This window comes from Numenius arquata, chromosome 11 (assembly GCF_964106895.1).
Source record: "Numenius arquata chromosome 11, bNumArq3.hap1.1, whole genome shotgun sequence".
Lineage (NCBI taxonomy): Eukaryota > Metazoa > Chordata > Aves > Charadriiformes > Scolopacidae > Numenius > Numenius arquata.
The window spans coordinates 20,155,138-20,281,490 of record NC_133586.1 but is presented as its reverse complement, the minus strand read 5'-3'; the positions used below and the strand labels follow the sequence as shown (position 1 = coordinate 20,281,490).

The 126,353-nt window shown below is 40.2% G+C and overlaps 2 protein-coding genes across 4 annotated transcripts; one reads left to right on the top strand and one right to left on the bottom strand.

The window, feature by feature from the left end:
- Positions 1 to 7,575: 7,575 nt before the first annotated feature.
- On the top strand, positions 7,576 to 41,095 carry ETFA (electron transfer flavoprotein subunit alpha). Of its 3 annotated transcripts, XM_074155462.1 has the most exons (13): positions 7,609 to 7,663; positions 14,935 to 15,084; positions 16,884 to 16,965; positions 17,067 to 17,149; positions 18,684 to 18,783; positions 20,021 to 20,131; positions 21,336 to 21,437; positions 22,259 to 22,327; positions 23,363 to 23,445; positions 34,930 to 34,995; positions 38,467 to 38,547; positions 39,435 to 39,506; positions 40,190 to 41,095. In XM_074155462.1, the coding sequence occupies exons 1-12, from the start codon at positions 7,625 to 7,627 to the stop codon at positions 39,471 to 39,473; spliced, it is 1,005 nt and encodes a 334-aa protein (XP_074011563.1). In that variant the 5' UTR covers positions 7,609 to 7,624; the 3' UTR covers positions 39,474 to 39,506; positions 40,190 to 41,095. The 3 variants fall into 3 exon arrangements, with proteins under 3 accessions (XP_074011562.1, XP_074011563.1, XP_074011564.1); XM_074155461.1 differs by lacking the exon at positions 40,190 to 41,095 and having other exon boundaries at positions 7,576 to 7,663; positions 39,435 to 39,556; XM_074155463.1 differs by lacking the exons at positions 14,935 to 15,084; positions 40,190 to 41,095 and having other exon boundaries at positions 7,625 to 7,663; positions 39,435 to 39,554.
- On the bottom strand, positions 40,197 to 101,371 carry TMEM266 (transmembrane protein 266). The gene is made up of 10 exons (XM_074155460.1): positions 101,358 to 101,371; positions 98,904 to 99,092; positions 87,257 to 87,411; positions 81,487 to 81,560; positions 71,699 to 71,755; positions 69,819 to 69,957; positions 68,165 to 68,280; positions 58,432 to 58,635; positions 46,339 to 46,387; positions 40,197 to 40,789 (listed from the first exon to the last, which is right to left on the bottom strand). The coding sequence occupies exons 1-10, from the start codon at positions 101,369 to 101,371 to the stop codon at positions 40,197 to 40,199; spliced, it is 1,590 nt and encodes a 529-aa protein (XP_074011561.1).
- Between the last annotated feature and the right edge of the window lie 24,982 nt (positions 101,372 to 126,353).

Here is a 126,353-nt window from a genome sequence, read left to right as displayed (position 1 = left end):
CCGTGGGGGTGGCACAGAGTGTCCTGGCTGTGCTTGGGTGCCTGGCTGGAAAGGGGGTGCAGGAGGGTGACTTCAGTCTGAGCCAGAATCCACGGAGCCCTGAGTGAGTCAGTATCTGCATGTGTTAACAATAAAATGCAAAAATAAAATGTCAGAGTGATAGGAGAATGAGACACGTCTAAGAATACAGCAGCTTGGCAGGGATGCTCCGTGTTGCATCACCCTTTTCTCGCTCAAGGGCAGGGTCCTCCCAAGCCTCCCACCGGCTTGGGAGCGGGAAAGGTTACAGCTGAGCCACCCAAACTTTTCCAGCGCAGGCACACCTGTGTCGGTACGAGCTGCCACCAGGCAGGTACGGTGGGACTGGACTCGGCTCATGACAGCAGGTAGGAGCAGGGTGGGCAGTGCTGCACGGGCAATTTAGTGGAAAATCCCAAAAAAGGACTTGCCAGGGAAATGCTGAAAGCCCCCAAACCTCCTTTAGGTGATGAGTGAAAAACTTTAAAATGACTACAGGTAATGCTGAGAGGCATAAAACCAGTCCAATACCACCGTATTTTACAAACAGGTTAATTGTTGATTCCTTTGGCAGGGGTTTAGGGAAAGCACCTTGTAACATCGTAGGATCATTCAGGTCAGGAGAGATCTCTGGAAAACCGCTTTCAGGTCGCTTGGAAATGCTGGAAGCATTTGCTAGTCAAAACCAAATGCAATCTCTGCTGCCGCACGGATTACTCCTTGCTCTCCTCCACCCAGTGCCCAGAGTTTCCAACCGCTTTTGGGGCAATTCCGGCCGGGTTTGGGGGGAGAGCTGGCAGGGGCTGCCTGGCCACGGGGCGAGGCCAGCCGGCAGCGCTCCCCGCTCTCTACGGAGCAACACTTTGGGTTTCGCTCCCAAATAGAAATACAAGTTCCCTCTAGAAAGGAGAAACGGTAACAATTTTTTTGTTTGCAGCAGATTGCAAAGGCAGTAAATGCTGATTCTTTCAGAGCCAGCCATGGATTAAGTCCATTATAAAATTAAAACAGATGGAACACAATTTCACTTACATTACAAAAAAGGACAGGAACCATCTGCAATAAGATTTAGCATTGCAAAGCTATTGTTATCATGTTACCATTAAAACCTTTGATGAAGGGTTTTCTTTTCTTTCATAAACTTGTTCACATGAAACAAATGTTTTATTTATCCATCTTCCTAAGATAATCATATTTTATTTAAAAAGATGACATCTCTCTCTCTCAAAAAAAAAAAAAAAAAAAAAAGCCAGCCTTTGGTTCTAACAGAACATTTAAAACCAAAGAAATGTAAAACCCCAACGTCGATCCACTGGGGGCTTCAACAGAGAGGATGTAGCCAAAGGAGAATTCCCTGTCCATTTTTCCTTTAAAAACATTTCCTTGTGTTTGGGGACAATGTCTGATACTGAAAATAGATAATTAATGAGATAATGGGATACTGCATGTCACCTCCTGTCCAATGGGATTATCTGATGGCTAATTATGGACAGATTGTGATTAATGTGATTATGGATTGGATATTAATCTGATTCTGGATTGATCTAGTTATGTTTTAGTCTGCTCCAAATGGTTAATTGGATCTGAGATAATAGAAATGCAGCTTGCACCAGATTTTGCCACATCAGTTGATGAAGTATCTTTTGATCTGGGTGGGTTGCGAACAATAAATTATTTACAGCTGTTGAGAAAATGACTCTTCCTTAGAATGTAGTCATTCATTTTATTTTCGAGAGCCTTTGAAAACAAAATCAATATCCTTTTTAAAAGGAGATGTTGACAAAAGAAAGGCACGTACATAACTCACAAACAAATGTGACGAAATTAAACAGTGGTTAACCCGGTGGCCTAGTGTCTGGTGATGCATTTGAATTGCTATGTGGAGCTTTGGGCTCAATTCTTCTGAGACCAGCAGGGGTTGGGAGCATTGCAGGGGAAGAGGGCCCAGCTCTGGGGAAAGTGGTATTGCACAAGAGCTACTGCCAGCCCTGCTATTGATTAAGAATCAGCCATGGTAAAATGGCAAAGGCAGCCCTTGCCATTCTTTCCCCTCCGGATAAGATGGATTCAGAAAGTTCAAGGGCGCAGAAAGGGCTCGTTGGCCCATCTCATCCTTCATACCAGACCATGCAATTGGACCCAGTATTATTATTTTTTCCCCATTAACTTACAGCTGACCTCAGTCATGTCTCCCAGAGATGCATCTGGTCTTGATGCAGGCTGCCAGTGTGGGAGAGGCTGCCCTGCTCCCTGCAAAGCCATCCTGCTTGTTAACTACTTTCACTGAAATGGCAAATTAAGTGTATATTTTAGGTTCAAGCCCCAGCCACTGGATCTCGTTATGCCATTATCTGCGGGATTAAAGGCATTGGGTGAATTGTAGCATCTTAGACTTTGTGACAGGATGAGCGGGAGGTGCCTTAGCCTTCGTCACCAGGTGGCATAAGTGGCAGGTAACTTCACCAGAAGGTGTTCCTCTCTCAACAGGCTTTGCAATAGAAATATCAAAAACCAACCAGGTCCCAAAACACCGAAAAAGGAGGCCTATTGCAGCTGCTGCGCTTAGCACTAAAGTGTTATTCACTGAGCTAAAACTGAAGGAAAAAGGGAAAAAGCAAATTTCCCCGAAGTGCTCGCAGGCATGGAAGGGGCCATTCCCCTGGGGTGATTTCACGCGCTGGCTGTCCCTGCCTCTGCAGGAATGGCTTGGGCTGGCAGGAGCGGGAATACAGTGGCATCTGGATTCCTCTCCAGCAGTGTAACGGGCAGAAAAAGCAGCTACCTGTTTAAAAAATAATGCTGCTATAACCCGGCAGAGAATTGTACACGCATCTCCCATTAGCGACAAGGCAGGCTGCGTGCCGGAGGAGGGCGGCAGGTCGCAAAGCACCCATGGTGGGTGTCTGCACTGGGAGGGGAGCAGACCTCTCCCCGCCGGCGTCGCTTCCCTCATCCTCTGGACAAACCGCCGCCGGGCAGGACAAGCTGCCTTCCAAGGTAACCTGAGCCTTTGCTTCCAGGAGGTTATGGGGGTCCCTTTTCACCCATGATCTCGACAGAAGGGGCTTCTTTTAACTCCTCCGGTGATCTTGTTCTCTAGGAATATACAGCGAATGTGATGTTGCTCCCTGACTCCCTTGTTACTTGACTGGCACATGGAAATGATTAGCAAGTGAGATGAGTTTATAAGAAAGGGAAAACACCTGCCTGTGGTGGTTTTGTAGGCTTGGTTTCAGTAGAAGGGTTGTCCTTGCTATGGGGTGGCTTTGGGGGAGCTTTTTCCTCTGTCCCCCCACTGTGGAAATAGGGCTCATGGTGTTGTCCCCTTCCAGAGAGCTACCCTGAGATCTCCTGAAAGAGGAGCTGCTGATTCGAGACCGGTGAGTGGTTGTAAGGTGATCTGGGCAGAGCATTAAGGACACCTGTAGTGGTGTTTTATTATAGAGGAACTCAAGTGTCAGATATGTTGAGATGTATTTTTGTGCTAGTGAGGATGAGGAGCAGAGAGCAGGACCCTAGCGAGATGCGTCCCATGTCATGCAGAGGGTCCCATATTCATGGCCGTGGAAAATGGGTGAGTGCAGGGGAATGGGTGATGTCCCGGGGTGGCTGAACCACTTTGGTCACACGAGCTTGGGCACGAAATAACTTCAGCAGCAGAGATCTCTGCTGCTGCTGCTTCTGAGGTGGGGTTTTGTCCTGTCCCTCCGTGCTGCTGCCCGCCCGGTGCTGGGCCACGGGTCCTGCCCGTTGGCTGGAGAGCCCCACTGAGCCATAAGCAGGTTGCAGTTGCTTTAACGTTATTGGATTTTGACAGATTAGGAGGCGAATCCTTTCGTGTGTTGGGGAAGCTTCCCAAATGAAGCTCTTTTAATTTATCTGAGTCAGCTATCCCCAGGGCGGCTGCAGGAGGAGTAAGCTAGGGATGACCCGTGACAGAGGGGACTGCCATACCAGTAATAAAAAATTCCTGCCCTTCACTAAATCCCTTAGTCATGAGGCTGTATTAGCTGGATTCCATATGTTTTAATTAGGAATTATGTATTTTAAGGGAACTGAAATCCGATTCTGGTGAAGACATGATTACATATTTGTAATGGTTCTCATTTCATTTGGCTTTTGTAGAGATACCAGTACAGGTACCTGGCTCTTGGTTGCGACCAGATTTTTTTAAAGTTTGAGTAATCCATGTTATTGATTTTTTTTTTTTTTTTTTTTTTCTTCTTTCCCCCCCCTCCCAATCATGTGAAAAAATGTAATTCCCTTTCCAATGCAGAAATTGGGTCAGCAGATCCTAATGAAATAATCCTGGATAACAATGCACCATACAAGGATCTGCTCCCACTAATTAATGACTAATTTTTCTTTCAAAATCCAAAGTACTATCCTCTGCCTGCAGTGGACAGTGACTCCACCTTCAGTGGCACCTGTTTGTTGCACACCTTACCATTTTTATTATTGTCGTGCCCTAGGTGGGGAGGTCACACAGAAAAAAAGCTTTTTGCCATCGTTGAGCTAATATGGATCATGCTGATATAATCCCTACCCGATTACAGTTATAAGCTCCTGAAACACTGGCCATAAGTGATAAAGACTTCCTTTGTGCTTCAGGGTGTAATCCGCATCAAGCCAGTTTCAATAAGGATTACGAGCATCTGAAGTGTTGCCGAGGTTTTTGAATCAAAATTATAAACAGAAAACATAATAAAAAAGCCTGTCACGCCTCTGGATTGGTGACACTACACCTTGAAATCTGACCTAAAGGGTGGCGATGTCACCCTGCTCATGACAATATGATGTTAAGGCCGTTAAGCCAGACACGTAGTGAAAGGATCGCTTTATTCTGAGCTACGATGCAATTAGGTCAATTTTGATAGTAGCTCACTTTTGTTTTGGCGGGAGGTATTCAAAAACAAGCTCAAATGAGATTGGTTTGCGTATTTTTGTGCTTTTGGGTTTTTAGGTGTCCATGTGTTGTTTCTTTTTGTTAAAGATTTCATCCCCATCAGTTGGGCACGTTGGAAGCTCAGTTTTGGAGCTTAAAACAGGATTATGAAATTGCGTGCCATGCTTTTAATGAGTAAAACACCTTAATTAAAAGGACATAATGGCCAAATTAAGGATGTCCAGGATGTCCTTATTTTGCTTTTGTTGGATTATTGAGGGTGCAGATAGGGATTTCTATACTTTATAAAACTTCACATCTCTAAAGAGTTATGCTGCACCTTAACGACCTCTCCAACTGACGGTAAACAGCTGCTTCAATTATTTATCCTCTTCTCAAATCCATCTCAGGGTCCTGCGACTTCAGCAAAATCATCCTTCCCCTTATCTTCATGAAAATAATAATTTATTTTTTTTTTAACCTAATGATTTGCGCAATCCAGGAGATGCACAGGAAGCCCCAAACACTCATTCTATTTTCTTCATTTTTTGGGGATTGGCTGAAGGGTGGTTCCAGGCCCCAGCAGAAGTTAGAGCAGCCCTGGAGCTTCCTGAATCCATCTAATCAGGCACAGGCCCTGAAGGACGTTTGCCACCTCCTTCAGCTCTTCCCTCTGCAGCCCTCCCTCGGGGCTCGGGGTGTTTAGGTAGTGCTCCGAGGCCAGAAAGCTGGAATACGACGTACAGCTGCTTTTCTTCTACTATAGAGGCATTTGAGATTTGAGACAAGTAAATTGTTGATTCGGGTGCCTGCGTTGCTGGGCCTGGTTAGCTTTTGCTGTAAAGCTGTAGTACTTTTTGGCATCTGATGTGAAAATCATGTGGCAGAATAAATTTTAGAGGTGATCCTGTGCCAAGGCTGTGGCAAAGCCGAAGAGCCTTTTTTGAGCAATTTGCCTTTTGCTTTTCTATGGGGCGCCTCAGAAACGCAGAACGAATCACTGACACGGCACAGATCACCACTTAGTCTTGGAAGAACAGTCCAAGGGCCATAATTGCTCAGGGGTTTTGTGTTGTGTGGTTTGTTTTTTTTTTTTTTTTCCCTCTAAACCACTTCAGGATGGGAAGGAAGAAGCTGCATTCGTGGCTCACTATCTGGCGATTTCTGGGATGGGAGGTCAGTTGGGAATGTTGCGGATCCATGTGTGCTTGGGTTGATGGAGTGGTCACTCTAGCGTGGTGGCCACTGCTGTCTTCTCCAGGACACCAGGCTGTTGGAGAGCCAGAGCACATACTGTGTCAGTGAATTTGGCCTGAAACAGTTTCATTGATGGGTCTTTGAAGCTGTCAGGCCCTTTGGACAACTGGTGGGCCGTGATGCCTGACCTCTCCTGAGTGCCTGTTATGGTTTGTGGAACTCACAACAATTTACTGTCATTTAGCCAATTATTCCATCACCCGATGACCCCTCCCCACCAGGGGGATTGGGGAAAAACAAGGAAACCTGAGGGCTAAGGTATCAATAGACTAGGATAAGACTAAATAATTAATATCAATATGGGTTCTCCCTTACGAGGAAAGGCTCAAAGAGCTCGGGCTCTTCAGCCTGGAGAAGGCTGAGGGGAGACCTTATCTATGTTTACAAGTACCTAAAGGGTGGGTTGAAGAATGGTGGAGCCAGACTCTTTTCAGTTGTTTCCAGCAATAGGACGAGGGGCAACGGGCACAAGCTGGAACATGGGAAGTTCCATTCAAATATGAGGAAAAACTTCTTTCCAGTGAGGGTGCCAGAGCCCTGGAACAGGCTGCCCAGGGAGGTCGTGGAGTCCCCTTCTCTGGAGATTTTCAAGACCTGCCTGGATGCAGTCCTGAGTGATGTGCTCTGGGCAACCCTGCTTTAGCAGGGGAGTGGGACTGGATGATCTCTAGAGGTCCCTTCCAACTCTGACAATTCCGTGATTCGGTGATTAATCCAGATACCAATATGAAATACACAAGGATTACACTCAGCCCATTCCGTCACAAGAAGCCGTGCACTCCCTGCAGGGACAGCCCACGTGGGAGGAAGGGAAGGGGTCTGGCACGGGGGCAGGGAGTTCTCAGGATGGCAGCCATCAAGGGACAGAGAGCTTCACAACAAACTTTGTAATTTATATTAGATGTGACATTCGTGGTATGAAATAACCCTGTTGGCAGCTTGGATCAAGCACCCGGGTCTCGCTCCTCCTCATCCCTGCGCCTGGCAAGGCTCAAAGAGACGGGACCCTGAAACCCGCACGCCGGAGTTGGCTGTAAAGCACGTATTTTCAGACACTGGAGTTTTCTGAAAGTGCAATTTTCCCAGGCGTTAGGAGATAAATTAGTCCTGGGTCTCTCGAACGAGGATGCCAGGCGCTCGGTGCCCCCGTTGCTCCCAAGGCCGCGGGGGAGCCTAGCTGAGAGGGGGCGGGCGGCGCTGCCCACCCGCCCGTTTGGGCGGCAAGGCGCGCGTGCCCGGCGGGGCAGCTGCCCGTTTCTCTCCGAGGCGCCCCGCCAACAGCCGCCCCGCCAACAGCCGCCCTGCCCGCGCGCCCCTCGCCCCCCGTCGGGGCGGCTGGTGGGGAAGGTAAACGGAGGGGAGGTAGTCTCTCCGGCCGCCTATTGGCCCGCCGCTCCGGCCAATGAGGCGGCGGGGTGGGGTGCGGCTCTCGCGAGAGCGGCGCGGGGCCCGGGCGGCGGAACCATGTTGCGGGCGGTGGCGGCGCAGCGCCTGAGGCGGGCGGTGAGTGCGGGCGGGCCGGGGGCGGCGGGGAGGGGGCCGAGGGGTCGGTTGCCTTCCCTCCGCCCCGGCCGTGCGGGCCTCCCTGCTCAGGGGGCCGGAGGTTGCGCGGGGCCGAGCTCCGCCGTCGGCGCGCCTGGCAGCAGTGGCCGAGGGGGGGCCTGGGGCGGGGGGGTGAGGAACAGGCCGAACTTCTCCACCGGACTCCGCTCCTCTGCCGCACCGTGGCTGTTAAAAATAAAGTTTCTGAGGGGACGCCGAGTGTTAAAGGAGCCCTTTCAGTGCGCATTCCAGGCAGGAGTTGAGGGTCGTTGTTATAACTTTATCAGAGTGCTCACTCTCATCCCCCTTCCTACAGCACCAGCTGAGGAACGGGAGTACTTTCCTTACGCTTGGAAAAAGACTCTTGAAAAGACTCTTGGAGTTGCTACTGCAAACTCTTAACAACATTACAAAGAAATTTGTGGCTGAAGGAGAGGCTTTCTGGGGTTTTGAGAGGTTAACACAGCGTTTCTCAATCACACGAACACAGCTGTGCAGAAGGGGGATTGATTTAACCCTCACAATCAGTGGACCGAACCTAATGTGAAGCACTTGTTGCTTTTCCAAATTGACCTTCATATTGTTCAGCTGTGAGGAGTGCTGGAGGCCGTTTGCTGCTTGATGTGTCATGATGGCTGTTACCAAATTTAACGAGTAGGTGAACTCAAGGTTAGTTGGAGTAGATGATTTATGAAATGTCCCTGAATATCTGTTCGAACTCATGGCATGCACTAGGGGACACTTCTTCCACTAGAACTGTGTGTAAATAGCCCTCCTAAAAGAGCTTTAAATCTAGCAAGTTTGGTTTTTGAGCTCTCCAAGGCTTTTACACATACTATAGTTCTGACCAGCTCTAAAATTGTAATTCTGGATATATTAATCAGTGTCAGGTGTAAGAATGGCTAAAAGAGAAGCAAAGGTAGACCAGGACATATGTGACTTAGTTAATCTGAAAATGATAACTGTTGCAGTCATGGACATCTTTCAGTTATTGTTAGGCTGTAGGCTTTGCAGAGCAAAGGTCTTGATGATCTCTGGAGCTCCTAGAACACGTATTACTGCTGTGTAAATAATAATTTATTCTCATGATCACTGCACAATTCAGTTTCATGTCCTGGGAACGCGAGGCCCTTGGTTTGCAGCTGTATGCATCTACACTCATAAATTTATAAAATAAAGCCAATAAAACATTATATGCGTCTTCAGGGTGTGGGTAATAACGTAGTCTGCCAGAGGAGTGAAGCAAACTCCAGTTCAGCACTGCTAACGCTCATGCAGTTCAAGAGTGAATAGAATCTAGAGAAAAACAGGACGCGAGAGACCTGTAAAGTATGAGCAGCAAGGAAAGGTTGGAGTTGTATGATTTAAAGATGGGAGCACCGAGGAGGAATATGAGGCTGCAAGTACACAAAAAATTGGTGCAGAGATGGGAGTCAGCCTTTTCACCAGTCTGTGAACGATAAAATAATAACAGTTGGCTTAAATTGCAGGAAAGCTATTTAAGATAGCTACAAAGAGTTAAGACAGACATTAAGAAATCCTTTATAGTTGAAAGGAAAGTAAGTTTTTGGAATAGGTTGCCTAGGAGTCTTCATCATTCGAACACACTGACAATAAGCGAGACAGATATGTTGGAAATAACATAGATATGGTTGCCTTGCATCTGATGGAGGGTAGCCTTCAGTGAGCTCTTGAGGTCCCTTCCAAACCTGTAATGATATGAAATTGTGATCATCAGGATTGTCTTGCAGACTTTTAGTTAAGGGGCATTTTGAGGTCACACATTCCTAACTTTATAAAACAACAAACAAGTAGTGTATTCCCTTACCATTCTCTGTTTTTTGATCATTTTTATCAGATAAGCAAGTGTCTGCCTATTTGCCTGTTCACAGTTTTGGGTTTTTTTTCTTTCTTCTTCTTATATGATGCTACCCAGCAGTTTGGGGCCAAGTTGGTTGTAGGCGGATTATGATACCAGTGCCTTTAATTTTGTATCCAGTTGTTATTCAGCCTGTGTTGAAGTTAGAATTTATCCTGAGGGTATTCACAAAGGGCAAGCAGTGCTAGTCTTGACTGTTTCAAGTCATAAACTGATCTCTTGGTCTCCCTCACTTTGACCTCCAGGGTTGCTTAAAAAAAACCCCAGCAACAGTGTGACAGAGTGAAGGACATTGTAGCACTCTGTTTCGTAAGAAACCTGTTTGCTTTGTGTTTGGTTTTTCAGGGTTCTGCTGTTGTTTTAAAGGTCCAGATAGAATAAAAGTTGCGTTTGCTTCTGCAATATGTTTTTTTTTGGAGGCAAGAGTTGCTTTAGAGTTGGCTTAAACAAAATAATAGGCATGTTCTTATGAAGCTGTTGGAGATCTTCAGCTAAAAGTGCTGTCAGGTTTCCTTTCTCACTTTGTAGTGTAGTATTTTCCATTATAACAGCTTTAGAACAAAGTGAAATGTCACTTGCTTAATTTTTAGTGATATTGAATATTTTATCTTTACAGTGTTTGGGGGGGTCCCCAGTTTTCACAGCTGTTGAGTCTTTGAGTTCCTGTGGATTTGTTCAGAGTTTTCAATTTCTTGGTGTTTCTGAAAATGTTGGATTTTATTTCAGTCATATATATCTCATGATGCATGTGTGTGTTTTTTTTTAACCTGAGATTATTCAGATAAATAGGTTTAATAGCCTGAAACACACCTCACTCAGAAAGTACTGGGTTACATTTGTAGTCTTAGGGAATACTTTGTATGTATCCTTCAACTGTCATTGATAAACTCAGACTATTAACTTTTAAAATGTATTCATTTACCTTGAGTTCACTTTCAGTAGTGTTGGCTGTATTTAAAAACAGCTCTGTTGCTTTGTTTTTTATTAACGGTTTGCATGGGATATATCTCAAAAAGTTTATTCTGTATTACATCTTTCCACTGCTGCTTCAATTCCTTTGTAATTTTTAAGTCTTTACTGTTTCCTAAATAAATCCTTCTTATAGATGCTTTCTTTACTTATTTTGCTGTTCTTTGCTGCGGTTATAGCTCTTTTTCAGTTCAGGTGTCTCTAGTGCTGATTTTCTAGTTAGCGTGTCCTGGAGTTAACTAGCTGTCGCTTAAACCTCTTCTGTTGTCTATAGCCAGATTTGTACAGAGGTTCTAGGAGAAGTATAAGCTTTTTTGCTAGACCTCTCTCCTCTCCCTGAGCTTCCCTAATATTTTTTATCTTTTTGTTTGTTTGTTTGTTTGTTTTTTAAACTTTAGCAGCTACAAGACTGTCTTAATAGAATTAGGGATTGTTTTGTTGTATAGGAATATAGCCATTGTCTTTAGTAATACCCCAATCCCTAGTTCCTGGAGACAGTTCTTGGGAGTTTTGCCCAGTGGTAATGGGTCTCTATGGGATATATAATTCCTACTAAGCAGTTCTAAAATTTTAATTTCTGTCCAGTTTGCTTTTACAGCTTAGAAAATCAGCTCTAGAGATACCTTTGTGGGTCCAGTTGTCAGATGCTTTTGCCTTGTGAATTTCTATTTCGGTTTAGTTCCCCAAACTTCCAGTGGTTCCTCTGAAGAGGTTGGGAAGCAAACTTCAGTTTCCTGGGTGCAGTTTCTAGCAGCCTAGTTTATATTGATGCATATTTGAAGTATGGGGCGATGTAGAATACACCTGCTGGAGGTCTTGCGTTTACTGGAAAGGCTTTTTGGCCGTCCCACCTTTTGTTCCCTTGTCTGCCATGTGTGTCACTCACAGAGCTGATTTCATACTCCTGTGTTACAAGGAGCAGACTGCAGGCAGGCAGCTCTCGACTCTTGACTGCAGAGGCCATTGGTACCTGTCTGCTCACCAGTCTCACCAAGCAAAGATTTACAACACTTTTGGCTGGGATTTTCCAGCTGTTAATACATATGTTTTGTAGATATAAGCAGCAAATCCGTGTTTCAGAAGTGCTGGGCCTGCTTGTGTGCTGTTCAGGTGACCTGTCTACGTGCTGAAAGACCAGCATACGTTCAGTTTGTGTTGGTGTTGCTGTGAAGAGCAGATCACCTGCGCAAATTGAATGAGTACTTTGGATGTTGGCCTCACACATGGGTTTATCTGCTCATGTGTACTGGGCACGTCCAGATTTCTAACGTTTGGCTGGAACAGTAGCAGCAAGTAATCTCAGTTATTTTGTCTGAAGTCTAGAAATTCAGATATGCTTAAATTTTTAACATTCTGCTTGGAAAACATTGCTGAGTTTCTCAGATGGGAAACCAAAACGTGCTTTGGGGAAACTTGAGACAATACATTCAGTGAATCCTTTGGTACTTTGCAAGTGGCTTAATTGATGTATACTGCACATCTAGGTTAATCTTACCAACTTTTAGACATCTGGAAGTCAGAGGCCAGGTTTGCTCTACAGGAAATGCTGCGGGGGCGGGGGGGGGGAGATTGGAAACTCCAGACATTTTTCCTTCATAAATGTTTATTTTAGTATAAACCGAATCACTGTCTGAGTTTCCACCAGAGAGGAAATGTAGATGTTTCTGCTGTAGAGGAAGCATAGGTGCCTAGCTTCAGTTTATATCTAAACCTCAGTGAAATAAATTTCCAGTTCTACTGGTTGCTGGCAGATGTGCTCATAATCTACTGGCATGCTTGAGAAGCTCCTGATTGCCCAAGTTTGTAGGATGTTTAACTGTAATTGATTTCTTTGGATAACCTGAGCTTGGTTTGCACTGGGAACCTTCTGTGGCACAAGCGCTGAGTGCTGTTCCCTCTCAAGGCATTGTTTTCAACAGTTTGGTGGTTCTCCCTGTTTTATTTCTTGGGTTTTTTATCCTTGCTGTCAGCTGGTTAGGGTTATACCCAACCTTCCTATTTTATCTAGGCTTGAAACTAGACCTCCTGCCCAAGTACAGGTGGAAAAATCATGTCAGTGAAATAATGGGCTGTTCTCGCACATGTGCAGCTGGACAAGTTCCTTTGTCAAAATAACTACCTGTCCTCTTCATTGACTCATAGCAGAGTCCCAGTTTTCAGACTCATATGTGGCTAGATGAATTACCCTCTGGTTTTACTGCAGAATCTTTACTACAAACAACAAAATTCAGTTTGTTTTTGTTTTGTTTATTAAAAAAAATGTGTTTAACTGTGATAGTATATTAAAATTCAGACTCACATAGGAATCTTATTTGTGACCTAGGATATCTTTACCCAAGATGGGATCTTTACACAAGATCTGGAATGTGACTATTAATTTATTTTAAATCTGGTCTTGTCTTTGTGTTCAGAAGTGTCATGCATGTAGGCATAAAGTGACCTTCTCGTGTGCAGTTCCCACAAATATAAAATGTGCGATTACCAGGTTAGAAATAGTACCTAGTTAATGCTGTAATATCCAGTCTGCTCAAGCAACTGCAAAGCTTAATCTTTTTGGCTAAAAAAAATTATTTCTCAGTTTATTCTAGAATCATTCGACAGAAAGATATAGAGCTGCTCTGGTGGTGCAGTACTTATTTAGGGAAAAGATCATAATGTAGTCAGAATTGAGTGCGTGTTTAAAATGCATGCGGCTCCCTTTGGAAATTTGAAAACTTCAGAATCTCTCAGGAACATGGTCCACTTTACCCTGTGACATGACTATAAATCATTGGAAAAGTGGGCTTTTTGCCACAAAAGCATGGATTTATTCTTCAAACAGTGACTAAAATCTCATAACTTTTATTGTAAATGATGAAACATAATCAAAAATATGGTGTCTGAACTATATTGGCAATAAATATTTTGTTACTGGCAATTGGCTTCAAATGATCGTAGAATCTTTAATCATAACAAGTAACCTTAAGCATAAAAGATAAAATGCAGAGCACTTTTACAAGAATCCTTATTGTTTTAATCAAAATGACAAATGATACTGATTCTGCAAAAACTTATTTCTGTATTTATATTTTTACACTGTGGTTAGCTTCAGGGAAGTCCTCAGGATTTGCTTTCTCTGTGTGAAGTTTAGCAGGTAGACTTTGTGTGCTTGAAGTCCATATCCAAATTTTAGCCTCTCAGATTTTCTGAAACTTTTTGGGGTTTTTTCCCTAGTTTCAGTGGTGGGTAAGTGCGTATTTGGTGTGAGGGGAGATGGAGTGAGAATATATGTGCAAAGGAGCATAGGCTGTGCAGTCTTTAACGTTGTGTTAGTGTTTGTGCCTTGGTCATATTAATGAATCTTGTTTTGTTTTCCATGTGTTCCATATTACATTCATCATAACTCGAGTATTGAATCCTTTATGTAGGATAAACAAAGACTTGAAGGATAATATTCCTGTTCCCACCCCAAACCCTTTCCCTACCCTAATATTTGTCTTGGAGGGATAATGCTTTTTCCTGATTCACCTGAAAATTAGAGAGGAAAGTCTCAGAGCTTAGAATATTTTGCTTTGGTTTCATGGCCATTCTTTGCTTTCCCCTCACCCCCCTTTTTTTTTCTTTCATTTTTGCTTTAGAAGTTAAAGTCTGCGTGAATGGTGAATTGGTCAAAATTATTATTTAAGGATCATTAAATTGTGGTAGATTAAGTGGTCAAGTGTCAGATGTTTTAAAGGAAAACAGAAGAAAAATGAACCTGATGCTTATCAACAGTTCTATTAGTGTGTTTTCGGGCTCTGAGCCCTTGCTGCTTAATTGTCATCCTGCCACTGCATGCAATTTTGGCTTTATGTATAACTAATTAAAAAATTTAAAAAGTGTGTTCTGTAGCTAGATTTCAGCTAAAGCCTATAGTAAAAAAAACAAACCAAAACAAAAAAAAGCCCCCAAAACAAACAAAAAAAACCCCCAACCAACCAAAACTCCAAAAAACCAACAAGTAAATACTTATTTGCTCCCCTTGATTTCCTTCTGTCTTAGTATTGCTGGTTTAATTTTCACTCTTTACGTTACTTAGTTAACCTGATCAACTGAGCTTGAATGTAATGTATTAAAACGTTTTTCTTAATACTGTTCAGTATTTTCCTGTGGAGGTTTTAGTTTAAACACAGCATGTTATAAATGTGCTGAAGTCAAGCAAACTTATACGTTTTTATTTTTAACACCTTATTTATCCTGCCTACTTAATAAAAATTATCTAGATTTAGCCTATTTTGTTTGACAGCAGTGTTTTACAGTTTGTGTAATTGATAACTTTCTGTAAAGCATTGGATGCTCTTAGGAACAATTTTTTACTTGAATGCTAAGTATCAAACTCCTCTCTCTCTCTCTTTGTTTTTCAAAGGCACCGCTGCTCCGGAGGTCTCAGAGTACATTAGTCATAGCAGAACACAACAATGAGACTCTTACACCCATTACACTAAATGCTATCACTGCGGCGAAACGTCTTGGAGGCGAAGTTTCTTGTTTAGTAGCTGGTACCAGCTGTGACAAGGTAGGAAATGCTATTTTCATATGAATGAAATAATGAATATGGTGAAACCATACTTGGTGAAACATCTTGGTCAGCCTGAAAAATAATCTGTAGTGAAGAGGAACTGTGCCAGGAATTGCTAATCTGCCGGAAGTGTCCTGTGCTTGAACTGCTTCTTTTCTGAAGTGAAAATATGGGTATAGATTTCATTTCACAAGGGAGAATATCAATATCAGTTGTTAGAAGCTTAAACAAGCAAGTTTTTAAAGGACTAAAGGGCAATTAACTCTAAACCAATATTTCCCTGTAAAGTCTGAAAGACAAATACTGCAGTGCTAAGAACTTGGAAAGAAGTTTGCACTTGTTCAAATGGAAACCAGCAGAAATGAAACAGCACCGTGACAGACAGGGCTTCTGAGCATCTTGCTTTTACTAGTCAACTACTAGTAGCGTAGCGAGAGTGTGCTCGCAACTTCAAATTCTGAAATTAGTGCTTTCTGACTTTAGCATACAGCTGATGGCTAAAGAAGTTTCTTGTATGTTAGCTGTTGTATTTTTAGTCTAATTTTTATGTGCAAGATCTAGAGACAATATAGGTAGTACGTTAATGACACATCTATTCTAGCATGATGTACTCTTGTGTGAATAGCAAAAGTACAAATAATTATGCCTAATATTTTTCATACTAGGCTGTTGCTTATGAATTGTTATTCTGAAAGCGATATGTAGTATCTCACGCAGGAGGTGTACTGAAGGCAGCTAATTCACAAATAGGTGGAGAAACCTCAGTGGCTATTCTAAACTGAGACCCGGGTGTTCAAGGTGGAGACCTGGAAGCCAAGAAAATTAAGGGAAAAAAAAAAAAATTTTGCCTGATATGTCTGTCTTTGAGTTTCCTTATTCTTTGGCACTTGCATAGTAGAAAAATGATTGGGAATGTTCTGTTTGTTTTTAATACTAAGTATATGATGTCTACTTGGCAATGTATGTCATGCTGGGAAAAAGTTCTTTACAAAAAAATGAAGGTTTGTGGTTTTTTTTAAGTTTCTGTATTAATGGGACAAAAGAGCCGGTTACTCAAACAGATACTCTGTAGCAACTATTAGGGAATTTTTGTTTGTTTCCTCTTGTTAATTTTTGGAAGTAAACTGATACTCAGCAAACTCAGTAAAACTACGCTAGTTCTGGGGTGATGCATGTGGTCTCCAGATACTGCTGTCAGTCCTCTTCTCTCTGATCTGCAACAACCCTTTTATCATTTAAAATTCACTTCTGCAAATTTAAAGGGGAAAAAAAAATGATATAGAATTGAAAATATACATCGCATTAGTAGGCAGAGAGTCAGCTGCAAACAAAAGATTGCTCCTAAAATTTGGACAAAGATCATAACATCGCTGTACATTTGTATTTGTACTGTATGCTTTTGTGGTAGATACTGATTTAAAAGAAGGTAGGATTGGTTTCTTGATGATTATATCAGAATACTGAGCAATAATCCTCAAGTATGATTGTTATTGACTGTGGTAATAAAGCATGAGATCACTGTGTAATCCTGCATGCAGGAGGCAAGCTTTCCTACATCTGATTTGCTTTGTAGTTTTCTTATTCACAAAATTCATTTTCACTATCCCACAAGGCACTGTGTTCTGAGTCAGAAGATCTGCATTTTGTTCATTCTGATTTTGAAATTCACATGCTTTTGTGTTCCAGTTTTAACTAATCTATAAGCTGTCAGCTCTTTGCAGCAGGGATTCTCTCTTGTTATTTGTTTGTGCTGCCCGTTGTAATACAAACTAGTAATAATTCATTTGTAATCACAGGTAGCACAAGAAGTCAGCAAAGTTCAGGGTGTTGCAAAAGTTCTAGTGGCTCAGCACGATGCATACAAGGGATTTCTAGCAGGTGAGAGTTGTTCTTACCTATTGAACAAAATAAATGGTTTTTATATTTGTGATTGAAATTAAGATAGTTGTAAATATTGAGCAATATATTTTTGCCCTCAGAGGAGCTGACTCCCTTGATTGTGGAAACTCATAAAAAATTTAATTACACCCACATTTGCGCTGGAGCATCTGCCTTTGGGAAGGTAAGTAGATCAAAGTGCATCAAAAATTTCTTGTAGAAAAGAGACAGAGACACTTGTATGTAAAGAGTGTGAATCAAATGCCTGAGAGAGGGCACCCATGGACAGTTTTGAGTCTTTTAAAAATGTTGTATTAGTTTGCTTAAGAGGCCATTAGTTAGAAACACTGATTCATGTCTGAGTTTTATTATGGGCTGACTTGGACAAAGGAACAGTGTAGAAGAAATATTTAGTGATAACCAGCTAGTTCTATCTACACAAGGCAAAAAATGTACAATAACACAAAATAGATTAAGTGATCTGAAAACATTATGAAAATTGTAAGGAAAAGTACAGTAATTTGAGATGAAAAATGTATGATTTGCATGTTGAAGTGAAAGTGTCCAGACCTATTGGAAGCAAAATTTTTTTTTGGGGGGGGGGCAATTGCGTCTATGATGTAAGTCATGTAAATTGAAATGTCTGTAAATATATATAACTAACACAGATCCACGTCCTAGCCAAAATGTTTGTTAATGAAAATAATTTTTCAAAACTTGTTTTTTACGAGTGTGTTTTTAAGTACGCAGAGAGCCTCAGTCCTAACAATCTGGACTATGTTGTGGTGGTCAATGTTGTGATGTGGCTAAATTAGAGAAAAAGGATACTTCAGAAATGTTGCCAATGTGGGATGAATAATGACATCAGCCTTCCATCTGACTACTTTCACTTCCAATCAATATCAATCCATATACTTGTAATTTTTGCTAAGAGAAATCTTTACATAACTTAAGTCTTAGGGGTTTTTTTGTTTATTTTTTTTCTTTTTATTTTTTGATCTGTGATGCCTTAGTAAAGGGTAATAGATTTTGCTTTAGAGCTTATGATTCCATTTTTGAGTGCTTAATGTGAGTAAAGATTTCAGAACTGGGCCCTATGTGTTGTACCAGATTAGGAGGGGGACAAAAAGGAAGCAAAACTCTTGCTGTCATTAATTTCTTCATGATTTAGGTTGCTCTTTTTATCCTCCTTTCCAGTCCTAAAGGTGCTAAGTAATTTGTAATTTTGTAGTCAATTTCAGAGCAGGAGAATATAGATTTTAATATTAATTTTAAAAATAATATTTTTTTTCTTTTGGGGGGAGAGTGCAGGGTTTTTTTCCGGTTGTCTCTGGTAACTAGCTTCCAAAAATGCTGCTTTTTTTTCATTTGTCTTGAAGTGCTAAGAGCTCAGCGATCCATAATTGTCAATTTTCTGAGTAAATTGCATCTATACTCAGTTTTAAACTATTGAAGCAAATCAGCCTCCCAATTTAAGATATTGAATTAAGGGTTTACTTACAGTAAGTCTCATAAAATGTCTAATGTTATTACAATAATGGGATTTTATTTGGCTGCTAAAGCTATATGAGTAGCCCTACAAAAATCTTATTTGTATGTGCCTTTTTATGTACAGACAGCATTATATGAAGTTAAAATCAGGACAGCAGGCGTTCTTTTACTGACCATGTGCATTTACTTAGCATCTCCTTTGCTAACTTTAAATCTTTAACTTCTAGAATCTTATTCCCAGAGTGGCCGGCAAACTCGATGTTGCCCCTGTTTCTGACATCATTGAAATTCAGAAACCAGACACTTTTGTGAGAACTATCTATGCAGGTGAGTAATCACAAAAGGTTATGTGGTATTTGTGCAATAAAGGACCCAATACTGGTAACTTTTCTGCATAATCCTGTTATTAGAACCTTGGAATATGACAGAAATTTTCACTTTACTGTCTGAATCGCTGTGATTCATAAAAATGAAACCTGGGGATGGACATGATGCTCCATGTGTGGGAAAGCAAATAATCCCAACAACTTTGGTACTGTCAGTTACAAACCAGGTCTATCGCTTTAATTAATAGAATTTGGTAATCTCCTTACATATGCTGCATTTCTTTGTTAATGTACCTTCTGATCAGATTTTGTAAAACATAAGACATTAAGTTAATTGTCCAGCTTTATTTAATATGACTTGCATTAGTTCTGATTTAAGATACCACGGGATTATTTTTCCTAATTATGAAGACATTGAACTAATTATTTATAATATTTAATTGACTTAATTTGCAATTCTTTTTTCAGTCTTGTTTCTCTAATGCTTGTCTGACACCGTGTTTTAATTTAGGTATGAGCTCACTAGCTTATGTTTTTTAATTTTACTCTACAAGATTGTACCACATGTACTAACATAATATTACATTTTGAGTTACATTACCAGAGTGCGGTTTTGTGTTGCACTTTTAAGTTGCTTCCCAGTAATTCACAGTTTCAACATGACATTGTTTACGATTATGCTGGTGCTGCAGCATTTTTCTCCTTTAGTGTTCCTTGCAGCCTCCAGTGTGAAGTAGATACCTTATGTTATATATTATTGAAAGAAACACAACCCCACAGATACGTGGGGCAGGCCTCATTGTCTTCTGATGAATTCATGCAACAGGATAAAAGATCTACTTTGAATTATAGACACTTTCTATGTTTAAGAATTATGCTTTCAAAGTTGGCTTTTTTTCCCCCTGTTTTGAAATTTAAAACTGCTTTCCTACGAGATTATTTGAATGCTCTGTATCCTTTAAAAATACAGGATTTGTTAACCTACTTCAGAAACATGGAGCTAAAAAGTAAGGTAAAGTAAGCTACATCTACTAAGTGCCTAGGTTTCAAGTTTTAGTCATCTAAAACTGCAGTTTGGAGAAGTAACTTTCTGAATGTTACCTATTCTAGTAGAACTTGCTAATGTGTTTCTGATATTAGTTTTGTTTGTTTTTTAAAAAGCATGTCTGATATTAGCTTCTTTAAAAATATAATGTGACCCTTTTTTTTTTTTTTTTTTTTTTTTTTTTTTTTTTTAGGAAATATTCTTTGCACTCTGCAATGTGATGAACCGATTAAAATCTTTACCGTACGGGGAACTTCTTTTGAGGCCGCACCAACAAGCGGTGGTAGTGCCAGTTTAGAAAAGCGTGAGTATTTGTTCTCATATTTTGTTGTTTCATGTAATAAAGTTTTGCTTACTGCACAGTGATGTTTTGCAGAAGTATTTGTCAAAGCAAACTGATTGTTGTAATTGGAGCTTTATGCTTTTAATACGGGTACTTGCACATTTTAAGTGGTATCTGGTATGGGAAGGTGTGGATTACTTTTGACCAGAACTGGAGATTATCTGTGCTGAAATCTGTGCCTATTTCACTCGCTGCTTAAACCTCTGCCACCACAATCTTGAAACTTACCCTTATTTAAAGTTACAGCTGTTTGAATAGCCAGATTGGTTTCAAAGCATGATGGAGCAAAAATAACAGTGGCTGGCTGTCCACAGATTTGGTTTAATGGGTCGTATTTTGAGATAGGTCATTATAGTGTCTAGCTGAATTAGTAGCAGTTTAAGTTGATTTGGGAACATCTACTTGTTGGTTTAGGTCAGTTTTAACTAAATCAGTTTAAATTATTATTTTAATGAAGCCAGTGTAGCTTTGATGATAGAGAAATCCCGTCACAGAATTGCAAAATAGTTGAGGTTGGAAGGGACCTCTTGAGACCATCTAGTCCAACCCCCCCAGAGAGGATTGCCCAGGACTGTGTCCAGTCAGGCTTTGCATGTCTCCACAGATGGAGACTTTGCAACAACTCTGGGCAACCTCTTCCAGTGTTTTGATCACCTTACTTTTTTCCGCTGTGGGGCTTTTTATGACTGTGCTGTAAACCCAGCAGAGGCCATCGTTAGTAACATTGTGCTCTGTGTGTGTGTGTGTCCCAGTCCTCGTATTTTTCTGGGTGGCTCAGTGCCTCCCCCTGTACCATCTTGGATTTTCTAATGCCTGTGGATGTTAGGAAACAAATGCTTAAGATTAGCATATTGCACTACTTAATTGGCTTGTTTGCCTGCCTTAATAAGAACCACACTTACTATGCTGGGTTGATATCAGTGTATTACTTACACAACAGACCTTCGTTTTAGTGCAGCTTGTACTGTAGGTTACTTAAACACAACTAACAGAAGAGGCTTGTAGCTGAAAGCCACAGAGCAATTACTGATAGTAGCTAAAAGCTTGCAGTAGAATTGGTTATAGAATGAACTTTTGCATTAAGTTTAATCTCAGATTTAAAAGGTTGAAAATACACCATTTATCCTTTTTCTTGGGGATGTTTTTCTTCATCTGATCAATGCAGTAACCCCTCCAGCACCCGTTGGTCTGTCTGAATGGATTGAGCAGAAGTTGACAAAAAGCGATCGACCAGAGCTTACTAGTGCAAAAGTGGTTGTATCGGGTGGTAAGTAGATAATATTGAAACTGCGTTATGTTACATTTGAGTAATGGTACATCTTGATTAAGTAATATCTGTAGCAGAACACTATAATGTGATACATTACAAAAAAAAAATAGCTATGATGTAATTCTGAGGTAAGACATAGGGACCAGTGGGAATGCACCCAACACATATGTTGCGTGAAGAGGCAAAACGTGGATTTAACACAAGCTAGTGGACTTTTTAAGAACATTGTCGTATTTGGTGAGTTCCCTTTAAAATTGTAGCAATATGTAGTGGCTTTAGATCCAAATCTGTTATGTTTAAAATTATTGCTAATCATTATAGGCAGTCCAAACATTATTATGTAATGGCTTTAATGATTTTAAAAATCGTTATATTTGGATTCTGCTATTCAGGTATAAAGTGATGCGCTGTGATTTTTACTCTGCCTAACAGCTAAAAAGTTATTCCGTAGTTATCCCAGTACAGAGTTTTGTACCTAAAGCCAGCAGAGGGAGCACAAATTAGTAAAAAAAAATCCTGTTTCCTTGATTTCAGAGAATGATCTTGATGGTGCTGCGTACAGGAAGTAAACCAGACAGAGCGGTGTTGATTTATACATACAAAATAATAATATTAATCACAGAGACAAAAGCTAAATCTCTGAATATTAAGTGCTGTTTAGTAATATATCCAGAAATACCCTATGCAGGCATATATTTGTGCCTTTGAAAATACAAATACTTATACAGAAAGTTGATTATTTTAAAGTAGGCAATAAAAAAAATCTTAAAGCATATTATGATGTTCTTTCTTTATCTTTTTTGGTTTTAATTTTTAAGGGAGAGGCTTGAAGAGCGGTGAAAATTTTAAGTTGTTATATGATCTTGCAGATCAGTTGCATGCTGCAGGTAAAGCTTGTTTTCATCCTGTTTTTTTACCCTGGTTATTATAATTTTAAAAGGTCAGATTAAAAAACAGCGTTCATCTGAAGTCTTTAATTCTCATGTCTCTATCAAATAAATTCTTACAATCTTCTTAGTTTAGTCATAGAGTTTTGTCTTACCATTGTGGTCAACTGTGTATTTAAATGCCCATGTATGAAGCAAAATACTAAACTGTACTATTCCCTGTCGTCCTCATGTGTCCAGAACACAAGCTCACAAACAAAGAGTGAAGTTGTATAAATTAAAAAATGGTCTTGGTTCACTTTGAAGAGCTGATATTTTCTTTGTATGTCCTTATATACTATTCCTTTACAGAATCCCTTTCACAGTTCTCGTAGTTAGAGTGGCTCTGTATTTTTGCTATGCTTTTGTATTAGCAAAATACAAGAGAAAACTGACCACGTACAGAGTTTCAGCAAAATATTTTAAGTAAAGGTTGGGGAGGAGGAGGAACTGTTTGCATTAACATTTTTAACTACATTAGTTTTAGATTTCACGTGTAATAATGAATTCATAGTGTTACGTGAATGGCTTCACTAACTAAATGTCCATGTGGCGTTTTCAAGTTTACTTTGATATTTTTCTTTACAATGCCTGACTTTTGAGCTCCACAGCAGTATAAGATGGCACATGTGTTCTATTCAAACTCGGAGGAACATTATGGGAAGACATTTATGGGAAAATCTTCTTTTTACAAAGCGACAAGAGAAAATAATGGAAATATGCCAGACTGAAATCCTCGGTTTTTAAAATATGTCCCTTTGGTGCTGGGAGTAAGGATTTCCTGTTGCTTATGAAGTGCATTAGCACTTAGTATTTGGAAGTTTCAGCCAGTGGTACAGAGAGGGATTACTATAAGAGCTTTTAAAAGGGAAGTTTCTAAATACGTGCCCTTAGAGTATGGGACTCTTCAGTAAAATACATGTGCTTTTATGGTGATAGAAATTTGGCTCGCTAATATTTTAAAAGAAAACACTGGAAATATTTTCTTTCAACTAGTTGGAGCTTCCCGTGCAGCTGTTGATGCTGGCTTTGTTCCTAATGACATGCAAGTTGGACAGACGGGCAAAATAGTAGCACCAGTAAGTATGGAAATATCTTTCGTAAAAGAGCTGTAATGTTTTCTACCATGCATTTTCCTTCAAAGCAAGTGCTTAGAAATGAGTTAAGTCTTAATGCTGTGCTTAACAGGAGAATCTTAGTGTGCCCATTGTGATATTGTCACTTGACGGTGTGTTTGCAAAATTACAGCAGCAGGCTGTGATGTCAATTGGAAGTGTTCTGCAGACAGTTTTGTCAGAGGTTTTGCATGCTGGATTTTTTCATGGTTGCCTGTGCTGAACCTTTTTTAGTTTTATAGCAGCCATCATTGATGTGCTAAAAGATGTCATTGCCAACATAAATTGAAATTATATTGATATGTGGCTTGATCTCTGGAAAGTGTGTTTTCTGGGTTTTTTACAGGTTTTGGGGGGTTTTTTTGGTTTGTGTGGGGTTTTTTTGTTTGGTTTTTTTTTTTTTTTTTAAAGTTTTGGTAACCGTAACTGTATTATGGCATTACATTCTAACAAAATTTTTGTAAGAGATGAAAGTGCAAGAAACTTACGAGATTATTTATCTACAGATTGGCTGCTGTAGAGTGAAATGCCAAGAAGGGCGTACTCTAATGAGTGGCTTCATATTGGGAAATAACCTGCTGCCCAACTTCTCTGCTTGCATCCCAGTATCACAGGGGACTGATGTCTTTTTGGATCTTGAGGAGGGGAGCTTTCTGTCATGTAGAAGTCTGAGACTAATTGTCCCTTATGACCTGGGGAAATTGGTAGACAGATAAAGCACATGGAGCATTTGTAAATAAGACGGTATAAATGTAGCTCATCTCGGTGTGGGGCAGAATGTGCACTAGCACATACTGAGATGCGATGGTCACGGATGTGAGCAGGGAATTCTGACGAAGAACATGGGCATGTATGGCAATCTGTCAGATGTACACAGAGCTACATAATTGAGTAATCAATTTGCCTTTCAGTAAGCAGTTCTCTTTAATGAGCGTGTATGGCAACAGAAGGCACCAAAGAGCAACTTTTTACTTGGTAATGGTTTAATGAAACCAGAAAGGGAGAGTGAGCTGGAACTTAGCAGAGAAACTTGTCATATTTTAACTGCTGCAATTTATAAATGCAACCTAAACTCTTCTTTCTGGTGATGTTTTGTGCACAGTATGTTATTTTTTTGGATGTAGTGCAGGACAGCTGTAGCCCCCAGCATAATACTTCCTCTTTGCTAAGGGAACGTTAGTATTTAAATATATTGCACTTTCTTTTCATCACACAGTAGGCATAAGGTCCAACGTATTGCAGCTATGCGTCTCAGCAAGCTGATCAACACTAATTCAGTAAGTGCAACTGCAACATACATGGAAATTGCAGGTTCCAAAGAAGGCGGGGTTGGCTGTCGTAAGGAGGCAATCTTCAGCTGGTCGTGGTATACCCAAACTTTTGAAAACCAAGGAGTAAGCTGAATGTCCTTTAACGGCATATTTTGAAATGACGTGAGATGGGACTGACCATCCTTAGTTCTTCACTACCCAGATATCCAAGTGAAGTGGAAAATGCTAATTTGAAGACAGCTCAGCTCTGTTTTGTGTGTCTCAAGGCTCAACAATGAACGTTCTTTCCGGAGTCAAGGGCATATAAACAATTATGTTGAAACAAAAAAAGGCTAGTTTTTGATGAAGATATAGTGCTATAACTTGCCACGGATAGCTCTTAGCAACATGTGAAAGTAATAAGAACATACAGCCACATCATAGAATCACATCAGTGTCATCATTGTCATCTTCTAGAGTATTGTTAAAATAGCTATTAGTCGGTCAGGACCAACTAATGAATGTTTAACTATTGTGTCAATAAATAGTCCTAACTGGCACAATTGCATGGTGCTGCATCTTTTTGTCAGCAGGTTGATGCATTGCTCTCTCATCTTCCTTCTTAACGAATGCTTATTAAGCAGTGAGTTATGCAGAGTACTGAAAATTACATGACCCTTCGTTCAAATTGTTCAAATATTTTTTCTGGATCATAAAATACGTGCAAGGGCAGCATACAGTGGCGTAGAAGTATAGAAAGCATTGCAAGTTAATTGTAATGAAAGTGCCAGTTGAATTGATACTAAGCCCTCAGAGTTGCTGACGAGAGAAATTAATTTTTCCATGTGCTGGATAGGTATCTTAAATACGAGGCAGTTTAAAGCTGCAAGTTCTTAGCATCCCATTCTACTTCAACGTCTTTTTGGTACTGTAGCTAGAAACTTACTCTGCGCAGTGGGAGATAGAGTTCACTTAAAGAAGGAGTAGAACTGAACTTCCTTGATCATGTGAGATTATACTGGCTATTTTAACAATCTTCTAGATGATGACTGTTCTCTCTTCCTGTGAGGTATGTTTGATTTTGCTAGTTCAGGGGGAACTCATGAGGTTTTATCTGGAAAATTGCAAAACAGCTTTGTGCATTGGTTAGTTATATTAGCCGAGACAGGAGGTTTGTGTTTAGTTTTGAACTCCAGTTGACACGGTGCATGCCCTCCTGGGCACGTGGGTTTTAAGCAGGGGAAGAATCTTGGATCCAAGAAACCATTGGGGTTTGGGACATACTTGCTCTCCTGTGCAGCTGTTAGTTTCTGATGGGAAAGTATCTTAGTGTATGCTCTTATTCTTCTATTAATAGTTTCTTGCCCAGTCTCAGTGGAGGATTGGAATGCATTGTTTTTAAAGGACTCTGGAATTGGGTCATTTTTGAGACTACAGAGGGAGAAGAGTTAGTTACAAGCTCAGGAAGAGGGGAGGTGCTTCTGCGGCTGCTTTTTGTGTATGACTGCTGGGGAGTGGTTCTGTGCTGACCATTGGGCAAGAAGGTAATAATCTAAAAGATGTGTTTATTTCTTCCCTTGGGCCTTTGATTGTGGATTTGGTGAAGGAAAGGTAATTTTGGTCATTGGTCCTTCAGTAATTCCATGACCGGCTTCAGTTGTTAAGAGTGCAGCCCAGACAGTGCATCACAGGACACGAGAACGCCACAGCAGCTTTCCTGAAATGCTGATGTGTTAATGCATGAACAAACTGCCAGTTCAAGAAACAATTGTAGTTCGTTTTGCTTAAGTAATGAAAGAAGGCAGTTAATTAAGGAGTACAAATTTTACCTTCTTTCTGTTTGAGAATTAGTTGTGTACAGTACATTTACCCTTCCAAAGTAGCCTTGGCTCTCTAAACTTTGAGCTTTTGTTCATATTGGAATTTATGCATTTTATTGTTTTTGACTGGAACTTTGGTAGTTTTTGTATAATTTTATTCCAGTTGCTAGAATATTTGGTGTATTATTATTATTAGCTTTTTTTACCTGTTGATTTCAGGTGATTGCAGCTCCCGTTTGAACATTCTGTCTTATGAAGAGGAGGCGGATTTGTATTATTTGATGAGATGGAAGGAAGGAAATTTTTAGGCATAAGTGGATATATTAAAATATAAAATGTTACCTTCCTAATTAAAAAAGTAATTTAGTATATTCAATGTCTTTAATCAGCAACAACCATTTTAGGAACTTTTTTTTTAAATTAGAAGCCAGTTGTTTTCCACTACTTCTTATATGCAGGTGTTCTGCAGAAAAATGAAATTCAGTTCTCAGATTAAGCACTGTATGTAGTTTCTGTTTGAGAAAAAAGCCCTTGTAAGAATTTTCAAATTAGTTGGTTTTGGATAAAATATCCTTCCCATGAGTGCTTACTGTTAAGTGTTAGTTAAGCATACCCAGTTAGAAAATACTACATTCCTTGCACAAGTCAAGCCTCCCACCACCACCCCAGAGTAACTGCTATTTTTAGGTAAGAAATTTCAAATAGTCAGGGGTGTTAGTTTTCACAGTAAAAATCTTCCCAGTTCTTTCTGTCTTGTTCACAAAAAAAAAAAGAGAAAGAAACAGGAACAAAAGGAAGGTGGAGAAGAAAGAAGGTAAATAATGTTTCTCAGATATTTAAAACTTTTATAAATGGAACATAAATGCTTCATTTATTAGTTCAGTATTAGCTTTCCTTACCCCAGGTATAATTCTAACATAGAAAGAAGTATGTAATCTTTCTCATGAACTTGTGTAATTTCTCTAATATTTAAACAAAAAAAAAAAATCTTGAGCGTTGTGAGAAAAAGAAAGCTGTAACCCTTAAATAGCTTCTGTTAGTTTTTGAACCGTGACCTTTGTAGTACAGGTTTGTGAGGAAGGGGCATATAAGGGATGATTTAATAGGTGTCTAATGCCATTTTAGCCATCTGGGATATAGAAAGTACATTCACAGGGTTGGTAGTTACTGCGTGGGACCTGGAGACTTCCTTCTGGAGCAGCATTTATGATTCGGGTGGGAGATCCTATGCTGGCTGCAATGCCGCTAGGCACCTATGTTTGGATACCCACATTGTTCCCAGGGTCTCCCAAGTTTTTCTTGTGTCCTATTCTAGTTATATTCTCCCTTTAGCTTTTGAAGGAAGATGGGCTTGTACTGGGGTTATCTCGCTCTCAACTTCTTCCCCCCAGAAAACAAATAAAACCTCAGTGGCATTCTGAGTTGCTTTTTTTTTTTTTTTTTTTTTTAATTTGTTTTTATTTTCAGAAAGTCTATGTCATTTTAGGCTGTTGTGATCCTTGTGAAGAATCTGCTGATGCCTGAAAGGCATCCTTCTAGTTTAATCTCTTCAGAGTTTAGATGTTCACTCTTTTAATTTATTTAATTTTCCTCTGTTGAAGTTTATGTTCTTTCTGGGGTCCAGTTCTCTAACTGCTTTAGCTTTCTTTGTAGGTTTTCCTAGCTGGCAATAGGGAAGATGTGGCCAGACCCATATTTCACAATTGTAGGATTCAGGGTGTCCATCCGGGCCTAGCCGTCTGTGGACCATGGCTGGAAAGCCTCACCTTCGCTGTCTCAGACTTTATTGTGAGGATTTCTTCTTGAGGAGGGTACAGTATAGGGGAAAGCGCAGCCAGGCAGAACTCCTTTTTTTTAGGTGTTCAGTTGTTGCTGTCTTGTTACTTTCAACGTTGGGCACAAAATACTTAACAGGCAACAAGAAACTGGGATGGAAGATTCAGGAAGGCAGAAGTTAGAAAATATGTCGTAATAATTGATACTGGATTAGATGATTGTGTTAGAAATGTGATATGATTGCACAGAAGGTAGATGTATTTGGGTATTGCATGTGCTGAGAAAGCTCGGGTGGGGAGTGCAGATGGGAATTCAGAGTGGTTCTGATATGATCACCAGGAGTACACTTGCTGACCTGCTTAGCTTCAGTGATTAAGCTTCAGTTTCATACCAGAAGGTCTTCTGGATGTAACGAATTGCAGGGACTTCAAAAGGGAGCTAGATGTACAACTGTCAGGAATTGACAGTAAAAATGAGGGAAAAAGGGGCATGTTAAAGAGGTGCAGCTTCAGTTGAGATGCTGAAGAGTGAGATGTTGGTTCAGCTGAAAGGCACCAACACCATGGAAGAACAGGAACAACTTAAGGTGTTACGTTTAGTAGAAAATGCAGGAGTCAGGTGAAATTAGAAGCAGGAAAAGGAAAGCTGAATGGCAAGGAAGCATTTCCTGGCGGAGAGATACAGAGCAATTAGTCTTCTACAGAGCAGTGGAATTCCTGTTCCTCTGCTTCTTTTACAAGAGGATGGGATGCTTTCTGGGCTTGTATATGTCCCAGTATTTTACCAGGTGAGCCCTTTCACTGCAACAAGTGGCTTCTTAGCACTTAGTAGTCAGTTGTCATCTTGCTTTGGGAATAGCAGGAGGGGAGAAATACATATCACTTACATTATTCCTATATTTTGTATTTCTCTGTGCTCAGTGGCAAAGCAATCAAATGCTTCACCTACCCTGGTTTTGTTCTCTGTAAAATGTGTGAGTTTCATTAGGTAGTAAGTGGGTACTAACTCCTCTTCAGTTACTTCCCATTGCTTTCTGAGGCATCGCTTGCTTGTCAGGTTAGCACATCTATTAAGTTTTGTTTCCCTTCAGTCTCATGAAGGGAAAGTGAAACAAGGTATATTTTAGTCTAGTATTTCTGTTTCTTTTTATTCTCTGGCTCTTAGCAAGAATTGCTAACAACAGAACAAACTGATTAATTCCATTAGTTTTATGAGAAGTGTCACTCCTGTCATCTTGATTGTACTCACTTTAAAAATGTCCTACTCCTTGCTTATCAATGATATGATCTTTATGACTTCCTAATTTGTTACACATACAAGAGAATATTGAGATACTAAAGTTTCTCTATTCCAACACATGGTACATTACTTAATTTCTCCTACCTCCAGCTAGCTTCTTTGTAGGAATGCGTTACTTGTACATTACGTTTTATTAACAGACCAGCAGGTGCACTTTTCATGGTATAAAAGGCTGAGCTGTTAGGTGGCTGGCAGATGGGAATAGCGTTGGGAAAACTGACCGTGCTTGGGAAATTGTTTTTGGAATATCTCCTCTGATAATTCACTATTGTTGAAAAGTAGCTTTATAGTGGCAAACTTTAGAGAGCTATTTGTATGCAGCTGGGACTGAATTTACAGACTACCTTTCTCTGACTTGCTAAAAAGCTAAGGATTGACAACCCCTTTCATCCTGCATTATCCAGTGTAGCTTTTAACTCCAAGAAAACTATGTTCACAAATTGATGCTCTGCTCCTTTGGGGTTGGTGCAGAAACATTAAATTGTACTAAAATATTCATATGTGAGTGCATTTAGCTGAAAGCAATTGATGTGCTTTTCCCTAGAGAGAGAAAAAAAAACTGCTGTATGGCCCTGCACTCCAGCAGACACCCTAACCACGCTTAAGAGTAATTACATAGCTTGGCTGATCAAAGGTTCTTAAAGTGGAAAAAGAAACTGTAGTTGGGATATAGTTTAGTAATGCGCGCTTCCTGAATGGAACATACTCAACTGCTTGAAAGTAGTATATACTGGATAATTGTTTGCTATGCAGTGTAATATATACCATCTAGTATCAAGCCAGAAAAAATTTTATTGGGTTAATAGCTTGTAATTGGAAGGAATCTCTTGTATGAAGCAATTTTCATTACAAAGATTTCTTTCTAATTTCATTGTCCGTTCACTCTTGTAAAGAAAATAAAATATTTGAGCTGCCTTTAAAAAGAGTATATGTGCCAAAGGGGTTTATTAAACTAGCCTGTTTAAAAGCATGCCACTAGTTGGATGATAAATTGATGTACGCTAAAGGTTTTCAGCGTAATTCAAAAATTGGCATCAAAATCAATAGTAGCTGACGGCAGGCTTGCAGAGCGACTGCCTCATTTTGTGTTGCACCTGTGGATGCAGAGTAGTCTCAGCAGTGTTCATAGTCGCTGTAAGTTGCAACTAAAAACTGTTACTGTGGATCTCTTAAGAAATGTACCTTAATTGCTCCAAGGCAGCCTAAGGCATTTTTAAATATTCTCATAAGTAAAAATGAAGTATTATTATATACCACAATTTTTTCTATAAATAATGGGAAGGGTCAGTATGCACAGGAAAATACCTGCATTGGTATATTTGTAATTATAATCATCCACATATGGCACTCCTGTGACACTTATCCAAACAGTGTGTAACTGGCTATATGGATCCTGGAGCCAGTTGTGCAAATTCATGCATGTGAAGTCTCATGGACTTGCTGTGGATGCTGATATGTAAGTTGGGTAGATTTAAAGCAGAAATAGGAGTTTAAGGGATCGCCAAGGGGGATTTTTTCATTTTAATGATTAGCATACGATGACTCTCTCTGCAAGACATACCACGGTCAGGTTTGTCAGAAAAACAAAACAAGGCCAGATGAATACTTTAAATAGCAAATGAGAAGTTGGAATGTTGATTTGGAATTTTGCCTTTGAATAGGATAAATTTGGAATTGGAGTTTTGTTTCTTTTTAGGGTTGTTGCGATGCAAATCTGTGCTTACAAACTTTGAGGGTCAGGGTCCTGGCTCTCACTGGAGTCTTGTAGGATATTGTATGGCAGGGCAAATTAAAACTCTTTGCCTCTGTGCCACTTCACTGGCAGAATCAGGTCTGGCTGCTGCTGTAGCTCTTGAGAAGCCTAACAGGTATGTTACGTGCTGATGCCCCCACCTTCACATGTTCCCATTACTGACATACCCAGCCCTTTCTGCAATAGCATGTCTTATAGTGCTTCCTGTTGGTGCCTCCCTGCCCTCTGCTTCATATGCTTCCAGGCTCCGTCCATCGGTCCATCCAGTGTTCTGTGCTGCCTGTTCCATTCGTTGTGCTCTTTGTCACCCTTAGCTCTCTTGTCGGGTGTCCCTTACCCTCTACTGGTGTCCGCTATCCACTTCATACAAAATAAAGATTTGTGGCATGGCTCTGATATTTGTACGGAAATTCTTTCCTGTGTGAAATTAAGTTACTTCTGTCTAATTCTCTAATCTGATGCAATGCCCTTGTACCACCAAAACTTTCACCTTCCTTGACTTTAGTTGCTTTTGGGACTTCATTTCTATCAGACAGTACCGTGAGCCCCTTGGTATAGAATTTGTTTGCTGTTTTGTTACACCATTCTCCTGTGGCACAGCGCTGGCAGTGGCCCTTCAGTGGAAACCTGCCTGTGCACAAGCACTGGGGACTTGATGAATGCCACTCTACGTCCTGGGCTTTGATGTAAGTGCGTGTAATTGTAGGCTGTGGATCAGCCACACAACAGCAGTAATTAGAGCAGCTTCCAGGGATCCAAAAAGCAGGAACTTGGAAGTTGGTGTAAAGTCATCTTTGTTGGCACCTGAGAGGCGGCATCCAGATCCTGATTCATGCCGTTTTGTGTCTTGGCGTGGGTCTCCTGCGGAGATGAGCTCTGAGAAACTGAGATCTTCCAGACCTTAATGTGGTCTCTGCTGTGATGGCAGGAACGTCGTGTAACGCAGTTGGAAGTGCCGCTGCTCTGTGGTACCAATCTGCTTTGTTTTCCTCCCTCACTAACTTGGTAGTGCTTGTGGCTACAGTCCTGACTTGGGACTTTGAACACTAACAGTAGAAATGATAGGACTCAGCAAAAGGCCTGATAGAAGTTAATGATTTCAGGGAAAACATCAAAACAAGGGTATTACCCTGAAAATAACTTAGAGGTCTGAATTTCTGAGTCTTTTATGACCTCTTTGGATGACTAGTTGAATTCTCTCCTTAGAGAGCACTGAAGAGTCCTGAATCTTTATTATTTGGACCTTGTGGGTCCATTGTTTCCCTCCTACAAAGTTGTAGAATAGATTTAAAGTAAGATTTAAGCAATCAAATCTATTTTACAGTATGGAACTATTGATAAGAAACACGCTGTTCTGTGTGTTCTTTGTATGAAAACATTACTGAGGTGATTTCTTGTGTGTGTTACAGCCTGCTGCATGGACCAGTTACCTTGGAAGCACGTAACCTAGAAGAGCATGTGGCTTAGAGGCATAAGAAAGGCTTTTTAGACATGCCTGGTTATTTACAAATGTCCTTTTAATGAAACATCCTTGTCTTGGCTAGATATTTTAATAGAATATATACATTGGCATCTGGCTCCCGGTTAGCTGGATTCTTTCCAAAGACTGAACTTCACAATGTTAAACAGACTGAGAAGAGTATCTGGTAGTCTAGATGACTGGCACTTAATGAATTGCTTTAAAAAAAAAATCAAATTACAGTAATGTGTTTTTAAAAAGAGCTTGTATTAAAGACTATATGATGTTAGAATAATTTCTCCTGTAACATCTGTTCTTTTATTTGGTATAATTAAAATATTGCCTTCTTACCGTGAGTTCTTATATGGGCATATTATATTACATTGCAGCTGTGGTTAAAATGGATTGACCTCCAATAGTAATCTACTCGGTAAAAAGCTATTGAGGCTAAGAAATTTCTGAGTGTCTTCAACAGCTGTGTGTTTCTGTGAAAATACATAGACTAGATTCTGTGTTTCAATTTCAAAGCACGCTTTTTAAATAGGAAGTACTTTATTCCTGCTCTGTTGTCCTTCCCCTTCAGTTTTTACAGGAGATAGCTTTTGTAGAAAAGCGTAGAGAAGCTTCATAAATTTTATTTATCTATTCCTGTTTAAAAACCAGTGTGATAGGTGAAATCTATAGCTGCAGAAACATCAGAAAGCAATAATCTTTTTTTTCTTTAATTGATATAATGAGTATCAGGCCTGTATGGAGAAAGCAGCCCGCATGGTCTCTGAACACCTCTGTTTGCCAGCCTGTTCTGCAGGTCTGTGCCTGTTCCACAGCTGTGTTTTGTTCCTCACGTTAAAAGCCACTTAACTGTAATGCACATCTTCAGTTGCACGGGGATAAGGTTTTTTGACCCTCTTATCCTCCCTGCCCCCAGAAATAATTTCTTAAATTAGATTTGTATGTTCTTAAATATGGACTAACCTTGGTATTTTTGAAAGAGGAATTTCTGTTAGTATTCTGTTACTATTTGAGGGTTGTGTCTTTTCTACGCATGTATAAATACCACCTGTATTTGGCTTTGACAGACGATCCCCCAACTAGTTTTGTGTGTTACAGTTTCCTCTTAGTGAATGAGTTGGTGAAAAGTACTTTCTTTGTTTTTCTTCTGTAAGATTAGGTAGGTAAACAGTGCAGGTTTGACTGCTACTTGGACTTGTGGTGCTGGGAAAACTGTCACAGAGCTGAAAATATACTTGGTGTTGGATAGATTATAGCCTGGATGACTTTCGGCTGAGGGAAAAAAACGCTTTTTTGCTGTGAATGAAAGTTGTCCGTATAGGTCTATTTGTCTATATGTTTTCAACTCTTTTCAACATAAGTCTCTTTGGAGATGCTTGATTGGGAGCCCCAAAAGCGTAAAGATCTACAGTGTGTTGGTGCCTATCTGGGAACCTTTCTTTATTCATCCCGTGTAGGAGTTGTTAGTGAATGGGGGAAGAAAAGCCTTAGGGCACATGGAACACTGAGGGTTGGGGTAAATAATAGAAACTATCGCTCCAAGTGCAGTAGCCTGCTTCACTGTCTGAGATGTTTTACTCTGCCACATAGCAAACTTTTTAAAGGTTTAAACACCTGAATTTCAGCTTTGTGCATTCTGTCTTACGTAAAGGATCCTAGAGGCTTCAAACAGGAAAGCCTAGGTTTTCTCAACTGCATTATCCATTTGTAGGTTATCTTGCTTAATATTTGCCTTGGGAATCTCCAGGGTCATGGGTAACACTGATTGTCCTGTCCTCGAGCTGAGCAGTGTCTTATGTTTGATGCAGATCTCTTTTTTTTTTTTTTTTTTTTTTGTCTTTCTTTCTCTTTCCCCCCCCCCCACCTCATCTGTCTCTGCCAGAAGCTCCTTTGGGATTCTCCTTTTACAGTTACATTACATCCCCAAGTGGGGAAGGGAAACAATCATCAGATGCCTTTAATATTGAAAACTACTGTAATGTAAAATCTACTGCATGTAATTGATTTTGAGTAGGGTTTGTGAGAGCTTACTGAAACTGTTGTGGATACCAAAAATGTCTCAATTTTGTTTTTTTCTAGGAACTTTATATTGCCGTGGGAATATCTGGAGCAATCCAACACTTGGCTGGGATGAAAGACAGCAAGGTATATAAAGATGGATGTGCTAGAAAAGATTTTTGAGGAAGGAAATGAGTTGTCTTCCTTGCTTTTACACCAGTACTTTAGCCAGTTTTCCGAATTTTTTAATGTTAAAATTGCCAGTTTGTCTCCTTTAAAACATGCTGGCCTTCTGAGCCTTGCCAAAAAAAGATATTGTGGCAAAACATCTAACACAGTAGAAAACCTGGTAAAAGAAGTGGTAAGTAGAAGCAGCTAGCTGATTGTGTTTATTAAAAACCCAAACAAACCACATGCCTGAATTCTATACAATAGTTCCATTTGCTTTTATTTCAGTATGACATATTAATTCATGCATAACAATGTGCAATTTGAATTACGAACTTACTATTCCATAAAGTAAAAGATGTCTCTGACATTCCTGCATTTAGCCATTCAAATGGAAACCTATTATAAAACGGCAGTAAAACTTTAAAAGGTTTAACTCATTAGTTGCCAAAGCAAATAATCCCACCTTGGAATTGCCAGTTTGGTGCACAGTGCAGCGTTCGGAGAGAGGAGCGGAATTACCTGCTGAATCAGACTATCAAATGCCAAACATCAGCAACTGTCCTGCCTCCCCGCAAGTAAATGTAGAAAAAGGATATATATATTTTTTTCTATTTCCAGGGAATGAACTTAACGCTTTCTGGCAGAAACCAAACCCAGAACTTTGAGTAGCTTATAAGACTGAGGAAAAGGTTTGCAAAACTTTACGGGCAGATCCTTGTGTTTAACTGGTGACAGACTAGTGAGTGTCTGTGACTGGTAACTGTCCTCACAGCCAGCCAGTGTGGTAGGATGATCTGTGCTTTCTTACAATTAGTTCTTTTTGTATATATTATTTAAATATTTTTTGGGCAAAATAATGTAAGTTGGATTTGGGATACAGCACGCTTTTTGGGGCCTCAGTCTGCTAAAATCAGGGACTCAGGCATCAACATTAGTTGACACAGTGGAGAAACACCAACCACAATTAGAAATTGAGGATGACTGATGGGCAGGGATGAAGGTTGCTCTCGGGCAGTGTGAATGATGTATCTGCAGCAGTGCAGTCTCACCGCTCGTAGTGGAACAGCGTCGCCGTCGTCCCTCCTGCTCGCAGCGTAGCAAGAGGGAGACAGCAGGGCCAGGCAGGCAGCGAAGAGTCGGTGAGAGTGGCGCTGAAGCGGCAACTACCATCATCATCCTTGGCTCCCTCTGGACTCTGCTGGTTGCTGATGGGCCACAGTATTTAGAGTGTCTTGGTGCCGAGGCATTTAGTCTCCAACTGCGCTTTTGGGTGAGGGAGAGGATGGACGGGTGGGATTAGTATCAGCCATTGACTGAGAACTGTGTATTTAAAGCTGCGTAAAACTCGAGCTGACCCTGTTTGTGTTTATCTCCTGCCTTGTTTCAGTTCAGACTGCCAGCAATACTGGGAGCCTGTTACTTTGTGTGCCAGAATTTCCTTTGATATAAAAATATTGAGCAGCAATATTGTCCTGTACTGTACCAGCAGAGCCTCTGCTTTTTTGGCTTTCCAATCTGTGTGATATTTTGAGATGTTCTTTTATAGGAAATAAGAACAGGTGAGATTTGCTAATCCGAGATGCATATGTAACTGTCATTTCTTCCACATGCTGTAGTTTTTCTAGTGTAAACAAATGTATGTATTGTAAAAAAGCATGTAGGTGGTGTAGTTACTGAAAACATCCAATTTTTACAAATGGAAAGAATTACGCAGCGGTGGGAGCTCTCTGGAGTGTCCCCCTGTCCTCCCTCAGCACTGTTCTCTGGCACTGTGAACTCGTACATGATACGTTTTCCAAAGCAGTCAGATGCTTTCTACCATGTGAAATGTATAGTTTATTTGTCTTTCTATAGCAAGGTAGAAAATGCAGCTTTTGAGGAGACCTGGAGAATCCCTGTTGCTTTCTTTCCTTATTTTTTGTTCCCTCATGAGGTAGTTACAGTAGCTTTTCTTTCTACGAGATGTAACTTGCAAAGTTCTGTTGCGAGGTGATGCTTTTGCTTCTTACCCTGGGAAGGCTGATTTAGGGATGACGTAGAGAACCAGATCTTACTAAAAAGTGACTTCAGCTGATGGAGACCGAGGAACGACGAGGCTGCCGAACTAAAGCTTAAGACAGGTTTGCGAGCAACTGGTGTTAATTATTTTGGTGGTAAGGACAGAGCTGGCAGCCCCAGGCTGTCACCGACGGCTGGCCTCAGCCGGCCCTCAGCGTTACCCCTGCGGCCTCAGGCCCCTGGGAACGGTTCTGCAAAGGGCCTCAGAGGATAATTAGAGAAAGTCTTTATTGCACTAATACCCTCAGGTATCACAACCTGGATTTTGCTTCCTGCACTGTAGACCGGTAGAGGTTTGCGTTTGCAAATGGGGTAACTGAAATAAAACCAGTAAAACTTTGGGAAAAATATTTCAGGGGACGCATTAGGGGAATACTTGCAGGTCTTTGCTGACGAGCTGGCAAGAGGGCAGCAGCAGCAGCTGCTTCTTACGTGTGTGCTGAGGTCCTTCTTTAGAGCGAGTCACAGGATACAAATGACCAGTGAAGAAAACACATTTTGGTGGGCCTAAAACCACAGGATTTGCAAGCTTTTATCTTTGAGTTAGTGCCGCTGGCATGTGCTGCTGAGCCATTTATTTTGTTGGAGAAGTCCATTTGGTGGAGGGAGTAAAACCGGGACACGTGAACTGCGTGTACTGGGGAAGGGCAGGTGTTGGGTTGGAGCTCTCCTGAGCAGTGTGGGTGCCTCGAGTCAGAGTTCGACAGGCAGGGTTTTGGTGGAAAGGCAGCACCGGAGTGTGGTGGTTCACACCCCTGCTCGGGGAGGTTTGTTTTATGAACTGTTGTGATTTATTTTTTCCCCATCCTTTCCGGAGTGCTCCCCGTCCTGTTGTACATTTTGATGGGGACGCTCACGCTTAACGTGCTGGAAGCTGTCACAGACAGTTACAGAGTAAGTTACCTGTGTGACAGATTTCAAACCGAGACAGGTATTTTCTGGACTGTTGTGCTGGGATTTCAATCATGTGCGTTTTTCTACCATGTGACAAACTGATACGGGCCACAGTACGTGCAGAGGCCTTTAGGCGTGGCTTTATTGTACTCGATTTAAATGCCACCTTTGAGTTATTTCTGTAATGGTATGGCTTAGATCTTGCAGATAATCCTTTGTACTAATGTTTTTTTCTAGACTCTTTCCAACATGTTAACCCTGATGTATGGAATGAGCAGGGGAGGGAGGTTGGGGAGGTGTTGGGGGGTGTTTGGTTTTGAGGTGGAAAGGAAAAATGTTTGTTAAGTAAGTGCTGTGATCCATGTCTTCTGCTTCTAGGGGTGTGGAGAGAATTTAGCCCGTATTTCCTAGATGAGGCCTGTCCATTGTAAGCCGGCCCTAGACGGTAATTATAGATATTTATATATTCACACGGTGCTTTACTGTTGCTTGCAGACCATTGTTGCTATTAACAAGGATCCAGAAGCTCCAATTTTCCAAGTGGCAGACTACGGGCTGGTGGCAGACTTATTTCAGGTGAGGCTGAACTCGGAGATGCGCGGGATAACGGTTTCAGAGAGCTAATGAGAGCTTAGATAATGGAGTCTATCGCGTATTAAAGATGTCTGGGTAAGGATTGGTTGTTAAAGAACTGGCTTTATGATTTCATTATTTTCAGTCTCAAAATTCAATGCCTACAAGTAGACGCTGGTGGTTGCTGGGGGGCGTCACAGCCTGGTGCCGCTGCTCTGGTTTCCTGAGTATGAGACACTTGGAGCAATAACTGCACATGGGTGCTTACACGTATTTTTAAGCTTCATAAAATATAAAAGTAGAGTTGGCAGGAGGAGTTCTTATTTTTGCCTGGGCTTGCTGCCTTACTGATGCCCACGAGGAACTTGGAGTTCTCTCTGGGAAGTCTGTGCTGCGAGCTAGCCCGTGGCCAGGTGCCCGTGGCTCGCATGTACGAGCTGCCTGCGTGCACGGACACGCGTGTGACGGGCGGGAGCTTGCGGTGGCTCCGTGGGAGGCATGGGCAGAGACTCTGCCAGCACTTAATGCCATTCCTGAACTAATGCCCGCTGGCTCGGCCCTGAGCACGGGCCTTTCCGCAAGCCGGAGACAAAGTCACATTCTGAAGAAACACCATGTAGACAATTTCCTTAATAAATTTTGTACGAATGCATTATTTCCACCTAATGGAAATGTAGCTCTCTTAAATAATTAAGAGGCTTTATTCAGCAGGAGAGAAGTGGGGAGTGCTGCGAGCTGGGGTGACCCACAGCCCCTGGAGTGGTGTGCTGGGCAGGAGGGGTGGGAGGGTGGGGAGTGTGACCGGAGGGGGTGGGTGCTGCACATGGAGAGTTTGGGGGGGGGGGGTGTCAGAGGGAGAGCACACGCTACCCCAGCACTGGTGTTTGCAGGCGGTGCCAGAGATGACGGAGCTCCTGAAGAAGAAGTGAGTGATGGTGACGGACCCTCCCACTGCAGTTGGGGTATGGGGGATAAGGGCAAATAAAGGATTGTACTGGAAAGAGGTTGGGGCCACTGTGGTGATGGGGTTTTTTTTGTGGTGGGCAATGGGATGGCACATAGAGCAGTGCTGCTGGTGGGGTGGAAGAAGGGATAGACAGGGAATGAAGGAGGGATAACAAGGTAAGAGGCAGCATGTCTTTGTCAGTGTTTATTCCCATCCTTGCTCCCCTCCCAGCCCCGCTCAGCCCCTGGGTAGGGTCAGGCCGGGTGCCCGGCCCGGGCCCAGGCTGTCCGGCAGCTCTGTCCTGCCCCCGGGCACTGTGGGGCCAGGCTGGCCCTGCACTGGTGGAAGGTCCATGGTGCTCCTGGGCACTGCTGGGCTGGCCCCAGGCTGCTGGCAGGACAGGTCCATAGTCTGTCTGTCCCCCGCCAGGCACTGCGGGTCCATGTTGGCCTAAGACTGCTGGAAGGTCCATTGTGCCCCAGAGGATGCTGTAGGTCCCAGCTGGCCGAGAGCTGGTGGCAGGGCAGGTCCATGATGCACCATGGGCACTGGTGGGCAGAGATGATGCTGGCTTGGCCCCAGGCTGATGGCCATTGCAGGAGATGCCACGGGTTGCCTCTAGCACTGCCACCTTGCCTGTGGCAGTCTTGTGATCCAGTGTGGTGAGTGTGTCCCCACAGCTGTCCTGGTTCCCCCCAGGCTGTCCCTACGCCTCGGGAACCCTGCCCAGCCGTGGCTCCGGGGGTCCCAGTGCCCCATACTTCTCATCGATCACCGGGGCACCCTGTGGGCAGTCGATGAGGGGCTTCAGCTGGAAGACGTCGAGGCTCTCTTGGTTCCTGCGGTTGTAGACACTGAGCCGGTGGCCCAGGTCGGGGCTGGCCCCCGCTGAGCCCGCGGGGCTGGGCAGCTTCAGGTTGACGGGATCCAGCCCCTTCTGCACCAGACAGGCCTCTTCTGACAGGGACGACAGCAGCTCCTGCACCATGGCCTGGGCCACCCGCTGCCGGCTGGGGGCCAGCTCAGCCCGCGGGCCAGCAGCAGCCTCCGTGGCGTCCTCGCAGGCCGTGCTGCAGTCCGGGGAGGAGCCCAGCGTCTGGCTGCTCTCGCTGCAGGCCTGGGTGCCCGAGCTGACAGTGGAGCGCGAGGCGCTGCCCGAGGTGATGCTGGCGGATGTCCCGGTGCTGCCCAGCCGCATCGGCACCTCCACCGTGAAGAGGTCAGAAGAGATGTTGGGGCGATGGACATCGATGGCGGCGGTGGTGACCACGCAGATGGCTGCCTCGGGGACGCCGCTGTCTGCAGGGAAGAGATCAGAGAGAGGCGGGTGAAGGCCCCCCCCGGTGCCAAAGCCACCGCGCCCCCACCCCCCACCAGTGGGGGCTTTTGTATAGCTGTTGTCTATAGGTATGAAATAGCTGGGTGTGCCACACCCCCCTGCACTTACATAGCTTTGCTATATACACATGTATAGATACAAAATGGGCATATACATGTATAAATAATGCCACGTACTTCCAAGTGTGTGTACATATTATATAAAATACATAAGTGTACACATCTATAATACATATTATCTAACTTAATACACACAACTTTATATATAAATGTATGTGTATTGTTCTGTGTTTGTATGGAAAGAGAAAAAAAATTACATAAAGTGGTATACATGAAAATATATCTATACACGAACACCTCCCTCCATAACCCAAAGCTCTTTATTCATCTAGATTTTAAAATATAGGTCTCTATATCCTTATGTCTAGATACATGCCTCTTTTACATATATTGGTATATAATGAGGGGGTATGGAGAGGGTATTAATTAGAAATAGTATTGCATACAGCTGTATATATTTTGTGTATGTATATATTACACATACAGCCTCTCACACGTACACATACATTTTTATATACACATAATCTCTATATATAGTGTGAACCATACAGATAGGAGGAAGTGTGTCTGTGTAGCTCCATATATAATACATTATACCTATACATATAACACCAAGAGATTTGAGAGATACATACAAACACACACTATAATACATAGTCCTCCCTTTAAATACATGTACTTACCTACCATCTAATAATGCCATACACTAACACATAAATATCTATCTATATGTGTGTGTGTGTATGTGGATATAGAGGAATATACATACATAATACATTATACTTACACATGAACACCCCCTCTTTAGTTACATATCACTTTTATATATAATGGGAATGTATATAGAGGGATACACAGCCATAAATAATACCGTATACCTATATATATACACACACCTGTGTATGTGTAAAAATATATACGTGTGTGTGCATACATGCGCGCACACACACATAGTCTTTTTATATATAGATTTATTCCTATAGCTATGGGGAATGTGTGTGTATATGTATAAGGAACTGCAAACATAATATGTTATACCTACATATATACACAGAGACATTTGATACATATACTATATAATACACAGTCCTCCCTTTAAATACATATAATTAAATAGACCGCACAGTCGCTCTTGTACACACATACCTTATATATAAATATATATATTTATCACTGTGTGTATATACATGGGGAATGTATATATAGGGATATACAGATATACATTATACCTATACATGAACCTTCTCCTTTATTTATACAGCTTTTAAATTATATATGCAGATACACATTTAAATAAATACTTTTTTTTTTTTTTTTTAAATAAATCTCCAAGTAGACTATGGGGCTGTATAGGGGGATATATATGTATAAAATACTGTAGATGCACACACACATACACATTATATATAACAGATACATATATACAGTCCCTCACACACATTTTATATACACATAACCTTTATATATAAAGATTTATCAATGTAGATGGGAGGGGGACGATGACAAGAGAGAGTGTGTGTGTCAAGCTCCATGTATCATACTTTATAACTATATATGTATACCTATGTATTTGCATTCAATACACAACACCCTCCTATATTTATATATAAATGTCTCTATATATTTGTCTGTCTGTGTGTATGTATATATTAAATAGATGAACACACACACCCCCTTTATTTATATACCTGTACAGATACACACATATTACATATTACCATGTGTATAATGTGGATGAATCCAGAGGGCTATAGATCTATAAATAATACCATATAGCTATATCTGTATTTGTGTGTGCACATATTCTATACAGTATGTCTGTTTATACAGTCTCTCACACACATTTTATATACATGTAACATTTATAATATAGATTGATCTATATAGGTGGGGAGGTTGTCTGTTAGGAGCCCCATATTATACAGTATACATATGTACCCCCCCCCACTTGATACTATATAATACATAGACCCCTTTAAATACATATCATTATCTATCTTTAAATGAAATACACTCTCTCACATGCATATATATACTTACCTTTATATATATATACATAATATTTTTTCTCACTGTGTACAAACACAGGGAATGTATATATAGAGATACAGATATGTAATACATTGTACCTATACATGAACACACACACACAATTATATGTATATACACAGACACTTGCACCTCCCCCTCCTTGTCATCTGTCTTTTTAAACATACATACACCTATGTGTAGGTTCATACATCTTTATACGGGCTGTATATAGAGGGATACACACAAATAAAAGTAAGTGTATGCACGTGTTTTTAACGTATATGTAATTTATGTGTGTATACATACACACATATCTTTATATATACATTTATCCATATTTATAGAGAAAATGGCTCTAAGTATCCCCATTTATAATATATTATGTACATATATATTATGTCCATTATATATAATACATAATACATATATGTATATAGATACACACGTGGGTGGGTATATAAGCCTGTATGTGTATAGTTTATATATTAGATATGAGTGTATCTCTTTACATATATTTATACATATATAAAATGTGTAGCTACATACACATCTTTATCTGTCTGCATACACACACTTAAATAGTTTTATACACACATATAAAGGGGAAGGTATAGGAATATACCTATATATAAAATACCATGTACCTACATGCACACAAACAAACAGTTTATATATAAACTATATACATAATACAGATTATACATAATAAAGATTAAAAATATATGTAAATATACAGACATAGTATCTGTCACACACCCCCCTTTAAAAAATACATATAATTATCTATTTTAAAATATATACACACACTCTCACACACATTTTTTTCCTCTCTGTATATATGGAGAATTTATATATAAGGATATAGACTTATAATACATTATACCTATACATCGTACACACACACAGATATAGCTATTTTATATGTAATACATATTAAAAACATATGTATTCATGCACACTTTATATATATTACACAAATATAAAATCTGTATATGCAGTCTCACACATATATCTATATTACCTTTATATATAAATATGTATTTATATATCCCCCATGTATATATAGGGATAGACATATACAATACATTATATGTATACACACACATACCTACTTTATACATACTATAGAATACATATAAAATCTGTGAGTATATCCAGTCATACAGACACACACCTTTTATTATACATTATTATATATAATAACGTATCTATGTATATGCAGTTATACACACACCCCTTTATATATACTTGCATATGTATACACACGCATACAGACGGATCTTTATATATAAATATATATACCCATGTATATACATTATATCTACATATGCACACAGTCATATTTTATATATAAAATACATATAAAGTGTATATACATAGTCATGCACAAACACCTTTATAGATTTTCACATATATGAAACATGTAGACATATATTCATGTGCATACACATATACATATCTTAATATATAAATATATATCCGTGTTATATATAGGGATATATATGGGGCTATACATAAATAAGACATTATAACTATATAGACATATACACATGTTCATATTTTATATAACACAGAATACATACAAAATGTGTATGTATATACACACTGTCAAACACACAGATCTTTTTAATATAGCTATATGAAAAAACAGATCTCCTCAATAAGCACATATATACATCCCCATGTAGGGATGTATCTACAGGGATATACATATATAATACTTACACGTATATGTACTTACAACCATACACTTACACACACTTTTATTTATTCTTCTGTTACACATCTATATATATATATATATGTATACTTCTCCATGTGCATATGTATGGATGGGGATATAAATAAGCCATACATTCTACATGTACACAGCTACACGTTCCATGTCTCCAATACATACACATATATCCAGAGACCCTCTCTCCTCTCACACACCCACCCCTGACATATGATGGTGGTGCAAACCCCACCCCTGCCCCGCTTTCCGGCCACTCGGTTCCCCGGCGCCACCTCCCTCCCAGCCGGGCGGCAGAACAGCAGCTGGCCCGGCAGGGGGACCGGGCCGGAGGGTGCCGGTGTGAGGCGGCAGAAAGGCGAGGCGGGGAGCGGCAGAGCAGGGGTCCCTGCAGCGGGTCAGTGAGAACCTTCCCGGCTTCCGATCTCCAGCCAAGGCGCCGCTCAGTTATTTTGTTTACTCACTTTGTAACCCCTAAACTCGTTAACGATTGAGTGCTGCTAAAATCCAACCTCTCCATCGGCTCGACATCATTGATCAATTCTGAACGGCTGCTAAACCATAACCCCGGCAGATATTTTCATCTGCGACACATGTATCTTTACATATCTTTATATATTTAATATCTATATATATGGGGATGTATGTAAGTTTGGAGATCCCCATATGACACATTATACATATATATGTACATTCACTTATATATTTTTACTTATGTCTTTTTATCTATATCTATGTGTACCTGGGTTTCTGTGTATATATGTGGGACATACATCTATAATGCATTATAAATTTATATACATACACACACACATTTAATATATATAACATAATATATATGTATATACACAGACATACAGATATATGTCTATTTCACTGTGTGTATACATACTATGTATAAGGATGTATATATAGGATGTACGCATATAATACAATATACTTGCACACATATATATACATATCTTCTCTCTATATATTATATGTACATGTATATGCAGACACACATCTTTTAATACGTTTATATAAGGGATATACACATATAATACATTACACCTACAAAAAATACACACTTTTTTTTATACATCCATATGAAATTTTATCTACATAAGGGGAGGTGTGTACACCGCGCCCCCCCTTGCTTACCACCACGTTGCCCAGCCTGTGCCCAGCCACCTGGAGCCCCCGCAGGCCCTGCAGCCCCCCGCGTCCTGCCCAGCCCCGGTGGCAGGTGGAGCGGAGCCCTCCGTATCCTGCCAGGGGACAGCCCTCCGAAGCCTGACCTCACCGCTGAGGTTTCTTACCATCCTGCGTACCCTTCCAGAGAGGTTCCCAGCGAGGCGCTGGGCTAAGCCAACTCCCCACTTCCTTTCGTTTCCTTTGTCCACGCTGTTGCTCCGAGGTCCGTTTGAGCCGCTCTGCAGACCGGACAGCCCAGCCAGGGGGAATTAACCTCTCCCAGTTCTCCCAACTGTTATGAGTGCCTTCAGCAGGAGCAAACTCGGGGCCCTTCGGCCTTTAGAGAATTACTATTTTGGTACAAACTTCCAGGGAGCAAACCAAGAGATGTCACGGTGGGTCTCATTTCCAGGACAGAGCTACACCACTGTTCAGTCTCACCTGGTTTACAGCACACAGTGCAATGCAAAAATGCAGTTCACATTTATATTTTTCAAGCAAAACTTACCACTGCTAGGCTCATTGTAGTATCGACTGATGTAATTATTCATGTCATCCTCTGAAAAAACCAAAAAAGCAGCCATTAGAAGACCATTTATTTGATTAAATGGTTGAAATTCCCCCCTGTGAAGTGCTCTCCTCTCCCCTGTGCGCCCAGAGCACCACCTTGTGTGTATTTTTAGGCCAGAAGACCAGGTGTGACTTGGCGACACACTACACCCCCCATCCATCCCATGGCTGCAGCCAGAACAGGGCTTATCATTTGTTGCAGTTCTTTGTGGCGCCAGCCTGGGAACAAGGCATTGTGGGTTCCAAAGAAAATGTGCTCTGTGATCCTTCCGGAGACAGACGCGGGGCTGAGCAGCTCCCCGGGCCCGTCTCCTCACTGCCCATGAAGACAAGTTGTAACGCTACCCTTTTTCTGGTCAGCAGAGCCCTCCCCTCCCGCACACGGCACAGGGATAAAGCTTATCCTGCCAGGCTGACCCGAGGGCACCAGCGCAGACGGACCTACCTCTGCCGGGCAGTTGCACCGAGTTCCCCACAGGGCAGGCACCATGTATCTCTTGTGACTGGCGCTGCTGCCTCGCTCACGTTCGTCTCTCTGGGAGAGACTCGGCATTCCCGGGAGAGCCCAAGCACCTCACTCTCTACTCCGCTGCAGCCAGCCCCTTGCTCTGCCCTGGAGCTCTCCAGGTAGGGGCACTGGGAGGGCAGGTTTTATTTCTCCTAAAGCGATACTTCTATTTCATGTCAATCTTTTTTTTTTTTTCCACGCAGCCCAACATGGCTCCTCATTTTCATTTGCAATCCCCTCCCGAGACCTACGCTGTTGCCGTGCTGAATGGCAATGACATAACCATTGCCCCTGAGCAGCTTCCCCAGGTTTCTGCGCCCTCCCTTTCCCTTTAGTGTTCTTAACTTGTTCCCGTGAAACGCAGTTGACTTGAAAAAAGAGGAAACGCCATCCACCACGTTTCCAGAAGAATGGCGAGAACTTCCTCTGTTCTACCTTGGAGGACGTGGCCAATAAAAGCCACATGGGTTTACCAAAACAAGCAGAGATGCCGCTCCAGCTCAGCACAAGCGCTGCTGCGGCAAACAAAAGCCAGAACTGGACAAGCCAGCTCTGCAGCGGCTGGAAATCCAGGTAGTTTTAATGAGTAAATCCCTACTTCTAAAATAATGCCTTCTGGGTTTTTTTTTTGTTCAGAACGAATAGAGGGTTATTTTGTTGTATATAACAAATACGTATGTAATATATAGCATAATATTAACATTACATTATCTGTTGGTTAAAATATACTATAAAGATTTTCACAAGTCAAGTACTATCCTTGTAGAACCCACGAGAGCTACACCTGAACTTCAATGATGGTAAGAGGCAAAGGAAGCCATGAAGGGAAAGCAGCAGCTATATTGCATACACAGATTTCAGATGCTGCAGATCACACGGGATTTCATGTCATCTTACGGAAAAGCAGAACTTTTTCCAGTCGCTGAAAGAGAAAATAAACTCCCCCTTGTTGCAGTTCTGAGCAGAAGGCAAATATTGCTGCTAAGAAAACACTATCGGCAATCCAGGAAGAATTTCAAGCTTACAAGCAACCTGACCTGCCCAATTTGCAGTGTATCGTGTGCTCTAAAAGCATTCTCTCCTTTTAAGTGCTCTTTTTGATACCATGTTTCAGAAAACCATGCTCATCCCTTTGAGCCAGATTTCCTTCGTCCCCTTGGGTCCCTGTGGCTACAGTCCTGCCTTTTCACAGCACACTGCGGTTTGCAGGTGAAAGAAACAGATGTTTTCTGGGGAACACTTTCTCCACACAACAAGACCCAAACCACTAAGCACTCTGTACCTGAAATAGCTGCACTCATAAGAAGGCAATCTAACCTGACACTGAAAGGCAACATGGCTGTTTTCCTGGTTTCATTGGATCTTAAAAGCTTTTTTGGCCCTTGTTGATCTTTAAATGCCTGCAGTCAGAGGTGTGCTTTGTGCTAATGTCTGAGTTTAAAAAAGAAGCCTCAGAGTAGCTCAAGGCAATGCCGCTGAATTAGGAGTACATTGCAAGGCTTTTCAGCTATCTGCTACTAAAATACACTTCGTTTCAATCGTGCATAATTTATATTCTAAATGCCACCAAACCTGCCAGCCCGTACAGATACAGGTTCTTGTTCAGGCATGGAGCCTTCAGCTACAGTCAGAAAATCCCTGCGTATCTGTATTTCGGCATGTTTAACTTGGAGTCTAATTCTAAGCAGAGAAAGGAGGAAAGCAGAACTGCAGTTTGGCCCAGAGGAGGGCGCGTTCGGCATGGGGGGGTTTTGTCCCTCCGCATCACCTGGCAAAAGCACACGCCACGCGCTGTGCAATGAATGGGGACTGGGGTGCTCCCCTTTCCTTTGGCTCTCACCGGAGTCTGCCCCAAATGCCAAGATGCTTGGCATCCAACACAGAAAACAACTTGGAAATTTACTCATATGCTTTTCAAATCTTATGGCAAGGCTCAAATCAAGTCTTTTTTAGGATTGCATACGTTTACTGCCCTGGCCACGGCTGTCAACTAACAGGGCGCTATTTTCAAACCGATCATTTGCTTTCAAACCAATTTAGCAGAGATATAGAATACTCTTTATATCAGCAAAGGTCAAACACCTGAGAAGGAATTCCTGTCATGCACCCACTCGGGTCCCTTTGAGCGGTGAGGAAAATCACTGATTGCCCCAGCCGTGCGTGTGACCACTTGCACACACGGCTGGGAGAGCTGTCTGCTTTCATGTTGTTATGTGATGGCCTTATTAACATTTACATTGCTTATCTGTTTATCTACAAATAAAATGTATATCCATAAATATATACACATGTGTATGTAAAATATAAAATGCACATATATGTTTTTACCTTGAATAGGTTCTTATAAATAAAAAACAATAAAGAGTAATGGAATAACAACAGCAGAATAAATATTTTAACAACAGATTAAGTTTCTGAATCATTACAGTAAAGCAAACTGACAATTAACAAACTCATCTTAGTCATAGGGGACTCTCAGCTGCTTTGAGCATAAAAGGCTATAAACAATTCCAGTTATCTCTCATTGTATTCTTCACTGTTGAAAGCAAGGACTTTTTAAAAGTGCCACAAATACAACTAAAAGCAACTATTTGTGCATATAAAACGTACACACAACTATAAAGGACAGTACCACACACTGCTACGGAACGCTACTGTACAGTGATGTACAAGGAGATGAAGTCCCCGCTGCTCAGTATGTGCAGTCGAATGGGATCAGGAGTAGAACTGCATTTGCAGCTGGTGGCATGTAGGAAGCTCGTGTGGGTCAGAAGGGGAGACCAGCTTTTACAAGAGGGACAGATCGCTTATATTATTTAAATTCTACATAGTGTTTTCTGCTGTCAGTGAGTGTATTTTAGTTTCAGCTCCAAAAAGGGAGTTGTCTTAAGAAATACTTCATTCTTCATAGCTTCCTTGTTTTTTTAAAACTTTTTTTTTCTTATTTCTGCCACCTTTTCAGGATCCAGAAGACTTAATTTTCCTCCTTTCCTAGAAATAAACCCATGTCTTCAAATACACAGCAATGTTACCTGCGCCACCTTTTCCAGAAGAGAAACTTTCCATTTAAAAGTCTTCAGCAATCCCGATGCTCAAATGGTATTTATAGGAAACTAAGGAACTGGCAGGAAGCAGAAAGAAAAATCATTTCCTACATTTACCCTGGAAATGGCAACCTTAGGTAACTCTACGGATGGTGATGGGGATCCTCTTGCTGGATGCAGCAGGAGGAACGAAAAGCGTTTACCCCCAGGAAATTTGGTGATGAAGATCCAGTAATAGTTGTGAGTTGAGAAGGTAGAATGGGAAGACTGAGGCAGCTCTTCCCCATGTGAAAACCCATCCTAACCTGTGGTGAACAAGGATGGCTCTACAATCTTCCCTGGAAAGTGAGAGCGATGGGAAGCAGCAAGATCTGCAGCAGCACCGGGGAGGAATTCAGCTGAGAGGTGGTTTTGCTGGGCAGGAGAAGGGATGAGAAGAAGCAGGCTGTTCCCCGTGGCCCATGAGCGTTATTTGCTCTGGTACTGTGGGGTGTGAATGTTGCATGACCAAATGAGACACCTGGAAGTGCTTCACCTACTAGTGGAAGACAGTAACTACGTAACTGGAAGAGGTGAGGCAGGAGAGTAATATGGGACCACAAACAGGCAAGCAGGGCTGTATCCAACAGGACCAGGGCTCGTCAGGAGACAGAAGGGAACATCTGGGTGGGAAGGTTGCTCAGATTCCTACCTATCTCACCCCAAATCAACATATCCTTCCCTGACACTATAACCAGCCGCTTCTGCGAGGCTCTAAGTGCGGTACAGTCGAATCAAGAAGGGGAAATAAGCCCCATCTCTCAGCCTGCTACCCAAATCTCTGTTATTGAAAAAACATGCGGTTCTTTGTCAGGATCTTTCTGACAGCTACTGGATTTTGTCTGATGAAGGTTTCCAAATTATCTGCCTGTTCTTTTCCTGCAAGACTCAGAATACACGCTAAAATAGTTCAGGGAGTAATAAACTATTTAGAGTACAGTCCCATATAATCTCATCTGACCCAAGAGACAACACTGTAATCTCTCTCTCCTGGCCCTATAAAAACCTAATAAATTTGGTGAAACACATAAATGACATTCCACCTAAGGCAGATCTCTCTTTTAGTTCTACAGTCCCTCAATAGTGACCTTTAATTGTTTCGTTAATGAATTTAGTGAATGAGTCTGCAACCCCCCTGCATACAATAAATACCATTTGCACATCTTTCAGATTAGAGGTCTTAAAAAAGGGATTTCTTTTGAAATATTTCATTACTAAAGTATTTTTATTGCCATTGATTGTACTGCTTTCTGTCTCTCCAAGCTGAATTTTCTGAACTGGAAGGTTATTTTTTCTGCTGTGTAGCCTCCCACTGAGGATGTGAGGCCTCAGAGTAGAGTAATGTCTTACCCAGAAAGCAATCTTTACTAGGAGGTTTCTAAAGAGGCAGATCTTTCATCTCCATCACTTCTATCTGACAGTGTCTTCTCCTTAAAGTGCCACTTAGAAGCATTCGGGAAAGAAAAGTAGCATAAAATACACTTTGCAATAAGAACCACTAAGACACACTCTGAACAGGGAGGTTTTTCAAGGCACAAGTTACAAGATCAAGTTATTGTCCCCCAAACACTTCTAGAAATAAGAAGAGTGATGACAGCTACGCTGCTCTGACACTAGCCAATAACAGTGCCACAACCTGACTTTGCCCGAAAAGCATATAGCTTTAGTGTGACACTGTAGTGCAGTAAGAAAGGAAGACAGGATGTACATGTATAGGTGTTTCTGAGAGCAGTCTGGCAATCCAGGGGGAATATCCCCCAATGAAGCTGTAACCTTCCCGGGGAGTTTTACCCCGCAGACTGCCATGCAGTCTCTGGCATTCCAGATCTGTCTGACCTTGGCTGCCTGAACTTCACCATCACCATTCTCAGCCAGACCTAACCTCCCCTTCTCCTCACCAGTCCAAGTGAGGCTCACTGCTCACTTGTAAATTCATTTATGAAGGCATATGCATGCTCCCTAGCCTGTGCTCTACTGTCCAGTTCACCTTTCTGGTCTTCTGCTAGATGCCCTGAGCAGAGCTTTTTCCCCTTTGCTTTGCTGGCCCTAGAAGGTCCCTCTCCCTTTCCCTCCAGCAACATGGAAAGTTTGTGCCAAGAGGAAACATGAGCAGCCAGCTGGCGCTTTCCAGGAGACTTCCCCAGCTTGTTGAAGGAAGGCAGATTGCCACATTAGTGCAAGCTGCAGTACTCACACGACTGTTCATTCACACGGATATCCAGTCCCTGCAGAGGTTGGATGGATGCCTGAGCACGTGAATAATCCACCTTGAAAGGAACTGTCAAAGTTGGCTTGCACAGAGAACAGAGCATCAGATTCAGCCTGGTTCTAAGCAAGAAATCAACCTGAGATGGAACAGGTTCCCTTATCAGCAGATACTGCTGGGACAGAAAAACTGGGACAGGAAACCAAAATCCTTAACTGACAACAAATTGGGTGGCTTTGGCCCTTGCTTTAGCAGATGATGCTGCAAGAGCACTGTCTGCTGAGCTGAGCATGGCTGAGACGCAAGACATCTGTGCGTCAGCATGGCTGGTGGCTTCGGGGAGAGGATGGCCTGGGGGACCTCGCAACGCTCTTTCCAACCTTGTTCTGTATGAATATGGATCAGCAGATCCACATCGGAATTGGCTTGCTACAGTCAGCCTGAAGCAAACACAGAGGAACTTGGGTCTGTCTCTGCAAAAGAGCCACATTTGTTGAGTCTAGAAAAACAAAGATTGAGAAAGAACATGGCTACCAACAAAACAATGATTTGCTGGGTAAACATCAGGGAAAGAAAATAATTACTTCAGCAAAAGGATTCAAGAACAAATTGTTATAAACTGGCAATGAATAAATGTAGACTGGGAATTAGGAAAATATTTCTAATAATTTAGAAAAGTGAGATGCTGGAACAGTGTTAGAATGGCAACAGAGGGCAAAATACATCACTGCTGTCACACGGAGCACGATCTGTTTGTGAAAGGGGTTATTATGAAAGGGGCTGCATGCTTGGTCGGTGGAAAACGTTCCAGTTCTGTGTTCCTTTACCTGTCAGCAATGTCTTCACACCTCTGCACATTAATGATGGGAGACAACTTCAACCTCACACGCGTGACTGTACGCTCACCACTTCTGGAAGTGAAAAGTTTCTACCCCACCCGTTTGGCGAATATGAAATGCAAGAGCCCAACTTTACTAACTACACACACATTTATGTAAGTGTTGCTTAAGGTTTAATTCCTTTGATTCCTGCCTGGATGACCAGTGCACAGAGAACCACAAAGCCTGGAAGAGGCACCTACAGAGACGCCAAATCCTCCCTCTTCCAGGGATACATGGAGTTTAACCAGGAAGTGGAGTGCACTTACGATATAACCATTTCCAGGAGCAGGCTTCAAAGTAGATACATTTCAACATTTGAAAATAACCATAAACTATTTTTTATCTATTGTTCTGCAGTAACAGGGCTCTCTTAGAGCACTAACAGATGATCACCAAAGGAACTGGCTTAGAGTTTAAAAGTGTTCAACCAGCTCAGACTGCCTTGCAAGGAACAACTGACAAAATCCTTTCCAGCGCCCTGCTTTGCCTTCTCAGACAGCTTATGAATAATCTTAAGGGAAGCTCTCTGAAGCTCCAGAATTGTTCACGTTCCCCTCCCTGTATCCTACATTCTTCACTTACAAAACAGTGGGTACCTAAGGGGAGAGCAAGCTTTACTTTTCTCCAAGCATGATCATAAATTGCAGTCAGCCCCCAAAGCAAAACTTACCGCTAACCCCATAAAAATGGAAATTTGACTCAGAATAGCTAAAATAAGCTTTCTGTGATGTAAAATAACAGAGCTAGCATTGGGTTCTTGCTCAAAGGAATAGAAGGGTGGCATATTAATCTTAAATTATGGCAGTAACGTAGAATTTCAAAAACTGAAATGATATATGCAGGAAAATGAGGAATTTCCACTAGGGACTGTAATTCATATATTATGGGAGAGATTAAAGAATAATAAATTTTGGAAGGAAGTATTAATGGCTATATGGGGCACTGTGAACCTGGCATTCCCTGAAGCCTGGAACTTTGTATACCAAACACTAAAAATGATTTGTGCAGGAGCAGAAAACATTAGATGTTATTCTGACCATGACCAGTTACAGACTGTACAAAGTAAGAACTCAGCAAGAGAAAAAAACCTCCTTTATAATTTAGAGATTAGCAGATAAGATAATATTTGCCATTATATCAAACAGTAACCATCTCTGGGAAGAAGAAAGGGGATGACAGCACTTAGGATATTTCCCTTGCTCTTAGAGAAAGGCTGACCACAACGGTCCTGAAAATCATTAGCGATGCTGCTGTGCATTCACATGCAACAGCTTTCACCCTAAGCTCTTTACAAACGGAGGCAGAGAAGCTAAGTCAAGTGGTCACAGTGCACCTAATGTCACAGCTTTGCCCCAGGTTTATAGCTCCTGGAGTCCTGCCCTTCTCTTGAGTCCATCATCTTTCCTGGTGCTGATAATAGCACTCTTTGACTTGCACGCTGAAGCCTGTGTTTTAGCCTTCCTGTTTGTCCACTCCAGAGATCAATTTTTTGGCAAGACAAATAAAATCTCCATTCAAAGCAAGGTAAAGGTGAAAAATTTCCTGCTTCTTAGCCAAATTAATTAGAAAATACCATATATCCATACATTTTCCACAGAGTTATTCCTACTATGTTAAGAGGTCTCTTGGTGAACTCCTCTGGGGAGACAGAAGCGTGCGAGGCAGCCACCAGCTCATGACTCAGATAATTAGCACAGGACTGACCAGGCCACAAACAGCTGACAGCTGTATTGCCTCAAGAAGCGGTCCTTCAAGAAGAAGCATGAAATATTAGCTGGGGAGTTATGGGACACTTTCAGAGCCTGTTGACCATCTGACTAGAGGTCTTGCCTCTCCTACCAGCAATTAAGGCACTTCAGATAAAAAGAGAGAGAGGGCTGCAGAAAGGAAAGCTGGGTGAAAACACATACTGAAAGCTACCAACCAGCCAGCACATACAGCGCCCTCCTAGTGCGGGCATCACTGCGCCTCTACACAAATTCCCCGAGGTGCTGCATGCACCATGTAATGCTGGGGTTACCTGACTGACTTTCCTGAACACTGTAGTAAATGGCTGCACAAAATCCAGTGTAAATACTGGAGTACAAGCTACAGCTGCCCCTGAGGAGCTTTAACTTATGCACTATCCTATAAAACTCCCAGGTAGGGAAATGAGTCTGAATGCTTTCTTATTCCATAACCCCTTCGTGGTAAAGTATTCTGCTCTGAATGCTTCCATTGTTCAATATAGATGGGGGAAATAAGATTAGCTTGAGATGGAATATCCCGTTTTCTCATGCAGTATGTTCCCCAGCCAACTCAAGCTTGCTGGTTTGGCAGAATTCAGGGGTCTCCAAAGACGGTGATTTTTTTGAAGGCTAACGAAGTTAAGTTTGGCACAAACACATGCATTCCATGTCATACCCTACCCTCAGGTGTTATATGTTCTAATGGCTAATGTTCTGCCAGAGCATAAGAGAACAGCACATCAGAGCCTGTTTTGCCTAACAGCTGAATTGTGGCTCTGAACTGTAGCTTTTCTTTTAACAGTATTAGCAACCTGGTCCCTTATTTCTTCTCCATCTAGTCAGTGTAATAGGCAACTGCAGATAGTTTTCAAAGCTCACAAACGCCATGTGGCACACAGAATGATTAACTGCAGCCATCATGCTGGAATCTTTAAGGAGGAAAAACACAATTTAGAGAAAATGGATGTGAAACAATTCCTAATGTGGTCTGACACAGAGGGTAACTTGCAAAACATAGCTCTTGATCAAAAAGTCAGGATTTAAAATGCTGGTGGTTTACAGTTCCAGACAGAGCAAGTCACGTAGAAAGCCCTGAAGATAGCACAGCCAGTGTAACCACAGTACGCGAGAAGCGGGAGGATACAGAAATGACCCACAGGTATTAATTGTCTGTGCTCTGCAGAGCCAGGTCTCAGGAGTATTTCATGTGCCTGAGCCAGTGGGCAGATGCTACACCAACCATACGTATACCTTCCACACTGTGCAAATGGAGGCACCTTCAGCTGAAGACATGCTCTTCTTCCATCCGACATACCACATTCAGGTTTTGCCGATACATGTATTGTCAGAATGGCCATGGTGCAGGTGAAGAAAATGTGGGCAGCATGCCAAAGTGATAATAGTGAAAGCTGCTGCAGGAACTGCAGCATATTACTGGGAGTGCAAGTTGGTGCTGGGAAAGCTGAAGAAGGAAAACCCAGTTAAGGTGGGGAGGGAGAAGAACCAGGCAGGGCTGGCCCACGATCTTTCTTCCCCAAGGGGGAAGGGAAGGGCTATCTCAAGTTAGTTGAGGTTTTAAAATCCTGTAGCTTACACAGAAGCAATCTCTAAGCCAGCATTAGTAGTGAGGATTCAAAGCCTTGGTAGCTTACTACTTCTTTCCTTTGCAAAATAATCCAGGAAATTACATGCAAAATCCTCTGCCTCAATTGACTGTTACCTGGATTGTGAACTAAAGCACTGAATGTTATTGCTGATTTCCCATGCAATCTTAACGTGGTCCCCTTGTCGGTAGTCGACCATGATGGCAGACTGTCACAGATGGGTGTCCCTTGCTGTAAGATCAAAGGAATTTTTTTTGGTGTCCATCTCCTGCCTCATTCAATGTAAAGGACAATTGTTCAAATGGACTTACCCAAATTTAGCTTCTAAGGACAAGCACTAAAAATAATGCATCTACAAAGGCTTTGTATGTAATATGTGATACAATGCACAAAAAAATATATCCTCCTGTATTCTTTGATGACTTCTTGGAATCAGAAATTAATTCTGTATACTCAGTATGAATGTTTAAATATAACATAACTGCATCTTACCTGATATGTAAAGTAATGCCTGTTTTCTTATTTGCTGAACGTCTTTTTTCAGTGAAAAGCATGAATCTCTAATCACGTAACCTAACTGAATGTAGAAATCAATCATGAGGATTGTGTGTCTAACTTTGTTAGAGTAGTGTGGCCACCATTTTACAGGGAAAAACAAATAATGAGTATTTGTGTTAACTTGGATGATGGAATGAATACCTTGGACAGAAGAATTTTTAGATGAATCTCCACAGCACTAAAATTTCAGCAAACCTCCTTATAATGTGCACAACACTCTCCAGTTCCAAATGTAACCCTCAAGGAACACATGCATAAATTATAATATATCCACTGGGGAAACCTCTGAAATCCTACAAAAAAGGAGGAAATGTATTTTAGGGGGCAGTCTGCTCAACTGCCTGCTTTTAAATACAATTTCAAATTAGAAATAATTAATGGCTGAATTGTGGTTAGCGCTTAGATATTATGAAAAGGAAAAAACAAAAACAATTTCTACATGCTTTCATTACCATGTAGAGAATGGAAAGGATTATAATTTGAAAGTGTCTGGTGAGCTTTTTCTCTTAAACCTTTTTATTAAAGTACTTCTGTTACTTGAATTCTAAGGAGTTTGACCAAAGTATGTATGCAAATCTCTAATCCAGATATATTCGCACACTGCTCATCTACTACAATAATCAAGCTAAGATGTCTAAAGAAAACTACCGTATTGCTGAGGCAGAAAGTGTTGTCTCCTCTGGAATATTACATTAGATGTTACTGAGTACCAGGACACATTCTGCACTCCATTGGAAGGGTTGGGGGATCACAGGAAAGAGAGCTATGTCATTTCCAAAAATACTTCTGGTCTAGCACTTGTGCGACAAAAAATGGATCGAAGTAAATGTTACTGTTGATATTCCCCTGAACCACACACCTGACCAAAAGGTAGATCACAGACAATACACTGCTCTTCACCATAGTCAAGTGGCACTCAGACACCCAAGAAGGAGCTGCCTACACAGTGCATCACTCCTTGTCTGGCACCAGAGCCACTCTGTCCAAGCACAGCTGGGCTGTCCGGCACTGCCAGCTTTAAGCAACCTGGTGAGAACATAGCCTCTAGGCAAGGCAAGATTCATAGCTGATGGATGGGTCCTCTCTAAACCACAGAAATGCAAGCAGCCACAGACCAAAACTGGTTTTCAACGTTGTTCTCAATTTCCCTGCTTTTACCTCTGAGTGATAATCGTTTTGCCAATTCTGATTTGGCTGCTGCTTCTTTAGTGTTTGATGGATATAATCATGAGGACGCTGGGAAGGTACATCATAGTCATTTTCTGCCCAAGTCATTTTATTGGCTCTGTTCATAATCTGATCAAAAACACAACAGCTCCTGCCACTTCGAAGCAGACACAGCCTCTTTGCAAAAATGGGAAAATGCAGTCTCCAGGGAAAGTAATCAATTCACTGGCAGAGTGAAAGTATTTAGTGGGTTCAGTAACTCCATGCAAGGGACCAGCTGTGCCAGCAGGAAGCAGCATGCAGGCAGCACTCACCTCGTGGGGGTCGCAGCTCAGTAATGTTCTCAGTGGTGTCATCATCCGAATCTTCAGTTGCTACCACCTTGTACCTGTTGCTGCTCTGTTTGTTTAGTACATGTGGGACCTGCAGTGCAGCCTCTCTCTCTGCAGCCAGATCCAAGTCCTGCTGAGCAAGGTGGGCCCTCAGCTGCCTGATTTCAAACTAGAAAAAAAAAAAACACACCACCACACATTGATGTATAAGCATGGCCAGAAGTCTATATTCTACAGTTGGGGACCTATTCCTCATTGTATCACTAAACCACTACAAACTGGTGACAGTAAATACAATGCAGCTGAGCTGGGATGCAAGTCCAAGCTGGTGATGCTCTCCCAGAGCCCAAGTGAGCCAGACCATTGTTCACATAATCTAAAAATAATGACTGCCTCATGCTGGTCTTAATTTTGTACATATCTGCATCCTGAAGATATGATTTTGGACAATTTTTAACAGATAAAACTACCAAATCATATGAAATCTTTATAGAAGGCCACTCAACAGGCATGCAGGGATTTAGGTTCATGACAAACATCCCTAATCCCTAGACTTTGTAATGAGTATTTCTGTGGAAGGAGGTTCTCTAAGCAATACCCAGGATGGTCCACCCCACTATCTGGGCAAGGGGGAGGGACACCATAGTCCTCTTCCAACTTGAAACCTCAACAGTGTGCAGAAAACCCTGGGGAAGGTTGCCACTTTTCTGGCCACTCCCTTCAAATATACGAGCCTTGACAGGATTTTCCTCGTGACTGATGTTATAAGCGGACACTGACAAAAAGACAGAAGCTACTGGGTACAATTTGATTGATGGACACAGTATATTTCTCTTGTGTTTGACAGTCATAGGTCTTCCATAAGGCAAGAAGGAAAATAATTTTTCTGGAGAGGCTGCAGAGACCCTTTAAACCCTTAAATAGTCACTACAAGATCCCACTGTTCTTCCCTTCTGCCATCCTTCACAGCTACCGGGCTGCATGGCAGAGGGTTTCTCTTTTTTAAATTCTTTTTAAGATCAGTAGTATAGCAGTGACCAAGCCATGTCTAATTATAGAGAGTCTGAGAGGGAAAACCAAATGAGGCGAGTAATAGGCTAAGGCATTTAAAATTTAGCATTGCTGGGCCTCCCATAGTTCAAGGCCTCAAAAGCCATCAGAAAGTATGATGCTACGTCGAGCCACACTGCACCTGTCACTCCGCATTTACAACAGAGATGGAATTAGCACCTCCATGCTTGAAAACTGGTGTGTAATAGCATGTAGGCTAAATGAATCTGCTTCTGGGTCTTGCTTCTCAGATGCTGACTCAAATTACTTTGCTGTCAGATTTTGGAATCTGTCAGAGGACCCAGTCTGTTCCACCAGGGTCCACATCAGACACAGCACAAACCCCAGGCATGCTGCAGAGCATCAGCAGTTCCTCCAAGCTGTGTAAGTGACTGGAGGCAAAACAAGACAGTTTCCGCAGATTTGAGAAAGAAAAAAAAGAAAGAAAAAGGGATTCCAATTTGCCACATCTGGAGACTATCTGCTTTCCAGAGCATAGGGGAAAGAACTACAATAACTGTAAGGCCCACTGCAAGAATCAAATCTAGAGAGCAAAAGAGCAGTTTAAACTTTCCAGATCACATTCAAACCACCTAATACAGGGATCTAAGAAAACACACAGCTTTTCCTCTCTCTTGAAATCAGTGGACAGAAGTCTGGCAGCTGCAGACAGCTGGCTGCATGACATGCTCACTGCTCTTAACCAAAGGTCCTCTGAGTCAGAGGAGTCAGGTAGCATCAGCAGGTGTCAAAATAACAGCCCTGCTCCTTGATTTCTGCAATGAAACCTCCATGGAAGGTCCCAGATGGTGGTTTTTGTGTTAACCTAACAGCTAGGAAGTAGCAGCAAACTGGGAGTGCTAATTCTTTCCCCAACCAGCCCTAAGCTTCCTGAGGCTTAAGGCACCCGTGCCATACCAGAGGTGCCAGCATGAATGTGTCATTCAGCCGTGAAAGGACTGTCTGGAGTTCAACTTTACAACACAGAGAATTTTAGGTTTTATCCTTGACTTGAAAGAAAAAGAAATCCCAAAATATCTTACATTTCACCTTTAAAGGGAGAAAGATACCCTTTCAGACACTCCCTTGGTTTAAATGAAGAACTGTACTCAGGATAGGCAAAAAAAAAAAAAAAAAAAAAAATCGGGAAATTTTTTTAAAAAATTATTGGCTAACTATATCTACTTGCTTAGCTCAAACTAAATGGCACAGAATTAGGCATCATTACTGTTTTTCTACATTTCACATTTCACCCTTCAAAAACATTCCTGTGTGTCAGAAGAAGAAATATTGCCACTAAAATGCTTAATTCTGGCCTAGAGGCAGGTTATGATTTCTTTTTTCATGGAAAAGAAAAAAATTGGCAGGTATTCTATAACACAAATAGATAAAACTACCTAAAATTCAGCTCAACAATTGTATTTCTGCATCACACCCAATTTAACCAGCTTAAGCATTTACAAGGATCGGCTGAACGTACGGCAAAAATGGGGGAAGAGATCAGACTTTCAGATGCCCACTTACATGTTCCAATCGATAAAGCAAGCGTTCCCAAATATCCACAGATTATCTTTGGATGGTGACTGGGCAAGGAAATTTTAGTTTTTAATAGATGAGTTCATAAATTTCACTGTTTAATTCATCTCTGCCAACAAGCTCTGAGCTACTCAGCCTGGCATGATGGACCAAGCAGCATTCTGCAAATATTGCTGGGATCACCATGCTGGACATCTACACTTTGTCCAAACAATTCTTTATTTCCTATTTATATGGGGAAAATTACTATCTTTGTTGAATCTCAACCAGACAGACAGCATGAGAAACTGGATTACTACAGCAGTTATTCAGGTGAAGAGCTAGCACCGCTGGTAATGTGAAAAACAGAAGGGGCTTTGCTGCCATCTTATGTTTGAAAGACAGAAATGCTTGTGCCTTGCAGCACCAGAGGAAGCACCTGCTTAGGAAGATGGCACAAATCATGGAATCATGCAGAAACTGAAACCTAGACCTGATGTCTTGGCTTATGCAACGCTTCCCTCATCCACTGCCTGAGGATGAGAAGTTTATGCAGGACTTGCAACTTCTTAAATGATATGTGAACCCTCTTTTATTGCTAGCTGCAAACACAAGCCACATGCTTGTCTTCTTTTCAGCTCTTAACACTGAGCTAGTTCAGCTGGTCTCAAATCCAGAACTGAACACGAGACTGTCAAGAGCAGATATGAGGATTGAGCTCCTAGGCACAGTAAAGCAGCACAGTGCTCTGGACTTCAACATCATGTGCAAGGTGAATAATAGCACATAGAGATGTTCAGAAAGATAACAGCAGAAACTGATGTTGCCTACAAAATCATACAGCTGCAGCTGGTTAACACAGGCTCTCCCTTCCACTTTTCCATTACCTCAGATGGTCAGCTTCCAGGTCCCGTTCATGTTTGCCCCAGAGTCTATGTAGACATTGAAACAGTGGAAAGCTAGAATTCAATACTGTTGTGTCATCAAAACAAAGTCATTTTTTTATTGACAGAAAAGAGAGTACTCATTGTAATAATGGTGTTTGCCTCACTCCCACATTCACTGTTACTGATGCAAAGCGGTCCTTACAACGCGTTCCACAGAGATGCAGAACCGTAACCCTGTTACAGACACAGAGCATAAGACAGAGCCAAAACCCAAACCAATATATTGCTTCCAAATGCAAACCCAAATGCTTTCAGTCTCTAGCATGTTCAAAGAGAGACTGGGTGGGATGGAAAAATCACCATTTATCTAAAGGATTGGTTTAAGAAAATGAAAGGACATTCAGTAAAGCATCCAGGAAAAGTTAAACAAGAAACAAAGATTCTTGCTCACAAAAGGCACGCATCTACCCAGGAGATCAGTTCAATATTAATTGTTTCCAATTATTACTTAAAAATGATCCCAAGATATCGTAGAAGCTGGAATACAGTTTTAGCCACTAAAAGCAACCCACTAAAAACAAAGGTTAAGTCTAAGAGAAGAAGGTGTTCCTTACGGGCGTAATTCAATGAGAGACTGCATGAGCAAATTATGTTGTAGGTGCTTAGATCTATTGAACATTATATTGAACACTGACCTCGGGCAGTTCTAATGTGTAAAAGAGCTAATGAGATTGCTCTGACTGCATGTCATGCAGCCCAGGGCAGGTTAAATAAATCATTAAAAGGTATAAAATATAACAGTCTTTTTAAGGAAAAATTCCGGGCCAAGTTAAACACGAAATTTTCATTTGCAGTAGGAGCTGATGTAGCTACCTGAATGTAGGCCTGGCCCTCTCTAATGCAGAGTACTGCAGGAGAGCTGTACGGAGAAACCATGTTTCATATTTTCAGGTGGACCACCCTTCCTTCAGCCTGCAAGGAAGGATGCATATTATGCATATCGTGAGGAAAAAAAAAAAAAAGAAAAAAAAAGCATACAAACTTACACACGTTTTGATTTGTTTAAACTTAGACTTACTCATCAGCTCTGTGTTAAGAACCTTGTAAATCCCACAGAGAGCCAGTGGGCAAATAATGCTGTTGTGTGGAAGGTAACTTGTTGCGATCAGGGAGACTAAGGTAAACCATCTCCCAACTCATGATAATTACAAACTGAGCACTGGTCCACTTGAGACTGCTACCAGGACATCTATGTTACTCATTATCTTTAATTACATATACTTTGGTAGCTTCTGGTGGGTTCCTTTATCAAAAAGTTCCTAACACTTTGCAATGGAAAAAATATATTTGAAAACTTCATAGAATCACAGCATAATCCAGGCTGAAATGGACCTGTGAAGGTCATCTAGTCCAACACCCTGCTTAAAGCAAGTCCATTTAGCTCAGGTTCCTAAAAGCCTGTCAAGTTTTGAACATCTCCAAGGTTGCATGTACCACAACCTCCCTGGCAATCTGCTCCAGTGCCTGACCATTCTCCCAGTGAAAACCCTTGTTCTTATATTTAAAAGGAATTCTGCACATTCTACACTCGTGTACTGTCACTGTGCACCTCCGAGAAGAGCCTGGCTACACCCTCTCCTGAGGGAGTTGAAGACAGCAATAAAGGTGCTAATGTGATAATTAGCCACACATGACTAATGCGAAAATACACTTATTAGCAAGAGAAAGGGAGATAGAGACTGTCTCTCATAAGAATGAGTAACTAGAGTGTCAGGCATGAAGAGAAAGTTATTGATGGTAACTGTGAATGTATTTAGTGTTTTCAAAATTTGTTACATGTCCTCTTGTAGCACAAACTTCGCAACATTTTGGCAGGAAACAAACCAGAAAGAACTATAGGGCACACCTGTGCACTTCCTCACTCAAAGAACGCATTACGTGAGTATTTATAAGCAGGTAAAATGAGAGAGACATACCCAGAGCTCTAGATAACATCTCAGTTTACATGCCTGGTTTTATAAAACATGCCACCCATCCTATGGGATATTTTACAACATGCATATGAGACTCAAAAGGGGACTTAGCCGTGAATCATATAGTACTTCTCTTTAATGGTCTAGCAACAGAGTATGATTGACATAGTTTCAGAGAGATCAATGAACATTTTAGCCAGAAGCTTACTTGTGTCTAATGCGGGAGCAATAACTTTGCTCAATTCTATTAGTGCTGTCTGTACAGAATGCCCTGCCCTAAAACTCATCTGCCACTGGGATACAATCCAATGTTTATTTCCATTAGTTTAGCCATTGTTGGTAACAATAAAAACCAGGAGACAGTTGCAAACTAATGATTTATGGGCAGAATGAAACACAAGATGACCTTGGCTGCCTTCCATTCACCAAGAAAATGACTGGTAGTTAGAAATAAATTAAAATTATTGCAAAAGGATAACATAAGTTATTTCTCCAATAGGTAATTTTACCAGCTAAATAGCCCTGTCATTAAACTAACAGCTGTTGTACAAATTATATTCCAAGATAAAAAAGAAATTATAGCTTCCATAGTTGTTGCAGCTTTGAGAATGATGAAAAACGCAATTCTATAGGAGCTGACAGAAAAGGATCTCTTGTGATAAGGCTGAGCACATAGCTTTGGCTGGACTGTACTCAGCTGAATGACTCTTATCAAAGTTAAGCAGAAAAGATCACGTAAGTAGACCTATTATCAGAAATGGAAATTCCTTTGCAGGTGATAACAGAGGAAAAAAACAACCTTCCCTGACTGGAATTTGCGTGGTTAATGAAATTTTGGAACTTTGTTTTGCAATTTACCTGAAGTTATTCTGATAAAACAATACCATCCACAATATACTCTCTTCATATATTTGACAGTAATTTCAATGAGACTTTTTTACCTTTTACCCATTTTTAGAACTCCCTGTTACTGTGATTGGTAATGCTTCTCACGTTTTGAAGTCCTGTACAGCCATTTCAGTATTTTCTGCCTTGACTGCCCTCATGCTTCGCTCCCTTTTAATGACTTCTTTCTTGGCCAATGGAGAATAAATAAAACATCAAACTATTCAAAGAGTTTCAGTGGGGTACTACAGAGAACAAAGCGGTGGTCCATGCAACTATAATTTATAAAATATATTCTGGTTTTCAGATGTATGGTTAGCCAAAAGTCGACATCTGGAAAGAGTTTTCTTGTTTGCAAAAGTACGTCTCCAATGTCATTCAGGAATGGAAATGTACTTTATAGTTGTGATACCCTATCACTGGCCAAAAAAATATACAACTGACAAAAGAAACAGAATTCAAAAAGTAAGATGCAGGGAGGCTGTATCTTTCCCGCTTTTATTTCTTTAAAACAGGAACTCGATTTTTGCCTGTCAAATGTTAAGTATCAGTTTCAAAACAGGAAGGATGGGACTTCTCAGAGAACTGGTCACCAATTATTTTTGTTTTAAATTCCAAATTAAACAGGCTATCTTTTTCTCACAATTCCTCTTCAGAAATAAGGAATATTTTGTCTGAAACTTTCAAAATAATTTCATCTGCAGAAGATGCCAGACCTTGAGAATTTCAATCCTAATTGCCTGACAAGTGGCAAAGCATTAAGAAACTGAACGCCGGATCTCAGAAAAGGAAGTGCTGGGAAATCTTTCTAACAGGAATGTTTTCAGCCCTGTCTATAATTAGTAAATAAATGCAAATCAGTGTGGTCACAAAGATGCAACCTCAGGATGAATCAGTATCTACATCCAGTGCTGGGATGGAGGTAACCATGGTGGCCTGCCCATTCTTCCCACTTGGGCCGGCACTGGCATGCACCAGCATGTATCTGAGACAACAGGCCAACCCTGATGGGCAGCTCCCAGCTCCCATCTGCCCATGCCAGAGGTGGCACCACACAGACAAGGCAAAATGGAATCCCTCCCTGCCGGTGCTCTGGATTTGAGAACAGCCAGACTACTGTCGGCAAACCCTCACTCAAAAGCAAAACAGAGACATGCACACTTAAAACTCCACGAATGAGCAATCCTTTAAAAAGGCCAGGAAAGATGATTAAATGAAAAAGCAAAAACCTGGCAGAATTTTAGACATTAAATGCCATTAGGAGACATTTTTCCCACTAGATACCGTACACAATGTTAATGTGAATATTATAATGCTGACAACTTGTTCTTGACTGAATTATGAAGCTAATAATTTACAAAGAAAGGATGCAGTACTTGTGTCAATGTCTTATGATGTTAAATGCAGCAAATTAGTACATTTACCTCATATTATACAGCTGAGACATTTGTTTGGCAGGAAGTCAGGACAGTAAAATAAGAGGGATTAGTAAATTGTCATTTTTCTATAGTCCATATTTTTCCATAGCTGATGACACTTGAAAGCTAGGAGAGAACCTGCTCTGTTTTCACAGATTTACTCATCGACCAATGCAGTATTTCTTTGTGCTTGATGTATAGCTACGCTGTAACCACCAGAGCTCAGATTAGGGCTACTATACTCAGACATTTTGCAAGCCAGGCATGCAGATAAGGAGTACGTGGATCAGAATGGAGAGCAGCAAAAGCTGCTCCTGAACTCCACTTGGGATAATGAGCCCATCTTTACTCAGAGACTATGAAATAATAACACCGAAAATTGTTTAGAGATTGAGAGTGTTACTCAGCTGCGTTATACATTTCCTAAAAATGAATGTTTTCAAATTTATGACTGTCAAGAACTTTAGCCTAATAGCACAGTCTGACAGACAAAATACTGCAACAGGATTCAAGAAATCACTGATTTGCCTAGCGCGTTTAGTCAAAGGATAACCTCTCCCCTATAGAACGGGGTATATACCATTTCCCCGTTAATTTCAGAATCATGGCAGAACCATGAATCACTTAATATCAAAGTGTGATCAACTGTGCAAAGTTGTCACGAAGAGGACTGCAGTTTTGCCACTGAAGATACCTACATAGATGGAAGTAACTAATTTTTGGCAAAAGTCAAGCCTAAGGTTTAGAAATTTGTTATGCTTAACATCAAAGACTCTCAAAAACAGCTTTATGAAATGACACAACAGTTCTTCAAAATTCATCACACAGACAAGGCAACGTAGCACCACCAAGAGTTCACTGCAGAATCCTAGGTTGAGACCTCGAACTAAATCTACAAAGCCATTTGGGGACCTAAATACTGATGGTTTCACAAGTATTTTAGGTCCTTCGGTAAAAGATGGGCACCTAAATCCCTGCTTCAGATTATGCACCTTTTGGGCTGTTAGTCTGGCCTAGGACAAGTTGCCTTTCTTCCTGTCTGCCCAGGCCCTACAACTTTTTGACTCATTGAGCTATTCAGACTTACAGCTCTCCTCGTTTTGCATTCAAAAAGCACCTACCACAAGAGGGGAGTGGGAACTGAAGCTAGGAATCTCCAGGATTTATTTGGACACCTCATAGTTACCCTTATGACCAAAACAAGAAGTCACTCGGGGGATCATTCTGTTGTGGTTTGATAGTCACCACGCTTAGCCTGGGCCTCAACATACATCCCTGATTTCTACTTTAAAGCAGGTTATTCCAGAACTCATATGCATGAGAAAAACTCCAAAAACTCCTGGCTCATTGCCCAAACAGCGGTTTTACACCTTTTTTCACGTACATATATTCATTTGAGATACTTTAAGCTTCACCTTCCCTTACCTCAAGGCTGAATCACTGAACATTCGGGGGCCTGGGAGCAGTCTTAAATCTTGACTTGCTTCCAGCAACTAGAAGCTTCTATTGCAACATTTTGAGCCTGCAAAAAAGAGTCTCTGACTGACCTACAGGGAAGCTGCCTTCTGCATTTAAAGCAGGGAGATTCATTAGCTTTCAGCTGCATATACTTTTCCTAGGAATACGGCCTTAATACAGCTGCAGTCTCCAACAGCAGCAATGACTTTTGCATGTTCTAAGTATTATGTCAAGCTATCTGTACTCATGCAATAAATTACATACCGGAGGCATTCTTTTTCTATTCCTCACATTTGTTTTCCTCACCTTAAAAAACACAAGCACAGCAGCAGAGGGAGACAACTACTGTTTGACAAATAGCATGCTGACAATATCCTGGCTGCAGCAAGACCTGTCACCTTACAACAGAAGTCCCAGTGATACATCTCAAACCTCAGGTTGCAGCAAAGTACATGAACTGTTTGATTTGCCATGACAAGCTATGCGTAAATAAAGACATAACTGAACTTTACCCCTTGTTCTTGGCAGATCTGGGTTAGTCTTTCCAGCTGCTCATCTTGAATAACCTTTGCCTTCTCATATTGCTGAATCATCATCTCCATCTCCACTTTCACTGGAAGGACATAGGCTGGAAAACACAAACAAGCACTTAGAGTAACCCAGCTGTGATTTGTTTTGGGTTTTTTTTATCAGAAGGAAAACCTTTACAGACCTTTACAGGCCAAAGAATGTCAGCCCTTTCACTTGTCCCTAGAAAACTAGAGTATTTCTTACAGAAATAGGTCTAGAGTATTTCTTTTGGGAAAGGATTTCTAACATGCGAAATGCAGGTCATCAGCAGGGGCTAGATCTTGTTTGGTCAGGTCTCCATTTGCCTGGCTGAGCTGAAATGCATCCTGCATGCTCTTCCTAGCTTCTGCTACACTAACACAGATCTTTTCCAGTGTTTACCACGGATTTCCTGAATTGCTGGCTAGGAGATTTTCTGCTTAGAGTTAGGCCCATCCCCTCTAAACCTGAACAGCATGGCTCCCTTAGGAAAAGAACTATTCCAGAGCCCTAAGCATTTAATTCCTAGACTTTGTGGTAAGAAATAAGTCCTTAATGGAAAAAGCAGACTAAGAAGGATATTTAAAAAAAACAAAAAGGCATTTATCTTCTACTGCTTTTCAAGCTACAGCTCCATTTTCAATAGGTCTTCTGAACTCCTCTGGAAATTTTGCTCCTGTCATACCTATGGCAAACTCAGATTGATCAGCAAAGCTGTCCAATGAATATTGCAATTCTTGATGTTCTCTGAAGCTACACAAAGACGCTGAACTGTTCTTGTACACTTCAGTCAGAGGGCTACCACCTTTCCTTAACTCTCAGTACAGAGTTTCCTGGACATCTAAACCCAAAATAATAACTTGACTCTGATCTTTCACACATGAGCAAAGTGACTCTTCATTTATTCCTTTTCCATCTCTTTTCCCCCAACCTGAAATGCCTGAAACTGCTGAACACAAAGTAGCCCACACTAAAGTCCTTGCAGCACCTGTGCTGCTCCCTGCAACCTTGACTTGCTGGGGCTTTCTTATCTGCCCTGGTGCTTCCCCATACAGGTCTGTGCAAAACAATACTGACACACGCTTTATTATTATGCTGCGCAGCACACCAGCGCTGCAGAGAGCACCTTCAGCATGGAATTGCCATGGTAAGAAAATGCTCCTGGAATCTGACATAAAAATTGTATTACAGACAAGAACTTGGAAAAGAAAACCCCAAAACAGAGCTAGCTGTATGGAAATGGGGAGGGCGCAGCAAATATCAGAAAGCAGATTGGAAGCAATTATTTTGCAGAATCAGAAATGACGTCTGGTGACAAAAGACAGGAAAGCAGGTCAGGGCATTTACTTTACAGGATAGGGGATGTGAAGGTGCCTAACAGAAAAACAAGCCAATCAATTATGAAGGCTCATAGAGAACAGGAGATACAGCCATGAACTTAAGACCTACTCTCCTCCATGGGACTCATAACTGTCTTCTGTTCAGTGCTTTTAAAATGTAAGAGGAAGGAGAACAATGGAAACAGTGGTGGCAAGCAATCTTTTAATATTTTTTAAATCTCCTTTTTTCCCAGCCTGCCAGGCAATTCTTGGAGTCACAAACTGAATCACCACTCACCATCAATGATCCTCTTCACTCTCCATATTCGTAGCGTGATAATAAGGCTGATAGCATCCCATGGGCTGCTGGGGCCATTAGCCACTGTTGAGGCCACCATTGGTGCCAAGGACAAGATTATGACAGCACCATCAAACACCTAGAGAGAAATCAGTTTTTTCAAACCCTTCCTAAAGATCATAACCCTGACATTCCTGCTTGGGGTCTTAAAGGGGTCCCACTTTGCCCGCAAGAAATGCAGTTATGGTACGTATTTGAAAGGGATATGAGAGGCAGCCAAGCCCCAAAAAGGCTGCATCCTTTTTAGGTAGCACAACAGAATTCCTCAGTGCATTTTATGAGGTGAGGAGAGATAAACTGTGGTGGGAGGGCAGGAGAGAGGAAGGTATTTGGAAATACTGGCCAAAATCCCCAAGTACAAGTGATAGCCTAAATGCTATTACAGCCAAAAAGTTTTATCATCATTGGTATTTATTACCTGTTACTTGGCATATTGTCATCCCAAAAAAGTATACAGTCCCTGCCCATAGATCTTACTGTCTAAATGAAGAGATCAAGAAAACAAGTAGAAAAAGATGGAGCAAAGAGACTTGATGGCTCTTGGCCACGTCCTGACTACACAACGTGTGTGGGAACATCTGTGCATCAAGACAGAAAGACTCCCAGCTCTCACCTTTATTGGGCAGCTAAGTTTTCAAGGATTTTGACAACTGGGAATATTCAGAATGATCTGTATGACATTAGTTGCATTGGGATTAGATCAGAAAAGGCAATTGTGCAACATATTAGACAGAAATGTGTGAGTAAATACATTTCAGAGCAAAGTGGCAATACTGTTGTGTCTGTCCTACACTCGCCTAGCAGGGTAGAACAGAATACCTCATTTGCATTCCTAATGAGACCCTTCCCAGCTGCCAATGACCATTGATTAACGGTTTGCATAAGGAGGCGGGACATAGATTTTATAAGCACCATACATTCAGAATTGTGTGTAACAATTCAGCATATGGAAAAGAAAAATTCTTACTGCTACCATTTGATGGGCAGTAAACATTACCACTCCATTCCAGGTTACCAAAACAAGTTATCAGAAACTGCTGCATTTAGCCTCAATAATAAGAATTTCCAGATCAATAATTTAAGTTTCACTTCAATTTTTTATCAAAACAAGTTAAAAGGTTTACAACTTTATTACAACAATGTGCAAGACTGACTGTACCTCTGAGAAAACCCAGATTTTCTTCTGGTGCATCCTGTGCAGTATCAGTTTATTAGACAGTATCAAGAAAGAGTTTTTAATTTTCCTGATCTCCAGATTTCTGCCCAGATTGGGATTATGCGTTACTTATAACACATGCTTTTCCTTATTCACCTCTACAATAGTATGCATATTCTACCTAGACCTAGTTTTTAATTTGAGGTACAAATTACAGTGTTTATCCTAATTCAATGTAATTTAAAAATAATTTCACGATAAAATCAGGGGGGTCGCCAAACCAGTATTTTCTATCAGAAAACTACACACAATTTTTCATCCAGTTCTAATTTCAACTTGATTATGGGAATGGGGTTACACAAGTCACATGACAATTTTTACTTCTGTTGCTCATTATCTCAGAGTAGCAGTATCAAGTTAGACTAGCACAGCTCTAAGAACAAAATAAATAGACACATAAAGCAAAATCTCACTCTTATGAGTCTCACAGAAAAAGGGGCTGCATCCTACAGCTATGTATACATGCATATAAGAAGAGTATGCATATTTATCTGAGTTAAAAGATACTGTATTGCATCAGGTCTACATCAAAGCCACCTAAAGCAGTTATTAATATTCTTACTGTGCCTGCCTGGAAAAGAGTATGAAAAGCAAGAGTGCTTACCTCTATTTTGTTTTCAATGTAATCCCATATGCCAAGGACCACAATCCTCAAAATAGTCTAGTAAAATAGATTAGGGGAAAAAAAGACGACCAATGTTATTGTAATTTTAGATAAACATTTAGTCCTTTACCTAATTAGGGGATAATTTTTTGTCTTATTTAAGCATTATGCATTTTTTCTGAATAATAATAAGGATGTAGAAATTGCTACACTTCTGTATTATAAAAGCAGGTATTGCTTTCCAACCACTACACTGACTCGGTGAAACTTCCATAAGCAATTCTGGGTTCAAATGTTCATCAGTCTTTCCATCCTCCTAAAATTTCTTTTTCAGACTTGTGAGATTTAGAGTACCACCCAGCCCCCTGACCCAAGCCTATGTAAGATCCACTGTGGGGCCCCTTCAGTTGGAATGGGGGAAGATTATCTTTTCTCACCATCTTTGATATGCCAGTGCTTACTATTTTCTAAGAAAAGAGGTGCTGCCCTCTCCTTATGCCTAAAGATACTGACATTTCATCAATCTGAAGAGCAGAGGCTCTTACTCTCCCCCTCTGGAGTATAGGGCTGTTGTTGTATTACTATAAAATTCCAGAAAGTCATAGGATAAGGGAGAAAAATATCTCTGTGATCCTCCTCTATTAAGCAAAACAGCTATAAGTAGCATCAGTAGCTAGAAAAGAGGAATAAAGAATGAACACAGAATGAACCAATGGTGAATTCCCATTAAAAAATCCAATGGCATATTTCCTGATTTTCAACCTGGCTTTCAGAAGATGTAATAGAAAAAAAAAAAAAAAATCTATCAGACAACTAATGATTGAAATTGAATTCACATAAAAGCTTAACTGGTAGGGATGTTTTCTGCCAATAGCAACATCAAGGTTAGATTTTGACAGATGCTACAGACATGAAGAGTGTAACTGCAGCTGTGTGCCTTGCAAAGATCAAAATGCTACTTTCTCCATTAAAGAACAGTACTAACGAGCGAGAGCTCAGCAGGCCTATGTGTGAGGGGTGACTGTGCCAAGAACTGTGCAGAAAAAAAGTGACTGTGATGAATACATGTATCTCCTCTTCACTACAAATACATTAAATCCCAACCAACTCTGAATTTATGCCAAACATACCAGCACTAACTAATTGCAGAACAACACTGCATTTTTCAGTACCATTCCTATGCATGGTTTTGCCAAACCCCATGAACCCAATTGCCTCACTTGGCTCGGGATGACAGTGCTGAGCTCTATCTTGGCACTGCAAACCTGGATAACAGCATTTAATCCTGTTTTTCAGAGGGAGACATTGCTGTGGGAGATACGGTGCTTTCAGAGCTCAGCCTCACACCATCAATGAGCAGGAAAGTGAACCAGTCAATGCTTACTCAGAAATGGCATATGTGAAGCATTGGCCAAGCCTGGCCGAGAAAGGGAGTCAGTAGCTAGAAGAGAAAATACAGTGCTCTCTTTCCTCTAAAAAAAAATTATAAGACTGTATGTAGACACCAAGAACAGCTAATGCTGCTGGTCTGTACTCCTAAAAAGAACATCTTACTTCCAAAGCATTTTACAAATGCAACATAGGAATAAGGCTATTCACAGCAATTTCCTTATTAACCTATATGCTCAAGGTTTATATGTGGAGGAACAGATGCACAACAGCAGCTCCTCAAATCCCTTAATGATTCCAAATTCGCCAGCAAGAGGTGATGTAATATAAGTGCAAGGTGTAAGTACACATGCTGCTGTACAACCAAGGCACTCCTGCAGCCTCAACTCAGGTCCCGAGCAGAATACTTTCAGACAAAAGCATCCCAGGTCCTCTGTAAGTACCTCCCTCACCCCCCGCTGAGAAGCTGCACAAAATGCTTAAGGACAAATTACTCATAAGCCTATAGGTTCAGCTATACAATACAACCTGGGGTCCACCACAGCAAGTTCCACAGCAGGCAACCATCGGGAAACATATGAGAAACAGCAGTGCTTGCTTTAAAGCTTGGGATGCTACCCTTCCTACAGCTACCCTGTTGACAACAGAGAGAGATCTGGCTCATTTTCTTCTATGCTTATGCAATGTCTATAAAGTGGTAGGTCAGTGAGGAACTAACTAAAGGACAGCTGAACACTTAACACCTTTACAGTAATGGATGGTGAAAACCTTTCTTCCTTTGGACACGTGTGTACGGAGGTATTTTCACTTCAATAATAAGGCATATCTGCTCAAAGAAAATAGAAACACTGTCTCACAAGCCTAAGTATGATTTAACATGGGGCTGTTCAGGGACCATAAAAAAGGATTTTCCTTTCTGCCTCTTTAATTCCTCACTGCAGTGTTTAAATCGGTGTCATACTAATGAGTCGGAGCAGCTCCAAGGGCTGGAAGCTAGCACAAATGTTTTCATTTTCAGTCTGTTGGTGTGAATCAGCACAAGTGACTGGAAGTCTACTCGGCAGATATTTAATGCAGCAATGGTTGTTGGTGCTACCTCTAGAAGACAGGTCACCTCCTTACAAAAAAAGCCTTGATGAGCATCTTTGCTCTCAGCGACAGCGGACACACTATAGGAAGGGAGAGCGTGAGGGCAGAATGAACTCAGCTCCCCGTCTGAGACACGCTTCAGAACAAACTGGGCACAAATGAGGGTTAAGCTTTAAAAGCATTTGTTCTGTATAGAAGGTCTTAAAGCTATGCACCAGCATTGCAACTCTTAACAAAAAACCCCCCTAAATCACTACTAGAGGCACAAAGGGCACATAAGGCAGCTTTTCCTTGGTGCCCTGTGTAACGGGGCACCCCAAAAAGTACCATGAGTGAGTCCCAGACTGGGTGCATCTGGAGCCACAGGTGGCCCACGCTTACTGCCCACTGGCCAGTCTTCACCAGTGGCAACTCCAAACTAGGTTTAGCTTTCTCTACTCTCCCTCTGTTATACAAAGCACAAGATCATATCCACTGCTCCTGCCATAACTCTTACCCAGGGGAGTCTGAACCAAGTAAATTTGGACTTCACTGGGCAAATTTCCCTGACTGTTTAATATAATAAATACTTTGACTAAAATGAAAGCATTGGTGTTACTTATAAACAACATTCTAGTATTTTTCCTAAGCAATCAAAAATATCTTTCAAAGAAATATATATTGCATTTGATTGTGTACTTTCTCTGTACGGAACTTAAAAAATGAGAACCTGTAGCAGAATCTGAAAAAAACAGACAGAAATTAATAATCCAGGAAAATTCCTACACACCATACATGGACCAAACTGAAAAATGCATATTAATTAAAAGAGAATTGCAACTGTAACATTCATCACAGACAAAACATTAACGTTCTACCATTTGTAGACATCAGAATCTACAAGAAATAGGGAAAAAATGGAGCAGCACTGCTGTTTCCTACTGATGTGCAAGCATCTTTCAGCACTGTAGCAAATGCACACACAGTTTTGCATTACACTACAGGCATTCTGCATTTCTGGACACGGATTTGAAAGCAAACATTAAGTATCAGTGTGAGTACTTTCCTGTTAAAGGCCACTGCCAGTTCGGTTCTTTGTACCCAAAAAAGAATGCTTTAACTTTTCTTGACTAGAAATCTTTTAATTATAAAGTCCTTAACATTGATTATTTTTAAGTTATATCAGAAATACATTTTTTGTTTTCTGAGAGAAGCCAAATTATTACATAAAAGTCTGTCCAGTGCACTAATAAAAGGTAAATGTCTGAACACTTCTGTTAACTTAAGTCAGAGTAAACGCAGATAAAAGTAAAATTTTAAACCAGTTTTCAGACAGAAATGTAATTTTGAAGTTGACAGTGTCCCTTGGTGACACACAGTTATTTGCACAACATTAACTGTCTGCAGTGAAGCTTATGAAGAACTGTGTGATGCTGCAGCTTTTCTCTCTAATTTTGTAGGGAACCCTGGCCAAGTCCTTTGCTGAGCCAGCTGTGTGAATTCCCACAATCTGCATGAGCTAGCTACATTTGTCAGCTGTCTGCAATGTAAATTAGGTAATTTTAAATATATTTTTTGCTTGCACAGTTAATATACAATTTACTACTCAGTGACTCACTGTGCCAAATCCATCCATACTGTAAAGACACCAAAAGGAGGCAGCACAGGGTGAAGCTGGCCCACCAGGTTTAGCTACCAGCAACGGAGAGCAACGCTGCATTTCAAGATGGGGTAGTGATTGTACAAGAGAGAACAGGATGGAGTGGGGTGGGGTGGAAAGGGTGTCTTTAGAAAAGCCCTTCCTTCCTTCCCTCCACTGCCACAAACCCCTCTGTTACAGAGGGTCTTTATTTCTGGCTTGTACAGAAACTCTGAAGATTAAGTTTCTGCCTTATGGCTATATCTCATAAGACCAAGTATTTATTGAACTCTTTCCCAGAAAGAACAACTTGTACTCGATCTGTAATTTATAATGTCTCTGGTGTGGGTCACTCCACAGAGGCCTTAGCTCATGTGCTACTTAAAAGAATCTTCTTTTGCCATCTTCTGGTGTGCTTGTCCTGAGATACTGCATTGACTGTTCTAGTGCACGCTATCCCCAGGCCACCAGAGCGCGGAGGAGTGTTAGCATCTTTACACCGAGACATCCTTCTGTTTCCAGTGCATAGGCATCCTCCTCACATGGCTTCTCTTCAGTCAAGGCTCTGAAAGGAAACGTGTAACTGCTGACCTCACCTCACATATTACTCAGTACAAAACACTCCCCATCTACTGTACTTTGTAACTGCCATGGCTCTATTAGCACATGTGGTTACATAGAAATCATTAACTGCGGAAGCTTGGTGACACTAATAGACATGAATGCAGTACATTCTTTTTCACTGACTACCACTAACACTCTAGTATGATATCATATAATATCCAAAAGCACCTTTGCATAAACACCACAGTTATATTTGTTCTTGTGTTCTCCCATAAAATTTGTTCTTAGAACATAGACAAAAATAATGACATTTAAACTGACAACTCTGGATAAATTTGGAAGGGCTTTTCAAGACTAGAAATGGCTTACTAGAGACGCAGTGTACTACCAGGAGGTAAATGCAGATTGAATAGAAAACTGGTCTTAAGGAACCTAGCATCAGAAGTTCCCTCTGGGCATGATTACACTAGTGCTAATGCTTTACTGCACCATGTAGAAGGTGCTGGACTGTCACTATCAAGAGATGAAAGCACAGATGAAGCACTGATAGAGCACACCATTTAAGTCAGGTGTATTCTTGGAAATAAAACGGGCAGACTGGCATTCCAGGAAGGTGTCTAGCTGAATTTCTAGACCTTTACAAAACTATTTCCCCTGGTAACTACTTTTTTTGGTGAAGCAAGAAAAGCAGTTAGAGAAGAAATTTCACAGTATACTAAATATTTAATTTTTTTACACACTAGCAAAGAAGGAAGCTTAAATTTGCCTTTATAAATTATATTCCCATGCCTTTGATCCTAGATCCCCCCAGTTAACCCCTTTAAAAAAATCAAAACATACATAGCCAGCAATGCAGTGCATTTATGCACCATGAGAAAAGTTGTGTGTATGTGGAATGAAAGCAAACATCCAGAAAAGAAGCCACAGTTTATGGACAAATTATAGAATTAATAGATTATTATCTTTCTGCTCAGCTGTTAGAAGCTCACAAAAAAAATGCAACAGAAGTAACATAACTGATTTCTCTAATATAAAATTATGAATTTGTAATGAAAAATCTATATGGGAAGGACATTATTTTCTCTTAGTTCTGTTATTTGGGATATTTTTCCTTTTTAATAGAACCCTAACAGTAGGGTCTTCCTTAGCAGGTTTTATTCCTTCCAAGGAGTAAAGTGTCAGACTACTATGAACACTTCCTTTTAACACATAGGATGAGAAAAGTCTTGGGGTTTTTTTTCCTCCTAAAAGTCAAAATCTAAAATGCATTTGTGAGCTAATTAAAGAAAATCTTTATCAGCTAGGACCCCAGACTTACCCTACTCAATTTGAGAGCTCACTTCCTGGACTTAGATTCAGGAAAAAACTGGCAGTTCTGCAACTGCCTAACTTTAAGCACATCAGAAGACTTTGTTAGTCCCAGGGAAATACTTGAAGTGCTGAAAGCTCGCAGAATGCCTGAGTGCTTGGCTGACTGAAGCACATACAGAGCAATGCAAACAGCTAATATCAAAGAACTCAATTCTTGCACGCAAACAGCCTCATCCATCTTAGTGGAAAAGCAGAACTGAACAACAGCTACAGAATCAAATATTTGTGGCAATGTGATAAAACTATTAAAATACAAGCAGACTCCAATCCACTTACCAAAACACTGTGACATTCCCCATCTTCCTTTTCTCAGCCAACTATTACCAAGGCTGAATTTGCCCTCTTGATAGGGTGTAACCCCGGCCTTGCCTTGCTGTTGGTACTGGGGTTTCCCCCCCAGTGTTTCTCTTCTCTTCTGTTTTAACATCTGGGTAACATTTGGTGCACAGACAAATCATAGTGATGTATGTAAACAGAGACAAACATACACAATCATCACCACTAGTAAATCCTGTTCAAACACTTGGAAAAAAGCAAAAAAAGCTGATGTGCTCTTCACTTGAATAGGGATATTTTAATGTGGGAAGTCACAGACAGTGGCAGAGAATATAAAATTAACAGAGTGCAGTAAATTCTTTAAGGCTTGTGGCTATAACACAAGTGTAGAGAGAGCAGGAATATGCTGTGAGAGTAGCTACTTAATTTTGTTGGCAGCTGTTCTGCTGGCATTTGCCAACTGCTGGCATGTTTGTCCCCTTCATTTTAACCAAGCAGAAAGCCAGTGCCTGTTTAACTCCAGCATGATAGATCTGTAATCACTTGCAATGCCTTTATAGCACCAGCTTTTACTCAATCGTTATTTTTCCAAAACATTCACATTTTGTGCTGAAAGTTTTCTGTTTTTTAACAAGTCTTTTACAACTTTGTATTATTTGTTCTCTAAGTCTGACTTGAGGCCTTCCTGAAGAACTATGTATCCACACTTACAGCTAATGGGAACCGAACTACAGAATAAACAATAAACATCCAAACTTAGGAGATGATACCTTGCTATGTAAACAACTCTTTCTGAACACCAGAAATCCTGAATCCTTGCTTTGAGGAAAAAGGCACTGACTGCAAGACTAATCAATCCTCAGCAGTTGCCCATTATATCCAAGCAAATTAATTAAACCTGCCTCATCTCTGGAAAGTTATCCTGGCATGAATAGTCACAGACTGCAAAATCACACTATAACACACAATCTTATCAACAAATAATGCCAAACAAAGACAGCTGACTCATGGTATTGGGAATCAGAGGGCAAAAATCCTCTGAAGGCACCAAAAGAGTAAATAACATTAAGATGGATGAAAAAAATTTGTTTTTCTGTGATCTACAGTTTTTGCAATATTTCATAACCTCTTGAAAAAAATCAAAGTTTTTGATTTGGATGAGAAAAAACTAAACCCTCTGTTTTTCCTCTGAAATGCATTTTAACACAAACAGATGTGCTGTTGCTCATTAAACCAATCTGGCAAAGGCCAGCCCCAGCAAACCCAGTAGAAAAGGTACACCTTCATTCTTTTCCAGATCTTCACCCTTTGAAACACATCCAGTTGCTCTGTGGAGCCACCTCTGTTGCTTTAACCCAGTCAAGGAGTCTGAAATACCAAATGAACCAATCCCCAAAAATCTGCCTGCCTTGTGGCCTCATTTTCCTTTGGTATAAATTCAGATCATAATCAAATAGGCGAAGGAAGATAATTTTGGAAGACAGAAACAGATAATAAAGTGAGTGGTAAGAGGTTTATAAAAAATGAGAACAGCAAGTAGACAAAGAAAAGTAGTTCGAAATACCTAATACAGAGAGAAGGAGAAAAGCCAACACAGATCCAAAATGAGGATGGCGAGTCAGACAACCGGTTTTGGCTCTGTAAATTATTTCTGTTATTGTTTTCCTGCAAAACACTTCTGAATGAGTTCATCCACTTACATGGGTACTCTGTCTCAGTAGGACTGAAACAACTAATTTCTTCCTTGAGTCAGATGAGTACTGGCCTTGAGGATCTGTCTGCACTGCCACAACCAACCACCTGTCAGCACATGAACTGAACGACAGAAGGGGCAGAGGAGCAAGGCACTGCATTAGGGTTTGAGAAGAGTGGCTGGTGGTACAAGTGAATGAAGACAGAACTTGAGACTACACCCAAGCAGAAGGAAAGTGAGGACCACGGGAGAAGTTTTTTGAGAAACAAGCTCCAGAAAGCGATGAAGATCGGGAAGGCGTGAATGTGCAGCCATGCTGCTAGCACCAGTTACAAGCTGATCCTTGAGAAGCCCAGGATTACAGGGAGCTCCAGGGTGCTAATCCCCACTGAAGAAAGATTCTGGGTGAACAGGGGAAAGTATTTCTTTACAGGGAAAGGACTCCAACTAGCAAACCTGGGTCTTCAAGAATTAGGGTGTGCAATTCACAAAGGAAAGACTCTGCAAAATATTTTGTTTAGAGATTTTTTTTTCAATCAGTTTACATGTATCCTACAACCCACAATCACTGTCAAAGGATGGGGAAAGTAATCATATCTATTTGTGTAATAGCAGCACCAGAAGGCTAGGATGCAAAGCAGTCTTGAGATCCCTGCTTGTTACTAAGGTCTTCTTTCAGAAAGTACCCACTGACAGTCTGGCAACACCAGCTAGAAAATCCCTGTCATGAGTAGAATTACAAAGTAGAAATACAAAGTGATATATGTAAATAAATGTACTTCTTTAATAGAATCATGGAAATAAGCAGTGGTATAATATGGTGAGTATGAATTCAACACAAGTAATCTACCAAATCATTTGCAGATATCACAGCTCCCTGTTTTTTGGTGGGTTTTTTTGGAACCTTCACCTAAATTTACCACAGAATGACTTAAACATCTGTTTGGATGATAATATTTTCTCCTATGGAACTAGCAAAAATATTTTTAAATATTTAAGTCCAAGCTGTCTTCCAACTTAACAAACATGAACTGTTTTTTTGTGACAAGTAACACATTATGACCTGGAAAAATAGCCTTAAAAATATTTTGGGATATTTCAGGAGTAGTCTAAATGTCTCAATGCCAATGACTTCTTTTTGGAGTAAACTTGAAAACTATAACAGATTATCCCAATTTGGTCATTTGTTATATCATGACTACAGCCTTTTCCAATGCATACCTTCATACAAATTCTTTTGCAAAGAAATTCACCATTTGTTTCATTCTCTTGCTGTATCTATATGCAGCGAGCTAGAACATCTAAACTACCCACACAAATTGTGAGAGGAGATAATTTTATTCTTAAGAAAGATCTTTTTGTAAAAAAATTCCTGTGGATCTTCATTCCTGAGGAATATATCTTATCCCTATATTTTATATCCAGTGACACTGATAAGATTTCTGTGAGAATAAATGGATGAAACTAGTCCTGTCATGTACCTGTAGTGCTTCGGAGATGATTCTCTCTTTTTGTAGTTTTCCAATTATAATTTGTAAGACAGCATCTTCCACGTTTCCTTGCCAATTCTAGGCAACTGACAAACAGCGCTAATCTAAACAAGATTTTTTTAGTTTGCTCAGTAGGAGCAGCAACTGTAAATTTTTTTCTTTTTTTTTTTTCCCTCTAAAGTACACTGTGCTACATTTATTCACAGGCAAATTACTGTTAAAACTCTTGCTAATTCCAGTGACAGCATAAAAATACTGCCCAGTTCTGTATGTGGTGAAAGACTTTGATTATACATACCTCTGAGAAGAAAACAGACAGGATGACTAGGCTGATCCAGTGAATTACTCCTGCAAACTGTGAAGCACTTGAAACTGCAATTAACACAATACAATGAAGCATCATTATAGTAGCAGAATGCAACTTACATTTAATATAAATAGTACTGCTACAACTAACACAAGGGTGAAGCTTGCTTTCTTAAATTTTGTAATGGAAGTGCCAGAGAGGGGATGGGATGTAACGGGACATGGAACTGCAGCCCTGTCAGCTGCTCACCCTAGTTGAGGCCAGCACATTTACAGCCGCAGCAGCCTCTCACTAGAGCTGTTACAGATTAGTCCGCTGGTAAGCACTGACATATACATTTTAGATCTTTGATGCTCTGTCACTACTCCATGCTCTCACTCCATGCACTGCTTTAGTACAAAATGTGTGACTAAATCCCAAATACCTAAAAATCCAGTTAGAATTCTCTAAGGAAACAGAATGCCTTACTAACCCCACATTATTCCTTGTAGTCAGTCTTTAGCAATTCAGCTCAGAAGTTTAGTAATCATCTGGAACAGGTGCTTAAAATCTGGTGCTCAAACAGAACTTCAAAATACATTTCTGTCATCTAAATAAATAACGTAGATAGGCAGACTTTTATACAGCTCTCTGGATGTGGCATGAACAGCTAAGACTGACACAGAATCCCATTCCCCTCCCAGTCAAGTTTGACTTGAAAACCATAGTGAGAGATCCAGCAGAAAGAACCAATGTCATTGTTGTTAGTAAGACCAAATCTTAATATATTAATTTTAAGGAGTTTGTGAAATATCAGCAATTCTAATTAGCAGTATAAACATAATGTGGCTATTTTTATACAGCCTATTTCAGGAAATCATAGAATGGTTCAGGTTGGAAGGGACCTTAAAGATCATCGAGTTCCAACCCCCCTGCCATGGGCAGGGACACCTCCCACTGGACCAGGTTGCTCAAAATGTGGCTGTCATGCACACGTTTCTATGAGAACACTCAATAAAGTAACAGTAAATGAAATAAAATTCCAGTTTAAGTAATCGGTTAAAGCACATAATTTCTTTTATAAGCATTTTCAGAAAGACAGTGACCATTGAAATCACTTATGTTTCACTTAATTTCAAACTCCTCTGTGAAAAGAAGTCTGTAAAGGGTAAGTTAAAATGGTAATTTATAAAACTCTGGATTCTACACACTAACGTCCCATAGGTAACTCTTCACGCATGCAGATTGTTGAGGTAGATACTCCATTTTCAAAGTGGAATGACGTTGAACAAAAGTCCTTTCAGGAACTGATTGGCAGGAACACTCAGGAAAACTTACCTGAATTCATTAAAAGTATGATTTTACAGAGTATTAAAGCCTTGCATGGACACTCACTGGCATTAAATCAGGCTTTCATTTGATTCAACTTATTTTGCTTTTAAGTAAAATGACATAAATTCAGACAAATGAGTTAGCTGCAAGACTACATAAGAAGCTCCAGGATATGGGTTGTCTTTATAGGCTTAAATGAATGTCTTGAAATCTGGAGGATTTCTTAATAAATAAGCTCAACTGAAATTCTGTGATCAAAGTTCCCTTCATTGCTGACAAAACAAAGCAGAAATCTGACAGGGCCCAGTATCCAAACTGCTGGAAACTCCTACTCTGAAGGTCAGATGCTCTCAAGAATAATGGTATGAAGAGAAAAAATTCTCATTTTACTTTGTGAGGGTATTTCTGGGTCTACCATCCCTAGAGCAGACAGATTAAAATAGTCTGTATGGTCTTGCAGTTTTAAAGAATTACTGTCAAACAGTAATTTAACTGTTTACAGTTTAACAGTGTTTAACTTTGTTAAACAGCAAAGTTTAAGGCAATCAATGACAGTGTGCATAGCGATGCAAGACTGTGGCAGAATTAACTAAGTCCCAAGAACATATAGGGCATGCACTAAATAAAGCATCTTATTTTAAAATTAAAAACTAACTAAAATGGGAAGGGGAAGGAAGGGATGTAGGAAGAAATCAGGATATAAAGATAACTGTTAGTATGGCTGCCACTGAACTCATAGCTGAGGTTCATCTGGGGCTTGATGAGAGAGGGTTTGCTGTGGTGCAGCAGAGGAACTATCTAAAGGTGAAACAACTGGGCAAAATATAATATATTTAACTTTCCCAGGACACTGTCTGTATAGGGTGGCATAAAGAACAAGAAATGGAAACCATTTGTATGCTATTTTTCAAACAGCTGTCGACTGACATACAAGGCTCCAGCTGCCCCTTAGTGGACAAAAAAGATACAGCAACCACAAATTTGGGAAGAAAATCGATTTGTGATGCTGCACTAACTGTAGCTGAGTGCTGGATGCGCTTCCAGACAGTGTGCAATTGAATTGCCAGTAAAACTGTAAATTTGAAAAAGCCTTCCAAGCAAGAAGCTTTTGTAAAAGAGCTGAATCACTAGGCCACACACTGAATCTGGATAATTGCCTTTTCCAAAATACTCCCTTGCAAAAATGCAGTGAAAAGCTACAAAAATGGGAGAAGGGTCTCCTCCAAGAGGTGCTCATTCCTGACCTATGGTGGTTCAGACACATCACTGGGACTCAGCTATTCGGCTTCTATCTGAAACAGAATTTCACATTTCTTGAACTTGTAACATTTTTCCCCAAAAATTGTAGCTAAAAGCCAGAAAGTTCTGCTTCATTTCACATTTTGCTTGTCTGGTGCTATGGAGAAGAAGGGAATGAAAATCCAGATGCTTTTTAATCATGAAGAAGATGGTTCAGTATAAAATGCGGAGCACAGCCAACCTCGGTCTACCTCCCACTTCCCCCTCTCTTTCACATCTCCTCAAAATGTATGCCCAGGAGGGGAGGGATGAAGAATCCATCCTGACAAACCCTGAGTGGTCATTACAGAAGCTTGTACTACCAGCGCTTGCTTTCGGTGGATGTTGTTCTTGACGACAATTTCCTGGCAGATACCAGCTGTACTGCTTCTGCAAGAAGCAGACAGCAGACGCTTGCCTCATGGTTTGGGCAAGCCCTGAACCCCTTCTTACCGAGGCACTGATGCACCACAACATGTGTTCTCTTTGCACAGCAATGTGGGGACTCAGACAGGGCCCCAATCCAGCAACCAAATGGACAGGAGCAGAGCTTTTCAGCTTCACAGTTTCCAGGAAGGCCTGATGCCTTTGACAGACACAGCTGCTGTAGTTGGTTGCAGAAGGAGGGCAATAAGATAATTTCCTGAGCTGCTTTCCTCCAAAACTACTGAAGAGGAGGAAGGGACAGCATGGTGGATATTTCTGAGGAGCGGGGGCTGGAACCTGCCATGACCTTCTTTTTTTGAAATGAGGTGCAAGTGACTTAATATCTATCTATTTCTGCATTTACAAAACATCACAAGGTACTGAGATGTTATTTCCTTAATGCATGCAAAGAGCTTTGAAGATAGGACTCAAAAAACTGATTATAGGACATAGACTTATAATAAAAGACCCATTATATGTCCTCTGTTTTCTGGGGTTTCTAATTCTGGCTTGAATACGGTCTGTGCTAAAACACCCTGAAAGGTCTCTGTCCTTTTCATGGGTGTGACCTACACGTTTACAAATGTGGTCTCCATCACTGACGCTGACAGTTTTGTGTACAGAAGTGCACAGTGCAACCAAAGACTGCACTAAAAGTATGAGAGGAAAATGATGCTCTCAAAATGTCACAGCCAAAGCAAATGTCAGCTTTTTTGCCTTTTTTTTTTTTTAAAGGAGGCTTCCTAGGTAATTACAGTCATAATGTGGATTAGCAGTTGTTATTATGAACAAAATTGGCAGTGATGTGCCGTAGCATATCCTAATACATTGGTTGATTTCATACAGAATAAGGGATCATTTAAAACTGTAATTACATTTTTGAAAAACAAAATTATAGCTTAACAGCTTTTTAAAACCTTAAGGTAAGTGATACACACTACTCATATGACACAACTGCAATACTTATATCAGCCCCACCAAGATAGCTTTTATCTGATTTTAAAACGAAATAGAATGTATTCAACTTAATGAAGGCAAGAAGCCTGATGGGTTGATGCATTAGTTAAAACAAGAAGTATCAACACAGAGTGGAACAGGCCCTTTCTCAGGTGCTGAGAAAATCCATACAGGCAGGGGCAGCCTCCAAACAGTGGAATCACCTGGCTTGACCAAACACTGGGCATCATGCACAAGGTGTAAGTTGCAGAGCTTTTAAATGTATCACATGCACTTGACACATAGAGGAGGAATGATCTCTAAAATAAAGCCCTCTTTAGAAGATCCTTCAGGAAAATAAATTATAAGAAAGCAGGTGCTTCCAGGGGAGAGTCTCCAAAACTGTGTTAAAAATCTAAGAGAAATCAACAGAAATAGTTTTTAAAACTCTTCGGCTCTACAGGAAGTGACAATTCTCTAAATAAACAGAAAGATGTGGCACCTCAATAAATATTGTTGGAAGCTTCTTCCCAATTCAATTTTTAAGAACTCATACCCATAATTAGCATTCCTGACATTTTTTGAAAGCATCAGACTTGTCCAAATTCTGGCCTTCCTCATCCAAAATGGTAAATCACCAGAGACTGCAGAAAATAACAACTATAACGGAGTGTCTGTGCTCAGAACAGTATGTAGTATGGACAGACAGGGGTGTGAATGATGGGCAGCGGTGTGGAAAGACAGCTTAGTCACTTATTCATCTTACAGGGTTTATAAAATAGCTGCAATTATCAATAAAGTCCCCTAAAGTAATCTTAATATGATTGCAATACCTAAATCTTTACAGTGAAATCTAACTCCATGAATATCAATTGACAAACCACAAGAATCAAAGGACTTCAACAGAATAAAAAATTCATTTGTTCAGTTTAAAGTTGCCATAGAAGATACCCGACCATGACTCTTTCGTGCTATGTATTCTTGTATTTATGTGATTTTCTGAATCCCATCACTGCCATTTCAACTTATCTGAAATTCTACAGAGATGACAGAGGCTGCTCTTCAACATTTAGCATAGGGAAAAATGCAGCTGGTGTTTGTGTTCATGTCAGCTTCGCATCATAAAAGCAAAAAAAGAAAAAAAAAGGAATGGAGGAAAAGAGCAGTAGGAAAAAAAAAAAGATTAATTAGGAAGCAAAACAGCAGCAATAAAATTTCCATTGTGGAACCTCTGTAGAGTGAATTCAGATAAAGAAAACCATTTAAGCTATTGTTTGACTCCCAGTGTATTAGCAAAGTAGAATGAAAATCTCATTTCAGTGCATTACAAGATAGGAATCCATAATTTCAATTCCTACCACCTCAGTAGAAGAAAATTAATAATAGAGACAGCACCAAATACCCTAGCAAGTTCACCACTTCTGTCTATCCACGTGCATGTGAGAAGTATCAGAGATTAAATGATGCACAGATGATCTTCCTTCTGTGTATACAGAGTGTGTCTGTAAAGGACAGACCTTTTCCAGTACTAATGACAAAATGTGCAGATCTCTGCATGTACACTCTGTCGTATCCTTCGAAAATTTGTCCTATACTGAATTTGGTCAGAAAATAAGGAAGAGACTGACTTCACTATACCAGGGTTCCACAAAACCACTTTTTTTACTAGCCTAGTAATCATTGAAATGGCAGGAAAAAAAAATCCCCACCATCCTCCCCCCCTTCAAAAACCTCCCAGCAAGTTAAGCTTTTATTTCATCAAAATTAAAAAAAAAAAAAAAAAAATTAAAAAAAAAATCCTCCTACTCACACTGGAGAAGCTTTATATCTATTAGGAGTTCCAGAGTCAGAAGAATCACCACCAATACTACACAGGCTACCAGGAAACTGTTGAGACTTGCACTGAGCAAAAATACCTGCCACACAGCTGCTCGTCTCCCACAGCACGGTTTTAGCCAGTTAGATCTAAGGAAATAAAATTAAGAAGAAAAACAAGAAAAGAAAAGAAGAAGTGAAAAAGGAAGAGAGCTAAAGAGCAGTGAACTAAAAATGACAAGTTCTGCTGTTGAGAACACACTCAGCAATAATGTATAAAGACTTTGCAAAACTCACTTTTATTGGTTTCTTTACTGAGAAAAACACTTTACAAAAAACTTCACCCTGGAGATCTTATATGTCTCTCCAACACTCTGGAGCATATCGGTGTTCAAGTGCCTTCCAATGCACTGAGTAATGCAACACTAATTATCATACATACTTTTCTAACTTTCTTCCTGTCTTACTATTTTTCATGTTTCTATTTTGACACACATGCTGCATTCACTTATCTGTGAGTACCAAGGTATAGCAGGACTCTGCTATTAGGTTAGAAACTAATGATGTTTCTTAAGAATTTCTCTGCTACTGCATTTTATGGTCGTGCAGCTTTACCCCTGTTCTAATATGAGACAAATCAGACAAGAGCAGCCAAATTTCGTTTGCAACAATCAGTCCATGACATCAGGGAAAAAAGTAATAGGAATCTGGAAAACACTGGAGAGTAAGCTCAGTGGCTCCACAGCTACACCTGTACTAGCAAATATACACAGCCTGAAAAAGTGTCAGCAACTGGCCAAAGCTGTCTAGCTTGTCTGCCTCTTACCAATCTGTTTGTGGACCAGGCCAAAAAGAAGTTTCCCAGAGTTTGGAGAAGCACACTTTGGGGGACAGTATGCACCAGGGACTGCTCCCAAACCTAGTTTAGATGAGGTCCTCTTGTTTTGGAAGCAAAAGAAGGTTTAGGCAAGATGAAGGAAGCTGTGAGAAGGCTACGAGGACCAGAACTCTGGAAGGAAGTTGATGAATCAGTAAATACTGCACTACTATTGTGCTAATACAGATACACATTTTCAAGTGGGTTGTTAAAAAATAATCTTTTTTTTCTTTTGAAAATATTTGTAATAGGAATAACAGTAGCAAGGAATTCAGAAGCATAAAGCCCACCCTGATACTTTTTTTCTCCTAAAATCCCCCAATACTTTCACTTTGATACAGTATTGTATCATTTCTCATCACAGAATTCTGTAATGTTCTTGTACTGGCTCACCTCGGAAAGTTCTGATGCTTGCCTGACACTTCATATTTTCAAACCACTGTAAATACACATTAGCTAATAAAGAGCTGACGTGATTTATTAACTAGGGTTTTAAGAAGCTGCAAGCATACAGAAGTGTGGTGCAGTAACCATGCTGCCTGCACCAAAATATCAAATACACAGAAATCAACGGTACACAAGAAAATATGATGATACTGATCAATTCCAAATAAGCAGCTCTAGACTCAATAACCCATGTTATAAGCAAACACTTGGAGAAACATCATAAAACACTCCCTGACATACCCACACTCAAAAATGAGGGAGAAAGTGATGCTAAGCAGTGCTCAGACTTGACACTTTGAAGTAGCTTCTCAGAATTAAGCATATCAGCTAAATACTTGTACTCAGATTGCCCGATTACCTGACCGTAAAAGATCTCCTCAATTGACTCTTAAAACTTCTAAAAAGATTTGACAAGTGTCACTATCAGGAACTTGCCCTTAGTTTAACTTTGTTACGGTTCTTGCCTGAACACAGGATGCACTAGGTTTTTAAATAGACGTTTTTAAAAGTTAAGGAAAGAAAGGCATTGGGACAGGGCCTTTTTGCAAACTTCATCTTTTAATGGATTTTATTTTACATAATCTCAAAACAGGATAAATAGTCTTTACTGCAACTGCTATTTTGGGTTTTTTAGATCTTTCTAAAAATAATGCTAGGGAATGGTCCTTTTTAAATTGAACAGGGTTTAGTTCTCTTCTCTTCCTACATTTATCTTCCCTTTTCCAAATAGACCCATTTTGCCAGCATTTTCATATTGCAGGGCAGTTTTTCCTCTTTCCTGTTCTCAGAATGATCAGTAGAGGGCCTAAGTACATTCCTTTAAAAGCTCTACGTAGTTGAGATTTTCAAATACACCAAATGTACCAGTAAGAATAAATCAATTGCGATACTCGGCACGTGTCATGTATCGCCATGATAATCATTGTTCAAAACAATCATTACTTATAGAATGCTAAAGAATGTGGAGTTATTCCACTGCTGCAGTACTAACATTCCACTGATTCCAAAATGCTTCTGAACTAAACAAAACAAAACAGTTTATGATTGGAAAAGCAATCAACTTAAGAGATCAAGTGCAGATGATCTGCATGTTTACACCTATATATTACTTATAAAATATATAAACTGGTTTCAAAGATGCGAAAGTGTTTAAAATTTAAGCACTGAAAAAACACCTCCAGTTTCATATCTTAATTTATTACACCAAGGTGCATTTGTTCAACGCTTGCCCTGTGAATGTACAGTGATCACCATCTTCAAACTGCTGCCTGGCAGACCTCTTCCCAGACTTCCTCCAAGCCCTCTGAATCCAATGACATTAACAATCACATTGTGCTCTAAAAGAAGCACTGGACGTTTCTTTTCTTGGTGCTGCTTAACTAGCTCATTCCCTGCTACTTTTACACTCCTGTATAGTACAGTCCTGATCTTGCCTTGGGTTGTTGTTTTGGGGGTTTTGGTTTTTTTGCTTCTTACCTCTTATAAAGGATAGACATAAATAATAAAAGAAACTATACTCCAACTAGAAATATATTTTAGATAAACCTGTTGACATGCTAACCGTACTGATTCCTAATACACAAATCTCATCTCCTTCAACCCTGTGACTTGTCTCAGTAGAATACTATCTCTCCCTACTGAAGTGTAAGCGCTCATCCATTTAACAGATGGGAAATCCAGCATTTGAGAAAAACACACTCTACCAGAATTAGTATGGGTTTAAACTTACCTTCCAAACCCTGGCCATTTCCCCTGCAATACTGCAAAGCTACACTAAGTGTAAAGCTCAGATTAGAAATTCAGCTACACAGACCTTTCAAAAAAACCCAAAAAGTTAACTTACACAGCTCATAAATTTATGAAGAGATTACATAATAACTATATACAAGCAAAACACCTTTTTCCCTCCCTACTGACAAAAAAAAAAGGTATTAAAAAAAAGTGCCCTATTTTGTTCAGAGAGCAAGTACAACTTCTTTTGGTGTCCCGATTGTGTTGTCTGTGGATGTCCTGCACTATATGGACACAAGTAAAATATGACTTTGGACAACTTTACTATGCGACTTCAAACAGGCTCATTAGGTACCTCAGTTACTCCATCTGTACAACAGGAATATTACTTACCTTTCTTACTATGCCTGGATGAAGTAAATAAATGTACTAGCATGGCAATTTCTGTGAGTGATCCAGGGTTGTGAAGTTTTTCTGTTAGTGATCCAGGGTTGTGAAGTTTTGTTATGAGACATTTAAATATATTTAGTTGAATTTTACCAGGGGTAATTCTTTTTAACGATATTTTCACACATGGCTTTGTGGAAAACCAATCTGTCATCATCACTGCCAGTTTTATTAAAAAACAGCTTGGAAAAAAAGAACATAAGGCAAAACCGGGAAAGGTTTAACATATTTATTTGGTAAGGATCCACTACAAACAATTTGTTCAAGCTGTTAACAGCTGTCACTGTTTCTATTTTCTGGTCTTGCAAACAAATAGTCCAAAATCTGCGTTATACCTTACCCTGCCTTTTTTTCTTCTTGGCTAAATAGCAAGTGTTTGCATCTCACAAGATGGCTATGATCAGAAAACAGAAGGATGGATGAGATCCAAATCACACTCTGAAGGAGCAGAAAAGCCATGGTCAGGAGGTGGTAGAAACACAGAAAGGCTGAGTAACAATACAAAGTTTGGCTGAGACAAAACAGACAGCAGAGCCTCACAGCAGGCTCCAGGTAGCAGCTGGAGGCCTTGAGCAGCTCCAAGGAACTGACAAAGCTCTGCAGCCCTTTCCTGGACTTCTACAAGCTTAGCGTTATTACAGAAGTTTAACTATTGAGAGCGCCCTCATCTTTTTTTCCCTTAAAAGTTTTATTATTTCAAACTCCATGCCATTTCTTGGAGGACTGCTGCAAAACTCTGTTGCTCAAATGGCAAGAAAGATTCTCCTATTTTCTGCCTAAAGTCACACATGGCCAGTTTATACGTATTGGCTCTTGTGCCAATATTGTTCTTTAGCTTGATTAGTTCTTTTTCCTTGCTGGCATTTTGTCCATGATGCGTTTAGACACAGCAATGGCACCCACTCATGTAATTTAATTAAGCCATGCTTTTTGTAAAACAGACAGGCTTTACTACTGTCCTAGTTGTCCCTTCTGCACGTGAGTATAGACAAGAGTGGTACATAATATTTTGGAACAATTTTAATTACAGGAATGCTTCCCAGCTCTATTTGAAGTACTTTATGCTTGCTAGGATCATTTGTACTTTCTTTATAGGTATATATCACAACGTTTGCTTACAGACATCCTGTGATTACCTGGTATATCACTCCTTTCATTAGAAAATTGCCTGTTAGGTTTTTCCTTTTTATGATAAGGTCCTTGGCATGATTAATCAACCTTTAAGAAACATAAGAACAGCCATACTAGGTCAGAACAAAGGCTGGGTAATCCTGTCTCCAATAGTGGCCATCAGCAGATGTCTCAAGATGACTACAAACACAGTAAACATATAATACTTCCCCTTAAAACTCTCACAGCATCCAACTGTTGTCAACTTGGTCACTTCCTGAGATGTATGTGGTTTCTCAGATTCTACTTAGCAACCTTCAATGAATTTCTCTTCCACAAACTTGTCCAACCTCCCCTTAAGACTAGATAAGCTATTAGCGGCCACACATCCTTTAGAAAGTAGTTCCCCACAGCTGCTGCCCTCTGTGCAAAGCGCAACTTCTTTTTGTTTCTTTTGAACTGGGCCTTGATCTATTAATGTGCCCTAGACCCTCTAGTGGGGGGGTGGTGTGGTGTGTGTCAAACCTTACTTTAACCTCTCTGTGTCACAGATTTTGTAATCTCAATCAAATCTCGTGTCAATCTTCTCTTTTCCAGATTGAAGAGTCCTAGTTTACATATTAATCTCCAATGGAAGTTGTACCACATCTTTGATCACTGTTTTCCTTTGAATCTTTTCCAGTTCTTTTATAGCTACCATATCCTTTTTGACAGGGACCAGAATGCACTCACATTCAAGACGTGGGCAAAACTTGGATATATAGAGAGGCATAACAATGGCCCCTCTTTTAGTCTCTACTCCTTTTCCTCATGAATCCTAATGTCTGATTTGCCTTTAGACTGCTGCTCAGCATTTAGGTAACCTTCTCATGGACTCTCCTTCCAGACTAATATTCCTCTTTTCCACAATTTTCCTTTGTCCCATGGCTTATCGATCTTTCAGTTTTTGGACCAAGCCATATCTTCTCCAATTTAGACAATTAATTCCAATGTTAAATGAGATAAATCAGACCCATGTAATTTCCACTCTCCAAGAAAGAGCTTTGCAAACAGTGGTGTGTGGGCTACAACTACTACACTTCTACCCACAAAAAGTACCTGGTAAAAGTGGGTTCCTTTGGAAAAATACAGAAAGATCTACAAATCAAAAACATCTGAAAATCATGAAGCTAGGAAATTAGTTATATTTTTTTACTTACAGTAGCGCCCCCCCTACTAGTTGGTGTCACTGATAAAAGACATTAGAGGGACACTCCCAAAGAATTTAGGTACTGGGATAAACACAGTAATGAGCTATTCTGGGAAACAGTATTTACAAAGATAAACACTTAAAAAGATCTGTACAGAAAAAGAAGTTTCTAAATCACTGAACATCCCTGTAACAGCCCAAAATGTCATGTATTCTCTAGTGAAGAGCTGGTCACCTCACAGGTTCTGTTGTGCTGAATGCTCATTTTCTGCTGCAGTGCAGGTCTTAGATTTGGACCAGAGCAGAGAGAGTAGCAGTGATATAGTACTGCACAAAGAACAAATCAGCACTACAGTCTCATTCACTGTATTTTGCTGTTAAGATTTTGCACCATCTTTCTGGATTCAGACTGTGGCTGGCAGCTAAAAATAAATTTAAAGTCACTTTTGTAAATACAAGGAGCCTGCTCACTACATGAAATAGTTCTGCCCTCCAAAACCTTTTGCACTTTATCTTGAGCTTGGACCTCATTATTCATGACCTATCAAAATGATGTGCTCCAGGATCTGCATGAGGTGCACAGAACTTTTCAGAAAAGGGACTGGTTTTTAATTATGCTGCCAGATAAAGACAAGAAGAGGAGCAAACGAGAAATGTGAGCACTTGGTCCATTCAAGTTCTTTTAGTTAAAGCACCTTTAAGCTTTGTAAAAAACACAAGTAAAATACTGCAAACAGATCAAAATAAAAAACTGAAAGATGAATACGAAAACCAGAAATAATGGCATCCACTTCATGCAATTACAGAAGACAGACTGAAGGAACAGACAGCCTTTTCTCCCAGAATGGGTGAATACATTCATTGGTGAAGGCTTGCAACCAATTTAAAATGAAAAGCTCGTGACTCTTTCCTGTGTTAACTTCTGAATCTCTGAGCATCTCTGTTCAATTTTGGTTTCCCTTCCCTTTTATGTCTCTCTATCCCTTCCTATAGTTTTTTTCCCCAGATATTCCCACTGTTTAATGCACTTACTAGCTGCAACCAAACCAATCTATGGCTATGAACAGATGATCATAAATGATTAAATTACAATGGCATGTCTATTTACAGCTAATGTCAAGTGAGTCACATTAACTGTATGAACTCCCAACCTTTACAGCTGTTGATGTAAAACATGGTATTTCAAAGCACTTCCATGTTTCAAATTTGTTTAAAATATAAAAATTCAAGAGCTGCAATCTAAATCAAACACAACAAATAATTTAAAGTTGGTGTATCTCTCTCCCTTGCTTCTCACCCCCATTAAACACAGATCCTTATACAGACAGGCTCACTGCCTAACTGCATATTCTCAAAAAAAAAAAAATACAGCCTGTTGTGTACTGTCTGTATATTCTTTTATAATGTATTATGAATGATACCTCCAAATTGGAGCTTAAGGAAAATACAGGAAGGAGAGCTTTTCTCTATCCCCACTTGTCTTTAGCACATAGGTACCATTTCCTGCGTGTTGTCTATTTCCCAACTATTCCCCTTCATTTTTGTTGGTTATTGATGCAAAAATAGAACAGAGAAAGTAATTTTTGGAAAACAGAATGCTTGATTGGAAAAAAAGAAATGAAGAATGGCACTTAAAGCTAATGTTAACATTAAAAAATCTCCTCAGCTTTCTGGGTGATTAGTCTCCTTAAGAAAACATTTACACACTCTTTTCACGCAAGCTGAGTTCAATGCAGACACAGCCTCTCCAGCAGATTCACAGACACGAAGACAATCGGCAACTTTGCTGCTGCTTTTTGTACATGAGTATCACCTAATCTGTTACAGATACGCTAGAAGTGTACACCACAAGTTCTCCTTGGCATCCAAGGCACATTTTTTGAATGAGTTTATTTCTCATCTACATATCTCCAGCCTATACCTCAACCATTTCTGCAATGTCTAAGCATGGAGTACAGTGCACAGCAGCAATATCTGAGGATGATTCTACCAAGTTAATTGCAGGGCAATACAGCAGAAATAATAAGTAATGAACATCACATTCATATTGGTTCTGAGAACCAAGCTACTATTTCTTCACAGTGCGACAGAGAATTCTATAGTCACATAAACTCAAAATGTTTTAGTTACATATTCTTGGCATTTATCAGAAAATTTCTTTTTGCTAAAGAGTAAGACCCACAGCTCTATTAACACCAGGCACATCAGCCTCACTGCAGCTAGGAAGCAAGTCAGCTGCAGGGATCCCTCCTATCCCACATGGAGAGGCCACAGGCACCTCACTCCAGTGCAAAGAAGGCAATGCCACTCCATCCACATGATTTATTATGAGTGAGAATAGTTGCAATGCAGATTCCATCCAACTTAACCAACTTCCATCATGTAAATCTTTGTACTGTCCCTGTTTGAGAAGTCTACAGAGGGAAAAGAATTTTTGCTCAGCCCACATACTTTGTGTTTTGTTTGAGGGTTTCTGGAGAGTGGAAAGATTTTTCTTGCCTGATTACCTTTTCACTACTTACAGGTGTACCTCAGGGACAGGCTTAATGCGCCGTCTAATCTGCAGTCCTTTCTTTGTTGCTTAGCACAGGGATCCGCATTGTAAACTAAATGTCTGACAAAAACAGCTCAAACTGTCCACAAAATTCTTTCAACAACACTGACAGATGGGAATTGACTGCCCTGAGCATTTGATATGATAGAGCAAAGATCAATCAAACTGCACAAAATAAGATTTTTATTCCAGTATTTTTAAAGAAATGAGAATGTTAGTTTACATACAGACTGTCTAACAAAAGACAGACCATAATTTTCCTTTCTTTTTGCTTTTCCTTTTCTTTTTTTCTTTTCTCATGGGAGGGGTAGTTACTCTGATGCCATCTGAGTTTCCAGGCACACAAAGAGCTGAGCTGTGCCCACCTATTCCTGGTTGCATATTAATATCTGGTTTATTGAGAGAAACATTCTCTCAGACAAAACAAAAAGCTCCCCTAGTTAGCAACCAGGTTAAATTTGCCCTTATGCTTGGACCCTGAACACCTCCTGGCCTTAAAGAAGGAAAGTTAGAGGATAGCCTCAGGGTGCACACAACCAAACCGTTAAACCAGAAGATTCCTTTATTGCCAACTCATTAATCTCTAGATTCACGTCTATCTTGTTGGTCTGTGTGTGGAGATGGAGACTTACTAATGATGAAGTGTGACAACCCACATCAAGAACTAGAGATTGTGGACAATTATGTTGAAAACCACAAGGTCATGGACAGATGCAACTTGTAACAACAAACCAGCATTTTCCCAGCACAGGGATGTGCCAGACCTTCCTGCTGCAGAGCCTTGCAGTTAGAATGACTACAACTTGCCTGGATCAGCTACAGATCTAGAACAACAGAGCTATACAGGTTGACACCTTCCCTGAAATTCTCAGGGAAAAGTATACAGAAGGTAACACTTGAGTCTGCAACAAATGTAGACTGCCATGGAGAGGAAGATGAGGCCTACATCACCTTTTAGTACTCTCTGGCATTGGAAGTATCTTCTGGGAGATATCTCCACCTGCAACCTGTATGGAAGCATTAGGGTAACAGAGCTTCACAGTTACGAAGATGGATGCTGGCCGAAACTACAGGGACTTAGACATTTTCTGCCATCTCCTCTGCTGCCTTTCCCACATCACTCTCTTCATACATAAGGGAGATGTAGCTGGCAGTTCCTGCGCCAAACTGATCTGACCCAACGTTTCTCCTTTGTACTCAGATGGAAGCCAGTCACATCTAACAAGGACGTGAGAAAGAAATTACACCACATTCATAAAACCAGACATATTCCCAAACAAGCCATGAGGTGGTATAGGGACAGTATTTTACTTTTGCTGCTGCGCTTCTTGAGCTCAGCTCTGCTCCTCAATTTCACAGGGCATCAATTGTGATCAGTGCTTCTGAAAGGAAGAAGCTGCCATTCCCACAAGGCAGACGCAGTCCTGGGACCCAGCTGAACAAACTCAGTCAAAATGCATTGAGACATACAAACTAAAGCTCTGAATTTTCTTCAGAGAATCCACTCTACAGCTGGGAGGTCTGGATGGCACCTGCTTATTTCTGTTCAGACTGACAAAGCCACAAAAGAAGTCTGTGTGAAGGAAGAGATCTCTGCAGGGGAAAAGAATGACAAGTCTATTTCCATGCTTAAGACTGCAAAGCTGCTCAAATGGTTACAATGAGAGAACTGTGCACTTTGGCACAGTGAAGAATTGAGTTTCAGATCATAAAAGTCTATAAAAATGCATATTTGAACTAAACTGGTATTTACTCAGCACCAAAATAGCCTGAGGGTTACACCTGCACACTCAAATTAATTTTCAAGTGCCTCTTTTGCTATGCAGGGTATTTTACGTTACAGTTGTACCACACTTATATAACCTCCTTGAAATGTATTTCCCCTCATTTGGAGTAACAACTTTCTGGAGATGTCTCACAAAGTCCAATTTGGAAAGAAATTAAAGGCAAGAGCCTTCCTCACATACTGCTTCCTGACTACCATACAGAATACCTGCTGAGCAGAGATCAAGCAGGTCTCTCTGCCGATTCCTAAGCACAGGCTAAAACACATTCAGCCGTTAATAAACGAAGGCTTATATAAAGCCTTCAATTCATCAATGAGAGCTCTATATGACTTACTGTGAAGTGCTTTTAGATGGATCTTATTGACAGTGGAGTATACATATGTTCAGTGCAACACACAGTGGAACAGTAATCACGGAATCAGAGGGTCTAGGCGTAAGCGCTCACCTAATCTCTGTCCCAAGGGATGTTAAACTATAGTGTTATCATTCCTGACAAATGCGTCTTCTTAAAGACATCTAGTGATTGAGACTCTATTCCCCATCTCCCCATACACACCAGTAGTCTACCCCAGCACTTCACTACCCTCATTATTCTCCTGTTTGCTGCAATTCAAGCTTTTTACTTCTTGTCCTAAACATCATGGAGATCGATAACAGACTGTTCTCTTATAAGCTCCCCTGAAAGTCTCTTCTTCATGTGAAACAGAAACAGTAATTTCAATCAGTACTCCACAGCAGGTTTTCTGAGCCTCTAACCACTCTCACTGCCCTCCTCTGGATTCTCTCCAGTTGACCCAAATCTTTCATAAAAAATTTAGTATAGCAGTCCACCTACAGCCACTTCAAGCCTAACCCAGGCATAAGGATGACTTCTAATGTCCTGTAGGACAACAATGCTACATCATCTGACACTGGGTTATGTTTGGGCAAATGTTATGAACTGATTAAGATATTTTATTCCATTAAAACTGGGAACAGTTGTTCTATGAAAACAGGAGTAATATGTATATGCATTATCAAAGACAATGTTCTCACATAAACAAGCTATGCAATTCAAATTATTCTGTGAAAAGTACACAATCTGTCCAGGAATCAGCAGTACTGTCATTATCTCTCAGTCAGGAGATGCACAACTACGTACAAGAATCACAGTAGCCAACTCTCTATCATCCTGAAATCCCCCTGAAACACCTTTCCCAAAGAGCTTTCACCAGGCCATTCTTCTTGTCTGCTGGGCTAGATGCTTAGTCTTGTTTTCCCTGACAGAAGGCTTCCAGGCTGTGGTCAAATACCAGCTATGAATCACTTAGAATTGTAAAGAGCCCCAAAACCAGCACAGGTGAGTTTTATTTAAAAAAAAGTCACTTCCATCCTGTGACAATGGTTTAAAAAAGTTTCAGGACAACTGGCTGCACTTCTCCACCTCAAGGTTTTCTTTTTTACAGGCCATGAAATTCCTATAACCTAACACTATAAAACAAAATTGTCCTTTGTACTTACCCTTCTCTTTGGTACTCCTCATCCAAATTTGACAAAAGCTGGGACCCAGCCACAGACAAATCAAGTGCAGCTAAAGGTAGATCTCGATAAGCAAAATTAACAAGCTGTACAGGAGCAATGCTTTTGGTCTCTTCTTCCACTTGTTGTGAAATTATCTCAACTTCTGAAACACCGCCTTCTATTGTAGGCCTGAAAATGTAATAAGCAAAATAAAAAAAACCCCTCTCTTTACACACTTATACATACAAACAAATATAACTAAATAAAGAAGCAAGCAAGTAAAAATACATTAGAGACAAGAACTTCACATAATCCTAAAAAGCCAGCAACTTAAAAGGCCATTGCAAGGTCATTGAGTGAGGTGTCCTCATTGAGGAGACAGACCGAATCTCTCTCCAAACTCTTCTATTGTAGAACCCACTGCAATCAACAGAAACCTCACAGACAAAGGAGAACAGCATTTCACTCTGCTGAATCTGCTTCAAAAGCACTAAATATAAATGGATGTGTTATAAACAAACAAACAAGTATGGAAACAATGTATGAACCCAAAAGCAAAATATTTGTGCAAAACAGAAAGAAGGCATGTAACTATGCCAACTAAAAACTCGCTGCATTGTAAGTCAGATCAGTGAGCATTGAATAGCTAAGCTTATTAATTATTATATACAAATCAACTGTTAATTTTGACCAGTTTGACCACTCTTCCACTGTGTCTCAATATTCAAATAGTTTCGATGGATGGCGACTTTGTTTCACTCAACTAGAAAGGAACATTCTGTTACAAGTTATTTCAAAATAATCAATCAAATAATCAAAATAAGGAGAGCAATGATTGAGAAGAATTATGGACTCTTCTGTAAAGATTATCTAAGCTATCCTTACATATTAAATCTGAACTTTTAAATCTGAACGTGTATTCTTCTACCACCCCAACTAACATTAATGGGAACTCCGTGCAGGTAAAACCAGAGTCTGACTATGCATGTGTCTTCCACATTTATAACAAGATTCTTCTTATCTAGAAGCTCAAACTTTGACAGTGAGCATATTATCTAGTGCATGCAAAAGATGACTTCGTTGTAAGAGAGGGCTTGCATGTCAGGCCCCAGCAGGGAGTGATCCTTTGCTGTACGCAGTGAAAGCTGCTTGCTCCACTTCATTCTGAGTAGGTGCAAGCATAAATTTCCCTAGTTTTCATCCAGGGGAGCTTGTTAGCCTTTGAAGAAATCTCAGGCTACTTGTCAGAGGTTTTCAACAGCAGGTGTGCAGATACTCTTTTTCCTTAGGGATATAGTTAAAAAAGTGTTTAGCACCTAACTTCCCTCTGTTATTTGACTGCAAAAGTTGCATTGGTGATTTTGTGTTAAAGAAGCTTATTAAAATCTTCCAGCTATTCAAGCAACCTGAATAACAGTTGAGGGTTTTTTCCAGAAAAAAAATGAATGATTTAAAAGAGTTCTTAACTCATATATCTTGTAAGTCTAAGGATGTGGGTGTAGGAACTAAAATTCTATGTGAAAGAGATGAGAAAGATTCTATTGGTCAGAGCCTCACCATTAGACTAACCCTTTCAGATGGAAAACATTATTCCTAAATTAAAAGAAGCTAACAGCTGCCAGCATTACACAAGAAAGTAATTTTAAAAATTGGAAAATGCTGTTATACCTCAAGTATTTAGCAGGGAAAGGCTGAAACTGCGTCACACTATGGCAGAAAGTAGAGGTAAAAGGAAGTACTATTTGAACAACCTAAAGGCTTATTTTATTTTATTCTTTGTCTAACTAATAATAGAAAGTAATGAGATTCTTTCATTTCCAACAGAACTGTATTGCTCTGTAAACAATCTGAAATCAGAAGCCCAGAGGGAAGAGCTAATTTTAGCAAGAATTTTCTTTCTTTGATTTTCACCTTTAGTGCCATCCTGTGGACATTTACCTTTACAAGTCCAAGCTCATTCAAGTTTTGCATGAAAGAGCATACAATGATCCAATTTTCAGTATTATAAAGGAAAATGGGTTGGTGCAGCCTTCCCTTTCGCAAGAGAGAGAATACCTTCTGTATTCTTAGACAGACTAAATGACAGACGTTGTCTGATTTGACTGAAAAGAAAAGCAAATAAACCAACAGACTAGTGTTAGCAAACAGCTTTGGGAGAGGTTTGGTGGCAGGAAAGAAAAAAGGCAAATGGAGCTGAAGATAATATGACACACTAGTTTTCAACCACTGGCTGTTAGTAACACATCAGACATGCTTAGAGCATTCATATTTTTTCTGCTAATTCACCCTATTTAGACGACTCACCAAATCCTACCACCTCTTCTCAAAATACCAACTTTTCCTTCCAGTAATACTGATAAAACCCTCTTGATGTCACAAAGTAATTCTCCTACAGGTAGCAACCTGTTCCCTTCTATTTAAAATAGATTATAACTACCCTCACATAGTACTTACTGAGGATTGGTCATGTTGGAGGATGCAACTGAATCAGCAGTGGTTCCAGTATTTACCTAGTTCCAGCTGCTCTGCACAGAAGTTCTAGCCTTCCAAGATCAGTGCTTCTAGCTCTCTGTGAGAAGCAAAACAAAGTTATCTAAAACACTGTAGAAAGAACTCCAAAGGGCTGCACTGATGTTTGTTTTCATGTTGCAAGTTTATCTAATAATTTTATTTCCCCTATGATTCTTTTTCAAAGTGGTTTTACTTCAGGTTAATTCCTCCATATTATGGAAGCTGTAAAGTTACAGTGCATTTACTTAGACATATGGACACCTGCTCACATATATACTTCCATAAGAACACAGGTCTTGCTTTAAACCATTAGACTGTTGAGAAAGGTAATCAAGATCAGAGGAGGGAGTGGATTTTCAAAGAAAGCTCATGGTTTCAGTAGTGAATTCTACTGGAAACCAACCAATTTTTTTTTTTTTTTTTACAATTTAATATAGAGAGATGAGCGTTAGCTTTGTCAACAAAGTTTGGGTTTTTGTTCTCCATTTTCCAATTTGAACTGTGTTTCTGACTCCCTTTTGCTACTTTAGAAAATCTCTTCCCAGAATTAATTCATGTTGTCAAACATTCCAGATGGGCTGTTAGCAAGATAATATTTTGATCAACACAACCCGCTAACACATTTAGAAAAGGTGCCACGTTTGCTTGTGGTAAAATCTCCATTTGTGTTGTACCTGGACCAATGCATTGCAACCAGAATGGAAGAGGACAAGCTTGCGAGAATGAAACCTACTGAAACACAGGTTTTGGTAGCTGGAAAAATATAAACTGGAGAATACCATATAAGAAACAAAAATTCTTAGAAAAACATATCATGAGAGGTTTTGCAAAGCTACTGTCAAGATTATAAGCTAAATAATTTTGAAAAGTAACATAAAAACAAACTTTTATTTTAATTAAACAGAAATAGTTATTGGCAAATTAAATTACTGACGATAACACCAAAAAAATTTCATGATAATGAAAAATGCTTCTTATACTAAACTTTATACTGGAATCACTTATAGGCTGAACTGTTAGTTTCAGTCAAGTATTTACAGTGGAGACATACAAATGCAGCAACCATATGACCCTTAACAATCACTTGACACCAAATAATAAAATTGAACTTACATCTTTCGTAAAGCCATTTCCAAGGCTTTACTTTATGTCTTGTAACCTTATAACAATGTAAAACGTAGTCAATGCATTCTCAGATTTTCCAGATAATGTGCCTGGGTATGCAAAAAGAAAGGGTCTACACTGTGATCACCCTCTTCAGGTATATAAGTCAGCCAAAAGCAATTTAATTATTCATACGAAGAAAAGAAACATGACTGACTTTAAAACAGAAAAATAAATATATTTTACAAAATACACACACCCCATTTATCTATTACCTTGCAATACTTCTGAAGTCAGAGTAAGAAGCCAACTTTTTTCAGATAAACCTTCCCTGATACAGCAGAGACTTGATTCAACATCCATTCAATACCAATGGGAGTCTCTTCCCTAGCCTTCCTAGTCCCTGAATTATTTTATTTATTATATGCCTAAAGTAGCAAAATACTAAAATATTTGCCTAAACTTACGTATGTTTAAATCACACACTGAAGCGATTTATTGAATCTGTACCTATGACAGCTTTATGATAGCAATTGTTATACCTACCAGCACAACAAAACTAAAATATAACTATCAGCTTTGTTTTGCACAATGTTGGCTCCTTAACATCTCATTTCGGGTTGACATCTTAGAACATTTTTCAAAAAAACAATTTTTAGTGAAAAACTTTACCCAAGCCTGAGCAAGGTAAAGGCATGAGGTACTTTACACCTGTCTTGTGAGACTAAGGAAACTGAGAATGCTGCTGTACCTGCATTTGCAGGCCTGGAGAATATAAGCTAAATGGGGATACAGCTGATTTTGGAAATTGGAATAAAACTGATGGAAACCGGCCTCAGGGGACAGGCAGACAGATGTAGACATGGGAATTTCTTAACATAATAAAAACCACACCATTTATTTGGGAGACAGCACAGTGCTAATACAACTTCCCTCCCAAAGGGGCATTGGAAAACAAAACAATGACAAAAGACGTACAGCTAGATTTAAAAAAAAATGATCTTAGTTTTTAGATTAATCTCAAGATTTTGAGGGACCTTAAGTAATAACAGTGTGGCCAGCCAAACTGCAGTTCTTTCACATAGAATATGAAATATTTGCCTCTCCAGAATACAGTCTCAGTCTCTTGTTTTCCAAAGCTGGAAATACACTCACATTCATACAGAAATTTCTTTTATAACTCAAACAAATCTGACCAATGGCAACACCAATAAGCCAGACCTACTCTTACTGGAGCTGGCAGCTCTACAGATAGTTTGCTCACCACCAGGACCAAAGGAGCAGCTCGCAGCAGGGCAGCAAGCTCTTCTGATAGCTGATGGCTCCACAGGGAGCAGAGTCCAACTCGCTGAAGGGATCGTTACCATGACATAAGGTGCTCACAAAGGTGAGAGGATTGAAGTGGAAAGAGACCTGAAAGGAGATAGAGGGAGTCAAGTCTCCAAAGGACTCACTGGAGCCTTCCTGAGAGAAAAAGTGGCAAAAAGTGAGTAATTTCTGGTGCAGATAACTAATGTATTAGCTGATTTAATGAATTAAAAAGACAAGTAGTTAGTATGTACATTAAGAGGGCAGCACAAGTGAAACCTTCAAAATGGCTGTAATAGGTTGTGTGTATCTATATCCTAAAGGGATTACTATGATTCATGCTCCTTTCTAGGCTTTATGCAAGCAACAGAAATGTCTTAACATATACTGATGTTTTGCAGAAACTTATTCCTTCCATCCACTCCACCTTATCTATCTGTTATGTTCAAAACTTCCTTAAAAATCCTCACCTTTTATATAGCATAAACCACTTCCAACTTCCACAGGAAATTTCTGTGCAACCGAGTGGTGTTTAAAGGCAACTAAGAACAGCAGGGAGATTTCATTCTTCCGCACTTATCTCTCACTTGCATTGATATTAGGATATAGTGTAGGCAAAGAGCAATGATATGCCAGGGGGCAGAGGGCAACCTTTGGGTATTCCATCCACCACCTGAGAATGGAAATTTTTTCCACACAGCCCTTTCCACACCTATCCCACTCAGTGTTTGGCAGGCAAAAAAGCCTCATCTCTCACGGTCTCATCTGAGGGACATAGTTAACAATTCCAGGGTGTTTTGTTTTGTTTTTCACTTGTTGGAACTGAGACCAGACAGCACATGGTGCATGCTGAGTTGCCATGTGAGTATGAGCAATGCCCATTTTGTGAGAATTCAGCAATTCTATTTGTTCTGTGGCATGTTTTCAAGGTGAGATGGCTGTAGAAGGAGCAGTTTCCCAAGTTAAACCGAATTAGTTTAAAAAGGAGATAAGACAGAAAGGAAAGAATTGTCCCAAAAAGTTTCTAGTGCAAGCTTTGAAGTGGTATAAAAACTGCAAACAGTCACTGGACTAAACGGCTGACATACTGTCTTGTATGTACCAAGTGGACAGTGCAAGCTGATGGGAAGTGGATTTCTGCATCTGGTTTTCTGTATAAGCCAAGTTTGTAGATTAGTAGCCCAGTTTAAAAGGTGTGGGATCGCAGTTCCGATCTCAGCAACACTGATTCAGCTCTTCCCCACTCTGCAGTAGGTGAAGGAAATTGCTCCCAGTTCATTGAGCTGTTTCTGAGGCAAGATCTTCAAACTGCTTGAAAAATGCTGTACTTGCCTTCCAAGCCCTTCGGCTTTCCTCTGTTCTTTGCACAGGTATCACACAAGCCAGTGCTACTCAAAGATTTTGCAAGGTACCTTTTGCTTGATTACAGTTTCTTTCACCCCCTCTGTGGGGTCACTGGCAAGCAACCGTTTCACAGTTCATGGGCTGTGCTCTGAACCATGCAGGTTGAGAAGTGGTGTCATGTGTGACAGTTGAGCAAAGGTCCATGCTGCTGCCCTTGCCCAGCACACATCCTGTCTGAGTTAATTTGTTAACGTTTAGATCAAACTTCTATTGTCAGTCACCACACCTTGGCCATAGCTTGCTGATAAGGAGATAAAGTCCAGCTTAAACAACACAAAGCATAGAACACAGCTTGGAAAACACAAACTAAAGCACAGCACATGTGCGTACATACACTCTAAGCTAAAAGAAAAACAAAACCAAAAAAAATAATACCAAAACAAAACTCCAAGAGCAACCTTAAAAAAAACTAAAAATCCATACTCAAGTTGTGGATGGAAACTATGACTTTTAGCATTGGTTTAGGCACAGTCTTACAAAACACATGCCACAATGGAGTGGGCCTGATTGGGGCTGGGGAGTAGGAAGATAGTTTAATTTCAGCCTTTTGGACCAAAGATTCTACTAACTTGTACCCTTTTTAGCTGAGCTGAAGTCAAGACCTCACGGTTCAGAGCTGTTGCGTTTGCTCATGGCCTGAGGAGTATTTCATGAAGCTGTAAGCTCCTGTACAAAATACAGACACTAACTGAAACATCTGAGCTTATGTACTTAGAAGTAGCTACAAACCCAAATTCTGGCACATTCTTCTCACTTCAGATTCTCACCCACAGTTCCCCAACAGCAGCTCAGACATACGGACACACTCAGTTTGCATTCAAAGTAAATGCAGTAGGCTACACTTGAGGAAACACTGCTGTTTGCCGCCATGCAGGTTTTAGGTATCCTTGCCCAGCTTCTGCTCCTTCCTTCATGCCACAGCCATGCACCTGCACACAGGCTGTTACTGTGAGCTGGGCCAGGAAACTGATTTGCCATTTCCATCAACAACAACAAAAAAGTATTTTTCTTTTCCTGCACCTTTTTTTTTCAAACAAGCAGGATGTTGTTGGCTGTATCAGGCTTCCCTGATACAGGTCACAGTACAGCTCCAAAAACAGTTACATCAGAAAAACTGAGAGGGTAGGGCAGTACACTGTGGGCACAGCCAAAGAAACAAACATCACCGAGGAGAAATACTTAAGATCAGAAACACTCAAATCAAAGATGATGTGTTGAGACCCAGCCATTGGCAACGGTCTCTAGCCATGGAGTAAGCACCCAACTGGAGTAAGCACTCAACCTGAAAATGCTTAACAGATTGGGGAAGGGTAGAAATGAAAAGAGCTTCTGTGCAGGTTTTTTTCTCCTTTGGTGTCATGCTGGAGCTTTTTATTCTGAATCTAGTACACATCAGGAAATGGAATTTTGTTTCCTTTGTGCAAAAAAGTTATGTTCTTATTTCAGTCTATAAATGAAAATTTATACCATCTAAAGCTCAAATGTAAGTGAAGGCTACTAAGGTTCCTACTGAGCAATCCTAAGGAGGTCATGGAGCTATCCAGGGAAACAGAGAAAAAGGGAAAGAAGGAAAAATTTGAAAGAGGAACAGAGAATACACCTAACCAGACATTATCAAGGTTTCAAAGGGAAAGTGGAAGCATGATATAGGGCTAGCTACATTTAGCTCTTATGAATTAGACTAGCCAAATTTCTTTTGTGACTAACACCATTGATATTACCCTGAGGATCAGCATGAACATGATTTGATCACTCATCTCTACTAGCACAAGTCACCTTTCTCCAAGAACTGAAACTAGGTTTCCTGGGATCACAACCTGACAATTCTGACAACTGTTTTTGCTTTAAACTCTCTATGAGAATTTTAACCAGCTCCACACATCTGCACTTAGTAAGTTTTATCGGTCACGTGTGTCAAAACTGTTTCCTTCAGAAAACCAGGAGCCTGTACTTCTGAAGGGGAAACCCTGAAAGTCTCCCGCAGGAGAGGTCCCAGCACTTCCTTGCTTCACTTCAGGTTGAACAAAATTTGTTTTTTCTTTTTTTTTCCCCCTAACGGATGAACAGGTTCATTGGGATAAAAAAAAATTAAAATTTCTTTTGATTAAACTGATCCTCCCTAATCTTTTTTATTTGAGACAAGGGTTTGATAAAGTAGTTGTTTATATGTCTCTGTATAGGTGAATAAGGAATACCTCCTTTATTTGTTTAAAAAAAAAAAATATTATCATGCAGAGATGCCACACAGAAAACAAACAGCAAATCAACATCCTCAACAAGTCAAGTACATTTGAAACATACTATCTTAACACTGCAGATTCCATTCATATCTTTAACATTCCCATGCAGTATCCAGAAAAGGAAAGAGGTACAAGAGACAGAGCTTTTTATTTCAAGGAACAAGAGATATTGATTTTTGCATCTATTTTTATTGAGGGATTGACAGTAAAATTTTTAAATACATCACACAAAAAAAAAAAAAGGAAAAAACCCTCCATCACAGGAAAGGTATTTAGATTGGAAAAAAATCAGGCATTCAGAAATTAGGAAACGGCAGATTTGAACTTGCTTATGCAGCCATAATTCTATCCCCTTGTGGGATCATCCTGTATACTGAAATTAAGCAGAAAGCTGTTCAGGGAAAAAAAGAGCACATAATCATGTAACTAAAGACGGTGTCATTACTCGTAAGTATAGTTCATACTTTCTAGAGAGAATTTTAGATGGGCCAAAAAACAGAAAAATGATCTTGTGCACAATCATAATAATCTCTCCACAAATGCATCATGATCATTGGTTGAATCTTGAACTTCTCAGTACTGCCAATTTGGTCTGCTGGGTAAATAACACTAGCTGGAAGAAAGTCTTTAGAGAAGGACCAGACCAATACAAGCTCCTGGGAGAGCCCAGTCACACCCACCCTCTTCCAAGGAGTTTGCAGATGTGCAGCACTTTATACATCCAGACAGAAAGAAACAGAAGGAGCTGCTCTGTTTGGGATGGTTATGAAAAGACTCCACTCATGCTCCTTCCCTGTGCTATATCTTCAGCTAGAAACTGGGGAGAGAGGGTAGGGGCTATGTGGCAGGTCTACAAACGGAGTTCTGTGACATGCAAACACTCCATGAAATGCTTTTAACACATAGCAGTGCTGCCCTGACAGCTCCTCTGGGCTCTCCTTCCAGTTCATGCTAACAGTTCCAGTATGTACTGTGTAAAGTCCAGTTCTAATACACTACCAACATTTTCCAGAAAAGGCACATGTCCAGCAGCTACTGCAGCAATCCACACTGTAGCTAATGGCTTGCCAAATTTTAACACTCTGGCAAATAACAGGAGCAATATGGCATCTCAGAAATCTGGAAGAACTGAGTAACTGTCAAGGCTACCCAAACTGAAAGTTTGCTCTTAGCTCTTTATTAAAGAACATACATTCATTCAGCATTCATTTGATCTCTTACTCTGGAGTAACTCTCCAAGCTTGCCATTTAACTTACTGTTTTAGAAACTGTCCCCCTTTAGTTGTAATAAATTGGTGATCCCAAGTTGGTCTCTATAGGTTCCCCATGTGGTTAACATGGAAGAAAAACCTGACACTGCGGGGCTCTTGAGTCCAGAGAACAAGCAAAAGAGAGCAATCACATATTTAAAAGGTCCCTTTACAGATTTGTCTAGTCTTCAAAGTTTGGGCCTGCTTACTGGGAAGGGAAACCACAAAAGCCTACTTGGTGTTTCATATGAGCATTAGGCCAAGGCTGCCAGTTTACACTACTGCATGTCTCATCATCTGCTCTGCTTCTGGCTCCAACTGCTGGAGATGGTACTTACATTTGAGAAAAAAAGCGAGGTTATAACTTACACATAGAAAGCAGCACCACTTAGACCAGCCGTGGCTCCTAGTGAGATGATCTCTCTTTACAGCCCAGCACAACGACACCAGCAGGGACCACAGGCTTGGATAAAAAGCTCCGGTAGGATGCTGTGTTGATACTGCTTCTGGGCTCACAGTTGGAAAGCTCAGTGCCACTGCACATGCTGATAGGAATGAGCCTGGCATCAACAGCTCCACTGGACTGAAAACACCTAGTTTTTTTCCAGTCTAGGAAACTAAATGGCTCAGCCAGCACATGGTTAGAAGATCATTCAGACCAATTTCATAACATAGGCACTCCCTGCACTCCCAGCCCAACCGAGGGTGGTTTTTTTTTGTGTGCCACAAATCCTGCTTCTCAAAAAGAAAAAAACCCAAACCTCCAATTTCCCTTGGATTAAATATTAAAATATTAAATTTGAAACCCAGCAAACAAAGTTTGGTTTATATTTGCTTGGCTAACAACAGTTCCATTTCTGAAATTCAGATATTTGGGGATGACACTAGCCTAGCTGAGTCATATAAAGCCGAATTATTACTACTAGAAGCAAATCAAGTACCAATTTAGTTTCAAATAAGTTTGGTTTCCTTGTGTCTTTCAAGAATCAACTCTTGGATTTTGCTTCTAGTTCTCTTTTTCTTACTCCCTGGAACTGCAGCAAAAAGCCACTAATTGGAGACCTGCAGCCATGTCTTGTTTTGTAGCCAAGCAAGACAGGTCCAGCCACTCTTTGGAAGAGTAAAGAAAAAAATACATACACATTTTAACATGCCAGAATGAATGTTTTTAGTTCTATCTAGATACCTGGCAAGTCTCCTCTAATTAGATTTCAGTTAAACACAAAGGCACTTAATTTTTGCAGTCTGCAAAAAATGTTTTTTTGAGGTAAAAATACAAGTCCATTTGAATCCAACAGCAAAATTTATTTTAATAGAGCTAGAATTTCACTCAGGCTTTTAACACTAGCAACAGAGTAACACACTCGAGTCAAACTGCTGAGATATGTGTCTCAATTCACGGGGGTGATACTGTCAATCTGTCTTAGGGGACACCCTTAACCATGTGAAAGTATTAGGGTCACCCCCGTCTGCCAGGAAAATGGTTAAAACTCACTACATTTTAATTTCCATGCAAAATATCTGTTGCTCATTTTATGTGGAGGTTAACCTTCTAATAAATACAAGCTTGAGTATCTGCTTGTACCCACAGATTAATATAACTTGAACACTGCTTTTCAGCCATTAGACTTCAGCCTTAAGACTCTTCCTCAAGCTATTAATTTTAATTTTCTTTGGAATCCTAGGCCTAACAGATTCTGGACTGAAACACCTTTAGAAAATTTTAAAAGTATTCTCTAATTTTCTAGAGGAGCCAATATCAACCAAAATACAAAAGATTCACAACGCTACAATAAGAATGGGGAAAGTACAGAGAAAACCTCATGAGAAATTCTTAGCATTTATTTATTCTCTTGGAGCTGAGGATTTCAGTGCATCTTACTAGTTATGGCTCATTGAGGCCTATAAATATTATATTCCTATATAAGAAAGGGACTGAGAAGAAAGTTTAGACCAATTCTGTGTGTTTCATACCCAGCAATACAGAATCAAAACAAATCCAAGTAGACTGGTACTAAATCCAGTCAAGCTATTAGACAAGTCAAAAACCACATTTGGAAGCAAAGATTTCATTATAAGAACCAACTATACTACAAATATATTTGAGAAAAATCTATGTTCTCTCATTTCTGATAAGTATTATGGGCAACCTTCCAGACAAAATGCAATAAATTTATGAATTTATTACTTTACTGTGTATCTTAAAAGCTAGTATATAATAATTAGCCCAATGATGTGAAATACATCACTCTTCTCCCAAACAGCACTCTGCTTTGTAGTTTAGCTTTTGGAGACAAATATCCCCAAATATTTATTTTGATTGCAAATTTACAAATAGCTGCAATATTTCATCCTGGTGATGCATACAGGGTAAACTTCACTCTGGAAGATCAGACAGCTAACAAAATTCTTGGATTCACATCCTGTCTGGTACTTCAGAGGAAAGTTATTCACGTAGTGCATGTGGACACAACAGTTGTACTGCTCATGGCTGAGAAAAAAAAAAAAAAATAAATCTTTTTTCATCACTGGGAGCCTAAAATGGCAAAACTTAACTGACTTACCATAGCAAGCAGCATATTGATAGTCATTATTTTAATATACAGCTAGTGCATTTAACTGTATAACCCTGCTTCCCTCAGCAAGTGATGGAATGCACTTACTACATATTATAGGCCAGGTTTCTGCCACAAAATACTGATGGTGAGGGACTCAGCCCAAGCCGTGAGTAAGCAGGCCCAGCCCTGACAGTCTCACATGCAATCTGGAGGAAGCAGCCTGCCCAAGGCAGCTATGTCAACTGGCCAGTAATTTCCACGTTTAGTAGCCAAGCCTGTACCTTTCCCCCTCTCACTTCTAATTGAGGTCTGGAAGACAACATCACAGAGGAGACACACATGGCCAGTATATCTTTGGAGCCTGCCTAGACTGGCTGCTGTGAACTATACAGTTAAGAACAATTCTTCCCATTGGACCTGGAAACAGGATGGGAAGTGCCTGCTCTATCTCCTGCAGCAAAAAAGTAACTACAGTACAAGGGCTAGCATAATTTCCCTGATCCTACCTAGTATAATAGGAAAAGAAAAAGTAGGAACTTGAACAGTCCCTGCAAAAGTTCATCTAGTTGAAGATGTCCCCGCTCATTGCAGGATGGTTGGACTAGATCACCTTTAAAGGTCCCTTACAACCCAACCATTCTATGATGTCCTTCCTCCAGTGCAGGAAGGAATGGGTCCAGAGGAGGCCATGAAGATGATCAGAAGGCTGGAGCACCTGTCCTATGAAGAGAGGCTGAGAGAGTTGGGATTGTTCAGCCTGGAGAAGAGAAGGCTCCAGGGAGACCTTATAGCAGCCTTCCAGTACCTGAAGGGGGCCTACAGGAGAGATAGGGAAGGACTCTTTATGAGGGAGTGTAGCGATAGGACAAGGGGTAACAGTTTGAAATTGAAAAAGGGGATAATAGATTAGATATTAGGAAGAAATTCTTTACTGTGAGGGTGGTGAGACTCTGGAACAGGTTGCCCAGAGAAGCTGTGGATGCCCCATCCCTGGAGGTGTTCAAGATCGGGTGGATGGGGCTTTGAGCAATCTGGTCTAGTGGGAGGTGTCCCGGCCTACGTCAGGGGGGTTGGAACTCGATCTTTAAGGTCCCCTTCCAACCCAAACCGTTCTACGATTCTATGCATGGTAACACAGCAACAAAACACATGGAGACAGAAGAGAGAGGATCTGGTTTGACATCTGTGGCAGCCAAATCCCAGGCTATGGCCTGGTGAAGAATTGGGCTGCAAAAAGTAAACACCCCCAAGGTCTGGTTCAATGTACAATTACAAATTATCTGTCTCACATTACTTCTACCTTACATTGCACATTTAAAGTAGCTATTTTTGAGCTTAAAAAAAAGTATATTCCTTTTAAAATAAGAATTTCAGGCACTATCTCTACCTAAATATACGCTTTGGAACTTTGAAACTCTAGTTTTCCTACTTAGAAAAAAAAACAACAAAAACCATCTTATGACTTTTGTTTTCTTTGGTGGAACTTTAAGTATTAAGTTGTCAGAACTTTTTTACTGGAAGTAATTGATTAATTAGTTATTTTGTATGGAATAAAAGGATCACTGAGGTATGCAAGAGGAGTAGCCTCTGAAAACATTGATAAGTATTTTGCTCTGTACAGGCATGCAGAATTCTTCCTGCAGGATGAAGCTATTTGTTTATTCATATAAATATGTATTAAAATGTGTTCAGCTACTGGTGATATAATACACCACACATGGAAAGTAAAAATGCTAAACTGATCTTTTTCCACCTTCAAGAATACATAACTAACATTACCATCCCTGCCCAGCCCTCATCTTGTTTAAACCCCGCAACAACAGAGAAGATCAATACTCATCACATAGTAAATGGAGGGCAGCACAAGCTACTGAATAAATTCCAAAGATGACTTGCAGAACACCCATCCATAAACTCCCTTTGTTTAAAAGTAGAGAACTGAGAGCTTGTGCTCTTCCACTGATAGTGTCAGTATTACAGAGAAAGTTGAGATTAAATTCGCAATTGCTAAGGGCTCACAAAGTTTCACTAGGAAATTAATCATACTGCAATTTAACACCATAAGCATAGAACCAGTTTTCCCTGTGGCACACTGATTTGGTGTTACTGCTAACATACTAAGAAATACTTGTTGTAAAGCAATGAGGATGGCACTCTGGAATTCAGATTTAAAATTTACTTCTGCATTCCCTCACAGGCTTCTGTAATACACTTTGAATCAGGGCCTTAAAAACACATCGTAAAACTGAACACCATCGCAGTTAACCATGCTAATCAACTAAGACCCCACCAGAATGTTAGGGAGAGGCACTGAGCAATAAGAACAAAAAAAAAGAAAAAAGAAAAAAAGAAAGAAGAGTACTTCCCTGCCTTAGAGAAGTTTTGATCATAAATGTCAAAATAGCATAGTGGTAAGATACAGTGATAAGGGAACACAACTGATGAATCTAACAAAAATACAGAGGACCCTCACCTCAGAGCTGGTCTTCCTGAAGTGGCACCAAGAATCCCAGAGGCACTGCAGAGCCCAGGGAGGCTTCTGCTGCCACTGACAATGCAGCAAGAAAGCACAGGAAACATTGAAGAGACAGGGACCTGGCTTCAGGTTCTCTGGCAATTCCAGAAGTAAACTTTTCAGTAATTGTTCTACTTGATACTTAACAAATCACAGCAAAATGGGAAGAAACAAAAAGCATATAAAAACTTCACATGTATTTTCAACTAAAAGTCACATATGTTAACTCCTAGGCAGTTATTTAAATATAGAGACATAGTTGTTTATTTACAGACAAAAAAAGTTGGGGAGATGAACTGATTGAGAAAAGTTATTCTCATTTAAAATGCCTGGCACTAATTCTGACTAAGACCCCAGTTGCTTTTGCCTGTGTATTAAATAATTATAACAAACATGTATTAAAAGAGATACAATAACTTTCTGTGAACACACTTATATCATACATGACTGTTTTCTGGAAAAATGTAGTACAATGGATGCATTTATGCAACAGACACTGCTACCCATGGAGTATATTCAGTCCATGGAATATGTAAAGCAGATGTATTTATTTATTTATTTTTATAAATAAATATTATAAATAAACAAATTTTACATCTAAAAATATTTTTAGATAAAGCTCTGTTTGATCACTATTTTCTTTAAAATAGAAGATCATAAAAAAATAATCAACAAAACAGGACAACCCAACCACACTAGCCCACAGAAAAACCTTTGCTATCTCTCAACACTCTGTGCTGTTGCTTCTAAGCATCCACCAGAGCAAGTTAGGGACATCATTCTGTCTCTTTTGGCACCACACAGACAGAGAAGCTTTGGCCACTACTGTGTGACCCAACGTAGCAGTCATCCTGCTACCCTCTACAGCTCTATTTTAGCAGTATCTTATTTAGTACTTCAAGTCTCATGACCCACATCCAATAAGGAGGTTCTGTCTAATACACTGATCAGATAAAAGCATTCTTTTCAAGCAATGGTTATGCAAGGGATTCATACTGCAATGCAAGCCTCAAAACGCTAAACAAATGCTGTTATAAACAAAACACATTCTTGCTCTTAAACCCGTAACACATACCAGCCACCTGCTTGAACCAGAACTGTATGTTACAGCTGCAAACACAGACTTTTGTTAAGATTTATCAATTCACCTTTATTAAAATTTAAATAAAAACTTTACCAGGATAGAGTCATTAACATTTCTAAGAGGTAGGAAGCTCAAAAAAAAGTGTACAAAGACAGACAGATGACAGCAAGGAAGCTATATCTGCACTAGCTTCCAGATTAAAAACATGAAGAGTTGGTCAAACTGTTGGAAGGTTTATAAAATTTAAGTAAACTAATGAGTACATACTCCCCAACTAAACCCAAAGTCCAAGACCTCATAGGTACCACAGTCTGATTAGAACTCATTTCTGACTGTTGGTCTTGCACTCGGTGAAAAATGTCACTTCCCAAAAGAAAGAAAAGCCTCCAGTATTACAGGTGTAGGCTGTTAGGTTGGCTTTTTAAAATACATATATAAAATCTTCAAAAATAAAATTAATTTTGTTTGAATCAAAAATATATTAAAAAAATGCAAAATCAAGACAAATTCTCCAATAAAACAAGAATATCTGCAAGGAATTAAGATTATACTGGCCTCAGGTCAGAGATTTACTGCACTTGACACTTGTATAAAAACAAGCAGTAGAAATGAGGCGAACTGCTTGCTGCAAAGACCAGTAAGGGGTATAGAGGGGCAGTATCTTGTGATCATTCATTTCTAATCTTCATAGCTCTGAAACACTGGTCCTTAATAAAACCATTATTCTCTTGTGTTATCCTTCTCACTTTCAATATGCCAATTTCAAACAGGATGTTGACAATTGACAGCACGATCTGTTGAGTTTGCAACATTTGAAGAACACAGGATAGAAAGCTTTCAGATAGTATCAAACATCTGTTCTCAGTCAGAGTTGTCAAAGGCACTCACTGCAAACTTCACTGCAAAGTGAAGTCTGCACTGTAAAGTCAGGAAATATACCAAGATGACAATCAGAATTCTATGATTTTTAAGGTCCTAGAAATGAGCAGTCTTTCAGGGCAAGAAAAAACAGCCTATACCTCTGTTGTTCACATGCTACTTAAGACACATCAGGTACTTTAGAAGGTGTTCTTTCAAGTGACATAAACCCTGCTCCAAAGTACTTAATCTAATTTGACACAATGTTAGCAGTAATAAGATCACACAGTTTTGAACAAGTATATAATAAATAGCTTATAAATATAGGTTGGTGTAACAGACATTGAGATTCTGAAGATAGGATCTTTTGGAAAAAATCGAAGGATAGATAGCACAAGAAACGGGGAATGCTTCAGAACAGGAGAACTTCTGCCTGGAATCAAAGATGAACAAGTTCTTGAAAAAATATTCCATTAACAAGTAATTTTTTTTTGTTAATGCACATTACCCTTCTTTAACAGCTAGTAATACAGAAACACTCTTCTACTAAGCCCAAAACAGACAGGTGTCTAAACCAAGCGTAATGAACTTCAGAGAATACTTGGAGAGAAGAACTGTTAGGCAGCATCCAAAGGCTAGAAACACAGTCTGCTGAGGACAGGCAGGCCAAAACACAGTGCACCCTCATCCACGAGCCGAGCACTTCCGACTCCTATGGGACTAAGACAATCAATGGGTTTAGATCAGTTCAGGCAGGTATACACTTTTAAAGCATTCTGTCACTGGCATGTACTGCTGCAGATGGCGGATAGAGCACACATTTATAGTATAGAACTCATTTATCCTACTTCCGACAAGACCATGCCCCACTTCAAAAGTCTCAAGGAATACCCGGGTATAGTGTGATACTTAATTGTAGCCTGCAAACTTTCACCCGTATAAGGAGTCAACCAGCTCATTTTCCATTAAATTACTATGTCTCCCTTTGTTCTTGTTAAAAAAAAAAAAAAAAGGTAAAACATGAGCCATAAAAATTAAAAACACACATGCATTTTTCCCCTCTCTGCTTTGAAAGGAAACGGCTTACTGAAAGAAAAGATTGCTCTACTGTGTCCAGGCCAATAGTTTTCCTCTTTGGATTAGAGAGGGATTATAGCAGCTCATGCTGAGCTAGCACTGCTGCAGCTGGACTTTGATACTAGTTGCCAGGCTGCCTAGTTTAAAGCTAACTCAGGTATAGCAATACAAACTGCAGTCTGCAATGCAGCAGCAAATTAACTATTTAACTCAAACCAAAATCCTTTTTCCCTACTTACTGAAAAACAGCAGCTGACAAACTATGGATTTGGCATTCTTTCACATGCAATAAGATTTGCTGCAAGTATCTAAAAATATACTTCATGGCTCACAGCCCAAGGAACTGATCAATGAAAGTTCAAGAGGTACATTTTACAGTCCAGATGTTCTCAAACTGTGCTCCATCGACAACTTCGAGATGACTGGTCACATTACGCTGACTCTTCTTCCCTTTGCTGTACCAGTTTGTGTCCAAAACACGTAAAGTACATCTGCAATTCTTAATGTATTTCTGCTTAAACATTTTCTCCTTTTGCTACAGTTAGCATAAAAACATCATAGCAAATCAATGGGATGAGAGGTTGTCCCAGAGAAAACTTGGTATAAAATATGAATCAAACTTGAACCTCTGCAGCAGGATGACCTTAATAAGAGCTCTGAAAGCACAAAAATTACAGAATCTGCATGTACGTACATGCACTATGGATAATGTCAAAAATTCCACAAGGCAAACATGCTTTTACTAACCTGACCTACGCACTTTTTCAGTGGATGCGGTGTTGAAACTTGTGCAAAATCAGGGAAGAGCACGAGATCTTACTTGCTTATTTAAGGAAAAACCTGGTAGGATTTTCTAGGCAAATGGATTGCAACAGTGAACAGTGTTACTAGATCTTAATTTATTAAATAGTCATGCCTGAAAGGCTTCCTCCAACACTTCAGTTATAAATGATTATAAAAATGCAAAATTATACCTTGGGGAAGGATAAGAACTAGTTTAAACATGCATTTATCCATGCACTAAAAACCACACATAACCATCTCAAAATTGACAAAAATCTAAACTTGGACTCAACACTGTCATAGCCCTTGTACAGAGGATACACATACTCTAGCTATGGACATACCTGTATCTTCATCCATCCTTTCATTTGGATGTTAAATTAGCAATTAGCAACTTGAAAGTCATTGACCCCAAAGGCCATGATAGGCAAGAAGGGGAGCCCCTAGGTCCACCATGTAGATTCAGTAGTTGTTGCTACATATACCTCTCCTTGCTCAAATCACAAGAATCCTTATAGCTGAATACTTTGGGGGTGAAAGGAAAGGAATGCTTAGCCTGATATGAGGAAAGTCATTAGAAATTAAGTACCATTAAGTAACTTCATTGCCCATAGCAGAGAAGTGAAAATCAGGTCATGTATGGCACCTCGATATTTTATTTTGATCTTGGCCCGCAAGTCCTTTCTTCCTCCTTTCCTCGCAAAGGCACAGACTTCTCATAGGAGAGCAGATCTGTAAGCATCCCCAGAGCAGCTTTGAGGTTGTTTTGCTGCATTTCCCAGAAAGCAGCCTTAATTTTGCCAAGTCAAAAGAATAACCAATCCATCATCTTTGCCACATGTAATAAAGCACAGAAGCCCAAAGCAAAGTTCAAATGTTCAGTGTTTTTCCTTGGAAAAGTGCTCTGTCACTTGAGTCTGCTCCATCTTTCCTTCCCTAAATAGAAGAACTTTTGCCCTTGGTATCATGTCTCTGCTCCAGTCAAAGGGCTGCTTGATGGTAGCGGAACATGCATTACATTCTGAGCTTTTTTCAGTCCTAAATAATCCAGACAAAATCCTTGCCCTTATTAAAACAGTGGTACGCATTTGGATTTTTCCTTGAACGCCAACAATTCAAAATTCTTGCCCATCATTTCACTTAATTTTCAAGTAACCATTTTTAATGTAAACTACAGCATTCTCTGTGTGTACTCAATTTCTGGAGCGAACAAGAATTTGTTTTCACCTAGAGGTTCACGTCTTTGCAGCACGGGTCAACACCTTCATGCACAGACCTCTACACCAGCATTTCAGACAATATTCTGCTAGCAGATTCCTTTACAGACATGCTACCCTATCAGCTCAACTCCTAACTATTGCTGTGGCTACAGACGGAGTTCAGGTGAGAAGTGGAGAAGTGATTTCCTTAGTTCACCATCAGTTTGGTTGTCTGAAGGGTTACTGAGATCATGGACACTGCTGCCTTTGTCCCTATTTTTCACATGTCTTTTGGCAGCTATATACACCAAGACAGATTCCTTTATGTATGATAAATGTTACAATCACTGCCATCTCCTTAGGGAAGGCAAAGAGTGCTGATCACAGCTCAAATGGGTATATAGCTCATACCGAAAATACAACTTCTCTACTGCAAGGCAGACTGATCTTCTGCAGGCTAACCAGTCTCAGATATAGAACATGCGGTTTGATTAACTGAGTATGCTGCACTTGATACAATAAAACCATTAGTTTGAGTGGGTTTGATCACTTTTGTTGTCCTTTAAGGCAATAATTTTATCACCTTACTGCTTTTAAACTCCAACTTGGGAAAAAGAAAATAAGATGCTTGTCTTAAACAGGATGAAATCTAGAGGAAAAAGGCCTGTTCATCATCACCTGTTCCCCAGCCCTTCTAAAACAGAGTACTGAAGCAATTGGGGATTTTACCAAGCTGATAGGTACCTCCAAGCATGAGCTTACATAAGCGAGTGCCCAGAGGAACCTGCACACTTGCCTTAGATCATACCCTGACATACTTGCAAAAATTAACAGCTATTGACACTGCAGTCAATAATTTCCTATTCCACCTTGGGATCTTAAAGCATTAAAAAGTCTAAGTAATTATTCATACGGTAGAAATACTTTCTCTTCCATGGATAAGTAAAATGAAGTACAGTGTGTGACAGAGAAAGACATACCATTTCTCATGTAACTCCTACTTGTGTGTCTTAATCATACACTTCTTTTCCTTCACTATTTATTTTCCTCCCTTTCTGCCCTCAAGCAGTTTGGAAAGCTTCTAAACTGTTTTAGTCTTCAGGGCATTATTTGTTTGTTTTTTAATACAATCTATGTTTAAACAGTCTGTATGGCCCTAAGTGTTGCTGCAGACAAGCCCCCATACAAAATTAAATTTAATAAACCAAAAAAATCTCAGACACTTTCAGAACTGCTGATATCATACAGTAAGCAGAAGTGTGGCACACACGGTAGAATAGGCGGTCTTTGCTTTTGTAAAAGCTTTTGCTGAACTCTGTAGTTTTCACATCAGCTGGATAACAGATGATTTAAAATACAAATATTCTATAACGTATACTTCAAACCTAGGCTCCGAATCCAAACAGTGCCATTATCTGCTTAACAAAGACCAATTATTCAATGAATAATCAAGCTACTGTGCAAATTCTGAATGCCTATAATATGTTATTTGATAATATGGTGTCTTCTGACCTAGACAGAGCTGCCTACAGCATGTAATTAAAGGTTTCAGATACATTATGTTCCTCTCCTGCCAAATGCTGTTCATGCAGTATGCTTTATATACCCAGTGAAACTAATAGAAAAACAGTCTATTTCAGAGTGAGGTGCTTTGTTAAACCATTGAAACAAAACCAATATACAGCCCCCAAGATCGAATGTCCTTCTGGAGAAGGAAAATACCACCACCACCTGTCTTTCCTCCAATACCAAACTGTCCATTTTATAATTCAGTATTTTGAACGCTGGCCTTCCCTTTTCCTATCTTCATTCTATGATAAAACCCTCTGCATTGCTTTACAATAGCATCATAATCTAGATCAGTATTTCGTTACATTAGACATTACCTGGAGAAAAAGCTCCTGTCCTGCACAGTCAACAACAAGAAGCGAGTATGTTTTAAAGTGATTTTTAAAGCCTGTGAAATGCACAGGCACTAGGGCATGAAGTCCTCCCTCTCAACAAAATGAACTGTGCACGACTATTTCCCAGTCAATTTGTCCCATGCACCTTAATCCGTGTTTGAAGGCGTGAAGCAGAAGAAAGCTCACTTCACATGTTCACTCAGTCTATGAAATCTCTCCACCAAGGCAAAGTGCTGTTAACAGTGTTTTTAGATGAGAATGTGGATCATTTCTCACTAGATGATATACCTACTTCATTTAACCCAGCAAATACCAATCAGATACCAGCTGATGCCAGTCAGCTAGACACTCGGAGAACTGGCCACATTTCCAAATGTGTCAAACCACCAATTAGTCTTTGTTTGCTAGTTTGCTGTATCCAGTGCTTTCATACTCAGGCCTTGGCAGGCTACAAGCTACTTTTACTGCAGTCCCTTCTCCCCAAAAAGGGAAATCATCTTAAAGAAGTTCTTCAAAAGCAACAAGCCTATCTAATCTTCAGACTGAAACAGTGCATTCAGATTGGGTGCAACATCCAGACACTAAAGGAAAATTTCTTTCTGTAGCTCCCAAATTTCAGAAGAGTACAAGGGAGTTGCTGACAAGCATTTTTAATCAAAAGAGAATGTAATTTAAAAAAACAAAACAACAAAAAACCCAATCAAAACCCACCCTTACAACTGGATAGTATGTAGCTCAATATTCAAAGGGTCCTAAGAGTCCCCGAGGTCCTATTCCTCCAGCTGTTGAGGGAATCTTTTGCCTGGCACTCTAAGCCTTCCCAGCATTTCAAAGAATACCTTCATTTACACATCAAAACTCCTCTACTTTCTGGCAGGATATGAAGCCTGGGTATCAGCCTAAAAGCAGCACTTCAGGATAACAGTTACAGTCTCCTGCTTAGCTAGAGCCATGTTATTTTACCTGCACAACAATTACTTTTTCTACAGCAGAATAATAGATAAAAGGTGGTGGTCAGTATCTTTAAACTAAAGATCTTTAGTATCTTTAACTAAATCTAAGCTTCTTCTAATATTAGTCTCAAGAGTCACTATGGCGACCTGATCCTGACTTCTAAGACCACAGAGAAACTGACTTATCAGCAATTTCTGTCTCATAAGGAGCAGACTACTGAAGGAATTCTTCCTCATTTTCACATCACAAAACAGTAGCAGAAAGCCAAGTTTGGTAAAGTTATCCATCGATCTGAGCATGTCACAGTTACATCCATCACAGATTTATCCTTCAACAAACTCCCGAATATTTAAATGATGTATTTCAGAAGCTTCAATACATGTCATACAACACCGTGCATTTAAAAAAACCCAAGCACTATATGCTAACTAGTCTCTGAAGTTCTCCAATTTGGGGGCTAAAAGCAAACTTTTGGGGTTCTCTGTGCAGTTTTTTTTTCTCCTTTGAATTGGAAAAAAATCCCAAAGAGAAGTCTTTCAACAAAGCACCACAAGGTGCAGCCCAGCAGTCATTTAACAGACCCTACCATGCAGACCTACATTTCCGACAGCAGAGCTGTCTTCAGTTATACTATACTACAGATACTCAGCCATAGATCAGATATTCACCAATAGATAGGCCACAGCTGTCGTGAGACCATGATAGAAGCCACTAAACATTTCATTCTCCCAAAACCTACTCAGTTTTCCCACTGTCAGCCTAGTTTTGTAGCTGTGTACTGGGGGCTGTATTTCCATTTTAAAATATATAGAAGATATACTAACACACAGAATATCTGTTCAAATACAGTTCATTTAGACTAAGTCTCAAACTCAGGTTTCTTGGAAAACTTAACAATTAACTTCCTTCTTGTTGCCTGTTTCAGAACAGGACAAAAGCTTTCTAGAAAGCAATTTACAGTCTTTTAAATTTTGCAGGAAAAAAGGCAAAAAATCACAATACTGTGTTAAAAACTTGACTGCACTTCTGTTCAAAATAAATGAAAAACTTTAAAGAATGCAGTGAACAAACTCTAGCCACTCTCCTCCCCAAAGCCAGAACTATTCTTACCAGTCCACAAGCACTTTCGTTTCACAGTGCGGTGACTGCAGCACTGTCCTATATAATAAATACACATGTAACGATCAAAAGTGAGGATCCCTGATCTAAACAGCAAGGATGATTGTTTCAAATAAACTACATGCTTCCGACTCTCCCACTTCCTGGTTTTATAACCAGCTCTTCCAGTTTAAAAAAATACAGGCTTTTCTACGTGGTTACATGAAAAACAAACTACTGACTGATGGAGACAATGTACAAAGTTAGCTGTCACATGTATAAAATAAAATAAATTTTAAAATTATTTTTGGAGGTACTCATGTTCAGTTAACATCTCAGAATATTATAGTATAAATATAGCCTAATAGGTTTTTTTCAGTGGTACTCCTTTAGATGACCAGAAGAAAGTTGGGTTATTACAATTTCAATATTAGTAATGTGAAATCTGATAACAATAAAAACACACACACACTCATGCTGTCAAAGGCAATAAGACTTCTCTTTACCAGTGTTGACCCCTGACACATAGATAAACAGAAGTATCTGGATATACCCAAAATGCACAGGACCTAAATTAACAAAGATTCATAGAAGCGTGGCACTTAATCACTTAAAAATAGAAACTACTACTGACCAATGAATTTAGTATCTGCTATGCTTTTAAAGAAACTATGTTACAAGCTTTTGCTAGGATGCAAAAATGTCAACAGACTTTTTAATGACATATATACAGCACTACCTATATAACTAAGGTTTTTCCTAAGCATCTATCATCATTCACAATGTTCTCATTAAAATGTATTTAGATTGCAAATCCTCTGGGATGGGACTTGTCTTTTAGCTGTACTTGAACAGTCTACAGCACGAGGGTCCCAGTCTTTTTTGCTTTAAATACTAGCATAGCACAAGTATTTTTCTAATGTAGAAGATGGAAAATATTCAGAAACCACCTTTTTTGTTCACTCTCCGCTTAATTCCCATTTACAGTTCCGAATAAACACTTCAGCTGTCATTCTATTAACAGTTTTACCTACATAAGAAATTCAAGATGGGGCCAAATCTGCCTGCATAATGATTTCACAGTAAGTGGCAACCAGATGGACAGCACACTGCCATATGCTCCCCTTTGCTGAAAGGTGGAAAAGTGAGCAAATATGAATCAGAAAAAAAAAAAAAAAAAAGGAAAGAGTGGGGAGAGAAATCTCTCTGCAGCATGCCTGTTAATTCATGCATACACCCTTTCCTCACAGAAGCATACGCAAGCTTCTCTGTTCCTTGTATACCTTAGGATATGAATCGCAGGGAAGCAATGGCAGTGATTAGGGGGCAGCTAGGGAGCAGCTGTTGTCTCCAGCATAATCCTCATTAGGCAGGTACATATCTGAGCTACATCCATCGGTGCCCCATCCCTAAGAAGAGCCATCAAACTAATATAGGGGAAAAAAACCCCCAGCACCACCATAGCCCTGAAAAAGTGAAGGGAAGGAAACAAAGACATTTCTCCATGGGGTCAGCTTCTCTGGAAGCTGACACTTTCTCCAACACAGCACCAAGAGCAAAAAGACTCAGAAGCTGTGCCTGCTCTGCAGCCTCCTCTGAAATTCTTTTTGCCCAAAGATAACATGTGTCAAAAACTTTTAAGTAAATCTTGATGCTACCCAACTCTTACATTGCTCTTTCAGTTGAAGCAGACAATCTGGCAATATTATAATGTCTCCAAGGAATACCTGCCCTTTTGAGCTAGTCCTAAAAATAACACCTTTCAAAGTTAAACATATCTATTTAATTACACTACTGCTCCCTGCTCAGAAAGTCCTTCTTAAGACCAAACAGGGGGGAAAAAAGAAAAAAAGAGCATTCAAATTTCTGGAGGTGGCAGCTGGTAACAGAAGAAGAAAAACAGTAAATATGTGCAAGAAAAATCTTTGAGGTTGCTTTTTTTTTTTGAGACACTTGTGCAAGTTAAGATGTGAACCTTGACCCATATCTCACTTTCTTGTTCAAATGTTGTTTTCAAAGCTGTCTAATTTTATCATTCCAGATAAGAATGTAATTATTTACTAGATGTAGGCTGTAAAATCCAGGCAGATATTACACACAGACAAAAAATATGGACTGCTCACTAACTGAGACATACCACATGCCTCACGTTTACATCCTGGATCTTTGTTAACTTTAATTATTACAGAGAGGAGCTTTTTAGTTCACTTTGAGAAAAGCTTTCTTTAAATTTGTACCCTCGGCTACCTCAACTGGTAGTCCAAATGGTGTACTTTTCTATAAGAAATTATTTGACAGGCTTGAACTAAAGTATTTAAGGCAAAATACTAAAATAATTCAACACCAAAAGTCTCACCAACTTCAATGAAATTTGTATTTTGCTATTTTTATACATGAATTTTCATTTTCTATTAGTGGAAAAAGCTGGTAGGCACACTTAAATATCAGACACATAACACTTTCCACTACAAAGGCTTTTGCAACTTTTTTGAGAAGCTCTGACACTTGCCTCGTTTGCAGGCAGCCTTTGAAGTTCCCTGGAATAGCAGAGATCCTCTTTGTCTCTCGGCAATCCATTCAAACTAAACTGAACTGTTTTCCTATGCCTGCTTGCTTTTTTATAAAGTATTTGGTGGCCTCTCCAAAAGAAAATAATCAAATGGACACGAACTCCATGTACGCAATGGCCGGGCAGCTCGCACCTCTGACAGGACAGAGGCAAAGAGTGTGCCATGGAGCACTGACAGGTTGTTGAAGCTAAAAAAAACAGCGGCAGGACAGAAAGCAGAAAGGAGGGTTGAAACAGGTGAGGCTTTACCCATCTCTTCCCCAGATAAAGCACAGACCCCGAAGGTCCTTCCTTGTTCACAAAATAACAGCCCTTATCAAGTAAGGCAATTACCTGAATTAGAAATCACTACTGAAGGCTCAAATCCCACTTAGGGATTTGTTAAGGTCAACAAGGGAAGTTTATTCCTCAATATAATATTATTTTACTAAAAAAATAAGCTAAAACCCACAAAACTAAGAGGTTCCACATTAGAAACTAATTTGCGAGAAGGTTATTTGGGTTGAAAGTTAAGCTCTTGAAAATTAGGAAGCATCATATTTAAAACAGCATATGACTTAAGCTCCATTTGCATTAATCCTCTTTTTAAGATCACATACTATTTTTCCTGCAAATCGTTGGCTCATTCAGTGATCAGGGTGGCTCACAACATAGAACTGCATATGCGTAACCTTAAAGTAGACGTTTTCCAACTTAGAGGTCTGACTTTGCAACCAAAGTAGATGAACATACATTTTTAAACGTAGTTTCATTTGCGTATAATGCTAAGGGTGCACATGGTGCTTTACAAGATGCAAGGAAAGATACAGCAATTGCCACAAAAAAAATCTTAGTTGAAATATATCAACGCGACACTGAACCCTAGACAAGATAAAATGAAAGTGAGACAGATGGAGAACCTCTTTATGCTGAAAATATTATGATTTTGAATCAAGCAAGAAATAAGCCGATATTGCATTTTATAATGCTTAGTTAATGACAAAAGTATCATTAGAAAACCTCCACTGCTACATGAGTTTACAAGAAGGTCTGTC

Coding starts and splice junctions, on each gene's coding strand:
- ETFA (XM_074155462.1), top strand. CDS start 7,625: ATGTTGCGGGCGGTGGCGGCGCAGCGCCTGAGGCGGGCG. Junction 15,085..16,883: donor CTGGTACCAGCTGTGACAAG/GTAGGAAATGCT, acceptor TTGTAATCACAG/GTAGCACAAGAAGTCAGCAA. Junction 38,548..39,434: donor TGGTGGCAGACTTATTTCAG/GTGAGGCTGAAC, acceptor TGGTGTTTGCAG/GCGGTGCCAGAGATGACGGA.
- TMEM266 (XM_074155460.1), bottom strand. Junction 87,412..98,903: donor GAGGAGTACCAAAGAGAAGG/GTAAGTACAAAG, acceptor TTATTTCCTTAG/ATCTAACTGGCTAAAACCGT. Junction 71,756..81,486: donor TGTCTGTTTTCTTCTCAGAG/GTATGTATAATC, acceptor CTATTTTACTAG/ACTATTTTGAGGATTGTGGT.